Raw genomic sequence first — 144,179 nt, 5'->3', positions numbered from 1 at the left:
ATATATCTTAGTTTCTATGCCTGAAAAAGTTGAAATGATATTTTCCCCTAAACATTTTTAAAATTTTAATTAAATTTAAAAGTGAAAATTTAATTAAATTAAAAAATTAAATTAAATAACATTAGAATTCCTCAGATTGATCAGCTGTACTGGTCAGATTAAATATATATAGTTTGTTGCCAAATTCCAGGTCATACTGTTCTTTGAAGACATAGTCACATTGGGATGATGTAAGAGAACAATTGCTTATTTGCTTGCCTAAATATCAACTATGATCTGATTTCCACTTGAGCAATTTGCCTGGGCAACTCCTTGACTATCAAGCTGAAGTTAAGTCCATCGTTATTCTTTAGGGGTTGGAGATATGTGCTTTTAGTAACTCTCTCTGGGGAGCCCTTTGTAGGTTGTTTCAAGATTGTCTAATTCACAGCCTTTCCCTATATGGCAACGTAACAGCTGTGCATGTGCTGCTTGCTTCCCTAAAGGTATGTAGACCTACCGAAGCATGTTGGCAGAGCATGGATACAAGCTGAGTTGAGCATTTCTGAGAAATAAAGCACTGGGCTCTAACTCCCTGTTGTATGACTTCTTTGCCTGTATCTGAGAGTCATGTAAGTAAAGGAAGTGTCCTGTATTAGAAAACAAATTTAAAGCCAAAGGACCTGGGTTTAAATTCTGGCTTTGCCACTGAGTCATGTAATAATCTCTTCTCTGGCCTTAGTTTCCCCATCTGTAAAAAAAAATGAGGGAGTTGGGCCATATGATCGATGAAGTGCTTTTAGCTTTATGGGTACAATCCAAAGAACTTGTATCTTATTCTGTTATTTCACTCATGCCATGTCTTCATGACCCCATTTGGAATTTTTTTGTCAGAGATACTGGAATGCTTTGCTATATCCTTTTCCAGCTCATTTTACAGATGAGGAAACTGAGGCAAAAAGGGTTAATTAAGTGAATTGCCCAGGATCAAACAGCTAGGTAAGTGTCTAAGGCCACATTGGAATTCAGAAAGCTACATCTTCCTGATTCCAAGCCTAAATCTAATGGGCTTTGAAGTAAAAGAAAATTTCAAGTGCCTTGTTGCCTTCAAGCCTACAGAGTCCTACCTTGTGGAACCCCTGGAAAACTTGGTATTGATCACTTTGCAGCAAATGCCACCAGAAATTTGGTTTTTAATTTATACTAATACTCAATAAGCACTGAGATACTACTAGCTGATGATAGAGATAGATTTTTTTTAAAAGGATCTTCCTACAACCCAAAGTACTTTAATGTTGGGCTAAATAAAATTGAGTTCAACATAAAAATTCAAGCATTGATTATCAGGTTATGTTTATTGCTCAATTAACAGAGACAACTATGAACTTGCTTCAGGGCTGCAAAGTATTCACAATTAGATATATAAAGAACATAATTAGATTTTAATTTTCTTTTTCTGTCACATAGATAAAATGCTTGCCATATTGGTAAGACACTTATGAAGTGGAAAACAATTAGAGATAGATGTTATAATATTACATCACAGTGTTACAATGAATTATTATACAGACAGTTTTCACTCTAAGGTTCCATTTACTGAGGTTTATTGTGTCAATCACTAGATAGCACAATGGATAGGGGCCTGGAGTCAGGAAGACTCATTTTCATGAGTTCAAATCTCACCTTAGACATTAACTGGCTGGATGGATCCTGACAAGTCACTTAACTCTGTTTGCCTCATTTTACTCATTTGTAAAATAAGTTGGAGAAGGAAATGGCAAACTATTTTAGTATCTCTGTCAAGAGAACTCCCAAATGGCATCACACAGACTGAAAAACCACTTTAAAACAAGGCTATATAAAGCATGTTACACTGTGGTTCCCTGTTCTTCAAGAAATAGGCCATATAAAATGGAAGTGAAAATGGGTTCCATTTTCATTTATTTAAATCATCAAAATGAAGGACTCCTTTACTCTTCTCCTTTTAAGACAATTGGGATAAGCTTATTTAAAAAAAAATCATTTGCTTTCCTATCTCCCACCAATTATAGATTAACATTAAAAAAAATATTAATGCTATCATAAGAGAATTAGCATTTTCCTTTTCTCATTTGGTCAAAATGTGAAGAGCATATTAAAGCCGAGTAATTTGTAATTCAAATCTTGTCTTGTAAGGCTTTTTTTTTTTTTTCCAGTTGGCTTCTTAAGATGGGGAATGGATAAATAGATGAAGAACAGATCAGACTTGGAGGTTCTTTGCTGTAACCCAGAGTCATGGTTTATTTGGTCTATAGTTTGAGAGTGTCTTTTTGGATGAAGAACTCGGGAAGTTTTCCCAAGACTTGTTTAATTTTTCCCTTTTAAATAAAATAATCTTGAATAGGTATTTTCCCTAGATTGGGTAGGAGAAAGGAGAGCTGTTTTACGTGTTTGGAAGCAGCATCTTATATCCAACTGTCTCCAGCTGAAGTTCCAATCTGTATTCATAGGTCCAGTTAAACAGTTGGATACTGAAATTCCAGTGACTTTCCAAAAATCCCAGTGACTTTAAAAATGCGTAGCTGTCATCCATCTATCAGAGAAAACGAATATAAAAATCATGTGGATTCTATGGACTTGAGCTTGTAGCAGGACTTTATTCCCAATCACCATATGGTACTCCATAGACTATTTAAGCTATTTCCCAAGAGGCCAAGCATAGTCCCCATCTGCAAAGATAAATAATTCTGTGTGTTATACAGAGCATTACATAACTGTAGGTCAGTTTGAAAGGAGAGTGTAAAATTGTACTTTTAGTTACAGTAATGAGGCAGAGTGAATCTGTTTCATTTTTGTTGGAACTGTTCAGGTACATTGTGTGAAAGCTTAACTAACATCTGGGAACAAATCCTTACTCATATTTAAAATCCTCTAATCTCCTCCCTCCATGGCAATTTAGCCTGTGGCATCATGCTGCTTGGGAATGGTCTTGAATCATGAATATTTTGTTGATTTATCATCATGTCGGGGTAAGATGATATTTTCTTTCTTCTTATATAGATTCCAGGTCAAAAAATTAAACTAAGTCTATAGATTGGATATATACTGGAGTGTTACAGAGTTTATGGGCATATACCAGTCAGGACAATTATGCTTTTCTTTATAATATAATGTTGATAGAGAGTGATAACTGAAGCTACTTTTTCTAAGGGACATTTTGTGCCAATCCACAGAATTGAGATGGAAGATTAAAGAACAGAAAGGGGAAAAAACATACTACTGACAATGGAAAAATAATGGAATCTAGCAGCAAGCAGAGAAGTAACAAAGTCAGGGTACTCCAGGGGAAAGAATTTAGGCAAGGAAGGATGACACAGGAAGTTCTCAAAAGATCTACTATTTCAATGCCACAAATCCCTATGTTTCAAAATCCTTACAGTGTTTTTCTTTCAATGTATACACTTTGGTATTAATTTTTTTTAAAATAAAGAAAGTAAATTTTGTTATTTTGAATTACATATATATATATTCTTTCAGCCAACACATGACTAGTAAAGAATTTGCTCTAAACTTTTACACAATGAAGAAATTCAGCAATAACATTATATTATTGACAAAGCAAATTCATTTGATAATAATCTGTTGTGGACAGATTGTTGTAAGGTGTCTCAGTATAGTGTATTGTCATTGATCTGGAGAGTTATTGTAATGATAAATTTAAGAAACTTCAATCTATATATGTACCACACAATGAAAAATGGAAAAATGATTATGATATAATCATATAATCAAAGCAACAATGATGATAGCAACAAAGATGATCATTAGTACAGTGGTTAGCCAGGGATCACCCCTTTTTAGCTGCCTTCTTACATTGCTCTAGGTTCATTGTTTGGGGCCACTCAACTTCTCAGGAGAATAACTGATCTTCCCAATGTTCCAACTAGAGGCAGCTATGGGGCACAATAAACAGAGCATTAGATCTGGAACCCGGAGAACCTGAGTTCTAATCTTGCCACAGATACTTGCTAACCATGTGACTCTGGACAAGACACCTAATATCTAATCAGGCTCAGTTTCTTTATCTTTAATGTGGGGATAATAATAGCACCTGCCTCCCAGAGTTTTTGTGAGGATCAAATGAAATAATATCGTAAAGTACTACATAAATGCTAGCTACAATAACAACTATGTTTTTATAACTATATGTAATATAATTACTATTGTTATTATTATTAACATTATCATCATCATCATTCACTTCTATTCACTATCTCAGATTCCTGAGGAACAATTCTATTTTTGGCTCTTGTCTTCTACTTAGTAGAAGCTAGCCACAGGGTAGATAGGGGGGACGTTATGTAGAGTGCTGGTTCTAGGATCAGGTGGACTTGAATTCAAATCTGACCTCAGACACTTACAAGTTTACTAGTCCTGGGCAAGTCACTTAATCCTGTTTGCCTCAGTTTCCTCATCTGTAAAATGAGCTGCAGAAAGAAATGGTAAAACACTCCAGTTTCTTTGCTAAGAAAACTCCAAATAGGATCACAGAGAATGAGACCAAAATTTCTCAACAACAAAGGGAAGTAAAAAAAAAGTATATATATATATATATATATATACATATATATAATATATATAATATGAAATATTGAAATCATCAGTTTTATTCCCATAGACCAAAGTAACAAAAGCCAGATACGGACTCCTGAAGGTGAATCTTCTTGATTCCAAGCCCAGTAGCCTATCCATTGCACCACTCAGCCACCTTTCCTGCATGATACCACTGTTAGAAAAATGAAATTAAGCAATCGACCAATATCAAACATGTATTAGGTGCATTGGGAGGCAAAGATCACATCCAGGCTCTTGATGAAATACAAAATTTTAAATTAGGCTTCATCTTTATTTTTATTGGGTAATTTCTCAGTCTGTGTTCCACTTCATCTGAATCTCTTAGCTAGCATGACTAGTAGGAATTAGTCAGAGGATATCTCTGAACTGATTGTTAGGATAAACTCTCTTCATTAAGCATATTGCCCCAAGTTTCCTAGAATCGGACAAAATACTGACTGAGCATGGGGCAGGTGAGAGGGCAGGGGTCCTATGACACTATATGATACTATAAAATGATACTATGATACTTACTCAGGAGTATACACAATATTAAATATAAATTACAATAACAGCAAAATCGCAACCTTTCTGCAGGATTCTTTCTATTTGAATGCCATCAAACAGATGAAAAGAAAGAGATAAGAATAATAACTGTTTTGATAGTACTTACTTTTCAAAGCACTTTATAGTCATTATCTTATATATTTTCACTTTAAGGGGCCATTTACAAAGTTATTTTCCACATATGTTTTCATTTGGACCACAGATCGAAAGAATATGCAAAGCAGATATTGTCATAGAACAATTATTCCTGTTTTATAGATGAGCAAACTGAGGCTTATAGCAGTTAAATAATTAGTCCAAGGGTCACACGGCTAGCAAATGACAAATAAATGTGATAATTCGAACATTTCAGGCAGTGATATAATTTTGCTTAAATGGAGGGTTACAATGATTTCTGTGGTTTTGCCTGAATTAATCATACAATTAACCCAAGTCTTCAGAATATTTTCCTGTGACAAGAGTATTTAACACAGCACCTTCTTTACAGCTCCTTGTTCCAATGTTTTATGCTAAGGCCATAAGGCCATTCTAGTGTAGTGACCCAAGGGGATGGTGGGCTTCCTGTCTGTGCTAGCTTCTAACACTCCAAAAACAGGATAGCTAGAGTATTCATTGAAACAGTGACAAATATCAGTAATAATCCTGTGGTATTATTATTGGGAAGATTGAAAAGCATGTGCCAACAGGGACACATTCTGGCTCTTGCTTTCTCCTCAGTGTTTCCTATATGTTTAACTGGGTACAACTGAAAGGTTCTAGCTAGGGTTTTACTTGGGGATGCTTAAGTGTAGTTCTGCATATCTTATTTCCTACTAAGTTGAGAACTTCTTGGAATAAATTGTTTTCAGATTTCCAATTCTGCTTAAACTGAATGCTGGTAGAAAGCTATAAGCTGGGAAGTCCTTCTCCAACAATACTTTGCCATTGTGGAAACACTGATTCTTGGGTGGTTAGACTTGTGATCTAAAGAAATCAGTTCCAATTTAGAATTTAGCTCTTCTCTCAATTCACTCTAAGTAACTTACGATTCCACCTAGTGGCGGAGAAAATTAATTGCAGCTCAAGTTAAATGGACACCACACTAGAATTTCATTTGAGAAAGGACTTGAGAGAACACTTGTTATCTATCTGGATCAGGAATCACTCCTACAACACTTAAAAGTCTTTAATAAACCTCCTTTTGGTTTCGGCCACAAACCCTTGTCAATCTTTTTTATATCCACTGGAATTGTTTAATATAGATTTTTAAAAGCTTAATATAACTCATACATACATACATATATACACACCAAGAAATTCCAAACCTTGACCTGAAAATAACATTTTTCTCCCTAACCCAAACTGCTCCAGATGGGGATAGAGAATGGGATAAATATGAAACGTGATAGCAATCTGACTCTTAAACAATTTGGATTTTTAAAATTCTCTTTAATTTGTGGCAGAAATACATTTGAAATATAGAGTAAAAAACATAGACACAAAGGATATAGCAAGACTATGGCTTACTCACAATAAGTCCTTCAAAAACTGTGTTCATAGGTAGTGCAATGTTGTTTTAGGGCACTGGTTACCTTCATAATGTGAAATTCAGAGCACTGGTAAGAACAACCAAAACCTGTGATATATGTTTATTAAATTTAAGCTTCCTTTTGGTCAGGAAGGAGAAGTAAAGATATTTGTTTACATGTTTCCCTTTTATGACACTGCTAAAATAGTCTTTCTTAGGTATAGCTCCAGTCTCATCATTCTTTTGCTCAAGAATCTCCAGTGACTCCCTACTGTCTACAGAATAAATTGAAATTTCTTTGTCTGACATTCAAGAGTCTTTGCAATCTGACCTCATCTTCTATCACTTTCTTCTGTATATACTCCATAGTCTAATCAATGTAGGCACCTTTTGCTTTTGATCTCTTTCCCCTCCTATTCCCCTTTTTTTTCCTAATCCAAAGAAATAGTCTATCCTTTTGACCTCAGGGAAACGTCTTCATCTATTGAATTCTTCTTCATTCTTTAAAATCCAGTTTGAATACCACTTCTTCCATGAAGTTCACTTCTATGAACCTCTTCTTCCATGGTAATTATCTTAGATTTCAAATAACATTTTATTTTTTAATCAGCTTATATACTGATCATATAATATGGTACGATTGTAGTTATCTGTGTTCATGTCTAACTTTCTTTTTGATTGTGTCAGTGAGTTAAAATTATTTTTAAGCCTATACCATATGCTCGACACTAGAGCTATAAAGAAAAGCTAAAATAGTTTAGGAGCTTAAATTTCAATATGGTAAACAAAATGTAAATAAATAAATGCTATAAAAAGGAAGAAATGAAATGCAACAGATTATACAAGGACATGGCAAAGTAGAAGAAAAAACTATTTGCTATTTTTTAGATAAGAGTTGCCTGTTACTTTTATCCTAATAGCTACTACATCCCTGATGTCATAAATCAAGTAGATTTCTTTAAGTTATAAGTCTTCAGTTGCCATCTCTTCTTCCTTGACCTGTTTTCTCATCACAATAGATCTTGTTAGCTGTATACTCCCCAGAACTTCTCCCCCTTTCTCACTGAATGAATCTCCTTTTCTCTACTAATTTTTTTTTAAAACCTAATTTTTTAACTTATCTATTTTAAATTGCCATAGAATGCTACTGATTGGTTGTGGATTCTAAAGTAGCCTAAAAAGTAATAAAAAATTCAATCTGACTTAGGAAGTGGAAATGCCTCCAGGAAGTCTTCCTTACTGAATAAATTTCTTTCCCTTTCAGCTTGTTTACTCACTTTATTTTATCAAAAGTCTTTCTTTGACCATATGATTCTCTCTAGTCTCTCAAGAAACACATGCTGAGAAATTTCCTAATAAAAACAAAATCAAATCTAATTTAAAACTTTGTATTTCATCAAGAGCCTGGAAATGATCTTGCATCTATCTAATAGATATCCAATATATGGTTGATATTGATTGCTCAGATCTAAATTTCCAGTTTCTAATGTCTGTATCTTGCAGAGGGACAGGTGAGGAGAACTGAAATAATGAGAGAAGGATGAATTTTGTGCTTAATAATGCTATAACACTCAAGGAGGAAATTAGGTGGTAAGAGCCAGATTTGAATTCCTGAAAATGAGTCCAGAATCCAGAAGACTCATCTTCAGGAGTTCAAATCTGGCCTCAGACACTTACTTGTTGTGTAACCCTAGGCAAGGCATTTAACCCTGTTTGCCTCAGTTTTCTTATCTGTAAAATGAGAAAGAAGTGGCAACCCACTCCAGTATCTTTACTAAGAAAACATGAAATGGGGTCACAAAGAGTTGGACACAGATGAAACTATTGAATAACCACAACAATATCATACAGAGGAACTCATGAGGAGAGCTGGAACAGCAAAAGAAAGATGAATCATATGATTAATAATGCTATGGTAACACACAGAGATTGGCAAAACTGGAAGAGTGAATTTCAGGACTGATTTTTCCTGACTCTGGTTCATTTTTCTGATATGTTCACAGATTTCAATAATCAGCTACATAATTCAAATTAGGGCTCAACTCTCTCATCTTTTCTCATAAATATTCTGATCCTGTTTTGTTTCCCACATTTTTTTGTATCAAAAGGAAAGGTAATTTGAGGACCACACCTTCCTTTGAAGTTGAAATCTGTTATTTATAAAGCAACACAGGAGAAACGTGAACAACTCATTTCAGAAAATCCAAAGATAACCAGCCAAACTATTCAAGATAGGAATTGGAAAGTCTACTAGAAAGAGTATCAGAAGATATAGGTCCTGGTTTGGGGTCTGTCACTACCTCTGGGTATGATTTTAACCAAATTATTTGGTCTCTTTGACTTCTGTTTTGGGCTGGGTCTGAGTGCCCTCAGTATATTGGACCTAGGAAGAAAATGAGACAGTCTTTAGGCTATCTTGTTGTTAACAAAAAGCGTTTTTACTTAGCCATAATAAAAGGATATTTAATTTAGGTTTCAATAAGGTATTAAGGACATCTAGAGTTGATTCAGTTGATTCCCTAGTTTGACTTGCCCAAAGTGATCCATTGGCCAAACCTCTAAATCTCCCTACTAGCCACCCATCCATCTCCCTCACACTGCCCAGTCTGCTTTTATACTCAGGGAATAAAGAAGTTCAGCTACCAACAGTTCCTGAACCAACCAATTCCCTAAGAATATCTCAATACCGTTTAAAGAAAACATTAGCACAATCTGCAGAAAGGATGAGGGGTTGTGATGTTGTTGTTGGGAAGGTGGTTGAGTTGCATATCTGGAAAAGTTAGATCAAAAAATACTTTCTCCCAAAGTCTATAGGTTTCCTCCAGTTAAATTAAAAGAAAAGACATGTAATATTCAGACATTTGTTTCTATTCTCCACTTTACCTTTGACACAGGCTGAGGGAGAGTTTAAACAATTTTCCTTTAAATGAAGTAAACTTTTTGAAGAAAAAAAATGCCAATTTGTCTTTATATATTTAATCCAACAGAGATTATTGCAGATATTATTGCCAGAATCACTAAGTAAATCCTCTATGAGGATATGTTTATTAGTAAGAAGCTTTAAAATTGAAAATGTTAGGGTGATAATATTCTCTAGTAAATCTGGCATTTTGAGAAGGCAAATAGAACACTTGAAAAAAAGTAAGAGAATCCAAAAGGCTAATTCAGTGACCTATATGTTAATCCTTCAGAGTTTATGTAACCACACGTCTCAGGAAAGGGCTATTTGGAACATGGGAGAAGACTCCAGTGTCTTAGAATCTTGAGCCCTTGATTCTACAGTTTTTCCTATTTACATTCCTAATGTCATTTCGGCTTTATACTTGAGATTTTACTAGCCCCATACATATAACTACTTTAGAAGAAAATAAATGCATTCTATTTAAAACAACATCAACAATTGTGAAATATTAAAAGGGAAAAAGAAATTTAAATATTTTACTAACAATATAGTTATTTATCTCCAAAAATTTTCCTCCCTCTTTAATGCACCTCCCTCACAATAGATAATAAATTGGATGGTATCTCCTGAAAACACATGTAGCTGAAAACAATTTCAATGCATTTTAAGTCCATGTTTTCAGCCTCTTGGATTCTCAAATTATAAGAATGCCAAAAATGCAAATAGCCTTAAATTTATAGACAAATTGCTGACAAATATAGACAATTCCTGACAAATTGCTGTGAATACTTTCCAAGGTTTTTTTTTTAATAGAAGGTGAATGAAAAGGTGCTTTGGTCATATTATCTCTGTCTGAACAAATGCCGGTTTTGAGTTCTGATTAAGTCAATGGCAATTAAATATAATAATTAAAAACAAATTGAACAAAGCCACTGGCTAAACTGCACACCATGATTGGTCTTTAATGGAAGGTTTAGCTTATGGAAAAAGACAGACAATATAAACAGATATGATAAGGAGAAGGAGCATCCTTTCAGGAATTGCAAAGACAATAAGCAAAGTAATCCAAATTAGTACTGAAATTCATAGTGAGAAATGTGTGTTTGACTATTGACTTATTATAATGATTTAAATTCTTTGAGGTCACCTACAATCATACTTTTGTAATTCAATATTTTACAAATAGTAAGAGTTTAATAAGTGTCATTTGCATTGTTATGGAAAGTGATATATTCCTGGAGAATATTAATTAAGCTACTTCTTACAATGCCTGAGACACATGAGTCTCATTTATGAGACATCTACACAATCATTTATGAATTGTAGTCCCAAGGTTACAGTTTCTGAACTGTGACAGTAAAGAAATAGATTATTTTAAGAAAACAATTTGGTTTCATTGAATAAACATTTGTTGAGTTCTTCCTATTGGAGGTAGCTTAAGTGGCTGGGCCTGTCAGGAAGAACTAAGTTCAAATCCAGCCTCAGATACTTATTAGTTGCATGATCCTGGGCAAGTCACTTAATCTCTATCTGCCTCAGTTTCCTCAACTGAAAAATGGGAATCATAATAGCTCCTACCTTCCAGAGTTGTTATGAGGACCAAACAAGATAATAGTTGTAAAATCCCCTACTATAGTGCCTGGCACATAGCAAGTATTTGATAAATACTTACCTTTTTCTCTCCTATGAGCAATACACTATGCCATCGAACAGTTGCACAGGTGACCTTTGCTTGCACATATAAACTAATTGATTTTTGATCCTTAAAAATCTTCACTTGATTAGATCATCTTCACTATGATTGTCATACGTTTTACCTCCATTTCTCCCAAACATTTAGCAGCTTGTCTTTGAACTTCATCTTTCACCTGAAACCATTCTCTCCAAATTTACCAGTGATCTCTTAAATGCCAAATGTAATGGCCTTTTTCTCAATATTTATTTGATAATTGAATGAATGGCGGCAGTTTTTAGATCTCTTAGCAGATGATAAGGGGGGGGTCTAACAATTAGCCAGAAGGAGATTGTAGGTAGTCTTTTTATTGTACTGAGGGCAGGATTCTGTTGCATTGCTTATACTTGGATCTAGATTGAAGAGCTGGGTTTCAATCCCAAGGTGAAGAGGAGCATTAGCATACCAGAACTTGTGACTGCAGGGGATTGTGATCTTGATCATTTTTTCCAGAGAAGGAAAGAGTACTTGTGGTCATTCATAAACCAGAGCATAGGCTACGAGAACAGTAAATACATCTTTCCTTAGATCATAGCATAGAATTAAAAATCAAGAAATATGCTGGAAAATGAGCAAACAGCAGAAAAAAAAATTTTGCTTACAGAAAATTGCTATGGTGACAGGGAAGATCAAAAGACAAACTCAGAAGAAGACAACAAAGTCAAGATTACTACATCCAAAGCCTCCCCCCCCCAAAAAAAAAAAAAAAGAAAAGAAAAGAAAAGAAAGAAAAAGAATTGATATCAGGTCAAAACAATTCAACAAGTATTTTTAAAATCAAGTGAAAGAGTTAGAGGAAAAATTAGGAAGAAAAATGAGAATACAAGAAAATCATGAAAAAAAGAGTGAATTACTTGGTAAATGAACCACATACAAAAAAATACTAAAAACAATCCTTAAAAAAAAAAAATACCAGAATAGGATGAAAGGCAAAAAAAGCATGAAAATCCAGTGAAGAGAAGAATCTTTGGAAAAGCAGAATTGGACAAATGAAAAAAGAGGCATAAAAATTCACTGGAGAAAAGATTTCCTTTAAAAGTAGAACTGACCAACTGAAAAGGAGGTACAAAAGTTCACTGAAGAAAATAATTCCTTAAAAATTAGAATTGGGCAAATAGAAGCTAATGACTTTATGAGACAACAAGAAGCAATAAAATAAAATCAAAAGAAAGAAAAAAAAACAGAAGGAAATATAAAAATCCTGTTGAAAAACTGAACTGGAAAATAGATCCAGGAGAGATAATTGAAAAATTATTGGAGTAGCTGAAAGCCATATTAAAAAAAGAACCTAGATATCATCTTTCAAGAAATTAGCAAGGAAAATATTCTGACATTTTAGAACTAGAGAGTCAAAATAGAAATGTAAAGAATCCACTGATCCCTGTTGAAAAAGATCTCAAAATAAAAATATCTACCAGGAATATTAAAGCCAAATTCCAGAGCTCCCAGGTCAAGGAGAAAATATTGCAAGCAGACAAAAAGAAATAATTTAAATATCATCATGCCTCAGTCAGGATAACACAAGACTTAGCAGTTTCTACATTAAAGAATGGGAGAGCTTTGAATATCATATTCCTATATGATATTCCAGAAGGCAAATGAATCAGGATTAAAATTAAGAATCACCTGATCAGTAAAACTGAGTATAATAATTTAAGGAAAAATGATTATTCAATGAAATAAAGGACTTTCAAGCATTCTTGATGAAAAGACCAGAGCTGAACAGAAATTTTGACTTTCAAATAAAAGACTCAATTAAAAGTTAGAAGTATACATAGAGAGAGGGCATGGATATAAGTTTAACATGATAAGATGACTATTTAAAAAATACAAGTAAGAGGAGAGAAAGAATAATGCAGTGAGAGAAAGGAAAAGGGAGAGGTAGTAAAATGGGTAAATTATCTGACATAAAAAAGATTCAAAAGAGCTTTTACAATGAAGGGAAATAGGAAACGTGGGGATCTTACTGTCATTTGAATTGGCTCAAGGAAGGAATAAAGTATACATTGAATTGGATATAGAAATCTACCTTGTCCTATAGGAAAAATAGGAGGGGAAAGGGATAAGAGAAAAGGGTAGAGCTGATAAAAGGGAGGGTAGATTGGGGAAAGCAGTAGTCCAAAGCAAAAAACTTTTGAAAATGGATAGGGTAAAAGGAGAAAGAGAAGAGGATAAACAGGGAAATTATGATGGAGGGAAATACATAGTAATTATTAAAAAATTAGAAATTAGAAAAAATGAGAGCAGATTTTTCCATTAAGACTTTATTTCTGAAATATGTAGAGAACTAAGTTAAATTTATATGAGACATCTCTTGATTGATAAATGATCAAAGGATATGAATAGCTAGTTTTCAGATGAAATAATCAAAGATATGTCTAGTCATGTGAAAAATGTTCTAAATCACTATTGCTTAGAGAAATGCAAATTAAAACAACTCTGAGCTATCACACCACACCTATCAGATTGAATAATATGACATAAAAGGAAAATGACAAATGTTGGAGAGGATGTGGAAAAGTTGAGACACTAATACACTATGGTGAAGTTGTACACTGACTTAATCATTCTATAGTGTAATTTGAACTATGCCCAAAGAACTATAACATCTTGAGCACCTCTTGACCATGCAATATCAATACTAGGTCTGTATCCAAAAGAGGTAAAACATGAAAAGGGAAAGGTCCTGTATATAATATAGGTCCTATATAAATATAAAAATATTTATAGCTGCATTTTTATGGTGACAAAGAATTGAAAACTGAGGGAATGCCCATCATTGAGGAATGGCTAACCAAATGATTATATATGATTTTGATAGAACACTATTGCACTAGAAAAAAAGATGAGCAGTATGCTCTCAGAAAAACCTGGAAAGGCTTATATGAGTTGATGCAAAGTGAAATAAGCAGAATAAGGAGAACATTATATGCATTGTACGATGATCAACTGTGAATCACTTAGCTCTTCTCAGCAATAACAATAACTCAAGACAATTCAGAAGGACATAATAGAAATCTTGTCTTCCAGAAAAAGAACAGATGGATTCTGAATATAGATTGAAGCATATTTTTTGTCATTGTTTTCTTTCATAACATGAATAACATGGAAATGTGCATAAGTGTGTGTGTGTGTATTATCTATTGCAGGGATCCTCAAACTTTTTAAATAGGGGGCCAGTTCACTGTCCCTCAGATTGTTGGAGGGCCGGACTATAGTAAAAACAAAAACTATGAACAAATTCCTATGCATGCTGCATATATCTTATTTTGAAGTGAAGAAACAAAACGGGAACAAATACAATATTTAAAATGAAGTAAAGTTAAATCAACAAAGTTACCAGTATTTCAATGGGAACTATGGGCCTGCTTTTGGCTAACGAGATGGTCAATGTCTGGTTCCATATTTGTCACTGCTAGTCGTAACAAGTGATGCAAGTGAGCATCCATTAGTCTTGATCTGGTTGGTAATTTCAAATGTTTCATTCTAAAAAAAGTCTGTTTACAGACATAAGTGCTGACAAAGATGGCTGCCATTTTGAGTGCATGCTTCCTGAGATGAGGATATGTCTCAGAGGAGAGAGATGCATAGAAATTATGAAGGTTGCTTGACTTAAATGCATCTTTCAGAGAGTCACAATTCTACAGTTTAGCCAGTTCCATTTGGTAAATTGTATCCACATTTTCAATGTCAATAGAAAATGGATTACGGATATGTCCTGTTCATGGAGATGAAGCTCTTTAAATTTAAATTGGAACTCCTTTTGCAATTTTTCCAGTGAATCCACACATGTTTTGTTTGGGAATGCAATCATTGTTTTTTTCCGCTAACAGATTTTGAGTTGTGGGGAGATGGCAGAAGTTTTCCTCCTTCACTTGTTTGATGAGGAGGCTTAATTTTACTTCAAATGCTTTGACATGTGATTGCATATTACAGATGACCTTCCCCTTTCCTTGAAGTTGCATGTTGAAATTGTTGAGTAGCTCTGTTACATCTGTCAGAAAGGCAAGGGGCCATTTCCTTTCTGCATCATTGAGCTCTGGTACTTCTTTGTTTTTTGAAAGCAGAAAAGTTATAATTTGTGGAAGTAAGTCATAGAAACATTTCAAAACTCTCTCTCAACTCAGCCAATGGACTTCTGTGTGATATAGAACATCTTCATACTCAACATTTAGCTCAGACAGAAATTCCTGAAATTGTCTGTGATTTAGTGCATTAGCTCTAATGAAGTTAACACAAGTTAACTTCTGAGTCCCACTTCAGTGATTTATTACACAGTGCTTGCTGGTGGATGAGGAAGTGTATGGCTATTGGATGAGATGGTTATGTTTGTCCATCTCTTGGTTAATGCGAGCAATTACTCCTTTCTTAGACCCCATCATGTTAGGATCACCATCAGTTGTCACACTGGCTAGTTTAGCCCAGTCCAGCTCCAAACCATTCATAGTTTGGCAAACCTTTTCATAGATATCCTCTCCTGTAGTTCCTTTGATGCTTTGCAGTGCAGCAAGCTCCTCTATGACTTCAAAATAATCATTCGTCCCACAAATAAAAATTAGAAGTTGTGCAGAATCATGAGCATCATTCTTTCATCAACTGCCAAAGAAAAATGTGAATTTTTTTATGGAGTTTTGCAAATGCTGATGCAGATTGTCTCCCATTTCTTCAATCCTCCGTGTAATTGTAGATCCTGAAAGACTCACTGTACTAAATAAATCAGCCTTCTCTGGACACATCTCTTTGGCAACAGAAAGAAGGCATTTTAAAACAAATTCTCCCTCCACAAATGGTCTGCCAGTGCGTACTATTAACTTGGCAACTTGAAAACTTGCTCACAGTGATGAAATATTTAGCTGCTTCTGCTTCACAAAAGTATTTTGCTGAATTGTCAACATATTTTTCAGTTTTAATATTTTTCTTTTTCTTGACATCATTATTTCCCAGGGATTCCAAATTGCTATTAGTAAAATACATATATACATACATATATATATATATACAGCGCTACAAAAACAATATACCAGCAATAACTTTGCCCACAGAGAGACATACAGACTGCAGTGCCCAACTTCCTCCAAGCTGCCTCTGCACTGTGATGCCTCCTTTTCCCACACTCTCTCTCCAGCTCTTTGTGCTCCCGCTTCTGACCTTCACTGCTGCAGTGAATTCCCCCTGCAGCGGCCATGACATTCGCAGCATGCACTGTACATCCCCTGCATCTGTCTGTTGTGGTGGCTGCTGTTACTATACAAGGCCACGGGTCATCAGTTCTCCGTCTTCTGCATCTCTCTCCCTTCCCCACACTACACACCCCGGCCTGGGAACCTCACCTCACCTCGGTATTGCCTCCCACTCTATCTCTGCTGCCTCAGCCCAGTGCTGGAAGTGTGCGTTGCTAACACGAGTTTAGGTCAAACGTCACTTCCAGTCCGATTTTGCCCTAACCCGGTGGGCTGCATAAACGTCCTCAGTGGGCCACATCTGGCCCGCGGGCCATAGTTTGAGGAGCCCTGATCTATTGTTTGCCTTCTCAATGAAGAGAGAAGAAAGAAGAGAAAGGAAAGAAATTAGAACTCAAAAATTTTAAAAAAACATTAAAATTGATTTTATATGTAATTGGGGAAAAGATGAAATATCAAATTTAAGAAAAATTCATGAGGAGTGGTGAAAAGAGGTGTATGTTAAAATACTCAGTTCTATCATATGTGTTGAGTGTGAAATATCTATGAGTCATTCATTTTGAGATATTTAATAGACAGTTGGTGATGGGGGACTGGAGCTCAGGAAAGAAGTTAGGACTGGATAAATAGATCTGAGAATTATCTGCACAGATATAATTGAACCCATGGGAAGTGATGAGATCATAAAGCAGGATAGTATAAAGGGAAGAGAAGGGGGACAAGATTAGATCCTTGGGAGAGACAGATGGTTAGTGTACATGACCTGAATGAACATTTAGCAAAGGAGACTGAGAAGGAGTAATCAAAAGATTTAGAGAATGATGAAAGAACAGTGTCATGAAAACCCAGAGAGAGGAATCTGGAAGAAGAGGGTAATCAAGGGTGATAAACAGTGATAAAAACTGCAAAGACATTAAGAAGGATAAGGAATTTTTTAAAAAAATCATTAGGTTTGGCAATTAAGAAATTTCTGGCAACTTTGGAAAAAATAACTTCAGTCAAAAGATGTGGTTACAAGGCAGACTGCAGAATGCTTAGGAGAAAGTGAGAGTAGAGGAAGTAGAGATACCCATTGTAAAAGGTTCCTTCAAGAAGATTAGCTTGGATAAAGAGTAGTGTAGGGCAGTAATTAATGGTCATGGTTTGGTCAAGTGAAGATTTTGAAGATTGTGAAATCATGACTGTATTTGTAGACAGAAGGGAAGGGACAAGTAGACACAGAAATTAAAGAATACTAAGAAAATGAGAATGAGACAAGGCAATATTCTGGAGAAGACAAGGCAGAAGGAGACTATGGGTTTATGTAGAGAATTTTGTCTTGGCAAAGAGAACTACCTCTTCATATGAGAGAAGGATGAAGAAGGAAATGGTGGGAGGAAGACTTTTGAATATTGTGAGATTAGAAGAAAGAGAGGAGAGAAAACCTTTTTTGTGAATGACCCCAGTTTTTTCAGTGACATATAAGATGAAGTCCCTGGGACCATAACAGGAGAAGGTACCATGGGAGGCTTGAGAAGGTATGAGGAGATTTTGGACAGTCAAAGTGGCCAGAGAAGGGATGAGAGTATTGGCCAGTTGTTCATGTGGGAGTCCAAATCTGAAATGGAAAAGATGGGTAACCAACGGGAAACTGAGGAAGTGAAAAAGACAAGGAAACAAGGAGGATGAGCTGAATCAAAAGTAAATGAATCTGATAAGTGTTAAATATATCTATGTATCAAGTAAGATCCAAAAAACAGGCTCTGGGTTGTTAGACAACCCATATTTAACTTCTAAAAGTTACAGAGGTAATTAAGGGTTAGCTAATTAGTAATTAGGGTCAGCTAAAAATCTTTTGCAAAGAAAAACAGGGTGTTAATTCTAAAATCAATGTTATAACTAGAGCAATAGAGCATGATTTGTATCTCTATCTTTGCTCATGTTCTATCCTCTGCCTGAAATGCTCTGCTTCTTCAACTCATGTAGTATTTACTTGTGGAAATTTTGCTTATTCTTCCAGGTCTTGCTCAATGTTAGCTCCTGCAGAGAGCCATTGTATAGTCAGGAATTATCTTTTTCTTCTCAGAACTCTACTAGCACTCTGTATTGCTTTTACTAACATTTCAAAAACTATTTTGTCCTCTTGTTATTTATATATTTTAATTTCCTAACTATATCCTGAAGAGTAAGAATTTGTTATTTGCTTTTGTTTGCTTTTTTTTTTCTTTTTGTCCCAAAGTTCAGCATAAAGCAAGTACTTAATAAATGATTGTTGGTTGATTTTTAAAAAGAGAAAAAGAAGAGGCAATGCATTAGCTGGATGGCAATTTTGTATGCAGGATCTTCCTCTTCTGTATGTTTCACAGAGCATGTAGGGATAGTGGAAGAAACATTGGTTTTACAAGTAGAGAAATTAGATTTGAATTCCAATTCTGTTCCTAGCAAGGCAATCTTGGACAAATCATTTAATCTCCATGAACTTCAGTTTCTTCACCTGTAAAATCTGGGGGATAAATGTGGGAACTTTTTCCATAGCATACATGTTATTTCCTTCCTTGTCCGCTTTACTGCATATTCTGTAAACATAAACTGGCAGGATATAGATAAATCATTTGGGGACAAATAATATATTTAGAGATAGTGTGGTATGATAGATAAAATGGTGGGCTTGAAGTCAGGAAGACTTGGCTTCAAATTCTGAATCTGATACATATATTCTTATTCTCTATTTTCTCTTTCTTTCTTTCTTTCTTTCTTTCTTTCTTTCTTTCTTTCTTTTTTTTGCTTTTTGCTTTGCTTTTTGATTCTTGATGTCTTATTAAGTCCTTCATTTCCATTTATTCATTAAAAATTCCATTTAATATTCCATTATTAATTTTTAATGAACTGTTTTCTTCATTTACTTTTTTTACTTCTTTTTGTATTTGTCCAATTGAGTTTTTAAATGAGTTGTTTTGTTCTATAGAATTTTTTCCCATTTCACAAATTCTGTTTTTTAAGGAGTTATCTTCTTTTTCCATTTCACAAATTCTGTTCCTGGGAGTTATTTATCTTTTCTATTTCACAAATTCTGTTTTTCATGGAGTTGTTTCTTTTTTCCATTTTGTCCAATCTGTTAATGAGTTATATGTGTTTGCTATTTCATTAAGTCTATTTTGTGTTGTCTTTTCCAAACCCTCTTGTAAAGTTCTAATTTCCTTTTCCCATTTTTCTTCCAGCTCTCTTTTTAGATCTTTTATAATTTTTTTTTCTAGAAGAGCCTTGTGAGATGGGGACCAATTTATATCACCCTTTGGGGTTTCATCTGGAGACTATCTGCTTTTAGTCTCCTCAAGGTTTAAAATCTGTTTTTTTCTTTCACCATAAAAACTATCTTTGGTCAGAGTCTCTTTGCTTTTTACTCATTTTTTTTTTTAAAGTCGGGATCTGCTTTTAGGGCAAGAGAGTTTTTCCAAGCTTTCTCTACAAGCAGCAGCTGTGTTGGGTGGGCATGGCAAGGTCCCATGTGACTCCAGCCCTTCAGGGTTCACTATTTACCTTTAATGTTTGTGTTGATATTTTATAACTTCTCTGATGATCTACTGGCTTGCAGTGAGGGCAGAGTGGCTAACACTGCTGTAGATTCCTCCCACTAGATTCTCTGTGTCACTAAGCCTGCACTGTCTGCATTGTTGTCCATGCTCGACCTGCTTGCATCTAGCTGCCTTCCTCAGTGCCCGACCTAAACAGATCTTTTCTGGCAATCTTCAAAATTATCTTCTGCTGGTAACTTGTTGCACTCCCAATATTTGTGGATTCTGCCAATCCAGAGGTAATTCAGAGAATGGATTTGGTAATTTGTTGAGAGTCATGGGAGAAGATCAGAAAGAAGCATATGTCTTCTCCATCATCTTGGCTCCACACCATATATTCTTATTCTCTCAGGCAACTCCCTAGGATTTATTTAAATCACCAATGGGTTGAAATTTGCCTTGGTAAACAGAGTTCCCCGTTCTGATGAAATCACAAAATTTTCAGAAGAATTATGTTTTATATATATATATATATATATGTGTGTGTGTGTGTGTGTGTGTGTGTGTGTGTGTGTGTATACATATACATATATATATATATATATTATACATACCCTCATTGCAAGCCAGTAGATCATCAGAGAAGTTATAAAATATCAACATATATTATACATTTGTTGATATAATATATATATATTATATTTGTATATATATATATAATATATATATATTATATTTGTCTTGGATCAGGGTAGGTATTATATATATATATATATATAATACCTACCCTGATCCAAGACAAATCCAGTACATTTGGGATGGAACATGCCACTTGCATCCAGAAAAAAAACTATGGAGATTGAATGTGGATTAAAACATAGTATTTTCACTTTTTTTGTTCGCTTGCTTGCTTTTTCTTTCTCTTGTCTTTTTCCCTTTTGGTTTGATTTTTCTTGCACAATATGACAAATATGGAAATATGTTTAAAAATAGTATACATGTGTAAGCTTTATCAGATTGCTTGCTATGTTGGGAAAGGGAGCGGCAAGAGAGGGAGGGAAGAAAAATTTGGAACCAAAAAATATTATGAAAATGAATGTTGAACTTTTGAGAAGTGACAGGGTGACAGGAGAGAGGGAATACATTGGGGAAAATATAAATAGCAATAGTAATTATAAAAAAAATTTCAAAGCAAGTTTCTTTAATGGAATATTATTGTCCTCTGGAAAATGATGAGCAGGATGCTCTCAGGAAAAAAAAAATCCTGGAAAGTCCCCCATGAACAAAGTGAAATATACCACATACAGAGTAATAGCAATGTTCTGGGATGACAAGTATAAATGGCTTTGCTATTCTCAGTAGTATAATTATCCACACTTACTTTGAAAGATTTATGATGAAAAATCCTATCCATATCCAGAGAAGGAACTGATCGAGTCTGAATATAGATCGAAGCATTCTCTATTATTTTCTCTCTGTCTCTTTATTTTTAACTTAATTTTTCTTGAGAATTTTTATTTTCATTAGGGTGGGAGATCTGTTTTTTTTCCCACAACTTGACTTTTATGGAAATGTTTTGCATAACTTCGCATGTGGTTTCTTAATTGTGGGTGAGGATAAGGGAAAGAATCTAGAACTCAAAAATCTTAAAAACAAATGTAAAAAAATTGTTTTGAATGTAATTGGGGGAATATATTAAATAAATAAATTTTTAAGAGAGGAAAAAAGAAAATGAATGTTGAAAACTATATATGAATTTAGAAAATAAAACACTATTGAGGAAAAAAACCCACTTACCTTATGCAGATAAAATAAGAATGTTACATATCTAGTAGGTTGGTTATCATTCAAAAAGCATTTATTATTTCTGCTAATGTAGACTAACTCTCTTCCCTGTCAAAAAGAAGCCCAGATATAATCAATTTTCAAACTATCCTGTTTGTATAGAGTGATTGTGAGGAAGAAATTCTTTATCAAACTCCTTTTGTCCATCCTCCAACCTCTGGATATTTTAATCAATCTTTTGAGATACTGATTAGCATATCTTTAGAGAGGTCTGGGACCTGGTCTGCCAGGTATTCCATCTGGCTCCACTTTGATCGCTCTAAGCTGGCTGATACTTCCCCTTCTTCTTTATCTCTCCCTCTGAGTTCCCAACTTTATTTCCCTGAGAAACCCCAATAGACTATCTGCTTATGATGAAGATGTTTGCTAAATTCTTTTCAGGATTAAGCTCACTGTGAGTATTCTCTTTTCTCGCTCATAGTGCCTTCCCTTTAATGATGCCTTTGTCCTTACTCTAGGTAACTGGTTAATCTGCTAAACTCCTCTATGGATCTAACCTGTCACTCAATGGCTGACTCCCACTTCATGAATTATTTCCTTTCTCCTCTTAAATTGTGAATTCCTCTGGGGAATTTGTCTTTTCCTTGCTAACTACATAGTCTCCCAAATCTTATTTCATATTTGCCACTTCTAGTGCCTATTTTACCTCTTATTTTGTTGCTAAGCTTTTCCCTTAAATAAACCTGCCTTATGGTAAAGAGAATAGCCATTGCGAATTTGTCACATTTCTTTTTTTTTAAATTAAATTAAATTAAATTTTTTATTATTATAACTTTTTATTGACAGAACCCATGCCAGGGTAATTTTTTTTTACAACATTATCCCTTGCATTCACTTCTGTTCCGACTTTTCCCCTCCCTCGCTCCACCCCTTCCCCCAGATGGCAAGCAGTCCTATAGATGTTAAATATGTCCCCGTATATCCTAGATGCAATATATATTTGCAGAACCGAACAGTTTTCTTGTTGCACGGGAAGAATTGGATTCAGAAGGTAAAAAAAAATAACATGGGAAGAAAAACAAAAATGCAATTTACATTCATTTCCCAGTGTTCTTTCTTTGGGTGTAGCTGCTTCTGTCTATCTTTGATCAATTGAAACTGAGTTAGATCTCTTTGTCGAAGAAATCCACTTCCATCAGAATACATCCTCGTACAGTATCGTTGTTGAAGTATATGATGATCTCCTGGTTCTGCTCATTTCACTTAGCATCAGTTCATCACATTTATTTCTAATTAAGAATTGCTACTCTGACCTCATCATTTACTATGTGCTAAGGTACTGGGGATACAAAGTCACAGTGAAAAGAACTATAGTTATTCCTTCCACATTGTGGGGGTTAAGGAATGGTGTCTCCACAATCTGGAAAATCTGTATAAATTTTTTGGTCTTCCTTTCATACCAGAGAAGTCAGATTGATATTACACAACACTATACATATATTTTTTGCATTTCTCAATTTCTAAACGTTTTCCATGTCATCTTATGTCCTTTGCATGTCATCTGAAACTTCCAAAAAACTCTCCCAAAATTCCCATTTAATTTCTTAAACTTCTCATGATACATTAAAATCATGAAAGGAAACGTCACAACGTGGAGGGGAAAAATGTATTGATTCTAGTTGCTAACATTTTATTGGAGAAGTTGAACATTGTGTTGGAGTGCAAAGTCAGCCAAAACTGTAGGTATGACCAGTGCAGCTAGGAATATGGTAAATGCTATGAAAATGTTAGCTATTCTTATTTCTGGGAAGGTCCTCACAATTTATCTGGTTCAACCTCCAGCCTTTTATAGATGAGGTAAGGACAGGTAAAGTAACTTGTCCAAGATCATACAACTAACACTCAGTGAAGCTGATATTAGGGACCAAGACCAGATTTCTAGTTCAGGGCTATCTCTCCTATACCATGCTGCCTGTCAGAGAGCACTTCTATATATCACTCAATACTTACTGTCAGATCATAAACTAGAACTAGGACAGAACTGACACTGTAAATAGTTGATGAAAAAGACCTATTGATAAAATTTCCAGAGCTGAGCTTTCATCTCAAAGATCCTAAGATGATTACCATTGAGTATATTTACTGAGCATCAATGACATACTGGTTGTTTGTAAAATAACTGAGCTTTGTCTAGGGCTTACTAAGATTTGCAAAGATCTCTGAGAGGGAAATGAGTAGATCCACTCAAAATGGCTGGTAATTGACTGAGAATTTGGTCTAAAAATGATTTGTTGTTGTTTAGTCATTTATCAATTGTGTCTGACTGACTCTCCATGACCTCATTTGAGGTTTTCTTGACAAAAATACTAGAATGGTTTGCCATTTCCTTCTCCAGCTCATTTTACAGAGGAAATTGAGGCAAACAGTGGTCAGTGATTTGCCCAGAATCACAGAGAGAGTAAGTGTCTGAATCTGTATTTGAACTTAGAAAGAGGAGTCTTCCTGATTCCAGCCTAGCTTTTATCTATACACTGTCTAGCTACCCTAAAATGATACTTCATACTAATTCACATTTTTTAGGTAGAGCAACTGATTACAATCTATATTTATAGATTGAGTGAATAAAGAAATGGAAAGCTCTAAGATGCTGGAAAACTAATCAATTTACATAACCAGTATTTTTTTGGATTCTAATTATGTGATTCAGAGATGGTCCAGGTGCTCCGTATTTTAGTATACTCAGAAGAGTTCTCAAATAAGATACCAAGAGACCTAGATTTGAATTTTAGTGCCAACACTCACCAACTGAATGGTCCCAGCCAAATTGTAAAAAAAAAAAAAAGTCCCATATAAATCTTAGATCATCTATAAAAATGCTCACACTTGCTAATTTATTCTCTTCATCTTTGATTCCAAACTAAAAAGATCAGATGCTATAGGACACATGAATAAGTTAATAAATATTTATTAAGTACTTACTATTTGCCAGGCACTCTATTAAATGGGGGAGGGAGGGAGAAACAATCCCTGCTTTCAAGGAACATATGTTCCAGTTGGGGTATTTAACAGAATATATCCTGGAAAAACTAAAGATAATCTCAGAGAGAAGATACAAAGGTTAGACAATATTAGGAAAGATTTCAAGCAGAAGGTTGGCCTTTTGAGATTTGAAGAGAAAGAAACCAGGAGGTAAAGAAGGAGAAAATTTCAGGTATAGGGAGAGTCAATGAAAATGACCAGAGGAAAGAGATAGGAAGAGAAAGAAGAGGAAAAGAGGGAGAGGGAGAGAGAGAGAGACAGACAGAGAGAAACAGAGTCAGAGACAGAGACAAAGAGAATATGAATGAGACATAGGCAGAGAGAGAGACAGAGATATATAGAGAAAGACAGAGAGAGCAAAGGAGGAAGAGGAGGAGAAGAAGGAGGAAAAAGAAGAGGAGGAAGTGGAGGAGGAGAAGGGAAGGAAGGAAGGAGGGAAAGAAGGAAAGAAGAAAGGAAAGAAGAAAGGAAGGGAGGAAGGGAGGAAGGAAGGAAGGAAGGAAGGAAAGAAGGAAGGAAGGAAGGAAGGAATGAAGGAAGGAAGGAAGGAAGGAGGGAAGGAGGGAAGGAGGGAAGAAAGGAAAGAAGGTCAGGTGAGGAGAATGGAGGAGAGAAGAAACAGAGATAGTGAGAGATAGTATAGATTTTTATTATCATTCATGTCACTACTCTTTTGAACCTCATGAAGATCTTTCCCTATTAAGCATATTCATTCTCTCTCTCTCTCTCTCTCTCTCTCTCTCTCTCTCTCTCTCTCTCTCTCTCTCTCTCTCTCTCTCTCTCTGTGTTTTTCAGGAATAGCAGAGAAACCAGTATTATTACATGAGTGCATGGAAGGAAATAAAGTACAAGATGACAGGAAAGGTAGGAAGAAACCAGGTTATAAAGGTCTTTAAAAAGATAAAGAATTTCATATTTGATCCTGAAGGTAATAGGAATATACTTGAGTTTATTGAATAGAGGGGAGAAGTTATATGGTCAGAACTGCACTTTAGGGAGAAACATTTGAAAATTAGCTAAGGGGAAGATGGCCTATTGTAGGGGGAGACTTGAGGCAGGAAAACACAGAAGGCTACTGCAATATTCCCAACACACTAGGGTGAAGGTGATGTCAAAGGAGATCTGAGGATATAAAAAAGAAATGAAGGTAGAAATGATAAGACTTGACAATAAATAGGATGTGTGAGATAATTTTGAAAGAGGAGTTAAGGATGAGATGAACTGAGTGACTGGGAGGATAATGGTAGCCTCAGCAGTAAATGGGAAACTAGGAGAAGAGGAAGGTTTGAAAAAACAAAAATTGGGTTCAGTTCCGGGCATGTTCACATAAAATAACTCATAAATTCTTATGCTTTTCACTTCTGTGTCCTGAGCCTTGAGATTTGCCTACATCTTGCTCCCCCTACTGTTAAACAGACAAGTGTACTCTTTTAGGTGAAAATTCTTCCTCTCAGCACAATCCATTTTATAACTTTTTTTTTTTTTTTTAATGTGAAAGCAGAGACCTTTGTCTTAAAGGAAAAAAAAAAGAAAGAAAAACCTGAAGCCATTAGCATCATTATTTTTTTTTTCATTTTTTTTCTAATCCATAGGCAATATTACTTCCATCAACATATTAATTCTTTTATAAATAACTAAAATGTATATTTGTATATTTTTTCAAATTTCAAAACACTATTAAATGTAAGATATTATTATTATTGCCTCCACACCCAGGCCAGGAAGCATTGTGGTAAAGTGAATAGACTGTTGATCTTAAGAGTCAGGAGAAAATTGGGATTCAAATCTAGTCTCTTACACTGTTTAAGCTGGGTGATCATAGGTAAGTCATTTAATACCTCAATTTTTCTTCTATAAAATGGGCATAATGATGTCAATAGTACCTCTCTCAAAGAGTTCAAGTGAAATTCAAATGATATAATTTGTGTATCTTGTGAACCTTAAAGTGACATGTAAAATTATTTAAATTATACTAATAATCATTTAAGAATTATTGTTTTAATGAATAACAATACTTCAGTGATACAAGAATTCTTACCTGCTCCCAAAATATCATCTCCAAGAGCTATTAATTATGAATTAATTCATTTTGATCAGCAAAGTTCTTGGATTCACATTCAAGCTCTGCCACTTATTCAGTGTATAACTAAGGAAGCCACTTATTCTTTCTGAGGTTCACTTTCCTTTTTTAATAAATTAGAATTAGTCCTATTTGTATTATTTATTACAGAGAGTTGTAATAAAGAAACCTAGTTACTAAAATGATATTGCCAAAACCCAGATTGCTCCCTTCCTTGCTCACTAATCAGTGATAGATTAGTGGTAGGTTAAAGCCCAAACTTTTTTGTTTGGCATTTTGTATCTTTACAACCTATTTCCAGCCTCCTTTTTCAGGCTTATCCCATAGTTATTCCTACATGCAACATTCAATCCTCCATCTATGTCTATTTGTATAAGTTGTGTCTCATGTAAAAAATTCTCACCCTTCTTTCCTTAGACTCTTTATCTCCCATCAAAGCTCAGCTCAAGGGCTACCTCCTTTATGTTTTTCCTGAATTCTCCATTTCTTAGTGCTCTTAAGATTATTCTGTATTTGCCTTGTATTTTTGTATATATTTTGTATTTTTAGTATCTTGTATATATTTTGTATGAACACACACATGCCTATCATTTCCCTGTGGATAGAACGGAAACTCCTTGAGGACAAGAAGCATCTCATTTTGTCTTTGTAATCCCCAGTGCTTTAGGGAATGAATAAATGTTTGTTGATGGATTCATTATTATTTAGCACCTCTAAATGCTATGTTTGTTGATGAAAATCTTGCTCTGATCAAGGAATTTAATAGCTAACTTGCTACTATTAGAAGCATAACTTATTTGTAAAAAGCATTTTAAGTCCCAAAGGCTCATTTTTCATATTCACAAAGTTAATTGTCTTACTGTAAAGCTTTTCCCAGCCCTCCCCCACCATCTAGGTCTCAAAATTGTTAGGAATTGACAATTCACTCGAATATCAAATAGCTTCTGTTGCATGTTAGAGCTTTTCTAAGATGTGATCTTGGGTAAATCACTTACTTCTTGTTGTAGTTGAATAGTTTCAATTGTAATGAATGAAAAATACCAACAAGCAGTATTTCTGGGTAATTAATCATCAATTTATTAATTAGACTAGCTAATAATCAATAAGTTGATGGTCATTGGTTTCTTTAGACAACCAAAGACTCTCAACAGAGACACTACATGTCTTATATCTCTGTAAAAGGGAATGTCCCTGACAAGTGATTGGTGGACATATAATGAGGAGGTGGGGCTAGAAGTCTTCAGTTCCTCCTGTTGAAAACATCTTGATCCTGAAAATCAATTGCCTCCAGCAATTTGCACAGGGGAATCTATTTCCATCCAGATCTCTCTGGTTGATCTTCTCCTTCATGAGCTAGTAACTCTAAACTCCAATGGAGAGTTACAAGGATGGGAGGCTCATTCCATCAAGGTAAGAACTTGCCTAGATTGGATTCTATTTATACATTAAAACAGCACTAAGGTCTCCTATCTGGGTGGGGTTCAGGTCAAGAGCATGGTCCTTGAGGGTAAGGGTTAATCTCAATTATCCATGTCCTTCAGAGGCTAATTTTCCACTTGGGCCCAAATGAAGGAACAGAGAAGAAAAAGCCTGAATCTTAATTTAATAATTGATTATTAATATAACAGAAAAATAATTTATCTCACAGTCATGTCTGACTCTTTATGACCCTATTTGGGGTTTTCTTGGCAAAGATACTGGAGTGATTTGTCATTTCCGTCTCCAGCTCATTTTACAGATGAAAAAACTGAGGCAAATAGGATTAAGTAATTTGCCAGGTTTACTCAGTTAGCTAAGTGTCTGAGGTTTGATTTGAATTCAGGAATATGAGTTTTTCTGCCTCTAGGCCTGCAACCCCTGAACTATCTAGTTGCTCCTATTATCTCTCTAGACTACAATTTCCTCACCTGCAAACTGAGGAGTTTGGATCATCTCTAAAAGCACATTGAGCTCTCAATCTGTGGTATTGTACATTCTAACTTTGAAAGTTTTCTTTACTTATTCATTATCCCTCCAAGATTGAAAAAGGACTTTTCTTTTTAGCTGTGATTTTCTAATATGTTTGTCATTCTCTCTTCATTTCAGTTTTTTCCAATTTCAATCACAGAGTTTAGGTTGAGTCTCCTCACACAAATGTGCCCCATGCAGAGATCACTTAAACATCTCCAAAACACTAATTTTATTAAGTCATTCTGAAGCTTATGGGAACCTCTACTCTATTAGACTAGTTTTCTCACTCTACATGGATCATATTGTGCCCATTCCTGCCTCTGTAGTCTCATTCCTATTGTTTACCTTCCATAAAGTAGTCTTTCATCTAGGTTCAACTCTCATCCTAAGATTCTAAGAAGTCTTTTTTCACTGAATTAATTGAACAGATTTGTTAAATTGAATTGGTTTGTTAAGTATCTATTACTTGGAAGAACCTGGCTGTATGCTAAAAGAATTAAATTTTAGATAACATAGGTGTCTTGCCTTTGTGAATTTTATATTCTAGTAGGGGATATGAGAAATCCTGGGTGGGACTGAATAGGTAAGAAGAGAGGTCCAGAGAAATGTATAAACAGTCATGAAGGGTAGAAAACACTGATTATGTTCAAGAGATAGAAAGTAGTCCAGTTAGACTTCAGTATAAAGCAGCCCCCTATAGTCTTTTGAAAGCACTTAATTTTATGTGAATCTATATTACTATTTAATGGTTTTGTGGGACGATATATTATCTGGCCAACTGGATGGGAAACTTGGAAGAAAGGAATCATATTTTACACTTCTTTTGTAACTCCTTCAGCAGGATGACATAGGATATCCCCAAAGTCTTTGTATAGTTTTAAGTTATTAAATCTTACTATAGCAATTAAATAATTAATAGAGTAAATCTTCAATAAATCTTTGTTGAATGAATAATTGCAGGGTATCTGGTTCTCATTATCCTTTGATTAGTCTTGGGAAAGGAAAAAAGGGAGTAAATGAAAGGGGAGTTGATTTAACTTGCAATTAATCAGAATATTAGATAAATCACCACTCTTCTCCTTATCTCCCATTGAGCTAGATAATAAATTTTTGTACAGTGAAAATATTCACAAATTAAAAAAACATATTTTCAAGTCTCAGAAAACTACTCATTTTATATAACAAAATTCCAGTACAACAAAAGAATTTACATAGTCCCTTAGCATTACTGTTAACAGGATAAGATTTTATCCTGTTACTTCATTCTTTCAATCAATGAGCATTAATTAAATACCTACTATATGCAGGCACCATGCTAAGTGGTGGAGATATAAAAAAGAGGCAAAAGACAGTTTCTAACATCAAAGAGCTTATAATCTAATGATAAAGTCAACATGCAACAAATATATACAAAGCAAACTATATATATATGATGAATAGGAAACAAGGGAAGGGAAGGTACTAGATTTGACACATGTTGGGAAAACCTTTTCATAAAACACAGGATTTTAGTTGGGTTTTAAAGACAGGGAAGGCAGTATACAGAATGCAAAAGCAAGAGCATTCCAGACGTGGGATACAGCTAGAAAAAATGAATGGAGAAGACTGATAGAATGTCTTATTCATGGAAATGCCAGGAGACCAGTTTCACTGAATCAATGAGTGCTTCTTATAATGAAAGAAATAAAAAGTCTGGAAAGATAGGAGGGGGCAAGGTTATAAAGAGCTTTGAATGCTAATTAGAACAGTTTGGGTTTGATCCTGGAGGTAATAGGGAGCCACTGGCTACTTATAAATGGGGCCAATATATTTAAAATTCTTTCATCCATGAGGGATGCAGATTCTATAGAAAATTTCAACATAAAATCATCAATCAACCTGCAAATACATGTAGTATGTAGACCCTGGCACTTACTTCCCCCTCTTCATACTTTGTTTGTAGGACAGTGCTAACTCATAAGGAAAAAGACAAAAATAGATCCAGGTCAGACAGCATTTTAGGCACTTGTTCACCTTACAAGTGCAAACATACAGACACAATAGATTTAGAATGTTCTCTGTATAAGTAAGAGTAGAGTCAAGACAAGGGAGTTATGCCTCAGTCAGACTTCTGATTGCTCTTCTGGCTCTTCTTAACATCCAAGAGAGAATACATAGTGTATTTGATTTGGTGCAACGTCCCTGCATCACAATAGACATATTTATAAAAAGTTATATTAACCTGCCACCATGCCCCCAAGACCTCAAATTAGTTTCACTTTGGGCAGCTATCTATTTCACCTACCATCAGTCCAGTCTTTATATAATTTATCAGAGACACATTTCAGGCTGTTTTGGTCATCACCTGTAAAACATGTTATAGGAGATTCATATGAAAAATCACTATGGTCCATTGTATTCTAGGGACAATTCTGTCTCTGAACACAAATACTGGTGAAATAAAACAGTATATGGGGTGTAAGATTTGGCAACATAAAGACTTGGGTTGAAATCTTACTTCAGATATTTATTAGCTATGCAAATCTGGACAAGCTCCTGAGCCTCAGTTCTTTAAATCCACCTAAATCATTGGAACTGGTCTGAATTATCTCATTGTTGAAAGGAGCCACGTCCATCAGAATTAACCATCATATAATCTTCTTGTTGCCGTGTATAATGATCTCCTGATTCTTCTCACTTCACTCAGCATCAGTTCATGTAAGTCTCTCCAGGCCTCTCTGAAACCATCCTGTTGGTCATTTCTTACAATAATATTCTATAACATTCATATACCATATACCATGACTTACTCAGCCATTCTCCAATTAATGAGCATCCACTCAGTTTCCACTTTCTTGCCACTATAAAAAGGGCTGCCACAAACTTTTTTGCACATGTGGGTCCCTTTCTCTCTGGATGATTTTAAATGCAGCATTATTATCAATAAGTGATTAAATTAAGAATCTATATGAGGATGAGAGTATGTAGAAGGTGTTTGAGAATCTTGTGAAAGTGTGATAATAAGGTTCCAAGACTGATTTATATGTAATTCTTACAATCATTTTTAATACTTTAAAGCCATAGCATATAAAATAGATTCAATTCAACATATAGGTATTAAATGCTTGCATCCTGATGCAGTGCAAAGAGTATTGGATTTTGAATTAGAGGCTCTGCATTCACATGTAAGCTCTATCACTTAGCATCTGTCTTTTGGCACTTACTCAATTTCTGTGGGTCTTAGTTTCTTCCTTTGTAAAATCAAAGGATTGGGGAGGCAGCTAGGGAAGAAGCTCAGTGAAATGTGAATTCAAGTATGACCGTAGACACTTATTAGCTGTGTGAGCATGGGCAAATCACAACCCTGGTTGCCTTCAAAACCAAAAACCAAACAAAATATGAAAGGGTTGGATTGGATGATCGCTAAAGTCCCTTCTAAATCAATGATTCTCGGATCCTTAATGATGATGGGGAATGGGGAATATTGGGGAATGTTGGGGAATGATGGGAAAAATTGAGTTGATATGCAAAGGAGCTGTAGCCACTCATTCCCTTGTTTTTTCCAATCTATGGAGAGGAAGGCTGTCCTTCATTAATGGACTGGTCAAGAGATAGAGTACATATTTTGGCCACCAGGTGGTGGTATTCTTAGGCCATCAGCCCAGTGACTCTCGGGAGTATTTATTGCCCATGCTGGGCTACTCTCAATGATTGCAGTACTCCACATTGCTCTTACCAAGAATTCAGACTACCTAGGACCAGACTATGTCCTATTGTCATAGCCCTTGAGCATTATAGGATTCACATTCTATTTAGATCTCTTGAGATGTCTCACTAGATAGAGTATGGAGCCTGGATTCTTCTTCATTCATTTTCCTGAGTTCAAATCTAGCCTCAGACATTTACTAGTTGTGTGACTCTGGGCTAGTCTCTTAACTCTTTTTGCCTCATCTGTTCCCTCATCTGTAAATTAAGCTAAAAAAGAAAATGACAAACCACTCCAATATTTTAAGTCATATCCAATTCAACAATAACAAAAGAATCTAAAATACGACAAAATTATTTTATTTAAAATCTCTCATGTTTTCTCCAAGTCCAACCAGTCCTTAAGGAAGCCAAGCTAGGGAGATTTTAATATGCTTCCATACTAAAGGAAGAGTTGCATGCCTGTCCTCTGATGAGCCAACTAGTTAAATTAAAGAGCCTAGTTAAATTTGGAGAGGCTCATTAAATAGATTCTTGATGAGTTTTTTCAGCTGAAGTGACTTGGAAAAATTAACCCCTAATTAGAAGGGTTGCTATCGTATTAGTGTGGTATACTCATACAATTGGGAGTTACAGCTTTTTGAAGTATTATCAATATCAATAATACATTATCAATATCAATGACAATAGTAATAATTTATATGGTGCTTCAGTTTGAAAATTGGGTTTCCTCACAATAACCCCATAGAGAAGGTAGGTCAAGCATTATTTTCTCATGGGATCATAGATTTGTAAAGGGACTTAAAAGCTATTGAGTTCTATCTAAAAATGAGGAAACTGAGTCTCAGTTAAATGGCTTTCCCAGGATTGTACAATTAGTATCTGAGGCAGGACCTGAACCCAGGTTTTCCTGATTCAATGTCTAATTCTCTATCCATTGCACCACACTCTGTTTTAGAGAGGCTAGTATCAAGGCTCAAAGAGATCAATTATCATCCAGATCTTAAGTGGCAGATCTCATCCTCCCCCCATGCTTCAGTCCTCCTGATCCATATCTGGCTTCTGGATCCAGATGATTCTGGAGGAGAAAGTGAGGCTGGCGACTTTGCACAGCCCTCCCTCCCTCAAATCCAATTCACTTGCATGTCATGGCAACGCTTCCCTGTTGTCCTGGTCCTCTTTGAGAATGAAGGAAAAAAAAAAAACAATCTTTTTGTGTAGATTTAAGAGTAAGACACCAGGAGGAAAAAGGCTTTTGTAAGAGGAATAGGAAAAGTGAAGGGAGAAATGGAGACAGACAAAATTTTAAGAGTTGTATATGTATTTGCTGCTACTACTTCTGAAACTGTTCCATTTCTTCTTTGTGTTGAAATGATTATTCACCATCAGGGGACATTTCCTATCTTTCATGTGTTGATCCAAATGAAAATCTGGTATTCTCTAATCAAATCTGTGAGGGAAATATTGTAAATGTGTTATTTGGCATAGGTTGATCAGACAAACTGGTTCTTGATGGCAAAATCCAATTACTTCTCTGATAAGAAACAATTATTTTAAGTTTCAATTTCTGCTGTGAGCAGTGAAGGACTAGTACTTGCAGAGACTTTAAGATAGCTTTACTGTCTGCCGACTTCTCTATTTACAAGCAGCTCATTCTACCTTGACAACAAGGGCACTTTTTATTGAAAGGAAACATATTTTCGGTCGGTTATGACTCTCCTCTCAATCCTCAGCAGTTCACAGATTCCTGGCAACATGAAAGGAAGGAGGCAACAAAATGGGACACTTCCTGAATATGGTGAGATTCTGGTCCTTCATTCTCTTTGAAAAAGTAATAGTGTGAGCAACACCTTTCAACTAAGATTATTATCATCCCAAATAGCAGTGAGGAAGTGGGAGAAACAAGGCTCTTAGAGCAAGCAGTCCTACTCACCCAATGTAAGCCAGGAAACTCATGGTGACTGAACATGCTAAGACTCCTTATCAATCACAATTACTCAATGGGCTGGTACTTAGGGAAGGTTAAGACTAACTACAAGAACATTTAGGCAGAGTGAGAAATTCTGTGTAATCACTTAACAGAATCCCTAAGAGCAAAAAGTTTTTCTTGACATCATGCCTTGCCTTTTGTTATTTAGTTAGTGGAAAAATTTTTTTTTAAATTTTTTAACGAGACCTGTGATTTTATTAATGTAAAGAACTCCCAGTGAGGAAGTTCTTATATCAATGAAATGAGCACCTGCTCTGCAGCTTTGTCTTCCAGAGTTGCCCAAAACATTGAGAGGTCATTGAGTGACCCTTGCAGTCAATATGTTTTTGAGGTGGGATTCAAGCATGAGTATTCCAGACTATCTATTTATATATCCATCTCTATCTATTAAACCATGATGGATAATGATATGTTTAGAGAAAACTTTCGTACTTAAACTTTGGCCCCATCAATGGATTCTAGGCCAGCTCTTCCCTTACAGATGGTGGGATTTCTTTCTTTCCAGACAGGTTTGTAGGTACTTCGTAAAACCTGCAAAGGAAAAAAAGTTCTTTACTTTAACCCCTTTATCTAGTGTTCCTAGGTTGAAGGTATATCACTTCCCTTTCTGGACCTTCATTTCCTCATATGTAAAGAGAACATTTGGATCCAGTCATCTCCATGGTCCCTTTTAGCTCAAAATCAGATATATAAATGACATAGATATATGTATATAACTTATTAAGCATATATTACATGCCAGGAACTGTGATAAACATATGAATATAAATTCATTTTCTCTTATGATGCTTTCAGTTATTTTCAATTGTTTCAGATTTTTTGTGACCTTATTTGGGGCTTTCTTACCAGAGATACTGTATTGGTTGCTATTTCCTTCTTGAGCTCATTTTACAGATGAGGAAACTGAGGCAAACAGGGTTAAGTGACTTGTGCAGGGTCACACAGCTAGTCATTTGAACCTGGATTTGAACTCAGGAAAATGAGTCTTCGTTGGTCATTATTTGATGCTTACAAAATCCCAAATGTTGATATATTTTTATTTATTTTTTGGAATTCTTTTAAATTTTGATATTTTATTTTTTTCAAACACGTGCAAAGATAGTTTTCAGCATTCACCTTGGCAAAACCTTGTGTTTCACATTTTTCTCCCTCTCTCTTCCTCCCTCTCCCCTCCCCCCCACCTCCCCAAGACAGCAAGCAATCCCATAATCCTATATAGGTTAAACATATGCAATTCTTCTAAAAAATTTTCCATATTCATCATGCTACACAGGAAAAATCTGATCAAAAGGGAAAAATACATAAGAAAAAAAAGCCAAGCAAGCAAACAACAACAAAAAATGAAAATATTATGCTTTGATCTACATTCAGTCTCCATAGTTCTCTCTCTGGATGCGAATGACACTTCCCATCACAAGTCTATTGGAATTGTCAGAGCCCAAATCCATTACATTGTATCATCACATAATTTTGTTACTTTGTATAATGTTCTTTTGGTCTGCTTACTTCACTTAGCATCAGTTCATTTAAGTCTCTCCAGGCTTCTCTGAAATCATCCTGCTGATCGTTTCTTATAGAACAATAATAGTTCATAACATTCATGTACCATAACTTATTCAGCCAGTCCCACTGATGGGCATCCACTCAGTTGCCAGTTTCTTGCTACTACAAAAAGAGCTGCTACAAACATTTTTGCACATGTGGGCCCATTCCCTTCTTTTATGATAGAGATGTTTTTATCACCCACATTTTATAGGTAAGGTAACAAGAGGCCAAGAGAAGCTAAGTAAAAGAGTCATATAGTAAATTTCTGAAGTAATATTCAAACCCTGATCTTCTTCATTTAAGCCCAGTACTCTGCCTTGTTACCAGCATTCAAATTCTTTCTGGACCTTACTATCATAATAACATAGTATAAAAAAATTAGCTTTGAAAAGGTTCTCAGAGAACCAATCTCTCATTCACCTTTTATCTCCTCATGTGTCTCCCTCATTACTGGCATATCATCCTTTCTAATAGAAGAGTCTGAATCAAATATAGGGAATTGGAGAAAAATAAAGAAATCAAGAAATTACAACCCACAGTCCATGAATAATACCTTTATTATATGTAAGTGGATGCAAAATGCCAATTTTTAAAAAGGGTATTTCTCTTATTTTCTCACTCACTGTAGTTGTGGTCCTCAGAACGACTGAAGCAAAGTTTAATATTCTACTCCTGAAGAGGGGAAACAGTGAATTGCATCCCTACAATTTCTTTAATAAGTATGAATTAAATTTAATTAAATTTAAACAAGTATTAGGTGCTCACTGGATGGTGAGCACTAGGTGCTGGAGGAAATACAAAGTTCAAATTAGGTGAATCAATCCTTCAACAAGCCTCTTTAAGCCCTTATGTTCCACATACAGTACTAGGAATGGAAAGGAAATATTGAAATTTTGTTTTCTCCTATGGAATGTACAATATTATAATCAAGCCAGATAGCACGTACAAATGTTAAGCATGTATAACATTTATGTAATGTAAATACAAGCTAATTTTATGGGGGTACTAGCAGCTAGCTGGGGAAAAGGGGAAAGACCTCAGGTAAGAGCTGAGCTTTTAAATTAAACTAAGGTTCCAAGGAGCAGAGAAGAAGAGCATTCCAGGTAAAGGGACCAGACTATGCATTTGCACAGACTCAGGAGATAGAATGGAGTCTGAGAAACAAGTTTGAAAGTTGCTTTGGCTGGACCAAAGGGTGAAAGATAATAAAAAAGTTGGAAATGTAGATTGAAGCCAAGTTGTAAAGGGCTTTAAATGTCAGAGGAGTTTGTATTGGAGAGGTATTTGGCCTTCTTGAACAGGGGAATGACATTAACTGACCTGTACATTAAGAATATGATTTTGGCATCTTGTATAGAGCAGGATTGGGAAGGTGACTACCTGGAGGCAGAGTAATTAGGAGGCTATTGCAAAGGTTTAGGCTGGGAAGCAATAAGGACCTGAACTAGACTATGGGCTGTAGAAATGAAAAGAAGGGGATAACTGGAAAGATGTATTCCCAAAGCTATTACGGCAGCATCTGACTCTTCATGACCCCATTTGGGGTGTTTTTGGCAAAGAAACTGGAGCGGTTTGTCATTTTTCTTCTTAGCTCATTTAACAGATGAAGCAAACAGGGTTAAGTGACTTGCCCAGTATCACATAGCCAGGAAATATCTGAGGCTGGATTTGAACTCAGGAAAATGAGTCTCCCCAACTATTCTATCCACTCTACCACCTAGCTGCCCTGCCTGGCTTGGCAAATAGTATTTTCTGATTTTTAAAAATAGAATTAACAAGACTTGGTTGCTGATTAAATAAGTAGGTGGAGGAGAGTGAAGGGGTTTGGACAAGAAAGCTGCTGGGGTCCTGCCAAGGTCCCATCTGACTCTAAATCTAAAATAATAAATGGTAGATTCTTCTGCATCTGAAGAACTAGATTCTCCCACTCTGTCACTGGTGAGCTGAATACCTATGTCAGTTCATTGAACTTAGAATTGACTTTGTTTACTTACATATAAAATAGGGATAATGCTAATGTGTGTGTGCATGTATATGTGAAGCACTTTGTAAATATAAAAGTTGCTATAGAAATCCAAGCTACCATCTTCTGATAAATGATCAAGTTCTGTGACAATTCATCTGTGTTGGAAAGAGAACAGTGCCCTGAGATTATCAGCATTTTTAGAATTACTGCTTTTTATTACACACACATGCATGCCTATATATGTGTGTCTATATGGATAATGTAAATGTATAAAATGGCTCAGCTGAAGATAGTAAATAGAGATTCTAGTAATGATGGCTCACATTTATATATAGTGTTTTATGATTTATGACCATCCTGTTAAGACATTAAAAGTATTATTCTGCCCATTTTATAGACAGACTGAGAATTAGGAAAGTTTAAATGACTTTAATCCAGATCATCTGACTCCAAGGTCTGTACTCTTTCCAGTAACTCCAAGATTGTAGAGAGACACTTATCTCTTTCTTGCAAAAACCTCAAAGAGCAAGTTCCAGACTCAGCACATTTTCACCAAGGGGATAGAGGGCCTGAATTATGCAAACTTGCTATGAAAACCACCATTTCACATTGAAATGCCAGTTAAGGATACACTCTTCTGGTTCACAGCTGATGTTACATACTGAAGCTCACTTTCCCAAGGGAAAACCTCTCCATTCCATTAGCTTAAGTTCCAATGAGTGCCCCTTGGTTTCAGATAAAAAGCAAAGAGAGTCTCTGGGGCCCAACTTCCTTCCCTTCCCTCCTCCCCTATTCAAGTTCAGACCTTAAGTTTAAACTACAAAGTTCATAACCTCTTCTAGGACAGAAAGTCCAAGTTTGCTTTTGGCTCTCTCCGAAACCATAAATAAGGAGACAAACATTTTCTTTTTTCCTCCAGTACTAGGGTAATTTTATAGTGTGTACTGGGTGCTAGGATACATCATCTATTTAATGTATTCACCACAATAAGATGTGCCTGTCTATTTTTGCCCCTTCAGATATGAATTATTAAACACTCAGTCATTGTTCCTCAGTCACTTGTATTTAATATAGAGCTCATCTGGAGGGGAAAGAAAATGACTGAGAGACTACACAGGATAAGCAAAGCTAGAGCTCAAGCAATAAGTTCAAGGCTCCCACCAGTAGGGAAGACAATCTCTTGCACTTTTGTAAGAGGCAAATTTTTCCGTTTTGTTCCCCTTCTGGGTGTACAAGATAATTACCCTTCAGACACATTTGCAGGGAGAGGCTGTGTCTAGAATAGCTGAGGACTGCTCAGGCTGCTCTGCCTCAGACCGCCCCCTTACCCCCCTTTTCTCCTGCCCCCCCCAACCCGCTGCTTGCAGTATAACCGTTTGCCTAATGCAGCAGACAAGCCGGCTTCCTGGAACGTGCAAACATGGTTTTCAGCCTACTCCAGAGCCTGCCAGGCAAAGGCATGTCAAACAGTGAAAACACAGAAGTTTAATAAAGATTTGCAATGAACTGCAAAGCTGCTAGCCCACTCGTGCTCTGTCAATGCTTGATGAATATCCCACCACCTGCTGCCTTCCTAATATGGATAAGCAAGTTTTATGGGAGTAGCTCTGAAAAAAATCACTGTAATGGACACTTGGTCTCTAATGCACATATTGATAATAAAATACTAATTCTCCAGGTTCATAAAGACCAGTGTAACCCAATGCTCAATACTCGAGAAAAGAGATACTTTAGAGATCTGATTTTTACTTCCTTCCAAAATGCATTTCCTTGCTTCTTAATTGTAATAGATTTTTTTTTAACTGTCATCTTTCTGAAACTCTAGTCTTCCATAATTTCCATCATTGGCTAAATCTCAGGGACAGTTGGTATTCACTAGCACCATCTACTGGTTTCAATATTCTTTTTTTTTTTTTTTTTTTTTTTTTTGCTGAGACAAATCAAAAATTACTGTTAAAAACGACAAAGTCTTCACAGTTTATTTTGTGAATGCATTTTTTAATTTCAAGTGGAATGTTGAGTCCCTTCCTTACCCAAAAAAGATTACAATTCCTCTAAACAACTCAAGTCAAATATTTAAAGGAGGACATTTTTCATTTTGGTTATGGCACTTTGAGACACCAACAATAGCATTTCATCCATCCTCTTAAATGGTCAGAGACATTCAACTTTGAGGAGTTTATCATTCAATGATTGGAATAAAATACAATTCCAAAAGATTTAAATTTGGCTTTTCCAAAATCAGAAAATAAGCCCTGGATTAAAAAAAAAAAAGACATGAAATCAGTCCACAAAAATATACAGGCAAATAAATAGATGATGATAGTTAGACAGCTTTGTCTTTTGAAATTGCCAAAAGCAGTATTCTGTCATCTGGATTTCTTTAGTTTTTGATTGAGACCCTCCACATTCCTGGATGGATTTCACTTTTGTTTTTGTTACCGCATTTACAAACAGATGATTTCTGATGTGGCTTACAAAGTAATTTATTCTCCAGATGGCATTCAAAAGAAGTGGCACATGTCAGTTTCTGTGTTGTCATCTCGGTCCAGAGAACACCCTATGGGTCAGTTTAGAGAACCTCTTGGCACTGTGGCTTTCCCTGTAGTTAGCTGAGGATTGGAACAAGTTCTACCTTATCCTGGGCAGGCAGGCTGATCCGTACAATTACTGTTGATTCAACTCTTTGCAAATTGCCATCTGTCAGTTTCATTTTTTTTTTTTCCTGATCTCTCATCTATTTTCTTCATTGCATCTGGTTGTACTGGCAACATCTCAGGAAATGACTTAAAGCAAGACCTTTCCATCTATCTCATCTGAGATCTCATCTGAGATTTCATCTGAAACTAATGCACCTGTCTCATGGTCTGCTGTTTCACATCCAGCCCCAGGTGAGGTTATATGTTCAGTGGATTTTTCATCATCTTCAGCTATACAAGAGATACAACGGCAACTTTCAGTGGTTTTGGCTTCTGAGCAAGGGTCAGGAGAGATGTGAGCACACAATTCTTCCAAATACTCTATCTCTATGGCTGGTTTCTGGGCCTCATTTGTGTTCCCAGAAGCAACAGAAATTGTACATTCACAGTGATAATATCCAGATTCTTGCTTCTTTTTATGCATGGAGCAAAGATCGATTTGACTAAAGACTTCAATCCCAAAGGGGCAGTCTTCATATTCTTTATATAATTCAGAATAGATCTTTCTAAAGCCCTAAAAGCAGAAAAACAATTAGTATTATATTTCTAGGAAATTCGAGAACATATGACTTTGACATTCTACCCCATTAAGATTTAGATGATAGAAAGATTAAATTTTATTTTGAATTTTAAAAATAAAAATTAACTAATTGTTCCCCCTCTACCCTCTCCATCTCACACAAAAAAAGAAACAAAACAAAACAAAACAAAAAACCTCAAAGCAGTCAGTGTCACATATAAAGGACCAGAAAATGAAACATTTTTATTTTAAAAATACCAGGATACATGATATTCCTATGAATGAGGGATGAGACTGGGGATATAGAATACAATTTTGCAAGAGAATTCAATCTAAGACAGATGGGAAGTTCTAAAGATGAAATTCTCCAAGTCCCAAAAAGAAACAATTCCAATAAAAAAGAAAAGGACACTAAAGAAACCCATGTGAGTAAAAAGTGAACTTATCAACCAACTTGTCAAAGTTTAAAAGGCATGCAGAGAAGATAAAAGCAAGAGCAGATAACAGAAGATGAATTCTCAAGTGTCATGGTCCCGTTAGAATGTCAGAAATGCTGAAACTCAGAATGTGCTGAACTTGGCAAAGCAAGGTAAGAGAGAACAACAAAATTCTTTAAAGTTAGATTGGAGAAAAGAGGGAGATCAAAGAAAGGATAGAATCATTGTTCAAGGTGAATGGGATGATGATAACTGAAAGCTTGTATCCACCATCGTTAATAGGGAATTGATATCCAAGGAAAAGGGGGAGATAGTAAGAGAGCATTTAGCTGCTCCTGACAAGTTCAAATTAATAGACCCAGATCAGATACATGCTAAAGTACTGAAAAACTGGCATATGTGATTGTGGAGTTATTATCAGTGGTTTCTGAAAGACTGTAATGAAGAGGAAGAGGTACTTATTTCAGGACTGCAGGAAGATAAAGCAAGGAAGGGAGAAAGGGAGGGAAGAAGGAAGGGAGGAAGGAAGGAAAAAAGGAAGGAAAGGAGGGAGGGAGGATGGAGTTTGTAAACTAGAGGCCACTGAGTTTGACTTGAGTTCATGGCAAAATTTTAGAAAGTATTATTGATGGATTGGTTAATAAACATTTAAAAAGGAAATGGTGATCAAAAAAAAAAAAAAGCCAGCATAGCTTTTGTAAGATCTCATTTGACCAAAGATACTCTTTTTTGGACAAGCTTATTATATTAGCAGATCAGGGTGATGTGATAGTAGTAGTAATTCTTGTAGGAAAAGGGAGGTGTGTCTTAAATGTTTGATAAAATAAAATTAGAATTGATTAAATTGCTGGACCCACGACAAAATTCTTATTCAATGTCAACTTTGAAGGAGGTCTTCATTGAAGTGAACCAAAGCTCTGTCTTTGGGCAACATTTTTGTTAATGATTTTATATTAAAACAAAGATCTCATGCTTATCAAATTTGAAGATGATACAAAAGACTTTGATAATCTAGAATATTGAGCTAAATACAAAAAAAATATGTGTTTAATAGACACAAAATGTGACATCCTATACTTAAATTCCAAGACTTCACTTCACTGGTAGAAAATAAAATAAGTTTGGCTAGACAATAATTTATCTAAGTTTTTAGTCGGTTGATAGCTCAATATGAGTCAGTGGTGTGATATGGCAGTCAAAAAAGTTAATAAGATTTTAGGCTGAATTAAAAGAGGAATAGCATCCAGGATAAAAGGGGCCAGTGTCCTACTGCTGTGGTCAGACCACATCAGCAATCTTGTTTTCAATTTTGAGTGCTACATTTTTAAACTGACATAGAACAGATGTTCAATGCACAAGATAATTACCTTCAGAGACACCTACCAGGAGAGGCTATGTCTAGAATAGCTGAAGACTGCTCAAGTTGCTCTGCCTCAGACCCTTTCAACACTAATGCTGCCCTTGCCCCTGCTTATAGCACAACCTGCTTGGAGACGGCAGTAGATGAGACAGCTTCCTGAATCAGGCAAGTTTTCAGCTTTCTACAGCACTTTGTCAGGCAAATGCCCCTCAAACAATGAAAACACATAAGTTTAACTTGAACCACAAAGCTTGCTTAAAGATATCATCATCTATTATGAATTTGACTACTACTATCTCTAGATGATTCACGGATCTTCATGTTCAAACTCCTAATTTCTCTCCTGAGGTCCAATCCTGCATCACCAGCAGCATTTTATGCAGCTACCATCAGATGTAGGTGCCTCAAACTCAACTCATCCAAAATAGCTTTTGCTACCTTTCTCCCAAATCCTCCACTCTTTCCAACTTTCTATTATTGGTAGGGAATACCAATATTTCATTTACTCGAGCTCACAACCTTTGTGTCATCCTTGACTTTTCACTCACACTCAATAATCCAACGTCAAATCTTATCATTTATATCTCTACAATAGCGCCTCATAAACATGTCCTTCTTCTCCAGTTAAATATCCACCATGTTATAGATCCTCATATATGTGGTATTATATTAACCTTTTATTGGTCTTTCTATCTCACTTTTCTGTCCACTTGTACATTCATTTGCCAAAATTTTCTCTCAAACAATGTACATATTTCTCTTTGTGTATTTAAATTCTAAAGGAAGTCCTTAAGGGTTTAGTTCTTCTCCTTTAGAATGTTGTATAGTACTATTATAATGTTCATCACAGTGGAGAATTTGGTAAATTCCATTAATTCACTAATGGATTTCATTAGCTCTAGAATCTTGGTATAGCATATAGGCTGAACATGTCCCACCTTACCCTGTCACACTAGGAGAAAATATAAAATTCTCTATTTGGCTTTTAAAGCCCTTTATAACAGAGTGTTTCCTACCTTCTTATTTATCTCTTTATTCTTCTCCATACACCATATGATTCAGCACTGGCAAACTTGCTGTTCCTTGAACACAATACACTCTCTCATTCCATGTCTTTTCATTGCCTATCCACCATTTATATCTCTACAATACCATCTTATACATGTGTCCTTCTCTACTTAAGTTCCTACTAAGTTCTGTTCTCTTTAAATCCTATTCTTCTGTAGACCACCTTTACCAGTTCTTCCCACAGCTAGTGCTTTCCTTCTGAGATTAAGTCTCATTATTTTGTATATATTTTATGTGGAGATAGTTGTTGGAATATTGTCACCCCTATTTGAATGAGAGCTGCCTTTTCTTTTAATTTTCCACAACTTAGGACTGTTATATGGTGAATATTTAATGTTTACTGATTCACTTGGTCACTGACTGAGGGCAACTAGATTGGGCTTTGACATCATGAGGGACTTAGCTTGGAGGAGAGAAGACTGAAGGAGGACATCAGAGTTTTCTTCAAGTATTTTAAATGCTGTCAGGTGGAAGAAGAATTATACTTGTTCTCCATGGCTATGAAGAACTGAACCAGGAGCAATGATTGGGTGAAAGTTGCAATGGCCAAGTTTAGGTGTGGTGTAAGAAATCATTCATCCCCAAGTTCCTGAAGCTAGTAGGCTTCCCCTTCCCCGGGTAATCTTCAAAGCAAAAGCTAGAAGACTGCTTCTTAGATTTCTTCTAGTAGGAATTCTTGTTCAGAAATTGGCTTCTGAGACTTGCCCCATTCTGAGATTCTGAGAAACTAAATAAAATCAATTAGTGAATTAATGTAATTTGCCAAACTACTTACACTGTTGAGCATCATAATAGATATTATATAACATTCCAAAAGAGAGGAGTTAAGCCTTTCCTTAGAAACTCTAAAGTTTCGAGGAAGAGATGGACTACAAACAAAAATATAGTCATATATGCACGTAATACTGTATGCTTCTTTTTGTTTCTACAAACTCCCACAGTTCCTCCCCATGAAAGACAATATGAAACTCTCAAAAGCTGGCATATACTGAACAATAATATAAAGATAAACATACTGTTATTCACATAGTAAGATATACCCACTCATTGAACAAGTGCAATAGCAGAGGAAGTCCCTTTCATAATAGTGAGGAGTTGTACTGAATCCACAATAGAGATGGTTGGACTTAGGCAAATAGTGTGTGATTAGGAAAAAAAATGCTAGCTAACCTACATGGAAATTAACAATGCACTTAACTTCATTAGCAATATGTTCTATGGTGCTACTAGCACATAATCAGGGAAATGTTACTTCTGAATGGGGATGTTTGAATATTTGTTGCTCTTCAATCCTGTCCCCAAAGGGCATCTAAACTTCTCATCATCTTGTCCTTTAAGATCTCATTGTCAAACATTGTCTGGGTTTAGAGACTCCCATGCTACAGGAGTCCTTTAAGTTACATCTCAGGATAGCCTGAATATCTGGATCAATTGTAAATCTTGAGTCAGAGCCAGAATATGCCCCAAGATTATATAACTTCTTTAATTTCGGATACTTTTTTTTTTAATTTAAGGACAAATTAATGTAGATTATAGACTATGGAATCCCACGGGAATAAGGGTTACTAATACCTGAATCTAGACTCTACATAATAAATGTTAGTCTCTCTTTCCCTCCTTCACTCCCTCCCCTTCCTCCCTCTCGCCCCCTTCTTCTCTCTCTCCTCCCTTTCCCCCTTTCCATGTTTTATGCAGAATATAAATTCACATGAAAAGGGGTTCAAAGGTTTCACCAAACTGCTAAGGGAGTCAAGGACACAAAAAAAGTTTAAGATTCTGGCATTTTATCAGTCTGACTTGATAAAAGGAATTCTTTTCCAGAAAATTCCTATGCTGGTGAAATCACAGATCCAATAAAGAAAAAAAAGAACATGACTTTTATAAATATGGGCATTGGTCCTGTTCTCCAATCCAAGAGTTATAAAGTCATCCATTTAAAATGAGAAGTAAAATCCCATCTCCTTTTAAAAAAATATATTGCCTGATTAAATAATTTTGAGCTAGGAGAAGCCAGGATACATGCTACTATATATCAGAAATCTCTACATTTATTAACTGATAAAAGTCATTGTTCATTATCACATTCTTTGTGTCCTCACATTGATTTTTTCACCTGTATAATAAACCTCATAATATATTCACTGTCCAGCTGTATGAGTCATTTTGTTTCTACAAACTCCCACAATTTCTCCCCATGAAACACAATGGCCAATTACACAGTAAAACTCATTATGAAGTTCTTATAAATTGGCATATACTGAGCACTAGCATAATCAACTCTCTGGAAATTAGATTCAAAGCAGGTGAATTGTGAAGAGAACATATACACTCTCTCTCCCTTCTCAATTTGCTTTCCATTTACTTTTTATTGATTTATCTGTGTCCATGTCATATTCCCCTTCCTAAATCTCCACTGTGCTCCTCCCCACCTCCAGATAAAATACAAAAATAGGAATTGTCCTTCCATTTTATCTTGGTGACTCAAGTACTTAGGCCCAAGGTCCAATACAGTAGGTGATCAATAAATGTTTGCGGAATTCATGTGAGGAGAAAAGAAGGGGAAATAAGAAAATTTCCTAACATCCAAATAATTTCGTATTTGGTGACTCAAACCAAATTAGATTGCCATCGAACTATTTGAAAAGAAACAAACATGATAGACTTTCAGTGAGAAAATAGGTTCTTGTCACCTGCAGGATACTAGGTAGTTAGAAATCTTCTTTGGGAATATCTTGATAACTGGGAAAGGTTGACCCAAAACAAAAATGTAAAAATTGCTATTGACCCATAAGAGGAAAAGTCACATAAACATCTGGGTCATTTTTATTGTTGACCATTCTTTGTTACTTCTTTTCTTATGAAACTTCAACTCCTTATCAGAAATCTGTGTTCCTCTCCTCTGGCCCAATCTTTGAGGGTTTTGCTTATAGTTTTGCAGCAAGCTCTGACTGCCCAGTGCCAGAGTGTCTGTCTCCTGGTATGATATGGTCTGCTCTTCTTGTACTTTTCCAGAAGGGGGAGAAAGGAACCTGGTACTTTCTTATTCTTGGAAACAGTTCAATGCTTTGGTTTCTTGGGAGAATTTATAGCTTATTTTGTCAAGACTGATGAGATATGATGTTGGTAAGATTGAAAAAATTCTAATTGGTAATGATTAGAAAGAATCGTGAATTTTTCCTTTTGAAGCACAAGTTCTATTTTCTCTTATACTATGCTATAGTGAGAAGAATAATGGATTCACAATATATTATCACTTACCACCTGTGGGGCCTTTGTCATTAAATTGCAGTTTTCTCATCTATAAAATGAACAGTTGGACTAGACCATCTTTAAAGTTTCTTCTATGAAGCAGTACAATATCTTTTTTTAATGGTATCAACTATAGATCTTTGGTTGGAAGATCTCAAATTGCTATCAGTAGAGCTGGGGGAATAATAGTTTTAACCTATAGAGAACCTGGCAACTTTGCAACTAACTGTACTTTATATAGGTCTGAAAAAAGGGTGGCTATGACCCAATATAGTCCAAAGCAACCAATTCACTCCCTAATTGATCCAAAATAACCCAAGTCAATCAATTTATACATAATGGATGAGGAAAATCAAAGCCCCTAACTTATACCATAGAATCTGTTTCTAATAACACTATCCTTCCCCATTGTGCTTCCAAAATATATAATAATATTTTTCATTTGGTTCCTTTTAATTAAAAACTATTCATTGTCACACCTTGCATTTGGTAGTCTGGATATTTTTTGGAGGATGACATGTTTTACATCTTCCTTAATCCTTCTCAATTTGGAGAAGATTGATTCTTACATTTTTATATATTACTTGTGAGGATAGCGCTTAAGGACACACAAAATAGTTAAGACAAATAAGCAACTAAACGAATGAGACATGGATTCTGCATGCTATTTTATCAGTGTTTTCCCAAATGGCAAACTCTCTCCCTCGTGACCACCTGATCCCTCACCACTGAAAGGCATTCTTTCCTTTGCCTTTCAATGTGAGAAGTCCTCTTTGTTAGGCTACTTGACTAGGACCTACTTTCCTGACTTATAAGAAATGACTCCCTTCTTGCATTTTAGAAGGCTACTCTTTGTTTTTTTTGCTCCTTTGGTGAACTCTATTTTCAAACGGCAAGCAGGAAGCCTTGGGATCCTGCTTGTGCCAAACTTAAAATAACTATTGTAATTTTTAATTGAAAGTAAACTTATATGATAGATTTGTAGCTCCAAGATTTTAGAGAAACTGTCTATAGAAATTAATTTTATCCCAATTACAAAATCTGAAGACAATGCTATTTTAATCTATAATGTTCTTCTCTAATACTTATATAAGCAATGAACACAATTTGCTTCCAAAGGTCCTTCTGCTGGAATCTACAGGTGTGGAATGTGAAAAACTGAACCCTATTTCAACCCTGAAGGTTCTACACATGCTGGACACCAGTGCTGATTATTCTTAAACACAGAAATGCAGATGGAGACTGTCTATATGGTATTCAATAGCACATGAAGCATGCCATTTGGCATACTGCCCATATCCTATGTGGGAGCAGCTGGAATCTGACTGCTTTTGCAAAATGTATTAAGGTACAATCACAATGGAACCATATCCAGATGTCAATACACTAAGGCACATCTGGAAAGGATTGGGATTGTTGAAGCAATAACCCTCACATCCATCCATCCACTACATAGGGTCTTTGTTAAGCAGCAGCTTTGGACTTGCAAATACAAATAAAATCTGAAGAGGAGTCTTTATATTTATAACAGGTTTTAAAAAAAAAGTATAGGCTGAAGTTGACAATACTATTGTGCCCTTCTAAAAACTGACAATCACCACAGAACCCATGAATACAGCCTTGAAATAAAGCAAACTATTAGAACTTTACTTATGGATGACATAAATATCCTCCTCGATACTGCACTGAAATGATGGTTCAGTGTATAAAAATGTAATTATAACCAGTAGATGGCATCATAATAGCTAGAACAATATTTTGGCACCTTATTTGCTTGACATGATAGCAATAGAACATTTTAATTTCCAGCTCCACTTATGCTTTCCTTTTTAATTTTTACCTGATAGATGTTACTTTAAAAAAAAAAAAGAGTATAAACCTCACAATCCTGTCATTAAGTGATTCTGTTATAAAAAAATCATTAAAAGGCAAAATGATATTCTTTAATTTCTAAGTGAATGTTAAAGATATTAATTTCTAAAAGTTAGCTATAACACCCAAATAAACAGTTTCTAAATTCACTATGAAAAGTTGCTCACCAAGAGAACAGGATAGAAAAAAAGAGTGACAGTGAAGCCCCAAGCCCCCAATTTAGATCAATTCCCTGGAATCACTGAATTGAAAAGTTTCACAAAAAATTATGTTACTGAATAGAAAACAGAAAGAAAAAGAAAATCTAATTCTGTTCCTTATAGCTAAATTTGTCTTTTAGTTCATTGTATTTAGCTATCTATGATCCCAACAAACTACTTAAGTCATTAAAATCCCATTACTTTCTTTTTTCTATGCAACATGAATGGAACTTAAATCTAATTCTTCATGGAAAGACAATAACACTGAGTATTGGGGGTTCGACACTTTGCATTTTGTATATTGCTTAGCCAAACAAATATGCAAGCTTAAAGGCATTTATGGTTCAAAAATATAGGGGAATTTCTTTATTGCAACACATTTTCTAGTTTGGATGGATGTTATTGTAGTGGCTAGGTTTGTATTAGATTGATCCAATAAATAAAAGAGGGTTCTTGCAAATGTGAAGGACAATAGTCTGCTGGGGAGAAGACTAATCTAATCAGATACTTAAGTGTAAGTCATAAAAACAGCCAAATCCCATGTCATGCTGCAGTAAAGGTTACATCAGCACTTCATATAATATTTATAATTGTAAAAGAAACTCTGCAGTCTGTATTCCAACATGACATTAGTCTCCCCCTCCTCTTTCTTCCTTCCCTTCCCCCTCACTTAAAGCTAAATGCTTTACCCAACCCCATTCTGATAATGGGAATAAATGATCTCACAATCTTGATATAACAGGAAATCTTGACCACAAAAGCAAATATAGAATCACATTAGATCCCAAGCAGGTTGTAGCCACACACATTAAGAACATGTTTATGCCTTTCATATCTGAAGATCCCCAAAGTGAAATTTTTTTTACCTTCATTCTATAAGAAAATGCCATCACAAAGTTAGGAGGTTAAATATATGGCTAGTTGCTGGAAAGGGTTCTGTTGCTGCTGTTGGTTTTGGTATGACATTAATGAGACTAGATCACAGCTTCATTTCCCACTTGGAACAACTAACTTCCAACTGAGACTAATTCTCTGATGGCCACAAACTTCACCCAAGAATCTGAGCATCGCTTCTATAATTATAAGATCATGGTGTGGATAGGACTTAAGATGCAAGAGAACTTAGTGCAATCCATTATCCCATTAGAATACCAACTCAACCTATTAATGGTGACTCGGTGAACATCTTCAATATATCAAGGGCAAGTCAGATGTTATGGTACACAGTTGCAGTCCTGGGCACTGGGGAATCTGAGGCAGTTGGATCCCTTGAGTGGGGAGTTGTTAGTAGGTCTAGAACAAGATTGGTGTCTACACTAAATCTTGCATTAATATAATCAACTCCTGGAGGATGGATAAAGGGGGGTGGATGCAAGACAGCCTAAGGAAGTATGAATCAGCTCAAATTGCAAACAGGAGCAAATCATAGATTGGGAGTGGGTGGGTTCAGGTCAGGTTTGTGAGTTGCCATTGTACTTATAGCCAGAGTGAGAAAGGGATGAAATCTAAAAAAAAAAAAAAAAAAAAATTAAAACTACATACATACACATATATGTATGTATATACGCACATGTAGACATATATGGGTATATAGGCATACAAACACACATGTACACAAACCAAGAAAGATATACCTTTAAAATATTTTTATATCAAAAAGAACAGAATAAAAGTTGAAAAAAGAATACTTAGTAGAAAGGCTTGAATCAATTTAATTACCTTTCTCTTCACTGCAGGTGCTTTGGATAGTTTCAGGAAAGTCAGATGTGGTCTGAAGTCTTTGCTACCTGTGATGTCTATGTTCATTTCCTGAAAAGATTTCTCCACAGCCTCTGATGAACAAGATAATTTGTCATTATCTTTGGGGGCAGTCAGGGAGGGGCAGAAGCTGCATCATTGTCTTTATCAAAATATCTCTTTCATTGCAGCACATGATTATGACTGATTGAGCAGCCAAAATTCACGTTTTCACTGCTGTCACATATTCAAAATAAAAATTCAAAATGTGAAATACACAACATTTGTATTCATCAAAAAAAATAAATTAAACTTCTGGCAAGTTGGTGAGTTCTGATGATAGAAATGGCATGGAATCTATGAATTATGCCAAGCTGCAATTGGCATATAGATAGGGTTGAAGCTCTGGTCCATAACTCCCCCTTTCATCTACCACTAGGTTCTTACATTGGATTTTATGTAGCAGGTTAGTTTGCATGGTGGTTTGCAACTACAGATGGAAATTTTTAGTGATGATCTAAATTAAAGGAGCAATTTTTTTCCTTTTACATGTTGAACAAAGAAATACGTTAACATTAAAAGAGATAAATGTGCTAAAAAAAAAAAAAAAACCTTAAATGGCCAAATTTTAATCTGGTTCCATATGCCTGGGCATGTTGGGGACTTGAGTTAGACTGGAAAGCTTCTTAAACTGTGGGTCATGAAATTATGATTTATTATCAGTAAATATTTGATTTGTGTTCTATATAAACTATATATTATATAAACTATAAACTATATAAATATAGTTCTATTTTGTATTCTATATAAAAAAATTTCTCAACCAAAAAGAGGTGAGGAGTAGAAAAAGTTTAAGAAACCCTGCTTTAGAGCAATGTAGTATTGTCTAAGTATTTCATTAAATGAAAGGAATATACCTTAGGCTCCTAGCATAGTTTCAGGCTTATAGCTGGTGATTAAAAAATACTTGATTGGCTGAGCAGGAAGGGTCTAACAGATACCTCTGATTGAGAAAAAAAAAATGGTGAGCTGATATAGAAATATGAGGCAGTTCAATCTCACCTACAGAGATGATGCTGGACTTTTTACTAAGGTATCACTTTTTGTAATTAAATTTTTATTAATTGTTTCAAAATGCTTGGAAAAAATCTCCAGAATAGCCAGACATCAAGTTTAGCACATTGTCTAAGGAGGAAATATGGTAGGGGATAGAAACAAGACTGGCCTGGGATTTAGAGACTATTCAATTCTAGTCCCTGCTTCATCAATAGCGGACATTGTGATTTCAGTTAAGTCTATGTCAACTCAAGTTTCTTGAGAGCTAAGATGTGGCCTAGGAACACACAAAAACAGTTGTTATCCAATCATGACCAACTCTTTATGTCTCCATTTTGAGCTTTTTTTAAAACAAAGATACTGGAATATCTGTGATTTCCTTCTCCATCTCAGTTTACAGATGAGGAAACTGAGGAAAGTAGGCTTAAGTGATATGCCTAGGGTCACACAGATAGAGTGTCTGAGGTCTGATTTAACCTCACTTCCTAACTCTAGGCCTAATGCTATATCCACTGCTTCTCCCAGCTACCCACAAAGAGGATCCAGTCTGGAAACTGAGTGGATACCCATCAGTTGGGAAATGGCTGAATAAGTTATGATATATGAATGTAATGGAATATTATTGTTCTATAAGAAACAGTCAATAGGATGATTTCAGAAAAGACTGGAAAGACTAACATGAACTGATGCTAGATGAATGAGTAGAACCAAGAGAACAATGTACACAGCAACAATAAGATTATGTAACGATCAGCTGTGATGGACTTGGCTCTTTTCAACAATGACTTGGGATGGAAAGTGCCATCTACATCCAGAGAACTATAGAGAATGAATGTGGATCAAAGTGCGTTATTTTCACTTTTTGTTGTTTGTTTGTGTTTTTTTTCCCCCTCTTTGATCTGATTTTTCTTGTGCAGCAAGATGGAATATAGAAATATAGTTAGAAGAATTGCACATGTTTAACCTAAATTCAATTATTTGCTATTTAGGGGAGGGGGGAAAGAGTGAGAAAACCGAAACACAAGATTTTGCAAGGATGAATATTGAAAACTATCTTTGTGTGTATTTGGAAAAATAAAATATATAAAAACAAACAAAAAAGAGTATCCAGAAAGATCTCTAATACTTTTTTCAGATTCAAAATTTCTGAAAGTATATAAAACCTAAATGATGAAAAAATAGCATTTGAGAGAATAAACATGCTTTAGAAAATAAAGCCATGTTAAGAAGTAGGAGAACCATATAAATGAATGAGAAGTAAAGAGATTCTCATTATATTTGGGGGTTATGAAAATGGGCTAGAAGATTCTACCTGAATTAAAGACATTCACTCTAGCATATTGATTGTCTGATAGCCTGCTGTATAGTCAAACCACTGCTGCTGCAGCTGGCAGTCCCTCAGAGGCCAATGACTCATCCATAGTGTGATTCTCTGATTGAGAGGATGAGCAAATAAAAGTTGTGGCATTTGGGGAAAATAAGGAGAGGTTAGCTGCTGTTGCTCTCATCGTGGCACTTATTAGGACAGCTGGAGAATACTTACATCTACCAAGCATGTTAGTCAAGCACATTTCGGAGGGAAACATTCAGCTCAGTGGTTATAAAATCAGAGATCCCAAAAGAATATCGAGAGGCCATTTAGACCCCTCTCCTGCATTGAGGCTGGTTTACATTATACAATTTCTTCTTGATGGTATCCCTGCTACTCTTAAAGATGCCCAAGTAAAGAGATTCTAGTTTTCAAGTATTTTAGTAGCTTGATTAGGTTTCCACTCAGAGGGAAAGCTTATTCCAGCATGAGTCCAAGTTGACAATCTAACAACAGGTCTACCAAATATATATATATATATATATATATATATATATATATATATATATATATATATAAAACAATCTAGCTTCATCTCACGAGTATTGTGAGATTACTATGCTGTCATGTTTTTGGTGTTCGGACTGTTAGTTGCTTCTGAAATATGGGTCACTTCATATTCCTATAATTGCTAGGATCAGCTTTCCCCCCGATCCACTAACCTTCCTGGTCAATGATCTATCTTATCTTATCTGTTTCTACTTCTACTGTCTACAGGCTTTGAGAAAATCTGTTCAAATAGAGCTACTTGACTATGTCTTTAAACCTTGCTCATTATTTGGATTTTGAAGGCTCAGATTTCTGTTCTGTCCAGAAATTCTGAGGGTTTTCCCCTCCAAGACTTATTCTTTTGTGAAGGCAAAATAGTCTTTCTTTTGCTTCAATTTTACTTAGACTTTAATTAGTGAATGAGATTAAAAAGATTGAAGTCTTCCACAACATCCAAGGCCATCACCAGTCATATTGAACTATGTCTTGTCACTGGACTGCCATGATTCAGGAGAAGAGAGTAGGGTTGATGACCTTGCATAACTCTGCCTCACTTAAATCCTATTCACTTTCAAGTCAAGACATTACCCTTGTGATGTCATTGGTCCTCTGATGGAACAAAGGACAAACAGCAACAGCAGCTGTCTGGTGGTGAATTAGGATTTCTGAAGATTAGTTGTTTAAGTAATCTCTTGATTATCTTCACTCCAGAGTTGAAGTGGGACTGTTTCTTGCTCCTACTATGTTTTAGAGAGTGAGTACCCTTTTCAGGAGCAAGATCCAATCCAAATATGAAGTCCCCAAATCATAGAATTACTTAGTAGATAGAGAATGGGGCTGAATTTTTATTCAAATAAAATGTTCTATTAACTATTTGAGAGGCTTGGTCAGGATTTGTGATTTCATTGGTATAGGGACCTCTCAGTGGAAAACGCCTCTCTCCAAAACTCTTTTGGAGTTTTAGAGAATAGCCTAGATCTTGATATATCAAACAGCCAGTGTGTAATGTAACACTAACACTGACTGGGTGATTTGGGCCTGTCTGTCTCAAGTTTCTCCCCATTCTAATCTATTCTCTAATTACCTCTAAAATGATTTTCCTAAAGAAAAGGTCCAACAATGTCATCCTTTTACTCAATAAACTCCAGTGGCTCCTTATTGCCTCCAGGAGCAAAGACAAAGGTGCTCTCTTTAGCATTGGAAGCTCTGTATAACCTAGCTCTCTCCTCCTTCCCCTTCCACCTCACTTCTTACACCTCACTCCTTATCCCATACTCTTTCATCAAAAGGCACTAGTCTCCTGTTTCATGAAGAAGTCACTCAAGTCTTTTGGTTCCAAGCATTATTTCTGCCTGTCACCAGGCCTAGAATGTTTTTCCTCATATGCTCTGACTACTGGCCTCCCTGGCTTCCTTTAAATCCCAACTAACCTCTTCCCTTCTCTAGGCAGCCTTCTCTATTCTCTCTTAATGACAGTGCCTTCCCTCTGGATAATTTTCAAATGTATCCCATATATGCCTTGCTTTGTATATATTTGTTTGCATGGTGTCTCTCCCATTAGATTTTTTTTTTCTCCTAACATTTTCCCCAATTGCATATTGAAACAATTTTTAAACATTTTTCAAAACTTTTGAGTTCTAAATTCTATCTTCCCTCTGTCCTTCTCTCCCCCCCAAAATAGTAAATAGCCAGATGTATTTCCCATTATATTGTAAGCTCATTATGAACAGGGGCTGTTTTTGAATCTTTTTTTTTTTTATATCCACATCACTTAACACAGTGCCTGGCACATAGTAGGTACTTAATGTTTATTGGTTAATTATTATAACTTTTAGATGTCCAAAGACAATTGTAAATCTAGAAGCTATATGCAAACTGCTTATTTGCAAAAGTAGAAGTAGTTTACAGACCAGATTTCATACATTGATGAAATCACAGGTCAAGATCCACTCCCCACTGCAATATATGACACACACATTTTGGATCTATGTATACAATCTACGTGTAGCTGTATGTACATATGCACATATATACACTAGAAACATGTGTATGTTGTCATGGTGCATGCATCTCTCTGTAGATATTAGTGAACATATTTATGCGTGCATATATATGGCATGCACATACACATACATTGCATGTATGTATATATACTTCTTGAGTGTCTGAATTCAAATATTGGGTCTATCACTACCAATGCCTCATTTCTGCCTCCAGAATGTCCTGGATTCTTTCAAGTCTCAACTAAGAATCCTACGTTCTGTAAGAAATCTTTCCTGATCCTACTTCATGCTTTATTCCTTTCCCTTTTTCATTATCTCTGAGTCATTTTGTCCCTATCTTGTCTCTACATGATTGTCTGCATGTTAGAAGGTGAACTTTTTAAGAGTAGAGATTATATTTTTCTTCTTTCTTTGTGCCCCCAGCACTTAGGAAGTGCTTAATATAAGGAACTTAATAGATGTTTGTTGACTTGACTTGCCTAACCTTGGTGTGGATGATTTCTTCTTTCTGAGTCTCAGGTTCTTTATAAAAATGTGACTATGGATTTTTAAGGTTTCTTCCAGTTCTAAATGTATGATCCTATTATATTTATATATATAAAATATACATATTACCTGTAAAGTTCATAGCAATCAACACTTACTGAGTGCCAACTATGAATTAGGCATTGAGCTATAAAGAAAAAAAAAAGGAATACAAAAAGAAGCAAAAGACAGTCCCTGATCTTAAAGGACTTATGGTCTAATTGAGGATAAAATAAGCTAACAAATAGATGCAAATGAACTATATGTTGCATGAATAGGAAATAATTAAAAGAGGAAAAGCAAAGGTATCAGTGGGGGCTAGATTAGGGAAGACTTCCTGTAGGAGGTGAGATTTTAATTGGGATTTAAAGGAAGCCAGAGAGGTCAATACGTAGAGCAGAGGAGTGAGACCATTTCTGCCATGGGGGGAAAGTCAGAGAAAATGTTAGGAGTCAAGAGGTGGAGTGTTGAGTCTGTGGAGAAGCCAGAGGCCAGTGGCACTATCTTGAAACAGCAGGGAGTAAAGTATAAAAAGACTAGAAAGGTAAATGGGGCTAGATCATGAAAGGCTTTGAATGACAACATTTTATATTTGATCCTGGTGGCAACTGAGAGCCACCATAGTTTGAATAGGGCAGAATGACATGGATCGGATCTGCACTTTAGGAAAATCACTTTGGGGACTAAATAAAGATTGGAGTGGGGAGAGGTTAGGCAGACAGACTCCCACTTCACCAGGATATTGAGGTAATCAAGGTTTGAGGTGATGAGGGTCTACACTAGAGTAGCAGCAGTCTCAGAGGAGAGAAGAAGATGAGAGATGTTGAAAAAATAGACAAGCCTTGACAACAGACTGGATTTGGAGTGTAAGAGGAGGGAGGGTCCAGGATGATTTCCAGGTTGCAAGTCTGAGAGACTAGAGTTGACTTCAATAGTAATAGGGAAGGTAAAAGAGAGATAGGGAAGGTACAAGGGAGAAAAAAAAACGAACGTGTTGAGTTTAAGGTGAATTGGGCCATCTACCAGGTTGAGATCCAACTATTTTGGATATGGGAAACTGGAGGTCAGTAGAGAGGCTGGGACAGAGAATGTCAGCATAGTAACGCCATTCACAATACCACGTCAGCATTAAAATTGTGGGAGTTGATGAGATCAATGGAGGGACAGCTATGGGTTAGTGTGTGATCTGAGGAGGATCCAGCAAAGGAAACATAGAAGTGGGATGGATAAATAAGAGAATCAATAAAGAGTAGTGTCCCAAAAACTTAAGAGAGAAGAGAGAATCAAGGAAAAGGGAGTGAAACAGTGTTAAAGCTGCAGAGAGGTCAAGGAGATGAGAATTGTGAAAAGGTCATTGATTGGGCAACTAAGGAATCACATATGAATGGTTTAAGTGACATATATCGCCTACCCAGGTAGCATGATTTGATCTTCACTGGCCAACAATACTTTACTTTTTGACAAACCTGAAATCTGCAGCAATACCATTCCTATTTATGGAACTTAATATACATTTAGAATTTTCTTTGCATCAAAGCATCGTGGCATTTGGGAAGGGTCATACTTTAGCATAGATGAGATCATCTTATTCAAGTCATTACCAGTCACTGTGGCACAGTAACCTTGGGAAAGGCTTCCTCAACTTCCTCATCTGTAAAATAAGTTACTATCTAATCTCTCAGTCAGTGGGGATTATGTTCCTGAAAACATGTGACAGAGGAAGGGACTAGTTTTGATGAAAGATAAGAGGTTGAAACACGCCTAGAAGGGGAAGAGAGGATTATAGCAAATGGGCTTTTGGCTCATAGGGAAGGGCATAGGGATTGCGGGAGAGAATGTGGATAAAAGTAGTAGAAGATGGCCACAGACACACTTCACCTATTGCACAATCTTGCCCAAAGCCAGCCTTGCCATTCAGCATTCCTTTGCCTCTTACATCTTTCCCCTTCAAAGGGTATGAAGGATTCAAGGAAAACGATAGAACATATAGAAACGACTAATCAAGGGCATTACAGAGGGCTGAGGGAAAATGCTTAAAGCAAAGATATGTATTCTTTTGGCCTTGACCTGTTAAAATGAATGAGAATGACTGGAAAGTAGTTACATTATTATATGGATTTTTGCATGACTAAAGAAAGTCTTGCTAATCCTGCAAGCTTGGATAAAGACCGATCTGGCAGAAGACAGTTGCCTGTATATTTAATGACATTTTCCCCTAGAACAATTGACTTTGGAAAGAGTTAGTTACCAATGTATTGCCTCTATAAACTCTACACTGAACAAATGACTTCATGTCTCTGGTCCTCAGTGTCTCATCTACAAAATGGAGGAAGGATGAGTAGACTAGATGACATCTAGAGTCCTTTTCTATTCTAAATCTGTGGACCTATTGACCTTTCTGGAAGATCTCTCTTTTTTTCTTTTTCTTTTTTTTTTGCTGAGGCAACTGGGGTTAAATGACTTGCCTAGAGTCACATAGCAAGGAATTATTAAGTATCTGAGATCAGATTTGAACTCGGGTCCTCCTGACTTCAGGGCCAATATTCTATTCACTGCACCATCTAGCTGTCCTTAGAAGCTCTCTTTTGCCCTTTTATCTCCAGTGTTTAGAATACTGCCTGGCAGATAGGAGACACTTAATAAACATTTATTAACTGATTGTTTAGACAAGCATAGGTACTCTTGAAATAAAGAGGAATGGAGCCTATTTTTCTTCTCTTAAGTTTTGCTATATTCTGACATCTGTTGGGATCCCATTTAGAGTTTTCTTGGCAAAGATGTGGTTTGCCATTTCTTTCTCTGAATCATTTTGCAGTTGAGGATCTGAGGAAAATAGGGCTAAGTGATTTCTCAGGCTCATAGTGCTAGTAAATGTCTGAGGCTGGATTGAAACTCATCTTAACTTCAGGCCCAATGCTCTATCCATGGTACTACATAGCTGCCCTGTTTTGACATCTGTGTAGAAGGAAACCCCACAATGGACATTTACTCTACAGATTAGTGCTTGTGATATAACAGAGACATCATTTCCTCCTCTATTTGGTCTTTGGCCAAAACAAGACCGATGCAAGTTAACAAGCATAGTGGACCTAACATAATATAGAGCTTAAGTTCTTCTGAAACTCCCTGTGAGAGGCATTGGGACATGGTAGAAATAGTACTTGATTCAGTATCATAGAACCTGAGTTCAAATCCTAGTTGTTATTTCATTTGTGATCTTAGGTAACGTATGGTACCTTTCTAGGCTTCAGTTTTTTCATCTGTAAAATGAGAGATTTTGGACCAGATGAGCTCTAAGGTTTATGATCTTATGTTATTTAATTTGAAAGAAAAATAAATTGTTTGAACTGTATTGTGAGTTCTGGCAACCCCAATGAGCATCAAAAAAAATGTTTCTATTTTTCTAGGAAGGTGTTGGTTACTAAAGAGGACAACATATGTTTTACCACATTAGCCAGTTGGTGAATGTAATATCTCTAAGCGTAAGGTTATTGGATATGGGTAGTTTTAAGTCAGGAATGTTGCCTTGCATCAGAGGTAGAAAGGCACCTTTAATTCAGCTGTCCTTTTCATGTGTGATCAGTGCTAAAATTGTTATTATCTTGAGTGGCAAAAAAAAAAATGTATTTCAGATGAAACAATGGGCTAAACCTAACAATATGAAATTTAATCAGGAGAAATACAGAGTCTTGTTCTTAGGTTTGAAAATGCAATTGTTTAAGTTGAGGATGGGGGGTGATATAGACAGGAAATTATGTGAAAAAGAATCCTCCCCCAGCCTTAGAAGACTGAAAGCTTAGTAGTGTGACTTAACTACAAAAAAAAAAAAAAAAAAAGCTACTTGAATCTAAAGCTGTAAAAATAGAAATATAACACCTAGAATATGGGAGATGTTAGGCAATTAGGTGGCACAGTGGATAGAGTGCTTGTCCTGAAGTCAGGAAGTTCAAATTTAGCCTTAGACAATTCCCAGCTATGTGATCTTACCTAAATCATTTAACTTTTATTTCAGTTTCTTCAACTCTAAAATGGGAGTAATAGTTAGGATTGTTGTAAGGATTAAAGGAGATATTTCCAAAATACTTAGTATAGTGCCTAGCATATATAAAAATGATATATAAAGACTAATTGTTATAATTGTTAGATATTCTGGATAGGTGGTAAAGTGCAGCAGAGTGTAGAGTTAGGAAGACTAATATTTTTCTGAATTCAAATCCAACCTTTGACACTAGCTAAGTATTGCTAGGCAAATCACTTACCCCTCCTTTTCCTAGTTTCCCTATCTGTAAAATGAGTTGGAGAAGGAAATGGCAAATTACTCTAGTATCATGGAGTTATGAAGGAGTGGATACAACTGGAAAACAAACATTTCAGATAGACTTATGGTACTCTGTTCTGTTCAAAGAGGATGTGAAGCACTGAAATTAGTTCTGAATCCCATGTTTATAGAAGTAAAAATGCCCCAAAGGAACATAGATAGATGGAAGACCATCAGGGTGGTGAGGGGGACTCAAGAATTATGTTACATTGGAATGAATTGAGGAAATAAGGATTGTGTGACTTAAGAGAAGAGTAGACTTATGGATGAGGAATCAAGGAGGATAAGATAGTTAACACATATTTAATGGTTGTCATTCAGAAAAAGGATTAGGTGAATTCTGCTTGAATTTATAGAAAAAACTGAAACAATGGGAAGATTTTAATAATAAGAATTGCCAAAATATGGACTGAATGGCTAATGAATTATTCTTCATTGGAGGTTTTCCAGGAACAGCACACAAGAGGATTTGTCAGCAGGGTAATAGCAATAAGTAATCTGGTGGATGAGGCATAGTATTTGATGATCTCCAAACTTTCTAACTCTGCTAAGCTTTTCTTTTATTATTAGTGATTTGGAGCACCCTTTCACATGGTTATTAATAGCTGGCAATTCTTATTTTCAGAATTATTTGTCCATATTTTCTGATTACTTATCCATTGGGGAATTGCTTTGTATTAACTGTCCATGTATCTTAGATACCAAATCCTCATCTGAGAAACATGATACAGATATTTTTTTCCTATTTAATTGCTTTCTTTCTCATACTAGATGCATTAACTTTGTGTAGAAATTTCTTCATTTCATGCAACCAAAATGATTTGTTTATAATTGTACAATGTTTTAGAACTGCATCTATGCTTTGTTTGATTAAAAATACATCTCTTACCCATAATTATGAGAGTCATATGATCAACTATTTTTTTAAATGGAGTGATCTTTCATATTCAGGTGATATATCCATTTTGTATTATGGAATATGACACAAAATGTTGGTCTAAGCTTAATTTCTGCCATACTACTTTCTAGTTTTCCCAACAGTCCTTATCAAATAGGGAGTTCTTTCTTAAGTAATTTATATTTTCTGGTTTATAGAATTCTGAATATTGAGTTCCATTATTTCTGATTCTCCCTGTATATTCTGCTTCATTGATATACTTCTTTATTTTTTACTCAATTTCAAATGCTTTTGATGAGTACTGTTGTATAATAAAATAATTTGAGGTCTGGAAGTGTTATTCTCTCTTATAATTTGAAACAAGAAATGCTACACTTATTAATCAGAAAAAAATTGAGTTTAGATCTTGTTTCAAATATTTACTAGTAATTCACTTAACCTCTTAAGAGTTTTAGTTTAATGATCTGTAAAATGGAGCTAACCAATAGCAGTAAGTCATAGGATTATTCTGAGGACCAAAAATGATACTATACATAAAATTAAGCAATATCTAAATGTGAGCCTTTTGGGGGGAAAGGATGCCAACTTGTGATTTCTTTAGTTTAGAGATGTTCTAGTGAAGAAATTCCTTTCAAATTTGGATTATCAATTTTATTATTCTGTAACTTTTAATCTTATCAAGTTTCCTTGGTCACTAAGAAGTTAAGTAACTTCTATGTCACATAACTAGTATATGTTAGAGTAGGGACTTGAATCCAAGTCATTTTGACTATGAAGTTGGTAGACTTCTACATCTCTTGAACTATTATTGTGATGACCAATTTCAAGAAAATGGTGCTATCTGAACTTATATAAATAACTGAGGTGAATGGGTACATATACATATATATGTGAGAAGGTAGAGAGCGAGCATATATAGGTCAGTTTCCAAATGACCTTGTGACAAACAGAGAATTTCATTTTTGTTTCCTTAAGAGTATTTAAGTTGCAGAAAGAAGAGCTTTCATCCTAGTGATTACTTAAGGTGCTGGACCTTTTTAATTTCCCAATATTAAATGAAATGCACACATCATAGGGAAGGAAAGTACTATGCATAAGCCCTACATATTGAGAGGAATGAGATAATGGGAGATAAAATACACTGGTCCAAATGTGGTATTATCACTCAAGCAGACAATTTTGAAGCAACACAGGCAAATCAATGAGCTGTCTGCTTATGCAATACCATTAAATGCAATCAAGGGTGGCCCCTTTATCATAAGATATTAAATTAAACCCTTTAAACCAATCCCTTGTCTGTTGTCAATGAGACAGACATTTTACTGGTGGTGTGATCACAGTTCAAATTCAAGGTAGATATTCCAGGAATTCATTCCCTCATGCTCTGCCTTTAACAAAGAGTAATGGACAAATAGGCAGGGATAGCTGGCTATAGTTCAATATTTTTTCCAGCATTCAGATCTGACTATTTTTGTCCTATTCATTGCTCAGCAGCAATGCTATGGCTAGGTTAACCCAGTCCACAAATGGAGCAATCAATTGCTTAGATCTAGCATTATTACCTGGTAATGTCTGCTCATCCTGAGGGTCCAGAGTCTGATCTTTTTTATTTTTTTTTAAACAAACCTCCCTTTGGGAGATAAAGCATAGCGACTTTTCCTAATTTTAAGAGGATGAAAGTGAGCAGGGTGCTGTTACGGCTCAGTTATTTCCTGATCATAAGTAAAAGTCCATTTCTCTTCAAAGGTCTCAGTGAATTAGTTCAAACACTGAAGCATTAGGCATTAGTTATTGGAATACCAGAGTACCTTTTTGGCCCCAAAACTAGCTAGTATGTGACCCTAACAACCCTTTTTTGAGTTTCTAAAAAAAAAAAATGAACTGTGCTCAGGAAAAATGTTAGTACATAGTAGGAGCTTAGTAAACAGTTACTGACTTGATTTGTTACTTTTTAACTCTGCATCTTGTCAGTATGAAATGATAAATTAGCTCTAGCCATACATATTTGAAAAACAACCTATTTTATATTAAAGCATTTATTTTTATTTTTAAAAATTTATTATTATTATTTTGCAAGACATTTGAGGTTAAAGTGACTTGCTCAGAGTCCCACAGCTAGTCCCATAACTAAGATGGGATTTGCATTCAGGTCTTACTGACTTCAGGGCTGGTGATCTATCCACTGCCATCTAGCTGTACTATTAAAAAGCATTTTTTAACAAAAAATAATGAAAATAAAATGTCTTTAATATTTTTCTCCCAAAGGATTTCGAAGTGTTTCATTTCGAAGTGTTTCCTATGCCATGTTTACTCTTATTCAATATTTTTAATACTTATTTTTCCATTATGTGCAGTCAGAGACATCAAGCCTGAAGAAGGGGTGAAGTCCCCTGGTTCAGTCACATAGATATGTGGTCACATATATAGTCAATAGTAAATCTTTAACTGGAGTCTAGGAATCTTGATCAGTTAGACAAACTTCATCAAGTAAACTGGACATTGGATGCCAGGGCATTAGGTAGAGTTTTAAGTGGGGGCCAAGTCATTGCTACTGCTCCTTTTCAATCTGATAAAGCACAAGGTAAGTATACTGGCCCCTACCTATGTGTCCATTACTCTATGTTTAAGTGTTGGCCCTGTGGTCAACATTCTCTACTTTATTGTGCCTGCTAACTTAGTAAGATATAGAGTAATTATGTCTTCCACTCCAGTAACTTTCTATCTTAGTTCAGATCAAGAGGAAGAGTTATTTCTTGAGTTGCCTCCAAATCTCCCTTCAAGGGTCTCACATGCTAGGGAATTGTTACTTTTGCTCTGGTTTAAGTAACTGAGCTCTCAGTCTTAAGGGATAGCTAGACAAGGGAATTACCATAGTAGGAGACAACTTCCTTATAAAATTCCAAATATGGTAAGGAAAAAAAAACCAAAAACAACAACTAAAAAGCACATAATTTTAAAGCAATAGATTTTGACCACAAAATCCAAATAGATCAAGTTCAGGGAAATACTTGAATATTCTGGCAAGTTCTTGCTGATCTATTTTACTGAACACTTTGCAAAGGTTGAGGAAAGGCACAAAATTGGAAGGGAGCAATCTTGGTCACTTTGTGAAAACTGATACTGAGGGACCATGTCTATTAGAGGCTGTGTATATTCCCTTGCTCTGAGAAAACTACTTTAGTTTCATAGTGAGGAAAGGAAAGAAAATTAAAACTGCAAGACAGAGCTGCTTTTCAAAGGAGCTGTAATCCTCAAAGTCAAAGAGCTGAAAATGGATAGGGGGAAATTCCTTTTGAAAAGAAGCTCTCAAAACACATTTTGCAGAAACAAATGTGGGCCTGACTCACGCTATGACAGCAAGCAGCTGAATAAAGAGGCAATAGTAGATGCATCGAAGGGGGGTGGGAATCATTTGTAGAATCTGTCTTTAGTCCCATGCAGCTTGAACTGTCAGGGAAAGGGGGAGGCCCTTCCTGACACTCTTTTGAAGGACTATATCTATCCTGCCATTTCTTAATAACCCCCAAAGCATCTTCTCTTAGTAGAGTAATACTCATGAAGAGAGCTGGTACTTGAGTAGAGAGGCCTGAATAATGGAGATAACAGGGTTAAATTGCTGGAATCAACAGTCACACAAAAGATCTAGACCCCAAATCATTGCTTAATTACTCATTCTCAAAATAGACAGTGGCTCTGGGTGGGTAAAAGCTAAATCACTGGGGAATAATTATAATGATCCTCCCATTTAACTGTGAGGCCATAGGCAGTCCTGTTGATCAGAAGGCCTCTGCTGATTTAAAATCATTCCAGAACTTCCCCCTCTGTTAGATTTCTTTGGTTTTCTCCCTTTGAATCAAATCAACAAGCATTCATTAAATACCTACTATGTGCCAGGCACTGTGAAAAGTACTTCTTCCCCATCAGGAGTCATCTTAAATGGTGAAAAAAAACCCTATAAATTAAAAGAGATTGAAGGAAGCTAGTACTAAGGAGATTATAAAGCACAGGAATTCCTAAGGACAAATATCTCCAAATCATATTTCTTAATACAATTGATAGAGAAAAATTGACCTCTTTTTTTTCCCTTTCAGGAATGCATTTTTCTTTTATCTTCAGAATAAAATATCTAGTGGAGCATAAAATGTCAAAAACTATTTAAATAAACCTAACATTTCAGACCAACAACCATGACTGATTTTACTCATACACACGTTTAGGTACTTAACCTGCAATTCTGCTCAGCAGTTGTTGCTCCTGCTCTCCAGACATTTTCACATATATTATTTGATTGTTAAACTGGCCAATCCCATGAAATGTCATATTAAGACGTTTGCCATCCAAAAGCTCTACCACACGAACTTTGCTCTGCTCCAGAGCTGAAATGGCTCTGTTAAAAGAACACACAGGAGAAGAAAAATCATTGACAGGGTCTCAGATTATTATCTTCTTTCTGGGAAAACAAAGGAATATGGTAGATTATTGATTATAGGGAGTTGAGGGGAGAAAAAAACCATTTTCCACTTCCTATATGGGGAAGATTCCCCCTTCCAGTCTCCCCCTTCCCATCTTCTTTTAGTTGAAAACTCTGGCTAACTGGTCTGAGATGATTGGGACATGTTGTAATACCATAGCATCCACATGGCATTTCTACTACCAAGATGCCAGTTTCTATCTGCATATTAATAAAAGAAAGTACAAGTAGTCAATGGCACCAGATAGGCCATGTACTATACTTTTCTAATCAGAATTAATCCCTCTAGGCACATAGTATGTGAAACATCAAAGACTTAATATTTGATACATCAAAGGCTCTCTCACTAATTCTTTTGAGGAATCAAAAATTATGCTAATGAAAGTATGGTATATGGGATTTGAAATCAGAACTTTTTTTCATGGGCCTGATTTTGGATAAACTTTTTATAACTTCATCTGATAGATAGCATCAACAAGGCTGGCTCCATGATTAGTCAGAGTAAGCAGCTGCTCATCTGCCAATATTAGAGTCTCTGAAGGTTTCAATCAGCCTTGCAAAATCTTTCCCTATAGTCTACCATAGAACCTCAGATCCAGGCCTAGGATTGAGCCTGTTTTTATATATATATATACATACACATACACACATCATACACACACACACACACACACACACACACATTATATATATATAAATTCTTTTAAGCAGCTAAAGAGCTTAACAAAAGAAAACAATTCCACTTTTAAGAGAGAGGCTAATTTTCAGTTAACAAGAGCAAAAGGGGGGCCCCTCTGGAATAAATATATATAAATATATATATATTTATGGCATTAAAAAATGAAATTCAGTACAGATAGTACATCTACCAGAGATCTCAATGCCTCCAAATAGCAAAGATCCCCAAATGCTCTAATCTGGTTACAGCACCGCATGTGGAAGAAATAAATGCCATGTGAATTATAGTCCTGTTAGGAGTTTGGGATTTGGTTAGGAAGGACAGGCCTACACAGGCAAAATGACTTGCTGAGTAACTGATATTGACAATTTGGATGATAAGCTCTTCTTAACATTCCCTCCTTTCCCTCCTTCCCCCACACCCATTTCTCTTTTTTAACAATTGGGTTTTTTTCTGTTTTCCAGATGACTTTTCTTATAAAGTGAGTGACACTGCATTTGGCTATATTCAAGTGAATACAAATCCTTTTCCCAGAACTGACTTTTGATTCATATCTTTGGAAATGGAAATGAATTTAAAATATTCCAAATTAAGATACCTGGTACACTTGGGAAAGTCATCAACAAGATAGAAGCATATTAAATTTTATTCAGTTCATTGCACTTTTGCAAATCACATCTTCTTAGACATACATGCCCAAAGGCAATAGATGACATAAGAATGGACTTGGGGGTGTTTCTAATTAAAGTGTTTGGGGCATTAACATAATGAGGTCCCAGAAAGCATTTACTTTTTCATGATTATGTCAGGAGGTTGATGAGGAAATGTTAGTTCAAAGACCTCCTTTACCCTTTTGCCTGGGTTTTCAGTAAAGTTCAGGAGTAAATAGTTGGATTGAAAAGGTCATTCATTCCAAGTTTGGTGAATGCAGGAAGGTAATTTTATATAAATACTATTGGGTTTTCTCAGTTGAGTGTCTATTTTTTTGTTGCTAACTTTTTTTTTTTTTTTTTTACATTAATGGAACCTCCTACATACTGGATTGTGGAATCATACATTTCAGAGTTGAAAGGACTCTTAAGGAACTTCAAGTCTAACTCTCCCATTTTACCAGTGAGTTAATTGAGGCACACAGTATTGAAGTGACTTTCTCAGGGTCAAAGAGCAAGTCTATAACTGTCTTTCTGACTTAGGGCCTGTCTGGGTGCTAAAGGACAGAGCCCTGAAATGGGAGCTCTAGATTTTGCCCTATGGTATCTATTAACATTTAAGATATCCAAATATTTATCATAACAAAGGAAGAAGAGGAGGGGATATAGGTGCAGAGAATAGCATTAAGCATGGAGGTTCCCAGCATGATGCTTTTTATTTTCCAGTTGAGAGATGAAAAGAACAAGGAAATCCCCTTACCCTGGCTGTCCTCTTCTGCTACTTGTGAGGTAGGAAGGGTTTGGTCTCTACAAACCCATTAGTGGTTAGCTCTTTGCCCAACACCATCCATTCGTTGCTTAAACTTGTCCTGTTTCCTGTTTCTGTCCCTGCTTGGCTCATGGCACCCACTCTACATTCCAGGGATTACTCTCGACAAAACCACCTTGCCACATATCTGTTCTCAACCTTTCATGGGCTTTAATCATAACTTCTCATTCCACCTGAAAGTCACTTGCACTCCCCACTGCCATGACACAAAGCTAAAAATTTGATTTAAAGTTTACTCTTTGGAAACCAAGGACAGATAAATGGAAAGTACTTCCCATTTATCTTCCATAATAGGTCCTGCTAAGATTTGAACATTTCAGAACTAAAATAAAAAAACAAAAACAAAAAAACATAAAACACACATCGGTCATCACTACTTTCCTCTATCATCCCACAGTTGATTTAGAAAAGGAGATGATATAAACATTTCTTAAGTATCTCTTCTGTGCCAGGAATTATGCTTAAGCATTTTAAAACTGACCTCATTTGATCCTTACAATGACCCTAGAGGAGGTTATTATCATGATCCCCATTTTACAGTTGAGAAAATTGAGGCAGGCAGAGGTCAGAATGACTTACCTAGTATCATAAAACTAGAGGCCAGATTTGAACTCAGATGTTCCTGACTCCAGGCCTAGTGCTCCATTCACTGTGCCACTAATAACTTCTAAGTGATTATAAAAATGGGAAAATTGTGACTTAATAAAATTAACAAAGTGTATTACATGCTAATATTGATTATTTCTGGTGGAGTTGGTTATCATTATCACATAGTTACTCTACCTGTAAGCAATTAAGCTGTATTTTCCCCTACTTAATATTAAGTCATGAAAAAGGAAATAAGATGAAATAAGAAATTATGGTGCATAAATTTAAAACAATTCAGCTCTCAGATGTCTCTACTCCTCCATTAAAGTCCTACCCTAATGCTTCATCATAGAATGGAGGTAATTTTGGCTTTTTTTTTTGTTGCTAATTCATCTTCAGTCATGTCCAACTCTTTGTATTTCTCAGCAAAGATACTTGAGTGGTTTGCTATCTCCTTTTCTAGCTCATTTTACAGATGAGGAAACTGAGGCAAGCAGAGTTAAGTGACTTACCCAAAATCGCATAGCTAATTAGTATCTGAGGCCAGATTTGAACTCAGGAAGATGTTGTCTTGCTGACTTCCTACTCTATCCACTGGGCTACCTAGCTGCCTTGTAATTTTGGCTTACCAGTTACTGTGTCCTTAAAGTAGGAGCACTGATGTGTCTTATTGAAAAAGAGTCTTGTGATTGATTATGCCCCTGTCACCCAAAGACTATCTATCTTGACTAAGTTGGGAGAATCTCATTCCCTAGCTCTAATCCCATTCTGGTTTGGAAGCAGGGGTAATGAATTTCTCATCCAAATCAACTTTCAAAGAGCATATTCTAAGTTGCTGAAACATTGTAAGTTGGTAGGATGATTTGAGTCCTGACAAAGTCATTCCTATCTTGCTCTTGAGAGACAGGTTAATAGAAAGAACATTGCCTTAAGAATAAAAAGATTTGGGTTCTGAGACTACTAACTGAAACCCATTAGTCTGACACTGAAAAGGCAGACTTAGAAGGGCAATAGATAGGACCCAAGAAGCCTTGTGCAAAAAAGAATTTTTCATGATGTCTCATTTCCCATCATTCATCTTTTATTCCATCGTATCCACTGTGGTCACTCAGCCACAGCCTGGCAATGCTAGTTTTCTTTTGACATCTTGAACATATACTATACTTTCTTTCCCCCTTTATGAGCTAAATTCTGAAAAATAATCAGGTAATATCTCAATTCAGACCCCTTCTTGGGGTCTCCTGAGGTCCTAGTACTTGTTATTGTCATAGGCAATTACATGAATATTCCAAGATTTAGACTGGTGGTGTCAGGACCACTAGTATAGGCTGGGAAAGGGAAAGGGTATCCCAAGATGGGAAAAGGTTTTTTGAATTTATTCTTTAGGAGCTAATCAGAGTTAAAGTGGTAGTGCCTTTTCTGGAGGGCAGTAAAATGATGCAATAAAGAGCTTTGGGTCTGCAGTCAGAAACACCAGAGTTTAAATCTGGCCTCAGATTCCTAGTTGCTGTGTGACTCTAGGCAAGTCACTTAACCATGCTTGCCTCAGTTTCTTCATCTGTAAAATGATCTAGAGAAGAAAATGGCAAACTCCTCCACCATCTTTACCAAGAAAATGAAGAATTGGATACGAGTGAACAAAAAAAAAAAAATCTCTTCTAGACTTTAAAAGGTAGAAATCTATGCATTAAAAGCAGAAGGATCTCGGAAGTCATCGATTCCAATCTTATTTTATGGATGAGAAAACTATAACTTAGAGAAGGTGAATGATTTACCCATGATCTAGAGAAAACTAGAATTCAAACTCAGATCCTCCCACTTCAAATCTAGCCCTTATTCTGTTGTCTCTTTCTGGCCAGCTGGGAACTTAAGCTTGAAATCCTCTTCCCATTCTTTAATCTATAGCTGAAACTGGGCTTGTTCATGACAAGTTAAAGTTTTATCTTTGCTCCCTCATTTATTAGTTGTGGGATTCTGGGAAATTAATTTCTGGTCTCTAACTAATGTCCTCATCTATGAAATGGGGATAATAATGCAGCCATTAGCTACTTCACGTGGTTATTATAAAGGAAATGAAATGCTTTATAGATATGAAGCAATATAAAGCTCTGGACGCCTGTGAGGGAAACTGATTTAATTTCCCAGATCTCCATGTGAGGTGCATCTAAGAATATCCCCACATAATGATCCTCAAAGGATTTTAAAGAAAAAAAGTGAAATGGATGACTCAGTATTCACTAATGCTCAAAGCATTCAATTTCAGCCATCACCCAATTTGCTAAGTACCTTTAATTCCCTTCCTCCAACTCCCATTCTCAACCTAAAAATAGAAGATTCCATCAGGTTAAGACTGTCTATCTGGCTTGTCTTTTTGTTTCTATCTCCTGCCCCATATGCTTTCTGTGCTTCTACCCGGATTGGCTAGCAGCAGTGCATGAGCCAGAGGTGTGGCCATCCAAATAGCATGCAAATCCTACCAGGGCAGCTCTTTATAAACTAGACTGATGATCATGGAAACATAGTATTTGTACTAAATACCCAAGATTAAATGTCCTGTTCCCGGCTTATTCTCCCAGATTTCTCAACCTCAAGGAAGTTGGATCATTGAATGATTAACCATTTTTAACCTAGTACTAGACATCTTCATTTACCTTTCAAAACTTATGTGCAGTTGGGCTTATTAAGGAGATTACTGTGATCAAAATATTTGATTTTGTAGCTTCTGTCGAGAAATTTCCTAAGTCACTCTCTCAATATTATTTTGTATTACATGTTAATCTAGATGGCAGATTCACTTTAACTCAGATATGTACATTTAAAGAGGCAGTTAGCTAAAAGGCACAGTGCGTAGAATGCTGAAGAATTCCTGAAGGCAGGAAAAGTCAAGTTCAAATCCAGCTCACTGACTGGGCAGCGTATTTCTCTATCTGCCTCAGTTTTCTCAGCTAAAAAAAAAAAAAGTGGGGATAATAATAGCACTTACCTCCTAAAACTAATGTGAGGATCAGACAAGATATTTGGAAAGAACTCAGCACAGAACTTGGAACATGGTAGGTACTTAATAAAATGCTTATTGCCATTTAAAGAATGGCATCTCTCCCATTTTTAACTCAATTAAGTACAGTGCCCATCACCTTACTATAGTCATGTAGGTGATATATATTCTAATGCTAAAAATCTAGTGAATTACAAATAACATTTTTTAATAGAAAAGGATATTTGTGTTTAATGTAAAAACATTTCTTTAAATATGTTATTTAAGTGGAATGAGGTCTGGGAAAAAATAAACACCACATGAATACAATCAATTTTGCAGACAAGCTAATGGAGTTCTTACTTTTGCACATCTTGCTCTGTTCTGAGATGAGCTATGATGATGGTGACATGCATAGTCTGGACAGAAATCAGGGCTTTCAGCAGTTCAGGTTCCTTACTGTAAATGAACTCCTGCACATCTTCAATTTTATCCAGAATCTGCAATGTCATGCGTGAAAAGAAAAGACATATTTTGTTTCATTCTCACATTGTCAATTCAAGCCTTTTCTACAACTATTTATTGAGTGCTTTCTACATGCAAGACTCTGCTGGGAATATCAGAGTGTAATGACATGGTTCCTGCCCTCACGGAACTTACATTCTGGAAAGGGGAAATAAGATGTGAACACAGAGAACTACAATAAGAGGTAGAATATAGATGTACAATAAAAGAGGTCTAAAGGGCATGTTTCAAAGGAGGAAAACTAATTGCAAAGGGAAGCAATAGGGAAGTTTTCATGGAAGAAATAGTATTTAAGCTCATTCTTTTAAGAACTGATAGGGTTAGAGATGGCAGTAAGGGCATTTAAGTAAAAGGGAGCTTTTTTTTGTTGTTGTTTTATTGAAGCTTTTTATTTTCAAAACATGTAAGGATAATTTTTCATCATTGACCCTTGCAAAACTTTGTGTTCCAATTTTCCTCCATGCTCTCCTCTAGATGGCAAGTAATCCAATATGTGTTTAAAAGAGAATATTTTAAGTAAAAAGTCACAGAGGCAAAGATATATAGGTAATATTACAGGAATAACAAGCCCTCTAGTTTGGGTGCTACAAAAGATTTGTGAAGAGAAGCACTGAGAAATAAAATTGGAAAATTATGTTGAGACTAGACCATGGAGGCACTGAATGAAAGCTAAGGACTTTGAACATAAATACCTCTAGGTTCTCTGATGACCATGGATTTAAGGTGAGTTAGTAAAATGACTGTTTAAGAATTATTATTTTTATAGTAGTAGAGAAAAACAGAGCAGAAGCAGAGATATCCATTAGAAAACCATTTTAATGGTTCAAATAGAATGTCATAGGAATGATGGTGCTGCTCTGCTCATGTGCCCCTGGAATTTTAGGAAGACTAATTTAGCAGCAACATGTAATAGATTGAACAAGATGACCTCTAAAGTCTCTTCATGTCTACACCCATAATTGTATGTTCTGTGATTGCTTCTTTTTACAATCATTGATTATTGACCGTGCTTGGGGAGATACAAGGATGAATAAGACAAGAGTCTTATGCTCAAGGAGTTTATGCTCTAAAATGAGCAGATATAGAGCCTATATCCAAGGGCAGAGTAAGCAACTATGGATGCAATGATTTAGAGGTACCCAAAAGACAAGTTGTCTTCCCATTAAATCTCTTCCTCACTAATTTAAAATCCCCAATAGGAATTCTGTTGAGGGGAGCTACATGATATCCAAATAAAGGTCTCTGGCTAAATACAACAAACCAGATTAACCAGCTATCACCTTGAAAAATGAGTTCTGAGAGATGAAGAACATTTTGACAGACAAAGAAAAAGAGAAAAGTTCTGAATATGAGGCACTATGAAGAAAAGATAAAAGTCTGGTGGTATGGGAAGAACCAGAAAGGGAATACTTAATGCCTAGAGGAGAGGTGGGAGTACCATTAAAAAGGCAAAAAAGGACACTCCATCTACTCAATCCCCTAAAGTAAAGGCTGGGAATACTGGCAAATTTCACCTAAAAATTTTGCCCTGTATTTTACAGTTAAGTATTCAACATATGATGAATAAACATTGATAAGCATATTTAAAGCATGGATAAATGGGTAAATAGCTATACAGAAAATACCAGAGACACAAATATCACTCATGTTCAAGGCTATATCTCCCAGAAGCTTGGTGACCAGTAGCTCACACAAAGATAACATATTGAATATGTGGGAGCACCAAATCACAATTGTCACACTCCCACAAATGGAGTGATTCCTACCTGACTCTTATTCTTGATGCTCTTTCTAAAGTACTATCCCTGTATAATTCAGTTTGAGTTTGGCAGCATGGCAGCATGCCATCTTCTCCATTTTATGGGCTAGATTCAAGCAGACTTAGTGTAAAAGAATAAATAATATAGTTTTTAGGGTAGGGGCTATAGCTGTTTCCTCTATCTGTTGTATAACCGTCCAGCCTTCTCTACAAAGCCAGATGGGAGGTATTAGAACGGACAGCAAGAAGACACAACATTTAGAGGTAATGATAGGCATTAGAAAGGCAAAAAAGGACATGCTAACAGTTTTAGAAAAAAATCTAGCTCTACTTGCATCCAACTACTAGAGCTCATTTGAAGTCTCTCTTTTCCAATAGATGAATCCAGAAAAAAAAAAAGTGACCAAGCCCCCAGCAGAGAACATAAAACAAATCTTTTGCATTTAAGGATAGGATTTAAGGATAGTTCCTATGAATTCTAAGGAGAGATATTTGTAAGGAGTGGTCATAGATTGTGAAAGTACTGTTATTCATCCTGATAACCTAAAACCTGAATTTAATTTCAAGTACCTTAGAGGAATCGTTGAAGGGATACCATCTTGCCTAGATATTGGTCTTGGATAGAAAATCAATAATAATTTGATAAGCATTAATGTAAAACCCAAACTAAATATATCCTCTCCTCGAATGTCAAATTCATTTGAAAGACAATGTTAATCAAATTCTCTTTGAAAGTCTAAATATGCTAAATCAAGGCTCAGAGAAATGTTTACAGTACAATAAAATTATTAATGGGGTCTTTGTCAGCTGCCTGCTAATTGACCACAAAAATTGAACAGCATTTCCTAATTATTCTCATGCCACTTTCCAATTACAAATTTGATATAGTCAAACTGATGGGCCTTCAAAAACAAGTAAAAGCAATGGATGAAATAATTTTTTCAGACAATTCAGTATGGCTTCATGGTCAGCCTTTAGTCAGTTGCATTTCTCACTCTCTGAAACTCTTGGCCCATGGAAAATAGATTATAAGAAATCCAGAAATGTTAATGGGTCAGTTTTTTAATAACTTGAGGAAGGCGAAGTTGTTTGGGTAAAGAAAAATGACTTTTGGGGTCAGATGCACTGAACTATTTCACTTAATAACTTAAGACCATTCTCTAAGTAGAAGAACCAATGACAATTACAATGAAATTTGGTTAACTTCATTTTGACAGCACCCTATGCTACCTTAAAGAGGAATGTGGTATAGTAGGAAAAGCATTATTCTTGGAATCATAAGATTTGACTGCACCCTAAGGCTGGGGAGGGAGTCTGGAGAGTTGGAGGAGTTGGTTTGATGAATTCTAAACTCGGGGAGTCAATAGTTTATAGTAGGGGTTAATCAGAAATGCCTGTCTCAGTTACCAAGAATTTATTAATCACTTGGAATATACCACTCTCTTTTGCTAAATTCTAGAGATAACAAGAAAGGCAAAAACACTGTCACTATCTTTAAAGATCTCACATTGTGATGGGAGGACAATGTGCATATAATTGTTCATATAAAATATATATAAGGGATCTAGGTGCATCATAGTACACAGGGTGCTGACCTAGGAGTCAGGAGTACTCATCTTCCCGAGTTCAAATCTGCCTTAGACATTTACCAGCTATGTGACCCTGGACAAGTCACTTAACCTTGTCCCAGTTTCCTTACTTGTAGAATGATTTGGAGAAGGAGGAAATGGAAAACCACTTTAGCATCTTTACCAAGAAAACCCTACATAAGGACCACAAAGAATTGGATATGACTGAAAACAAATGAATAACAATAAAAGATATACATGGTAGAAATGTATGAGGAGATCTAAAAAGCTGAGGAAATCCTGTGATGCACTGAGACACAACTATTGTCCAGAAAACTGGGGATGATGATTCTCTAATTTTTCCCTATTCAAAAAACAACTGGAATGTGTTCTGTTTAGTTTTGGGCTCCACATTTTAGGAATGACATTGAGAAACTATAGAATTTGCAGAGAATGGCATTGGGATAGTAAAGATCCTCGATATCATGCCATTAAGAACTAGTCAAAAAAAATGGAAGTGTTTATTCCAGAAGACTTGGCAGAAAGAGTATGATAATACTCTTCAAGCATTTAAAATGAAAAAAGTATATATATATATATATATATATATATATATATATATATATATATATATATATATATATATATATATATATAATTTTCAATATATAATTTTCAATTTGAACCCAGAGGTCTGATCTAGGACTAAGAGGCAGAAGTTTCAAGAGAGGCACCTATAATATAAATGGAAGAAATACAATTTCCTAGCAAAACTAGAGCTATCTCAGAAGTGAAATGAGCATCTTTAGGAGTTAGTGGACTCCTCCCCTGACAACTCCAAGAGGTGGTTGGAGAACCACTTGGTATATTGAGTGGTTTTTTATTTCGATATAGATTTCAATTCCAAGATCCTAAGTTTGGGTTTCAACTTGGATACATACAACTGAGTGATTATGTAAAAATTGTGATCTTTGTGCTTCAGTTTCCCAACAAAAAATGAGAATTTATTTGCAATTTTAAGATTGTTGTGAAGGAAATGCTATGTAAATGTGAACTAATAATCCTACTCAGAGGAAAATGAATGTGAATTACTAAAGGCACCTTCTTAACCTCATTCCAAATATCAAGAGTTAGTTATGATTTGCTGTCTCACATACAATAAGACGGGCATCATCATGGAAATTTATGTGCAATTAAATATTTTCCTATAAAATTGACCTATCTGGATATTACAAAAGGACTATCATGGCCCTGGGAAGAAACCCTGAGCCATCTGTCCACTTCCAGTTACCACTGACAAGGCAACCATCCCTTGAGCCAATGGCCTAATTCCTCAGTGCTGGACAGAACAGAGACCATGATTTACACAAACAGGAGGGAGAATAGACATCAACTTCCTATAGGGGAGGAAACCAGTCAAGAGGGATTCATCTGCTCCCAGAGAGAGAGCACCATCCAAAGCCATCCATCCAAAGAATGAACTTGTAGGTGGATATGGGGAAGGGCATAATTATGAATGGTAGCCAACTCAAAAATAGTATAATATCTGGAGAGATAAGGAACTTTTGAAATCATTCAATCCAATGTCCTCATTTTACAGATGAAGAAAATGAGGACCACAGAAGGTCCTCAATGATTTGTCTAAAGTAACACAGGCGTAAATGGCAGAATTAGGAAATGAAAACTGAAAAAATTAGGACCTGTCCTTTTAACTCTGATTTTTGTTCTTTCCAGTACTCAGAGAATCACAGTATTTTGAGATTTGGAAGGGACCCCAGCATCTATCTGGTCCTACCCATATACTAAAAGAATTCTCACTTACACATTCACAAGTGATTTTCCATCCTCTGATTGATAAAGCACTTCCAACTCCAGGCTGACTCTTCTGGTGCCAGTTATTTTTATTACTATGGATAGTTTGAGGGCATCTGTTTTGACCTTCCCAGGCAATCTGTGGCAATTCTAATCAGAGAGCCACAATATTGGAGAAGACAGAAAGTGTGCTCACCTATAATATGTGCTTTAAGTTCTTACCTGTCCTAAACATTTATATTGTTGGTCAATCAGAAGCCACTGTCTCTTTTGGCCTAAGCTGCAATCTCTATCGCAAGTGTTGGGCAAGAAAATGAGAGAATTTGTTCTCAGAAAGTCACTGTTATAATGTGGTCCATAATACTTGGACATGAAAAAGTCAAGAACAAGCTCTATCATCTAGCACCTATTAACAAATTTACACATTAGTTTATCAGCTTTGTTCATTTTCACCTCTGGAAAACTAAAACAATGAGACTCTAAGGCACTTAGCATAAATAAGAATATGGGGAAACTATGAATATGGAGTCTAGAGCTCAGATTGATGCCTGATTCCTAGGTGGGGAAACCTCAGTGGGGTGCTATGGATAATTATGTGGAGACATCATGAAGATACTATAGAAGGAGATCATTTTTTAAAAAGAAAAACAATTTCAGCTATTTCAAAATGTTGCTTAGGGTCTGTCCCAATTGCAAATTTAGAGAGATATAAAGATCAATGTTTTCCTTGATGATATTCTGTTATTGTACAAATTGTTCTTCAGTTTCTGTTTTTTTTTTCTGAAATTTTCTCTTGTATAATTTCTTACAGTATAATAATAATACATCATAAAATTTTTATACTAGAATTTCTGGGCTTCCCCTTCATTTCTAGGTCTTTGCTTCAACAAGCGCTACTATAAAAAAAATGTATATATAGTTTTTTTTTGCTTTTAAAAAACTCTTATATTGGGTCATGGTTTAGAGAATCTTTAAGGCTCCAAATTATTTTTTTATCAATTCACTAAGTCTGTCCAACACCAACAACTATCGTTTTCTTTTGTCATCTTTATCAGTATGCTGGATTTGAGGTGGAACTTCTCAGTGCTCTAGGCAACTAAGAATACAAGTTACAGAGAAGGTGATAATCCATATTATTAGAAGATATTTTACTACCTGGGAGCTAAGTGGCACAGTAGATAAGGGAACTAGCTCTAAATCAAAAAGATTTGTGTTTCAATACCTCCTCAGTCACTTACTTGCTATGTGATTCTGTATTAGCCACTTCTCTTTCAATATTTTGAATTGTAAAATAGGGATATTAACAGCACCTATCTCTCAGGTTGCTCTTCCTCCCTACACCAATGAAATCACAGATTTAGTTCCCATTTCTTTTTCCCTTTTAGTTTTAACTTCAATGATATTCCTTGCACAGAAACTTTAAATTTATATTGCTTAATTTTTGTAAAATTCCATAACACATCTAAAAAGCATGTATATTCTTTTCTATTACTATTCAATAATTGTAAAGATCTAGAATATTTATTTTGTCTAAAATTTTAATCAATTCCTTAATTTATCTTTTATATTTGATACAAAAAAGGTCCATTTTTAAGGTTCACACAATCAATTATGCTGCTATATCTCAGTGTAATTTGATTTTTTTAAGTACTTAGATATTATTCCTTTTGGTAGATGTATATTAAGTATTCATGTTATTTCATTGCCTAAGATGCCTTCCAGCATAATGTAGTTTCTTTATTTTAGCCATGTTTATTTTTACTGTTTGTCTAGAATCACGATTTTTAGCCATGCTTTTTTGAATTCACTTGAAGCATAATTTAGCTTTATTTCCTTATTTCAACTATGTGAATATTCATGCTTTAAGTATTTCTTATAAATAACAAAATGTTGGATTTTGCTACTCTATTCTGCTAGGCTTTTTTGTTTTATGAATACAAACTTCACATTTTCCATTGATTGTTAAATTGTCTTTATACTTTTTTTTTCTTTGCTCCCTATTCTATGTATGTATGTGTATATATATGTATATATATATATATACACACACACATATATTCTATATTTTAAGAAGCTAGTGATGAGTGTAAAATATGTTCAATGCTACTAACTTAAAATTGTAGCTATTTTTGGTTTCACTGATTCTACTCTTTTTCTTTCTTCCAGATTCTGTTCTTAATCATTCTTTTTCCTACTACTTTCTACTTTCTGCAATTGTTTTGCTTATGACTATTCCTTGTTCCATATTATTATCCTTCCTAACCCTTTCCCACTTCTCATTCCTGTTTCCATGTTCATTTTGGTGTATTTATAGAGCTCTGTCTCTGCCTCTCTCTCCCCAACTCTTTTTGTTTAGTTCAGATTAGAATGAGGTTTGTCCAATGCCTTCTCTACAATCATTTTAATGTTTATATATGTTTATGTATTTCAGGTTTGAAAATTAGTAAATTTGGCCCATCTCCTTTTTACTTAGTATATTCCTTTTACCCTCCTTTTTTCCTCTTTTCTCCTAAATCTATCTGAACAAATCTCAAAGTCTTTTATATGCTAGTCTTATTTAATTACCTTTATGACCTCTGAAGACATTAAAGGTCTAAGAAAACACTAGTTGCCCTCCTCTCATATTGGAATGTTACCACTTGTTCAACATCATTTGAGACCTTTCTAATTGCTCAGATGTATTTACCTTATTTTCTCTTGACTGTGTTTGAATTTCAAAGTTTCTGCTCAGCTTTAGTCTATTTGTTCAGCTTGAAAGTTCTCTATTGAAGTTTCTTTCTCTCTGGAGAATCATACCAGCTTTGCAGGCTGTTATTCTTAATTAGGTCTTTACCTTTTTTGTGGGGTGGGAGGGCAAGACAATTGGAATTAAGTGGCTTGTCCAGGGTCACTCAGCCAGGGAAGTGTTAAAAGTGTCTAGGTCTAGATTTGAACGCAGGTCCTCCTGACTCCAGGGCCAGTGCTCTATCCACTGTACTACCCAGATTCCCCTGTCTTTTCCTTCTGGAATATTATATTCCAAGATTTCTGTTCCTCTGTAGCTGAAGCTACAATTATGTAATTTTGACTATCATTTCTTGGTACTTGAATTCTATTTGCAAATTTTTTCTTCTACTTCCAAATTCTAAATGTTGGCTAAAATATTCCTGGGATTTTTACTGTTGAGATTTCTTTCACAAGGTGACTGATAGATTTATTCTATTTTTACTTTACTCTCTAGTTCTTAAAAGTCTGGGCAATATTCGCTTGTGATTTCTTAAAATGTAATATTCAAGAATTTGATCTATTATTTCATGTTGAGTCATGGATTCATTGTTTTCTTCTAAATTTCAGGGAATTACTTGGGTGTCATTGTCTACTTTCTGTTCTAAGCTGTTTATTTTCCTTCTAATTCTTCAAGGACTCTTATTTTTTATCTCTTGCCTGATTTCTTTCAGGCATTCTTCTGGTTTTTATGTCTATTTTTTTTCCTCTCCAGTATCTTCAGGTGCTATGAAGTTACTCTTGAATTGGCTATTTGGATGTCTCTGGATCTATAATAATTCTTCACAGTAACCGGTTTCTTCTGTTCCCTCATATCTCCAACTTTCATTTCTGAGACAGTCTCCATACTATCCTGCACTTTGGAGTTGGGTGGTTCGCCATGATTGGTCATTCTGAGTTACCTTGATTCCTTCACTGACCTCTAAATTCTAGGGTATATCTGCACTCAAAGAATTGATATATTTTGGGATACTTGTATCTTTAAAGTTCAAAGTGTTGCATCTTCATGGTCTTCTCTGGCATCTCAAATTTATATGGTCATAGACTTCTGGTGTCCTTTGGCCTGGTGTGTTCCAGTCTAAGCTCTACTTTCCCAAACTACTTGCTTATACTTTGAGATGTTTCCAAGTCTTTATCATTCCGAGTCCTCTGTTCTCATTCATATAGAGTATGACATAATTCAGATGACCTTGGACTATTTCTATCCCATATTGGGAGGCTTTCTTCTTCTTTGCCTGAGTTGATGCTGGCTTTTCCTAACACCTATGGGCTTCTGACTTTTTGCATAGTTCTGGGCTGGATGAAGTCACTTATTATAATAGCTCTTTGAACCTCTTGATCATTATTCAGTCTATTGCTTTTTCTAGATTTTTACTAAAGCAGGAATATTTAAGAAAATTGGGCAACTTACCTTTTTCTTCTTCAGGTTGCCATTTTAACCAGAAGTCTCTTGTGACTAGGATTTGTCATACCATTTCCTTGCTTTTTTTTTTAGACAGTACCAGTTGGATAATTGGGGGATGAGCAAGATTATTTAAAAGTGCTCAGATTCAGGGCTGAAAATGAAAATTCTCATGAGATCCAGATTCTACTGGTATGGTACAATAATGTAAGAAAGAATGAGAATGGCAATTCTAGTCTTTAGGTCTGATACTAACTCCTTGTCCCCTTGGGTAAATCACTTAATGCTTGAACCTCAGTTTTTAAATTTTTAAAATGAAAACATTAGAATTCTAAAAGTTGACAGATAGTTTAGAGATTCATGATTCAACCAACCCCTCGAAACCCCAAGTAGCAAGGAATAAAGAGACTAGGAATACCACAGCAGACTTGTTTGCATGCTTTCAAAGATTCTTAAATCCCTTGGCCTCCACATTCTGACATTCTCAGTTAAATATGTGGAAAAAGGACCTGGGATGATGTTCATGTAAGAACTCCCACTAGGCAGATTATAGCCCACCTATTGACTTTGTATCTACAGACATTGCCTGAAAATTATAGAAATTAAGCAACTTGCTTAGACTCACACAATTAGTAAGTCTCAGGTAGGATTTGAACCAAATTATCCTGTTTCAAATCTAACATTCTAGCCACTACATCATATTGAACAAACTTTGACTAAATCTTCTACAATTCTTATTCAAGTCACCTATAAAACTGAAGTCTTCAGTTCTTACTTCAGGTCAAAAACTCAGTGTTCTTCCAAACTCAGAGGTCTTTTCCATAAATTTGGATGGCCTTGTGCCATTCAATTTAGTGAACAGGGCTCAGGATTAAGCCATTAACTACTCTATTCAATCAAGAAAATTAAATTTAAATTCCCCACACATAGCCTTTTCCATTACCCAAGATGCAAAATTTGTTTTAAACATTACAATGGATATGGCAGATGAGTGAGCAGCAATAAATAGGACATCCTGGAATAATCATATAACATTACAACATTTCCAGTACAAGCTTTCCTCACTCAAGGATGGCTAAGCATTTTCACTTAGGCTAGAGGCCAGTTCTCTTTAAAGAATATTGAACTGACCTCTTGAGATTTAATACATTTATCCATTAGATTAAATTTTGCACCAACTACCCCACTCTTCCAAAAGGTGTCAAACACAACTTTACTTTTAGGATTAAGTTGCAATGATGTGTTTCAAACACCTAGTACATTTGAAAAAAACAAACAAACAAAAAAACCAAACAACTTTCCAAATGAAGAACTATGCAGAAGAAAAAGAGGGGGGCAGGATATAATTTTTAATTGTGATCATCTAAGATTAAATAATTCTATTATAACTACTATTCCCCCTAGAATTGAAAAACCTTAAAATGATATGGGGCAGCCTCTCCTAGTACATAAATGGACAAGCTTTCAAAGAAGTTAAAAGATCTTGTTAAATTAAAAAAATGACAAACTTAGGAATCTCTCTCGTCTTAATCACATATGGAATGGGGAGGGGTGGGGAAGAAAGCATTTAATATAGAGCTTACTATGTACCAGACTCTGTGCAAAGCATTTTATAAAGACAGGGACTTGAGTTCAAATACAGCTATCACATTTAATACTCCCAACAACCCTGTTACAATTGAGGAAACTGAGGCAGGCAGAGTTTAGGTGACTTGCCCAGGATCATCTAGCTAGTAAATATCTGAAGTTGAATTTGAATTCAGGTCTGATTCTAGTATTCTGTCCATTTCCCTACTCTCCCACAACTGTCTCAGCTCCTAAACAACCTCCTCCTCTAATCTTTCCAATATATGATTTCAGGTAAAGAGGATAACACTGGGGGAGTTGGACTAGAGATAACCTTTAACATTTTTGCTTTGGTAGGGGTTAGCTTTTGAACTTCATTTGTCACTCTAAGGTATAACGGCTGTTTCTATCTTTGAACTCTTTAAGAGGTTTTCATTGTAATAACCATGAGCCACATTTCTATAGTACTTATAAAATGTTGTCCCCATTTTATTAGTGGGGAAACTGAGGCAGAGAGAAGTAATTTGCCTAGATTATGCATTAAGTATTAGAAGCAGAAATCTGTGAACTCTTATCATTGAAGATTGAGCTCCAATCTTCAATTTCCTTTGCCATGTGCCATATAATTATGTGCCACCTTTGCCCCATAATTTCAGTTGCTACATAATCTTCTGCTGAAATAGCATTCCTAAATATTCTAGGACATATCTTATACTATGGTGGGGAAGAGGTTGAGTTAAACTCTATGGGCAGAGACCCTGTGGGAACTCCAATGCTCTTGCTGGGAAGGCTGCTGCTTCTTTATTTGAGAAAGAAGGGAAGAAGGGAGGATATGAGAAAAAACAAAGTGATGGCACATACTCTTTCCTTTATGGTTTCCTATTTAAATAATCATTCTTTCTCAGAGCTAAAGTCAGTTATTTCTCTATTTCTGAAGAACTGCTCCCTGGGACAAAGTCCTGATTGTCTTATCCTAGTTATAACTCAGACATATAGTTATTTTCTCTCTTTGCCTCCTTTTCTCACATTTTAACCTTCCTTTTTACTTCCTTCTTTTTTACTTTTAATCCATGTACCTGCCTGTGATTATTCCTTGTTACATTCTTGTGCCAGAGAAATCTGAGTTCCTTATTCCTTATGAGTTCTTGTTATGTCCTTCTTGGAAGAACAGAAATGACCCAACATTTTGTTTTAAATAAGGTTTTTGTCCAGAATAGTTCACAGCAATCAAGCCAGTCATTCTGAAGGCCTGTTTGGATCATGCCTGTTTACAAATAACCAATTCAACACCCTGTGTGAGAAAAAAGAATGGAATTTTGCTGGATCCATATAGTCATGAAATCCCCCTCTCAAGTATTCTGTTAAATAGCTGAATAAAGTTTCTATAAAAGACTGTGAGCTTTCTTCTTGTTTTGAAATGGCTGCTTTGTTATATTAAAGAGTTGGTATCAAAGCTATCCAAAAGTTGAATGGACAATCCTGGAAGGTAGAGAGCTCCTCACCAGGCAGAAGCTGAATGTCAGTTCAATCTGGGATATTACAGGGGAATTGTAGAATATCAGAGTATCATAGATGTGGCACTGGAAGGAATGTTAGAAACAATCCAATTCATCTGTTCCCACTTTTACAGATGCATGAAACAATATAGGTGTGAAGGATATTTCTTCAGTAACAAATTGGACTGGATGAATTCTGAGATCCTTCCCAACACTGAATTTTGTGATTTACTTGACAAAAGTGTCAAGAGAAACTGAAATATCCCCTGAAGCAAATAGGATAAAAGATTCTTAATAGTGGTGTCATATGTTCTGACAAACTGTGGACCTCAAATATATTCACTTCAAACAAGCGCTACTACTATGTGCAAAGCACTGTGGTAGGTGTTGAGTTTTTAAAGATATACATCAAAGTTTCTGACTTCAAGGAATTTGAACTCCGGGGTTTGAGAAAGCCACATGAACCCAAATAAGTATAATATATAGTAGAGAGTAAGAGGGAAAAGAGAACCAGACAAAATGTTTGATGACTATTTGAGGTGGGAAAGAATGGATCAGGGAACATTACACAAATGGAGATGTTGGCATCTGAGCTGCACCTTGAAGAAAGAAGATTCTGAAAAGGTGAGATGAAGAGGGAATGCATTCTAAGCATAGGAAAGAAGAAAAGAAGTAAATAAACATTGCCTTCTACATGCCAAGAATTGTGCTTAGCATATAAATATGATCTCATTTGATTTTCACAACAACCCTGGAAATGTGTGCTAGTATTATCCCTGCCGCTATCTCTTTATTATTTTCTGGTTAGTCCACTTTTGTCCCCATTGCTCCAAACATTCTTTTTGACCTTTACTCCATATACCTGTCTGTGAATCCTTGTTATTCTTGCACTGGGGAAGCTATTGAGGAACATGGTTCTTATTCCTTATGAATTTTTGCCTTGTCTCACTTGGAATTCCATTTTGTAGTTAAGAAAACTGAGACAGATTAAATGTCTTGTCTGGGGTCACATAACCAGTAAATATAGCTATAATATATAGATAGTGAATATGTGTAATATTGACTATGGTAAAATTTGAACTCAGCTCTTCCTGACTCCAAGTCCTATGCTTTTTCCACTACAACTTAGTTGAAAGGAAGACATCATGAACAAATTCATGTAGAGGAGAGATGACATGCAGAGATTCAGAAAAACTAAGGATGAATAAACAGAAGCTTTACATAGCAAAGGAAAGAGTTTGTATTTTATTATGGCTCCAATAGGGAATGACTTTTGTTTGTTTGAGCAGAGAATCGAAATGGTCAGAGACGATCTGGCGAGATGTCACACTATGCCATGAGCCCTTACAGCCCAAGCTTCACCTAACATATGATAAATTTGGGTGCTTATTGATAGGAGGAAATAGTAGAGAGAACATTTGTCCTACAGTCAAATCCTGGGTTCAAATCCTGTCTCTGATGATTCTCACCTATGTTAGATCCCTGCTCCTTCCTCAAACTAATTCAAATATCCAGTTCTATGTTTTCCCAACTTTCCAAAACTTTAATTAGTCCCCACTAAAAGCACATCAGGCCATCCAACCTGCCTTGATCTTATAGCCTGTTTAGCAATCCTCAAGGAACGTATATTTGAATGGGGAAAGACCTGGAGAAAGGGAATTAGAAAGCAGGGCAATGGAGTAGGAGAAAGAGGGGCAAGACTGATAGTGAGGTGGAGAAAAAGTCTTTAAGTGTCACAAGTAGAGCCAAAAGTGAAGGGGGCATGACTCATGAAATTGGTGGTCCAGGTTAAAGACTCACCAATCAGGAGAGAGGGCTTGAGGGCAGCAGCATCTCCCTGGGGAAAGGCTGCTGAGAAAGAGACACAGACCTTCAGAGACTGTGCTTTTCTGTTATGATGAATCACCATTTATCTTATCACTGAAATGTGATCTCATAGTATTGGGGGTTAGCCAAAAAAAAAAAAAAAAAAAAAGAAACCTATTGCTTTCAACTTAAGAGCAATGTCATTCTGAAGAGACCTACCTATATATCCCCAAAGATGCCCTTTCTTCCAGTTAAGGATGTCAAGAAACTCTATCTCTATTATGAACTAGGTTATATATTGGCATGTTAATCAACTGCAAAAGAAGTACCCCTCCTCTCTCTTCCTAGAGGGACTTGACAACTGCAGGGTAATTAAAAGGGCCTCCTCTGAAGCCATTGGGCTCCCCGGAGCCACAGAGTAAAAGATGCTATTGTTCTTGTCTGGCAATTGTACCTCCTGCAGAGGCACTGCCTGGTATTTCTCCAACCAATAGTACATCATGCAGACATTCTCATAAGAGGGGATGCCATACTGGCTAAAAGATTCCATTAGCTAAGTACCTAAAGAGGGCAGGAGTGGGGGAGAGCATTCTGTGTGCTTGCCAGAGGGCTCTGGGGGCCAACATAGAAGTGTTTCTCCTTGGCAGTTTGGGAGCTCCCAAAATTACACATATTACTCCCCACACTCCTCCCCAGGACGAGTTTTATCAAGAGTACATAACAGGGGTGCAGTGGATAGAGGACTGGCCCTGAAATCAGGTGGACCGGAGTTCAAATATCACCTCAGACATTTCACACTAGCTGTGTGTTTATGGGTAGGTCCTAACCCCAATTGCTTTGCCCTGCCCCATCCCCATCCCCCCCCCCCCCAGAAAAAAACCAAATCATGTAAAGAATACATAACAATGAAATTCGTTAATTTTGAAGACCCACTTGTCCCTAAACTGCTGTTTAGTGGAAAGTACCCTGGATCTAAAGACAGGGGATTTGATTTCAAATTCTAGTAATTTAATTTCCTAACCTCATGACCTTGGACAATTTATTTAACTTCATCTTCATCTGTAAAATGAGGAAACTGGACTAGATGGCCTCTGAGGTCCCTTCTTGCTCCATATCCATGATCCCATATCTAGATGCTAACATGAAGTGAATGGATTTCAGTTTGAATCTTGGCTCTGCCCCTTACTACTTATCTGACCTTGGGCCAAACTATTTGAGCCTCATCTTTTTCATCTATAAAAAATAAAGTATTGGGCTAGATGGTGAACCTTTAATAGAGTTTTTAAAGCAAAAACTTTATCTTGCAAAGCGTTTTATGAATGCTATTTCATTTAGTCCTCACAATGACTCTGGGAGGTAGGTGTTATTATTCCCATTTTACAGATAAGAAAACTGAGACAAACAGAGGTTAACAATATGGAAATGTATGTTACCTGACTACATGAGTTTAACTTATATCAAATTGCTTGTGGTCTTAGGGAAGAGGGCAGAGAGAGAAAGAGGGAAGAAGAGAATTTGGAACTCAAAACTTAAAAATGTTAAAATTGTTTTATAGTATATATTAAAATATAAATTATTCCAGCACAGGTTAATGACTTACCCAGGGTCACATAACCAGTGACTAAGGCAGATTCAAACTCAAGTCTTCCTTGTTTCCATGCTATCCACTATACCACTGAGTTGACAGGGAATTGATATAGATGACCTCTCATCATTTCTAATTTCTAAAGCTATAATTCTTGCTTCTTCTTAAAAGGCTGTTTGTTCATTTATTTTTTCTTGGAACTCTTGTAGATGAGCTTCCTAAAGATCAATTGGTAATGCTACTTGATTATACACATTTATCTGGAGATGTTGATGATAAAAAAATCATTTAAACATGTTTTTCTTTGTTGAGACCCAGTCTGTATAATATTTATTTGGACCTAAATAAAAGGGAAACAGTTTAAACTTAAAAAAAAGAGAGAAGTAATTGATTTGCATTCTCTCAAGTTGATTTTTCACCAGAATTCTCCAGAGCCTTTGTTTTTATTTTTAATTTCTAAATAATAAGTTCCTTATCTATAAAATGTGGAAATTATACAAGTCCATTCTGATGTCCCTTATGACTCTTGATTTGTGATCCTATGGTTCTTGAAAGAATACTTTCCCTCTATTTGTTCCACAAAGTTGTTATCTTCCATCCAAATCTCGCCTGAAGTATGATTTTTGAGATCTAGTAATTACATACATCTGTACAGAAAAGCATATAAATATAGTCTGTTTCTATAATGGATGCACAAGAAATATGGCAACAGTTGCTTTTGAATATGGTAAACTGGGACAAATCTTGCAGATCCTGTGTACACCAGTTGGAAGACATTGACTTAGAGAAGGGCTCTTTCAGCTAGTGAAAGTGATGAGGGGATCACATAAACATCATTAATCCATGACTTCTTCCACACTGACAAGGCAGAGGAGGTGTGTTTGTTCCTCTGCAATTATATACAACCTGTCTCTCATTCATTTTTAACTTGGTTTCACCTAATTAATCTTACTAAGGGATAGAATAGCACAGAGACATGGCCTGGAAGCCAGAATGATGTTAAGTCTTCTTATAACACAAATTAAGGCAAGTTATTATGTCATGTTCAGTTTTCTAGGTAACTCTCTACAACTAGAAAGTGGCAACTTGAATTGCTGGAAGGAGTCTCCATTCTTTAGCGTTTCTTATACCAATAAATCATAGGTCCAATCCTAATCTCTAACATGGTTGGGGGAAAGAAGAAAGTTAAAGATATTTCCTTGTCCTACCCCAACCCCATCTTATCCACTTAACTTCCTCAGTTATGACTCTGGGTCAAGTATTCTACTATAATTGACAAGACACAGATCTTATGTCACCAGAGGTAAAGGGGCACAGAGGAATATTTTCCTTTCTTGACATCATCCATCATGAATCCTCTAAGACAGAGTCTGTGAGGCAGCTAGTTGATACACTAGATAAAGAATGCCAAGCCTGAAATCAGGAAGACTTACCAAAGTCAGACACACTGAACAATAGAAGAGGTATACCTATTATGTTTTGGTAACTAGGTGATACAGTAGATAGAGTGCCAGGCCTACAGTTAAAAACAAACAAACAAACAAACCTGAATTCAAATCCATCATTAGAAAGAGGTCGTGAAATTAGACACTACAGAAAATGACAACAACAACAATAAATCCCCAAGGCACAAAAGCCCTTTCCTATCCTCAAACTGTGAACATTAGAAGTCAAAGAAATGATTGCATCTCCTGGAGAGGCAAACTTTCTAAAGGACTCCTTCTCAGAATCAGGACCATTTTTCTAAGGCAGGATTCACTATAAAGAGGGAAGATGAGAACTCTTTCTTTGTTCTTCACTTCATTTACTTCCTATTGCCTTAAGCATAGCATTAAAATAAATGGAACATGAAAAATCATCTATAGTCCATAAGCAATCATTGGATGCTCCAAAAGGATGCATTTATCAACTGATGTCGTGTCAAATCATCGTTCATTCAGCTAACGCAACAATGGAAAGTTCATCATTATGATTATTTGCAACTTAAATTATATACTCAGAAGTCAAAATCTGCCTCATTTAAAACTGCTATAGATCCAACTCTGGGCTTTTTCTTAAGTCCATTTTCTGAAAACCCCAAACACTATCGTAGGTCTTGCATGTTTCAGCACATAAAACAGATAACATCTTGGCTCACACTTGATTCTGGACAGATATAACCTTTTTAATAAATAGTTTGCATACTTTGGCATGGTAATAGCATTTATGCATTGCTTGTACACCTACTAAATGCATAGTGCCATGTTTGTGGCTAGGAATACAAAGATTAAGCCAAGACAGTCCCATCTTCCATAGAGTTTGCATTCCACTGGAGTGAAACAAATATGCAGATTAACAACTGGGCTAATAAACAAAAGTGTCTTATAGGAAGTGGCCCCTTGAAAGATGAGAATTTTGAAAAGTAGAAGGAGAAAGTATTTTCCAAACTTGTGAAAATGTGTGGAAGTAGGAAATAAGAGTATTTGAGGTGAGACATAGTCCAGTTTGGCTGGGAAAGATTACACTGAAGAGTAATGTGGTATAATGCTGCAAAGGGAAATGGGAATCACAAAAGCCAACCTAAGGAGTTTTCACTTTATCCTCTAGGCTAGAGGTCCTCAAACTCTTGTTCTCAATATCTTTATACTATCAAAAATGATTGAGGATCTGTTCAAAGAGTTTTTGTTTATGTGGGTTATAGTTATAGATATTGATCACATTAAAAATAAAGACCAATTATGAATTTGTAGACTCTCTGAAAGGATTTCAGAGATTCTGAGGATGCTCTGGACCAGACTTTGAGAACCACTGCTCTAAGCAATGGAGAACCATTGAAGATTTATCAGCAAGGAAGTGACAAGTTCTGACCTTTGCATAGGAAGATTATTTTGGCAAAGAGAGAATGAAGGTCAAGAAACCTATTAGCCAGTTTCTCTCTCTCATGGCACTAGAAATTTTCATGAAAGTCCCTGTCTCATCAGTGTCTAAGAAGCCTGAGAACATCTCTCATTTTCTTATCCTGGCTCCTCACTGTCTCAATTTCTAACTTCTGCAAGAGCAACAGTGAATCTGGCCTACTGTTAAAGGAAAAGAAAATATACTGCTAGCAAGAGGGACACCCCTGTCTCAGCCCAACCTTTGCTTGAAAAACAAAACAAGCTACATTCTAATTTCTTCATTTTTGTTTGTTTCTTTGCCTTTTCTTTCTTATGGCTTTTTCCTTTTGTTTTGATTTTTCACATGACAAATATGGAAATATATTTAGAATGATTGTACATGTTTTACCTATACGGGATTACTTAATGGCTTGGGGAAGGGAAGGGAATTTGGAACACAAAATCTTACAGAAATGAACGCATCTACTGCCATTTCCCTTCTACTTACTTCTTTGCCATTTCCACTCTACACCTCTGCCATCCCCATCCTAACTCTTCTAAGAATCAGCTCTTACCTTCGAGAACTTCATCTCCACCACAGCATTGTCCTTATCCCTCCTTTAACAACAGGTGGTGATAACCATTACTAGAAGTTTAGGATTAGAAGAGCATTGACTTCAATAGCAGTTCTATCTATCTGTCTGCTTGTCTGTCTGTACTCCTTATATCCTAAGTTGGAAATTAGATCACATTTTCTTATAGAAACAGTACCATACATGGATCTCTATCCATGTATACATATGTGTATATATGTATATTTATATTTATGTGTATGTATAAATATACATATTTGCCTATGTACATAAGCATACATACACACTTTTTCCTATCTTATTTCTTCTTCCTCCTAGACATCACGTCTTTGATACAACTGTTAGAGAAACATTTAAATATGGGGGGGGGAGGGGGACCTATCATGGATTTCTATCTATAGTATAGCCCCGTAGAGTTAGTATTATGCTTCATATATGTTGCAAATTAAAAAGACCTTTTTAAGTTGTTTCTATAGCACTGTGTATAACATCTTCTATGTTGAAGTATATTCCAAGTTCTAAGCAACCAAATCATAAATGAACTTTTGGACAGAATCCCCATTTGCAACTGTTTCCATTTTATTCTTTTTCCAGGAAGGGATGATCTGATTTGTAGGAAATTAGCTTATTTCCTTTTCAGTTCTGCTTCACTTTCTTACTTGCTGTCTTAATTGATTGCTTTCAGCTTCTAGGATATTTGAGTCTAAAAGGGAAGAACATTTAAATTCTAAACACTGTACAAAGTCAGCATTAGTTTAAGAACTAAAGATCTTTCCCTCCTTCCTTGTCCCTGATTCAGTCCACTAGGAAAAGATTTTAAAAATATCTTTCAACTTTGCTCTATTCAATGAGGGAAGATGACAGTCAGAAAGTTAGTAACCTCAGGAAGAGACATTTTGTATCTGTCAGACCTTGTATCTTATATATCTGTCTGAAGGATCATACTGGTTATCAACAATATGATAGAGGAACAGGGAAGAATTGGACATGGGAACATGGAAGTTTCCTATTTTCTTTGCACTGTGGGTCACAATGAATGAAATGTTTTAAAATGTAAAGAATTTAAAATGCACCATTTGATTAAATTCATATCTCCCCAAATTTCTATCATTTATTACATGTAGGGTTATGTACATATGAATATATGCCAAAATCAAAATGAAACTCCTAAGGGAAACATTTAAATATGGAAAAAAAAAACCCTAACAGTTGTAGGAAAGGCATGGTGTCTAGGAAGAAGAATGCTAAAATCAAAATGAAACTCCTAAGAGAAACATTTAAATATGGGGGAGGGGGGACTAACAATTGTAGGAAAGACTGTCTAGGAGGAAAAAGAAATAGTTTATAAAGGAGAAAGTGTGTATATGTATGAATGCAAATATGTAAATGTATACATACATCTAAGTATAAATATACATATATACACATATTTATATGCATGCATACAAGTATACACTCATCAACTTAAAATTGAACTTAAGACTACATTTTTATAAAATATATAACAAACAGTACAAATTTAGGACATGTTTGAAATCCTTAGTATTATCCTAAAATTCCCAAAGAAAACCATCAAATCTGCAAAATACTGTACCTGATCGTTAGTTATTGGAATTGCTACAAAATAATTAGGAATGTCTCTTTTCTGTTTCTTTGATTTCTTTTCTTCCTCTTGGTTCTGTTCTGCTACTTTGTTATCATTCTCCTCTTCACAAGTGTCTTGGATTTGCTGATCTGTTTTCTTTGAACCACTGTTTTGGGCATGCTTTGCTCTTCGCCGCTGACTTGCTCTGGCTTTAAGGGTCACTGACTCCCTGTCCACATCTTGACCTTGCTCTCTCCCCTTTGGATCCCCATCATGTCGATTCAGTGGGTCCCTGAGATCCCCTTCTCTTTGGTCCTGTGGTTCTTCAGTGTTTGGGGACTTTGAACTGTGTTTCATCTCCTCTTTCTCATGGTCATCCTGATCTGGCTCCATCACCCAGGGGTCCTCTTGCCCTTGGTACCCCAGCTGCCTTATCACTTTCAAAATTGCCTTTTCTTGAGATTGCTGCTGCACCTTCACGGTCTTCAGAACAGCTTCTATTTGGCACTGCCATCCTTGATGCATGACCTTGAGAACCATCTCTACCTGACATTGCTGACCAATGGCCTTTCTAATGGCCTCTTCCTGATGGGTCTGCTGCTGATACATTACTTTCAAAATGGCCTCCTTTTGACACTGATGCTGCTGTTTTACCACTTGCAGAACTTGGGGTATCCCTTTTAAACTGATAATGTTTTCCTTTTGTTGTTCCAGATGCAATACTTTGGGCTCATCATCATTTTGGTCTTCTTTTTGGGATAATTCTGAAGTTTCATCTTCTGGTACTGGCCCTTTTTTGTCTGAACTCTGTTGCTGAACAGTTTTTCGAATTTCACTATCTAAGTGATCTTCTGTGAGTAACACTTTAGATAACTTTCCATCTTGTTGGGGCAGCAGGGATAAAACTCCTTCCTTCTTCTGACACAAATCCCAATTCCCTGATAAATGTTCATGGTACTGTTTCCTCTGTGGTAGCCCCAAGCTTCCTAGCTCCTTTGGAGAACCATGCTGGATGAGGTCTTTCTCTTCTGTCCACTGCTGGCTTATTACCTTCTGCATCTCTTCTACTTGGGAACGGTGTTGTTCTTGCATGACTTTAATCACCTCGTTCACTTCCCATTCTTGCCACAATCTTGTCACTTTCAAGACTTCTTCACCCAGCAACCCAAGGATCCCCTTTGATTGACTTTTTTCTTGTTCTTGCTGCTTAGTTCTCGGGTCTTCTTTATTATAGACTTGTAAGTCTGTTCCATTTGACCCCTGTGAGTCATGAGGATTTTCTGGACCAATGCTCCCTTTGTGGTTCAGCTCTGTCTGAACTAGTCCTATTTCACCACAGCCAAGATTATAGGATTCTTCTTGAGTGACTTCTTTCTGTATCTCCTGAGGGATTCTCTCCTTTTGGGGAGGGTGTTGATGCTCCAAAACCTCGAAGTCATCCTGGTGATCCTGCTCTTGTACCGGCTTTGTCAGAAGGCCCTCATCTGGACACCAGCTTGACAGCTCTGTTGGGCTGATTTCAGGTAAGCACTGCATTAGCTGTTTGATGAGGACTTCCTCCTGAAACTCCTGTTCCTTCTCCTGGTAACTCTGTTTTCTTCTTCAAAATTCTTTTCTTTTCTTTTGGGACTTGAAGCCAGTCTTGATAGTAACTGAAAGATTGCAAGGAATGTCATTGCTAACAAAGTCACCATTCTACCAATGTATAAATGGAATTAAATGCCCCAAGTTAACATAAAGCCTAGCAAATGATGGAGTGGGAGCTTTGGGAAACAAATATCTTTATATTTACAGTTAGAAGAAATATGATTACAGCTTCACAATAGCCCATGCATGGTTTATTTTATGACACTATCTCCAACTTTTGAATAATGCAGGTATTTTAAGCATGCTAGGAACCTATGACTCAGGGCCCAGCTGCCCTTCCCTTTCCCCATTTTCCAGATACTGCATCATGAGTGAAACTGTTGGAGTCCAACTCATATACTCCTTGTTCCTTTTTCCTATCATCCCACTTTTAGGTGACTGGTATAAAAAAAGACCCTTGAGGACCAACTGCTGATTTACCTATTCCTTTTACAAAAGCCTCCAAAACCCCATCAACAATTCTGAACCTCCTTATCCTCTCGCTTGGGAATGGATGGTGGTAGAATTGACATCTATTTGGATAAATTGAATTGGACAGGCTTTAGGGGACACATATTGGTCAGCTAGGACAAGGATCCAGAAGACCCCAAGTTAAAATTCTACTCTTATTATAGGAATTTTAGAATGTCATTTTCTGAGCCCATGTTTCTCTATCTCAGTTCAGTGGGGATGAGAAAAGCTACCTTTTACTTAAAATTACATGGCTATTACAAATACTTCACAACTAATCTTGTAATATCACCATTGTCTACTACTGTTGTTACAAAGAATCACTATCTTAAAGTGAATTATCATTAAAAACCTGGAGCTAATTATTACTATGTTATTGAACAATGTATATTCTTCATATTAGTCTTATTTTTTTTTTTTTAAAGTGCAAGAAATGATTTAAGATAAATGTGTTTAGCGTCGTGGTTGCATAGTCATTATGAAAAAGTTTCAGTTTGTTATGGTTTTTTCATGCTATTTTTTCCCCAATGTGCCACATTATATAATATTTAAGACATTCCTTTTTGACACTATATCTTGCTAAAGGGTAGCATGGATAATGAAGCACTATCTATATTAAACATATATGCACCAAGTGGGGTAGCATCTAAATTCTTAAAAGAGAAACTAAGAGAGCTGCAAGAAGAAATAGACAGTAAAACTATAATAGTGGGAGATCTTAACCTTGCACTCTCAGAATTAGATAAATCAAACCAGAAAATAAATAAGAAAGAAGTTAAAGAGGTAAACAGAATACTAGAAAAGCTAGATATGATAGATCTCTGGAGAAAATGTAATGGAGACAGAAAGGAATACACTTTCTTTTCAGCAGTTCATGGAACCTATACAAAAATTGACCATATATTAGGACATAAAAACCTCAAACTCAAATGTAGTAAGGCAGAAATAGTAAATGCATCCTTTTCAGACCACGATGCAATGAAAATTACACTCAACAAAAAAGCAGGGGGAAGTAGACCAAAAAATAATTGGAAACTAAATAATCTCATACTAAAGAATGATTGGGTAAAACAAGACATTCCTTTTTAAATGCAAAAGGAGACATTCCTTTTTAACCACAAAAGGAGACAATTTTCCAGAAAGAATAAGGAAGGGCCTCTATATAGGGTTGGAATGGAAGTCACAAGAGAAATCTGCTAATAATTGACATTTCTTATATGTACTTAAGAAAAAAAATACAATTAGCTGTATGATCTTGGGCAAGTCCCTTAGCTTTCCTAACCTATGAAATGGGTCACTGCTTGTAGTACCTTTGTCACTTGGTCTTTCTTGGGATGAAATAAGATATTGTATACAAAATGTTTCACAGATATTGAAATGCTGTATAAGTATTATTTCTAAATGTTTTTTTTTTCTTAAATAAATGCATAGAGGATGGCTCTAATTGACTTAGAAAAGGCACAGTACTTACTTTCTATTATCTGATATCTACTTCCACAAAGGAAAGTACATAGTTCTCTGCTTTGCTCTTGACCAGCTGAAGTTGAAAGCAAAGCCTCCAAATGATGTTCCAAACTTTGGTTTCTAGGAAGAAACCAAATGGCTTCAGTGAGTTGGGGAAGTGCTCTCCTTTAGATATGAGGGTGAGGAAAAGCTGGGCAAAGTGAATTTAACCACACATTTGTTGCCATCGCATGAGATATAGGTAAGAGGGTTAAACACAATTGGACTTGCAGTGTTGCATTATAAAACTAAGAAACGGACCCTCAACAAATTTTTAGGACACCAAGAACGAAGGTATCTTGATATAATAGAAGCACTGAAGTCATAGGTGGTTGTTGAGCTATTTCAATCAATCATGCCTGATTCTTTGTGACCCCATTTGGGGTTTTCTTGGAGTAGTTTGCTATTTCCTTCTCCAGCTCATTTTACAGAGGAGGAAATTGAGGTAAATAGGGTTAAGTGACTTGCCCCGGGTCACACAGGTAAAAAATATATGAGGCTGGATTTGAACTCTAAATCTAGCATTCAATCCTTTGTACTACCTAGCTGTTCTGGGTGATGAGATGCTGAATATTGTTGTGGACCTAGAGAACTAAAGAATTGATCCCTGAGGCAAACAGGCAGAAGGTTCTGATAGAGATCAGTTTAGTTCCATGGTCCCACCCTTTGGGAAGGTGGTCCAGTGTGAAATCCAAGTTATGTCAAACTTCTGAAATCCACCCTCTGTAGAGGTCTTGAGCAGTCTCCCCTTGCCATACACTGTCAGAAATCCCAGGTATTTTGGTGTAATATGATTTTGTGGTCTCTAGATTTTAAGGGGCCTGCTGTTAAATTAGTAATCCTAAATCTTCTGGCTTTGGAGTCTGCCTCAGGAAACTCCCACACCCAACCTGTCTGATTCTGAATAGACCACTATTCAGTCAGATAGCTTCTGGCCTCAGGATAAAATCACAGATCAAACTCCTGAGACAATAGTGAATAGACTACTCTCAGTTCATTGCTGACTGTCAGAGAGATAAACTTTTGGTCAGCAATAACCAAATTCCAGAGACCACTTCTCTGGGCCATAGAATTAGCATGTCAAAAATAGGAAGCTGGATAAATGTCCCTCTTTGCTTCTATTTCCTTGCTAATTTCTTTTGGAATTTAGCCTACTTGTAATGGTGTTACAATTACAATAAATCTTTGCCCCTTGACTTGGAATGGGTTCAAGCCTACAAATTCTTTTGAGACACCTTGTGACACCGGTCTGTAACCCCAAATTTTTGGGGTCCCCTTCCCAATCTCAACAATCTTTCTGATGTTAAATTTTCCCTATAAAACCTACATGTGGGCCATCCCATGGCTGCTACCTTCCTTTGAGTCAGTCTATCACTGCACTCTGCCTCATGGTGTCTTTCCCCTTCCCCTTTCCCCATGTCACATGGTATCTCCCCTAACTCCACTATGCTTCCCAATCCCATTTCTTCTCCTCACAGCTAACTAACTCTTTTAGGTGGCTCAGCCGCTTTCAGGATTTAGTCTGACACCTAAGGACATGCCCCAATCTCATGGGGTGCTCTCTTTCTATTGAGTAATTATGAGTTCCACTAAGGAACTTGTCTTTCATATGCTTTCCCACTCTTATTTCATAATTACTATTTCTAGTGTCTATTGTATCCCTTCATTTTGCGTGTAACCTATTCCCCTAAATAAAATCTACCTTTTGCCAAAGAGAATGGCCATTGTGAATTCTTCAATGACCAAACCAAATGACCACAAAATCATATTACATCAAAATGACTGGGATTTCTGACAGTGCATGGCAAGTTTTGATACCTGCTGTCATTTGGTGACAAACCCCACATCATAGAGCACATCACTAGATAACTATATAAGTGCTTTAAAATTTACAAAGTGCTTTATTTTCTCATGTGATAGTATCCCAATTGATAAATCACTTATGTTACAATCCATTGATCTAACTATTGGAACCTCCTAGCTGTTTCTGATTTTCTCTGACAAATGCTGTTTTCAGGATTTACTTTTAGTGACTTTTAAATAAGTGACTTAAATTGTCTAGAAAACAGTGAGCCTTCCAAAGCACCATACAATTCCCTAGGACAAAGATTGTTTCACCAAAGCAGCTCAGCTTAAATCAGATAAAAAGGTCACAAACAAACAAACAAACTATGGTAGTCCTGGGGAAGGCCTGGAAATAGTGCAAGTAATGAAATGCAGCCCAGAAAACCTAGAGTAGCTTTAAGTTGGTGGCACTGGATTCATTCCCAAATTCTAATGCTAAAACTGCAAAGTTGGTCTTTGGGAACTGAAATGTTAACTTGGTATAGGAAATATCTACAGAGGCAACATGGTATAGGTAATAGAGAACTAAGCTTGAGATCAGAAAAACCTGAGTTCAAATCCAGCTGTGTGATTTTGGACAGATGATAACTTCAATCTGCCTCTGGTGCTCTTTCAGGATGGGTGGAGGGAATTCCTACATAGGGAGTGTGTTGATATTGAGGAAATTTCAACTATTCAAACAGATTTATAATCTTGTAGATTTGGAACTTCCTTCTAACCTGTATGCCTCCAGCCCACATTCTCCAATAAATTCTGGTCTTCCTCACTTATTCCCAACATTAGAGGGATTCAAGAAGATTAGTCTGGCTATCTTCTTGTGAGCAGTCCACCACTTCTACCCATTATATAATTCCTTGATATAGTTGAGGAAATCAGAAATAGTTAAGTATACACTTAACTAGGCCACTAGGCAAAATATAATCTGAGAGATTGCCATTTTTAATCTTGTTCAACCTTTGGGGTATTGTCTTCAACTATGTCATCCATGTTTACCTAACCTATGTGTCTCCAGCCTACATTCTCCCATAAATTCTGAAGGTCTTCTTCATTTTTCCCCAACATCAGAAAGACAAGAACTGTCTGACTGCTATGTGAGCAGCCCATCATTCCCACCTATTATATAATTCTTTGACATAGCAGAAGAAAATAAAGTTATGTGCAAAGTCTCTCATCTATCATTCTTTTAATCAAAACCCCATTTATCATAACTTTATACATACTGGGCAACAATTGTGTAGAGAAAAGAAAATGGGACACAAGGCTTTTATGTTTCCTAAGTAAATTAACTCTGAACAAGCCAATCCAAATTTCTGAGCCTTAATTTTCTTCAAATAACATGATTTTTGTGAGGAAAAATGCTTTCTTTGTTTGTATTTCTATAGATATGTGGAAAGCAGCCAGATATAGTGCATAGAAAGTTGGTCTTGGAGGTAGGGAGACCCAGGTCCAAGGCTGCTTCCATGGTTGTAGAAAGTTCTCTCACCTTTTCAAAATCCCAAGAAGTTCTTTAAGATTATAAATAGCTGAGAAGGTGCAAATCTACATTGGTAGAATTCTACTTGGATGAATTATCAAAGGTTAAATTGCATTCAACATAGTTCCTCATTGTTGCACTTTCTTTCATGATAATTGTTTGAAAATTGCTAACTTATTTGTGGTGACTTATCCAGGCAACTGAATAACGGAGAACATTTCCATTCCTTAACAACATCCAATAATAGAGTTTACTATATTTGTTTTTCAAAAAATCATCCAGGAAAATTCCATGTAATCTAATATGGTAATTCAAACAATTGCCAAATGTTTTTTCATCAGTTAATCAACTGTTTGCTATCATCACTACAGGACCTACAATATTTCCTCCACAGAGAAGCTATTTTCTCAGTGATGGGTACAATAATAACTCAGGCCAATGAATACTTATCCTCAAACTCTGAGCTTACCAGATTCTTCTCAACCCTTCTGTTCTATAGAGAGAGAACATTTGGGCATCAGACAATAGTCTCATTTTGTTACATAATCAGTCAACTCTGCTCTTTCTATCCTATCTCACCAGAGATTTAGTGCTTCAATTTGCTCATCTTAGTTCATTTCACAAACACATTTTCAGCAAATTCACACCTAATTTCCACCTAGGCTAGCCAAGTAGAAGTTTACGTAGAATTAAGACCAGATTTTGCATTTAGTCATTAGAAAAGTTAAGTAATCATAGAAGTTATTGAAACCCTAGCTCAATGTTCCACCTATTCTTGGCACCTAACACACCATATCTAGATCAACCCTTTCATTTTTAAAGAGAGAAAAAAAATTTGGCTAGAGAAGTGATTTATCCAGTCACACAAATGGTAAAAGACAGAGATGGGATTAGTAACAAGGTCCTCTGACTCCCTATTCAGGGTTCTTCTCCATAGTATTGTGAAATTAAAAATTGTCATAGGAAGTGCAAGGAAACGAAGGTTCAGATGAGCCCCAGCCAGATAAAAGAATGTACTCTCCCCTTTGACTCAAGTCTGAACAACAACAAAGCAGAAAAATTTCAGAAATTTTCTGTCCTCATTCCCAAGAAGATGGAGAGGGGGTGCTTTTTGTAGGAATAAGTAAAGATAATCATCAATATACTTCAGGACCCATTTTGCAACAAATGCTTACCTAGGTGTCAGCCAGCATATCCTTTCCTCTTTCTTCCTCCCAGGAGCTGGGCAAACTGATTTGTTTCCATGGGGAAGAAACAGGTGTCTCCTGTGAATAGATTGTGGGCCGGTTGGCAATACCAAAACTAAAATAGAAAACCCAAATGAAAAGCATTTGCTACAATGAACAATGTAGAAAATATAATTTAAAAAGATTGGTTGGTTTCTCTATACATAAAGGACATGCTTAGTCTCTTCTGTGTGAAACACCTGAAGTTAGTTCTATTTTTTTTTTCCTGTTCTTAATCTTTCTAAATTTCAGTGCTAAGGGCTGATATGGTTCAGCTGGTGGGAAATAATGTTTTGACAAGAGTAGGGATGTTTAAAACAGCTTTTCAAGTGGTTCTTCATTAGGCCCACACAAATTCTATTTTATCTGCTCCACCTACATGTACCAATGCTACCCCTCTATTTCCTGTCTTTTCCAACCACCTCTTATTGATTGCATGTCAATTCAGTTCAACAGGTGGTTTTTTTTTTTTTTTTTTTGAACAGCTATTAGGTTCTAGACATTGTATATATAAAGATAAAAAGGGAAATGCTTTCTAATCACAAGGAGTTTATACAGTGTACTACTAGAATTTCTTAATGCTTTGACCAGACTTGTCATTTCATTGAGAGATGGGGTTCCCTTGTGAGGAAAGGGTCTTGTGGTCTTAAGAGTCTTGGCGAGTTACCTGGGGGCACTAAGATCTTAAGCAATTTCTTCAGGGAGCTTGCCCAGGTGTCAACCCAAGGCTTCATGACTTTGACAGCATCATCCCTTATTGCCAAGTTGGGTTTAGGTCACTATGCTCTTAGCATTATTTCATCAGAAATAATATCCCATTAAATTAAAAAAAAAAGAAATACAAGGTTGGTCTGATTTTCTCAGGGATATTTTGACTTTGCTCTTAAGTCTTAGATATTTGCCATAACTTTTTAAAAAGATAGGATTTAGATATATTGATAGATCCATTGTCCTATTCATATGGTCACCTGCTTTATAGCAGTACTATCAAGCTCAAATAGTAATGAGTTGCCGATGGCTACATATTTTCTTAAAAAACCCAGAAATTTATATTTTCAATGTTATATCTCATTTTTATTTATTTTGTTAAACATTTTCCAATTATATTTTAATTTCTTTCTGGCCATCTCTGTTCCATAGGATCAGATCTCATCCCCTCCAAGATTTTTCTTCTTGCACAATCATTGTCCAGATCTTTTAGTAAACCTCCCATAGAAGATAGGCCAAGTTTGCTGAGGCCTTCTTTTGGTTCTTTTAGTATTTCTTGGCTGCCAGGACAGCCCTCAGGTTCCCCATCTGTTCTTATGCTTCACATTTGCTTTATGACTGGCCCACTTCCTATTCTGGTTGTGCATATCCTTATTAATTGAAAAGCTACATTTTGTAATGAAAATTGTAATGGGATTTACTCAGAAGAATAGGGTATGGTCCCTATCTAATCTCACTTATTATCTATGTCACTTTGAGCAAATCATATCTCCTCTCTGAAGTTCAGTCTATGTATATATTTCCTCTCTGGGGTTTTATATCCTCAGTAAAAAATAAGGAGGTGGAACTGGATGAGTTCTTAAATCTCTAAAGTCTTAAATCAAATGGCTCATGCCCAAGTAGTTAGATATGCCACCTACATTAACAGAACTGGAAACTTGAGAGATTGATGAGGATTCTGGGTCGTATTTTAGGCAGGAGCACAAATATGGTTGGTGAGTACTTACAAAGGGAAAGTAGTAGACAAGGCATCTCAGTTTAGCAGAAAAACTATTGAATTAGCAGAGAAAAGAACTCTTGTTTGAAATCTGGCTGTGCTTTTTGCTAGCTTTTAGTTTCTTATGAGATTACTTCTTAATTTTAGGTCATGTATTCATATGAAATTTATACGTATATGTATGATATTTCATTTTAAAATTCTATAAAATTAAAAAAAGAAATATAAAGTTGGTCTGATTTTCTCAAGTATACTTTGACTTTGCTTTTTTAAGTCTTAGGTATTTGCTACAACCATGTCAAAAAGATAGAATTTAAATTTATCAATGGATTCATTGTTTTATTCATATGGTCATTTGCTTTGCAGTATCAAGCTCAAATAGAAGTGGATTATATAAGTATATGGCAAAGACGGTTCTCTGAACCTTATTTCTGCCTAAGTGACCAATTCTTTAAAAAAAAAAAGGCTATCCCTCAATGGGTAATATTCTTAAACTTATTGTATACTGGGCTAGTGTTCAATTGCTTTTGGATTTTGACAATCTAATTTGATAATTTTTAATGAGTAGTAATTTAAAAGAATTAATTTCACTATATAGTTGAGGTTTAGAGGTTGGATGCTTCTTTCAGTCTTACTTGAGATTATAGCTATTTTCCTTCAAATTAATTTCTTCCTTTCATGTCACTTTGGTCATATCTGGGCCTTAGTTTTCTTGACTTAAGGAGTTGGACTAGAAGATTGCTTCCTTTGAACATTCAAATCTTGTGATTGTACTAAAGGGTTAGAGCCACAATGAAAGTTAAACGAGACAGTATTTGGAAAGCTCTTAGCACAGTGTCTGGCACATAGTAGGTGCATCCTGCTTACCCTTTCCTTTGATAGTTTGGTATGGCACTGAGGCAATTTTGCATTCTTTATCCTTCAGAATACAAGCTTTTTATGTACTCTACTGGGCTAGACACAGTGACTGATTTTCTTAGATATCTTGTTCATTGACTAGCCTTACTTTGCTCAGAAAAGTTTATAACTTGATTGGTTACAGAGTGATAAATTCTTTGATTTTTGAAAATTTGAAAATTTTGAAAATTCTTGAAAATTATCTGTCACATGGTAGAGAGGCTTCAGCCTATGTCAGTGGAGAGAATATATAAACCTATAAAATAATAATTTTTTAAATCACTGAAGTAGAAAGATTATATTCTGATAGATTAAGGAAATGTCATAAAGATGTTTATGTTTATATATACATGTTTGTATATAATATAGTAATACATATGTATTTATGTACTCTATATGCATATCTACAATATGAGCATTTAAAAATGTTCTATAAAATCATTTATAAAAATAAGGAGAAATTTCTAATGATATAGACAGATGCAAATGGGAAAGGGAAGGAAATAAACATTTACATAGTGTCTATTACATGCCAGGCACTATGTTAACCACTATACAAATATTATCTTATTTGATCCTCACAACAATCCTGTAAGGTAGGTATTGTTATTATCCTTATTTTGTAGTTGAGAAAACTGAGGTAGACAGAGGTATAGTGACTTAACTAGGATCACACACTCTCAAGTGTCTGGAGCCAAATTTGACTTCAGATCTGCCTGACTACAGACCCAGCACTCCATTTACTTCACCACTTAGCTACTTCAGCTGAAGACTGAAAGATTTTAGCGAAATAACAGCTTTCTGCGTATGATGCCATGTTGTTGAGAGGAGCTAAGGCATTTTAGACTTCACTAATAAAAACAAAACACCCAGAACAAGGAGAAAATACTGCTCCTCTCTGTCCTGGTCAGAGTCCACCTGGAGTATTGTGTTCAAAGTTAGAATTTCCTTTTTAAGGGAGGACCTCAACAAAGTGGAACCAGTTCAGAGCTGTACAACTAGATAGTGAAGGGTCTGGAAACCATGTTCTGTAAAGAACTGTTGTAGGAGTGAGGAGAGGAAAAGAGGAGAGGAGAAGAGAGAGGAGGAAAGGAGCAGAGAGGAGAAGAGGAAGAGAAGAGGAGGAGGAGGAGAGAATGAGAAGAAAAGAGAGAATAAGAGAGAAGAGGAGAAGAGAGAAGAGGAGGAGGAGAGAAAAAGAGGAGGGAAAAGAGAGAGGAGGGGAGGAGAGGAGAAGAGAGAAGAGAAGAAGAAAGGAGAAAAGGAGGAGTGGAGGAGGAGAGAAGGAGAAGAGGAAGAGAAGAGAGGAGAGAAGAGAAAGAAATAAGAGGAGAAGGATGTGAAATGTTTTTCAAATAGTTTAGAGTTTGCTATTTGGAAGAGACTTCCAACTTATTATAGAGAAGACTTACTGTGGCTAGTTTGAGAGGACTAATAAATAGAAGTTAGATGGAGATAGATTTTTAGTTCATCATAGGGAAGAATTTTTTAACAAAGTTCTGAGTCCTGTGATTTATTGCCTGTGAGTTAGTAGGATTCTTTCATTGGTTATAAGATTCTATTAACTTGTCACCAATCAATCAATTAAGAAGCATATGTTAAATACTATATACCAAGCACTATGCTAAACATAGAGGAAAAAGCAAGAACGTCCTGTCTTCAAAGAGCCTATATTCTATTAGAAGATACGTACATGTAAAATGTCAGAGGGGAAGGCAGGCAGACAGAAACTTCTCTGAAATTGTTATTTTTGATTATACTGATGCTTCTCCACTTTTTTGATAATCTTTAAGAAAATATAATCTTCCTGTTTCCAATCACCACCTCATCAAGGGTGGAGTTTAAATTTATTTTAGCATGTTAGCCTAAAAGTAGAAATAAATCTCTTGACTATAAAGGGTGGGGAGATAAGAAGAAGCTAGGTGATCCAGTGGATGGAGCACCAGCCTTAACATCTGGAAGTCTGGAGTTCAAATCTAACCTCAGACACCATTAAATGTGTGACAGTGGGTAAGTCACTTAACACTAATTACCTTGCAAAAAAAGAAAAAAAGAGAGAGAGAACTAGAAATGTTTCTACAGAAGATACTGTTTGAACCGAGTCCTAGAAGAAGCCAGAAGGCAGAGGAGAGTTTGAGGAGAATTCTGGGAATGAAAGACAGCTCATGAAAAAACATAGAGATGAGATACATCTGATAAGGGCAATTGTTTGCAGGGGAGAAAAGCATAAGAAAATTCAAGAACCAGGGAAGAGCCGTGTTGTAAAGAACTTAAAATATCAAACAGAGGAGTTTGCATTTGATCTTAGAGGTGCAACGGAATAAATGGAATTTATTGAGTAGGAGGTGACATGCTCAGACCTGCACTTTTGGGAAATTAATTTCACAGCTAAATGTGGGGAGATAGATTGGAGGGAAGAGTGACTTGAAGGAATCAGACCAATTAGTATGCCATTGTTGTCTACATGAGAGGTGATGGAAGACCTGAAAGAGAGTGGTGATTGCTTTAGTGGAGAGAAAGAATATACAAGAGATTTGTGGTAATAGAAATGACGAGATCTGGCAATTTTTCAGTTTTCAGGAGGAAAAGTGAGGGGTTGAAAACGACACTGGTGATATGAAGGATGGTGTTGTCCTCCATAGGGAATTTCAGGAAAAAATTGGCTGTGAGGAAAAGATAAGGAGGTCTGCTTTAGGCAGGTAGAGTTTGAGATACCTATGGGACCTCCAGATCAAAATGTTCAATAACTAGTTGGTGATGTGGGACTGAAGGTTAGCCTGCAGCCTTGAGCTGGATATAGATATCTGAGAATCATCTCATAGAAATGACAAAGGAACCCATGGGAGCTGCTGAGATCACTAGGTGAGACTATATACTTGGACTCTCTTAGAGGAAACATTTACTTGGATTCCCTTAGAGAAAACATACTTGAAGTAGCTACACAGGTAAATACTTTCTCATTCTAGTGAAGGTTTCTTATGCCCCTCTCACAGTCAGAAGTAACTATGCTTTCTGGAGGAGCCTGAGCCTTCAGACTGTCTCTCAAATAGAGCTCCCCAAGAAAGAAAAAATATTTCTGACTGTGAGACAGGTGAGCTCCTGCATTGTCTAACTCAAAGCTTTTTAAACTGTGGGTCGCAATTCCATATAGAGTCGTGAAGTGAATGTGGGGGTCATGAAAAATTTGGCAATAGTAAAAGTGCAATGATCAAAAATTAATTCAGAATCAAATGTGTAATCAGTCTGAGGTGTTTCTGGCGGCACATTGTGTAACTTCACCACAGTCTTGGTTCTGAAAATGCAACATGTGCATTTTTGCACTGTGCATGCCGTCACACTATGTAGAACCAATTAACACTTCCAGAAACACCTCAGCTCAGATTCAAGACTATTTACGTTATGAATTGCAGTTTTTACTGTACATACAAAGTTTTCTGCTCTTATAGAAACATAATAGTTTAACTATAGAAAATAAATATTTTTCTACCATTATTCCTTGGCATACAAGTATCAAATTAGTACATCTTTGGATTGTATTGTGTTAAAATGTTTGATTTTTAAAATTGCTGTTAACACCTTCTTTTACAGAAGCATAAGTGTTTAATTGCAGGAAGTAAAGACAAAAGCCCTTTAATAATATTTCTCTACTATCACTACTGTATGTGTGAACATCAGCTTTCTTAAATTAAGTATAAACAAATATAACTTCATAAACTATGGCTAGTATTTATTTAAGAAATTGTTAGCAATATTTGATCATAATTTAGGACAAAAATATTTTTTGGTTAGTGGCTAAATTTAGATAGAAGAGGTAAAAAAGTACATCTTTGCTACAAGGTTGTAGTATGTCTTAAATTGGCAAGAAAAAGAAAATATGTCAAATCATTTTTGCGATATGGATTTACTTCTAATAATGATGATAATGTGGAATTTTTCACAAATGAAAGTTTACAGTGAAAAAAAATTGTGTTGTGAGTCTGTGCAGATGGTGCTGGAACAACTATGGGCAAGAATGTTGGATTTCTAGCAAAAATTAAAGCTGATGGCAACAAACGTCACTTTTACTCACTGCATGATCCATCAGGAGGCACCCATAGCCAAAAAAAAAAAAAAAAAAATCACCAGAATTAGATGTTATGCATCTCAGTGCTATTATTAACTTCAATAAGTTCAATGAAGTTCAATAATAACTTTAAACCTTTACAAAGATATGGATTCTGATTACAAAAGCTTATTAGTACATGCAGAGGTAAAGTGGTTCTCAAGAAGTTTAAATGGATTATTTAAATTAAAGATGAAGTTGACCGAGCAGAAATCTAATTGTCTTAATTTTTTTCAATGACATGACTTTCAGAACTGTGTTTCTTGTCAGATATTTTCTTTTCTTTTTTTTTTAAATTTTATTTTATTTAATAATAACTTTGTATTGACAGAATCCATGCCAGGATAATTTTTTTTTACAACATTATCCATTGCACTCGCTTATGTTTCGTTTTTTTCCCCTCCCTCCCTCCACCCCCCCCCAAGATGGCAAGCAGTCCTATATATGTTAAATATGTTGCAGTATATCCTAGATACAATACATATTTGCAGAACCGAACAGTTCTCCTGTTGAACAGGGAGAATTGGATTCAGAAGGTAAAAATAACTCGGAAAGAAAATCAAAAATGCAAATAGTTCACATTTATTTCCCAGTGTTCCTTCTTTGGGTGTAGCTGTTTCTGTCCATCATTTATCCATTGAAACTCAGTTAGGTCTCTTTGTCATAGAAATCCACTTCCATCAGAATACATCCTCATACAATATCATTGTCGAAGTGTATAATGATCTCCAGGTTCTGCTCATCTCACTTAGCATCAGTCCATGTAGGTCTCTCCAAGCCTCTCTGTATTCATCCTGCTGGTCATTCCTTACAGAGCAATAATATTCCATAACATTCATATACCACAATTTACCCAGCCATTCTCCAATTGATGGGCATCCATTCAATTTCCAGTTTCTAGCCACTACAAACAGGGCTGCTACAAACATTTTGGCACATACAGGTCCCTTTCCCTTTTTTAGTATCTCTTTGGGGTATAAGCCCAATAGAAACACTGCTGGATCAAAGGGTATGCACAGTTTGATAACTTTTTGGGCATAATTCCAGATTGCTCTCCAGAATGGCTGGATTCGTTCACAACTCCACCAACAATGCATCAGTATCCCCGTTTTCCCACATCCCCTCCAACATTCATCATTATTTTTTCCTGTCATCTTAGCCAATCTGACTTGTCAGATATTTTCAAAAAAATTCAATGATTTAAATGTATAGCTTCAAGGAAAATACTGCAACATTTACATTAAAAGATATAATTGAGTTTCACTTTAAAAAGTGAATATATTATTAAATACTGGAAAATATCTCTTTAGAATGTTTATAAGTACAGATATTTTATAACCGAAAAGTAACCTTCTAAAAAATTTAATTCTAAGAGTTCTAATTGATCATTTGAAGTATATGGAAATCCAATTTCAGAAATACTTCCCTTCAAATTTTGATGCTAAAAAACTAAGTTGAGTCCATAAAACATACTAAATTGAAATAATTTGCCATTAAAGTTCAAGAAGAATTTGACAATTTATCAAATGACACAGTTAAATTTCCTAAAATAATTGTTAAAAGAATTTTAGCTTGGGATTTAGGTCAGAATTTCCAGTTTCTGAAATGACCCTAAACATACATCTGCCATTTTGTGTTATGTATTTATTCAAAGTGGCATTCTCGGCATTGATGATTATAAAACCAAAATATTGATCAACTCTAAAAAATATTGAAGATGTATCTGGATCAAATACTCAGCCAAGATTTCATTCTTTATGTAAAAATAAACAAGCTTATCTATCTCAGTATATGAATTTGCTTTTATCCTTTATAAATGGTAAAATGATTTATGTTTACCATAAATTTTTTTAAAATACATATTTTTGATTTATTATCAGTAAATGTTTGATTTATATATCTATTATTTTTACCCTTGTACCCAGGGTCACATAAAAATTTCTTGAAAAAGGGTCATGAATGGAAAAAAATTTAAGCAACCCTGATCTACCTCAGCAAAAGCAGAAAGAAAAATTTAGGATTTTAGTTCCTTTATGTTATTTTATTTCCTTACTTTTCTTCCCACCCACAGTGGTACTATATGAGTAATCCTCTTCCTCCTCCAATAGATGTGGTTCAGAGGAGATTCCTTTTTTCTGAATAGGAAACTATGTATACCTGAATTTGCAAACTTGGATTCACTAATGATCTAATCCATAAGGTTAAATGCTAACCAAGAAATCTTTCTTTGCCTAGAAGGCTAAATTCTGATATCCAACTGCCTAAAAAAATTTCTCTTCTCAGGATAAAAAATTGAATTGCAAGATTCTTGAACTTTGTAGTTCTTTCATGTTACTCTCTGAAGTTTTTGTTGCCAAAGAAATTTCCCTTTTTTGACAAGAAGTTGAAATTTTGGAACTGTGTTGCCTAGGTAATTCCTTCTTCCATGACTAGGGGATAGAGACTCAGTAATAGCTCTCTTGGATTCCATAAGCAAGCAGCTGTCTGCCACCTGTCCCTTTTAAGTCAACATGAATAGTTCCTGCTACTTACTAATGATTCTCTTATTCTTTCTAGAAGATCAGAAAGGAATGGGTGAAGAGGGACTAAGAGTAATCTGTAGGACTATTATAGATCAGCACTGAGATTCTGGGCCCAATCAATTTTGGGATCAAAATTGGGATCACTTACTGAGAAAAGTATTCCATGAAAATAGGAGTATGTTCACTTTCTGTAAGGAAATGTAATTGTACATACAGTGAGATGACTTGTGGTAATTACCCCAGTTGGTTTGGGGAGTTGAGCTTCTATTTTTGTGCTAGAAAAGGTCATTCTGCTGTGTTGCTTCCATTGTACCTTCATGCCACAAGGGGACATCAGGCAAAATAAGGACAGTCAGCCACAGATAATTACAATAAATAATATTAAATACAGCAAATAGGTTCTTTATAGAATTAAAAAAAAAAACAAGGTATAGATGGCATAACAATTGATCATTCCTTGAGGCTATGGTTAAAAGAATATCACAGCTGCCCACTTTTTACTTAGCCATTTAGAAATCATATCTCATAGTCTTGAAGAAAGGAACTGCAGATGTGGTGGACACTGGATGTTATGGTGCTGTTATGGAGATAATTGACATCTTTTCATTTTCTTTTGTTTTTTGTCTCTCAAGAGTTCCTCAAAAACCCCAATGGAGATGAAATTGGGATGCCATACTTTTCTATGTGAATATATATATTAATTTTCTTTCTTCCCAAATTGGGAAAAACTTCAAATCCAAGGATTGAGTGACATACGAGAGTTTATTACATAATCAAAGATTCACTATTGAGAAAGGTGGTTAGTTGCAGTAGGGATGTCTGTTCATCATTCTCTTGTACCAAAATCTCATAAAAAAAAGTTCACCTATTAAGAAGCTCATCAAATTGATTGGGCAACTCCTTTGGTCAATCCCCTCTGGGTATAAAATTGTCTAAGATATTTTAGTAGGCTACAAGCTTTATATGAGCATATATATGATATTTTTTTTTCAAAAAAGCAAACTCAGTCTTAGAAAGAATTAAGAGAAGTTTAAAATGCCCTTGAAAGGAAGTTTCCATATTCCTACTTTGGAAGCCTTTAGCCAGGTTTCTTCTCTGAGTTCAACTTACTCAGAATGTAGAAAAGCTGAATCATTGATTCATACACATGTAGTCTGTAGATCTATTTATCTACACTGACCTCAATTTCCTAATCTGCAAAATGAGAGGGCTGAATTAGATATTCTTGAAAGTCCCTTTAACTCTCAGAGTCTTTATGACTCCAAAGATTAAAATAGTTTTTAAATTTAAAAAATTAATTTCGAAGGACCAAACTATTTTCTTGTCTTTGAAATGTTGGTTGCTATTTCATAAGTGGTTGTCAAAAAATATTTTGACTAAAATGTCAGAGTCAATGGTTCTATATTAGACAAGGCCAAACCAAAGACAGGAGGGAAAGGTACTGAAATTGCTCCTTAAAGTTGCCAAGCCATGTTGCCTCATATATTTTCATTTGAAGCAAATAATTGCACACTCCAAAATGGATTGATCTCAATACAGTGTCATTCAGTCATGACGAGATAACAGCTTGAATCGGCTCTTGTCTCTTATCACCGAATCATTGCACTTTTGATCTCAAAGCAGGAATGTTCCAGTTGGTTCATTTAATAAGAAATAATGACAGCAGTGCTTTTTTCATTAGCTGAGAAAAAAAGCATATTTACCTGCTGTATAAAAGCCCAAGACTGCAAATAAAATTTGTCTCACTTTCAAGGTGCAAATCAAATGGGGGAATTTTTGCGTTTCCTTATCTATTAAAGGGGGTTATTTGTAATATCTACTCTGCAGAATTGTAGTGTGAAAAGCTCTTTCTAAAGCTTGAAACACTGGAGAGATGTGAACAAGGGCAGTGATCTTCTGGGTACAGATCAGAGAATCTGAAATGAGGATTTGATAGTCATGCCATAACTAGAGAGGTACTTAGTAATTTAGGTGCATATTGGGGAAAATATTTGTGCATTTGTTCTTGCCATATTTTTGAAGTATATATTCTTTTGTAAAAGGTAGTTGGTGGTAATAGTTATGTGGAATTTGGACCTTAGTCATTAGTAGAAACTCCAACTGAGACAGTGGAGAAGAGAGTCACAAAGCCCCCAGATACCCTTAATCCCTGAGGGGTAATAACTGGCATTATGCATACCTCCATTTTCTGCTCTTATTGAGACCTGGATAGTTCCAGATGACATGAATGGGTCATGATGGGGAAGTCAGAAGACTTCTTTCTCCTTATAACTACTTTCAGACTTTCCCTATGCCACCATCAATCAATACCTTTGCCTTTTTTGAGATTCACTCAATCTAAATTCATCATCTAAGCAGGGTTCTAGTAGCTGCTATCTATCAAGCCCCAGGATGGTCTTCCTTCTTCACTGAATTCAATGCCTGGATTGCAGTCTTCCTACTGCACTTCCTGCCCTTATACCAGGAGGGGTTTCAATTTACATCCTGATATTCCCTCAAGTGCCCTAGTGAAAAAATGCCCATTTTTTCAATCTGATAAATTCCTGTGACTGAACTCCACACCACATAAGTTTCCCACAGAGATGGTCATCCCTTGATGATCACCTGAAACGTTTATGTTCATGAGCTCCAAAATATGAACCACCCAAGTATTTATTAAATATTTGCTATTAGCCAAACACTGTACTAAGGCCTGGGATGCAAAGAAAGGTAAACACAGTATCTAACCTCAAGGAGTTTACATTCTAATCTTTTATTATTCCATTCCTTATGATCCTTAACCCTGGTATTCATCCTGGGTTGACCTCCCTGACCTCCAATCACTCTACCCTTCAGTGCTTTCCCAGGCCATCAACTCTGCACTGCATTCTCTTCCCTTTCCCCTCAAAATTATCCTTCATTCTTTAATTTCTTTTCTATTCTATTGCCTCTCATGACTTGTCACATCCCAAATTTGTATTTTTTTCATTATCTGCATCTTCACTCTTTTTCATGGGAAGCTGAAGAGAGCTAGAGAAAAATCACAAAACTAGGCTGATTAGGTCCACTACAAATTTATGTGAAATAATAGCAACAGAGCACTCACTGCAGCAAGATAATTCCTTTCTCCCCTCTATTAAGTTTGTTATCCCACTCACTATTACAACTCTTTCATACCTTTTCATCCTACCTCAATCCTCCATGGTACTCTTTGTAAGCCTCTCCTTTGGATTAATATGTTGCATTATACTTCAAAACAACATATTGAGGCCATTTGCCAAGAGCTCCCTCTTCCCTATTCCTCAGTTCATATCACTAGGATACCTTCTCCTTCTAACTCCTCTTCTAGCCATGTTTCATATAAAAAAATGGGTTTTCTCCATGTCAAGGCAAACTATTCTACCTATATCTTTGAAATCATTCTCTCCTATCTTCCCCAATAGATTGTCTCCTCTTTCATCCCCATTTTCTCACTAATTTTCAATATTCCTTCATTTATTGACTGTTTCTCTACTTTCTACAAATATATCCATAGATTCAATTATTGTCTATATGCATATGATTCTCAGCTCTAACTTTCCAGCTCTAATCTCTCCTTTGACCTTCAATCTTTCATTCTCAACTGCTTTTTGGATACTATAAACTGGATACCCTATAGAAATCTCAATACCCACATATCCAAAACAACTTTTTATTTTCTTCCTCAAAACCATTCTTCTTCTAAGCTTCCTTGCTATTTTTTAAGGCTCTATTGTTTTTTCACGTATCCAAGACTGCACCCTTATTGTCATCTTGGACTTCTCACTTGTTCTCAACTCACATATCAGTTCCCAATATTTGTCTTTTCAACTTTCACAATGTCTCTTGTAGATGTCCTCTTCTCAACACTTACATAGTCACTATATTGCTACAAGCCTTTATTACTTCATGCCTGGATTATTGCAACAATTCTTTAATTGGGCTCCTTTTCTTAAGTCTCTTTTAGCTCATTATCTCAGCTAAAGAAATGTTCCTAAAACTTAAGCTTGACTATGTCACTGTCCTCCTCAAAAACTCCAAAATGTTGTTATTATGTTATTATTAACATTTTAAAATCTCTCACAAATTAGCCCCTTCCTATTTTTCTGGTCTTTTTACACTTTACTTTTCTCCATATATTTTATGATCTAATAATACTGGCTTTGTTCCTGTTCCTTACATACAACAGTCCATTTCCCACTTCAAGCTTGTTCTGTAGTCATTCCTCATACTTGGAATGCTCTCCTTCTACATCTCTCTGCCTCTTCTATTCCCTGACTTCCTTAAGGCTCAGATTGAATCTTACCATCTTTAAAATGGTTTTCATGGTCTTCCCTCCACCCCTATTCAGAAAAGAAAATTTTAGGAATTGGGATAGAGACTGACTCTGTGATTTCTTGAGTATAGGGAATGATGGATGAGAAATCCTCTCTGTAAATGCAAATTAACATCTCCTACAACACATTGTCTTAGAAAGATGCTTAGACTCCTGAGAGGTTGTAAGGTCCTTCAATCAATATATGTCAGAGAATGGAACACTTTACAAACTATAAAACAAACAATAATAGATTTGGAAGCTATTCTAACAAGAATATGCACAATAGGGGCCATCACACTTAGGCAGTTATAGAAAGAAGAAAAAGAAAGAAGATTGATATTCTCAAAGTACACGATAAACACTAATAAACAGAAATATTTTTGGAACATGTAGACATCACTTAACTGATCAATAGCCTATGCTAAAAAGAGGTATGCACATTAGATTTATTTAATATAACTACAAGTATATTTCCCTCTGGATGGAGCCCAAGATGTGTCTAAGCTCCATTAATGGAATCAAAAGATTCTCCATGGGTTATATCTATGAGCATATTACTTTTAAGGAAACACAGGAAAAGTTACTTCTGCAATATAGTCTGCAGAAGATTTGTAAAAAAAAAAAAAAATATATATATATATATTATATATATATATATATATATATATATATATATTATATATATATATATATAATTTTTGTTGTTCTTCTTTAGTTGTTTTAGCCATGTCTGACTCTTTGTGAGCATTTTGGGGGTTTCCTTGGCAAAGATACTGGAGTGATGTGCCATTTTCTTTTCCAGCTCATTTTACAAATGAAGAAACTGAGGCAAATAGAGTCAAGTGAATTGTCCAGGGTCACACTGTTAGTAAGTGTCTGGGACCAAATTTGATCTCAGATCTTCCTGCCTCTGATTTCTGCTTCTATCCATTGTACCATCTAATCACCTTTATCCAAAAGGGTGAGAAGAATAATAATATTAATAACTAGTATTTACATAATATGTCTGTGTAGTATCTAGAAATTTTTATAAGCAGTTATATCATTTTTTCATTCATTGGTTGTTTGTCCTTTGTTTTAGAAGAGGACCATAGCATTAGGGAAATGATGCCATGACTTGCAAATGGATTGGATGTAAAAGAGGGAGGGCTGGGCAAGGTCACCAGGCTCACTTTCTCCTCTAGAGCCATGGGTCCAGTGGCCAATATAAATCAGGATCACTAGAGATGACCCAGGATGCAGTGGGAGTTCTCGACCTTTTGGCTAAGGTCTTTCCCAGATCTCAGTTTGCCTGAGTCATTACTCATTCAGTGATTTAAGGCTAGGTAAGAAATGAAGTAATGAATGGCCTTTTTTAACCTAGTCAACTATGTATTCACTTCAATACTCCAAGGGATCTATGACCTCACTAATACAAGTATTCCTTCTACTGGTGCAGATCATAATTCATCTTGTTCAACCTCTTATCCCATGCAAGTCTTCAAAATGTCATATGTACAATACACATTATATACATATACATATATACTCATATAAGAATAGGCTTATATATGTGTATATATGTATGTGTGTGTGAGTATGTATACATGTATGCATTGTACATGTGTGTAACACAGGCAAGACTTGTACATATATGGATAGATATAAACATATACATTCAACTTTAACATATTTATATATAAATATATGCATTCATATTTTAATTAATACTTTAACTTCCATACAGAAATTCACATAGACAACTGATAAATAACAGTAAGAATGTCATACTTTGTCTCAGATTCTATTCATGAAAAGAACATGAAGAAATCTATCTACCTTGAGCATTGGACTTTTAACTAGTGACTGTAATTGTAAGCTCCAAGTTAACCTTCCAGTGCACATAGTATTTGAAGCATAAGAGGCTACATGTGCACATTGCACATTTGCACATATGTTGACAGTTGTCTGAATTATTTTCTAATACAAATTTTAAAAATCCATATAATTTGTGTGGAATATGCACAAGGGAAATATATATCTGTGTACATATGCACATATCTACATACATATAAAAATATATAAATGTAATTTATATTTATGTTATAAATATAAAAACATGACAAGTTCTCTGCATTTTTTTTCATTATAACTATTTTTTCCCTTCTCTTAGTCCCTTACCAAAACAAAAGAGTAAGATGAAGTGGAATGGATGCTGTCATAGTGAACATTTATCTTTTTTAAGTTTAAATGTTGGATTCACTGCATTTTGAAAACTTACTTAGGACTCTCTCCATATTGGTGATGATGAACATCCTATTCAACAAGGAAAGGGAGCAGGGAGCAAAGTTGATGAGAAGCAAGAGAGCTACTCCTGTGGGACACTTCAAGGCCAATCCCTTTGGGGACTCTTCTGAACAAATCCCCTTTTGAGAACTCATCAAGTTTGAGTCTTCTTCAAGTGTCAAGTCGCTTCAAGCACCTCCAATTTTGAAAGGGAAAAGGAGAGGTCAGCTCTGCTTCAGATCACTGAAGAAAAAGATTGGGAACATGAAAGTGGAACCAGAAATCATCGTGTTCCTGTCCCCAGCTTACCTGGACACTTCAGGGAGTTTCTTTTTGGGAGAGATTCAGGGCATGATCTCTTGCTTGAGTTGACTTACTCTTACCCATGGGAGAACTCCTTCATTCTGTTGTTGTCTGGTATGTAGAGATGGTGCAGTGGAAAGAGTGCTGGGCCTGAAGTCAGGAAGATTCATCTTCCTGATTTCAAATCTACCCTTAGACACTTCCTAGCTGTGTGACCCTCAGCAAGTCACTTTACCCTGTTGCCTCAGTTTTCTCATCTCTAAAATGAGCTGGGGAAGAAAATGACAAACTACTCCAGTATCTTTGCCAAGAAAACTCCAAATGTGGTCACAAAGAATAGACATCACTAAAATGACTAAACTACAACAAACATACACTCCTGTGTCTACCTTCTCTGATTTATGTTTTGCTGTGATTTCTTTGCTGCTTTTAATCTGTGTTCACTGTGGAACTATTAGTGGGAATGGGGTCAAGCCTTAGATATAAAGCTTGGGCTCTTATCTTCCAATAATAATGACAAAGTGATCAGAAGTTAGCTTGAACCTGATTATATCCTCTAGAGGAACAATATTTAAGGTAACTGATAGATATACTTTCATCCTAGTATCTATTTTCTCTGGGGAGATCAGAATAATAGCTCTTGGGCCCAACATCTTGCCCTCCTGGCAGTAATCAAAGTCTTCCTTGGAGAAAGATCAGGGGAGAAGTGGCTAGAAATGACTCTCTGACTTCCTTTAAGCCATACAAGATCGGGTTCCTTGCCATAAGGAACCTAAAGGGTCCTCCTCTTTATGTATGGGAGTTAGAAATATCTATTTTGCCTCCTTTTGAATTATACAACCACAGCCTCTTTTCTACATGCAGGTATCTCTCCCTATTCTTCAGAGTTTTCCCCACACAAGATTTATTGTGTTTTGACAAAGAACACTTACCCAAGAGACCCTTATCTGTTTCCTCCTACTTGTCCTGTTCCCCCAGGCAGGGGAAGTGGCTGCCCAGGCTCCATGATGCTAACTGAAGCCTTCCAGTCTTGGCAGAGCAGCGGAGGGGTTTTCCAGCAGGCCGTGTTGCAAGGGAAGGAAGTGGGGGATAAAATTCAAATAAGCAGAGATTGGTGTCTGGGAGTAAAGTAAAAAGGCCAGACACTCACATTGTCCAAAACAGAGGTTAATGTCAGTGCATAGAGATGCCCATTGTGTTGTGAATGAACCAGAGGCAACTTCAGGGTCCAAAAAGCAAGCCCAGTCAAACCAAAGACTGAGGGCTAGAGGTGGGCTGGGGAAAGGGAGATGGTTTCCAGTGGAAAATGAAGTTAGGAATCAAAGCTAGGTAAAATACCAGAAAACTGAACTAGACCAGGAGAATCCCAGTTTACTGCATTCGTCCTTCTGTGTGCACACAGGGTTTTTAAGGTGGACCACAGACCACTGGGCTCCTCCTTCCAGCTTCTCCTGAATTCTGTTCAGTTGGACAACTCCTGTTACTGCTCTCATTAACTTACATAGCAACCATGGAATGTATGCACTGGCCACTGGCAGATAACAGTCAATTTTATTTGTTATACTTTGTACTTAGAAGCAAGATTGAGGTTGATACAAAATAAAAATGAATTTAGTCCCTGACTTCAAGGAGCTTACATTCTACTGTGGGAGATTTAACTTATTCTCTTAACATAGAAAACTATATAGGATTCTGGAAAGTAAATTCCTCTAAGGCTTTTAATGGCTCTGGGAAATGTGTTTTAAATCCCTAACTCCCATTGCACTTTGCCGGCCAGTAGTAAGAAGCTAGGAGTCACTGAGATCAAAAGATCTCATGTTTAATAATATGTTTGAATTTTTTTGACTAGAGACTTTTTTTTTTTTTTTGGATCTGTGACTGGATATGCCTGGGAATGATTAAGAGTAAGCCTATTGTCTCCTGTACTAATTCATCTGGGGCAAAGTAAATTGATATTTGATTTCATTCAAATTATGCTCTGTCTCCAGGTGAGTAATAGATGCTATTCGAGAAAATGAGGAAGATGATCACCTCTCCAGTTAACAGCCCATGAAGAGATTTTTGTGTGTGTGTGTTCTCTTACAGAAGGGGTGGCTTATTTTTTCCAAAAGAACATGGATAAGCTTGTGGTTTAGGGATGTTAAGGATTTTATGGTCAAGTCTAGTAGGAGTGTACTTAAATAGGAATTGATTTGTGACACGATTACCATTTTGATTAATTTAGCCCTTCCCTCAGCACTAGAGGTGGTGGGAGGACTAGCTCTTAATAGCCTTTTGAATTACTGTTTCATGTTTTGGGTACTGAGTCGAAAAGTCTCTTTTAAATCACTAGTATGTCACAGTCAAGCATTTTATTCAGTTTGGTTTCTAATTAAAGTTAAAAGAGGGCATGTCTGTCACTATAAGGAAGAATTTATTAAAAGTTAAAGATGTTCTCTTTATTGTTTCTCTTACTTTGCACCTGGAAAATGAGAATTTGTCATTGCTTAGGATTTATAGACAAATTCTCATTTTTGCAAGTGCAAAATAAGAGAAACAATAAGAACACACACACACACACACACACACACACACACACACACACTTACACACACTTAATATGTATGTATCTCAGATGATATGCCCCCATAGGTAATCTTTATCTTAATAGCTACAACGGTTGTCACCTGTCACTTCCTTCCCTTCTCTTCCTTTCTTTTTCTTTTTTTTCTCTCCTCTTCTCTTCTGTTCTTATTGAGTTTTTTGACATTAATTTTTGATGTTTATTTGATATTTCTCTCAGATCTTATATGCCAAATTTTCTATGAAGTCTCAGCTCTTTTTGCAACAAAATTCTAAATGTCTGATAATTCATTGAATGTCTTTTTCTCCCTTTAGGATCATGCTTAATTTTATTAAGTATGATATTTTTAGCTTGAACCCTCATTCTTTTGCTCTTTGGTTATATAGGGTTCCAATACCTATGATCTTTTAATGTATACACAGATAGGTCTTGTGTGATTCTACTTTGTACTTCTGGTATATTTGAATTGTTTTTTTTTTTCTTATTGCTTTGTAATAAGTAATTTTTTCTTCTTGATTTGGGGTCTTTAGAATTTAGCTATGATAGTCCTGTAGGATTTCCTCACAAGTTCTCTTTCAGATGGTGATCAATGGATTTTTTTTTTCAATTTCTACTTTCCCGCTTATTCTAACATATCAAGGGAAATTTTCTTCATTTCTCTATTATATCAAGATTCTTTTTTTTGGTTGTAGTTTTCAGGAAGTCCAATTATTCTTATGTTTTCTCTTCTTGTTCTATCTGCAGATCTCTTGTTTTTCTTATGAGATGTATCACATTCTATTTTTTTTTATTCTTTACATTTTCTTTTATTATTTCTTGGTCTCATAATTTTGTTGGCTTCCCCTTGACCAATGCTAGCTTTCAAGGAATCTTTTTTTTCCCCTTAAAATTCTGGGTCTCCTTTTCTCATTGGTTGACTTTCTTCTTGTTTTTCTTGTATGTTTTTATTTTTAGTTTTTCCTTAATCTCTCTCATTTAATTTTAAAAGTCTTTTCAAAATTTTTCTATGAATTCTTTTTGGACAGGTGACCCTTTGATGATATATGTTATATATGTGATGATAAATGTGTGACCATATTTGGGGTAAGAGAGGCTTTTTAAAATTTCAGCATCTTCCTCTAAAGATGAACCCCGGTCTTCCCTATTCCCAGAGTAACTTTCAATCATTGGGGTCTTTCTTTTTTGCCTGCTCATTTTTTAAAATGTTAGTGTAGTCACCTCTGTTCCTGAAGGGAAAAATAGATGGTGTCTCTGCCTTAGGTCTTTAAGTTCTCCCTTCTTGCTCAAGGCTATTTTCAGCAGCACAATTGGGTTTGGTGTTCCACCTGGGCTTCACACAGAAGCTGGACTCCCCAAACTGTCAGAAAGAGGATAGTTCCTGTGGCTGGGGCTAAAGCTAGCTCCCAATTAAACTAGCCCAGCTTTTTAAGTAGAACTTGCTATTTAAGCAGATCTACCATGGAGGTGTTTATACTTCACACCGGTCAAACCTCTGTCCTGGTATCTTTCTTTGGATCTTTTCTGATTGTCCCAGGAGGACCACTGTTCAGCCCCAATACTTATTATTTTTAAATTTCTATATTTGCCCCGAGGAAAAATATTGTCTTGTTTATAGGCGCAAATCTAGACAGGTTGGAGTTTTTTGACCTACACCATCATCTTCCCAGAATCCTCTCTTGCCACCACATTTTTCATACAACAATCTATAAAAATAATTTCCTAGGTTTTTTATTTAAATAAAATGAATAATTTGTTTTAATTTTACAACTCATGAAGCAATGTTAAATAGGCAATAAAATAGCACAATATAGATTTTTATTGATGTAATCATTTATGATGTATAAAATGATAACTGAAATAATTTTGGTTTTGTGATAACTGAGCTGTTTTGACACAAAATGATATTGATGATATTGTTATTTCCATTCTTTTTCAATCATTAATTAAAATTGATATTTTGTTTCTATGATAGCTACAAAAGAAATCTTTATCTCACAAAAAGATTATAGTTTGAATAACTTGATTTTATAAAGCAGAAAATTCTTCATTCACTTGAAGCCAAAAGATAATATTTTCAGGTTCAAATGCTTGTGACAACATGGTAAAAATAAAAACTTATATAGCTTAATACTCTTACATAACTATATACTTTATATATAACTATAACCATAGAAAGATTTTCTTTCATTTTTTTTTTACTTGACTTGTGATTTCATCAGTATAAGGAGTTCCTAAGGAAGAATTTATTCTACCCATGTAAATTTACACCAGTTTTCCTTGGGGTCTTTTAAAAGTTAAGTGATTTGGCTAGGGTTATATATTTTGTTTAAGATCTGCCTCATACATACTAGCTAGATATAGCTATATCTAGAATATTTTGTTTAAGATCTGCCTCATACATACTAGCTAGATATAGCTATATCTAGAATATTTTGTTTAAGATCTGCCTCATACATACTAGCTAGATATAGCTATATCTAGAATATTTTGTTTAAGATCTGCCTCATACATACTCAGCTAGTATGTATGAGGCAGATCTTAAACAAAATATTCCTGATGTCAAGGCTAGCTTTTTGTACACTCTCAGGTGATACCTCTCTTGCTTTTAATAATCTTAGGAAAAAATGACAGTAATCTTCTTGTACTAACTTGAAAAATAGTCTGTGGCTCCTTACTTATATTTCTTGATATAAGTAATTATGAAGTATATTATATATCCAAATTGCACAGGGATGATGATAGCTCATAATTCCAGGGTTGTTTTGAAGAAAAAAGGAGGTAATATTTATTTATAAGGCACTTTGTGGACTTTAAAGTATTATATAAATAGTATTATTTACTATTATTATTACATTTTAAAGTATTATTTCTAGACTTTCATTTAATTCTGACACTGAATTACATCATCAATGCAAAAGTAATACAATTCTCTCACATTATATAATACTTATTTAAAAATCTGTCAATTATACTGAAAATTTCTTCTGATAAGACATTGCTAGCAATAACTTTTCTAATACTATTTTAAACAACTCCCTACATATGTAACCAAAAGATCACCTTAAACTATAGCTATTGCTTCATTACTTTGAATGTAAAATTTCAGTTTCTCAATAAAGTAATCACAAAGGTCTTCAGACAATTCTTCTCTATTATTTGTAAGTGAAATTATTTAAAATTGCTTTGTATATAAGTCACTAAGCATCTTTTTGATCATGTCAACAACTTTGGATAATATCATATTTCTTCCACTGATTAAAACTTTTTATAATTATTGATTTTGTAAGCAATTTTATATGTCAGGGGTTCCCAATTTTTTATTCTAAGTATCTTTATATTATTAAAAATAATTGAGGATCTGGCCAAAGAGTTTTTCCTTCATGTGGTTATATTTATAGATATTTATCATATTAGAAATAAAAATTAATTTTAAATTTATAGGCCCTTTGAAAGGGTCTCAGAGATCTACAGAATTTTCTGACCACACTTTGAGAACCATGGATATAAGTAATCCACTTGATTGATGTCACAGATATGATTTTCTAATATGTTTGTCATTGCTTATTAAATGTATTTTGTTTTCTTAAAAAATCTTCTTGTCTTTATAATACAATTTTTCATGTCTTTTAACTTAATAAGTTTTATGTTATATGAAGCTAAAGCATTTGTATAAAACAAAAATGGAAGTTTTCCCTCCCCATCCATAATAATACTTGTGAATTCCAATGATAAATATAGTAGACCATATTTTCTATATTTCTGAATGTATTCCTGTATTTTATTTCAACTGTTTCAATTATCATTGCTTATGCTAGTGTCGTTCCAATAGATTTTCTCTTCAAACCAGTTGTACTTCAATGTTGTTTATTTAAAAGGGCATTTTTTAAAACTTTTTAAAGTTAAAGAAACTAAAAATATTAATGGACTTAAATTTAAATTTAACTGTTTAAAATTTCAAATCAATCATATTTATATCTGCATGTATATATCAAAATAGAATTCATTGGTAAAATTTTATATAAAATGTATCATACAGTTATTTCTATAAAACCATATATGATTATAGAGGGTCACAGATAGTGGGAGAACTCTGAGTGTGGTATAAGATCCTGTAGCCCAGCAAGAAAACTGCTGATGTGTCTGTTTGGCACAGGGCATCTTGGCCTTCCTGAGAAATCAGGGCGTGTGAAAATCTTTAGTATAACTGCTTTAATTAAAGCAGTTATACTAAAGTGGCAAAGAGACATCTGCATACAATAGCAAGTTGTTTATGTGGTCTCCTATGCTCAGTATATAGTTAGCACATGTGCAGTGTGCTATAGTTATATAAAAGTATTGGGGTATATATAAGGCTGAGGGAATTTTGAATAAATAAACTCCTGTTTTGAGCATCTTTAAGAGTTCTGCCCCCACTCCTCACCCATGATCAGGATTTGGGCTGGTACCAAAATCCTCCAGTGAGTAGATTCGGATATATGTATAAGTAAAGCTATTCTTTAGTTATATCAGTTTTTAAAATGCCATTTTATTTGCAAAGCTATTTGTTACCTTTTAATCATAAAATGACATTATAGTATTTCAACTTCTACACAATGAAGCAAGAAGGTATACGACCCAACTTTTCAAAATCAAAACTTGGGCTTACTGATGATGGTGATGGCAGATCATGTTAATATCAAGATTTGACATGTGCTGAATTAAATGTGACATTGTTTTCACATAGCATATTAAATAAATGTTGTAGTTCATTCTCTGTTGTTTGGAGCTCATTTTCAGTGTTAACTTGATTTTTGTTGTCTTATATTTGAATGTTGTTTTTATTGTGAAAAACTTATGGACTCTAGAGATGCAACTAATAATTAATTTTTAAAATCTTCAGCAAAATATAAAAATATACAAACTCTCAATGTTCCTCTCAAAACATCAACCTTTCAGTAAAATGGAAAAAAATCAGAGTTAAAAAGAGAAATTCTCTTAAAACCAACCACAGAATATGTAAAATATTTGAGAATTTCCTTACTTGAGATACATGAATAAAATTATAAACTATATTTTGTAAAACAATCTTTACAGAAATAAAAATCTAATAATTGGAGAGATATTAATTATTCATGGTTATGCCAAACTAATAATAAAAATGGCATTACCTAAAATAATTTATTCATTACTATACCAATGAAATTATCAAAGATTTAATTTACAAAGATGGGTGACAAATGCTGCTTATCTGCAGTAATGGAAAGATCAAGACTGGTAATGGAAAAAAAAGAAAAAAGAAGTGCAACAAGGGGGCATGTAGTAATCATAATTATGCTAAAAATTTTTAATCAAATTTTTAAAAAATCAGTGAGATTAAGAATACAGGATACAAGGAATAAATAAACATCTTAGTGTTATTTTCAACAAATTCCCAAGAACCAATTGTTCTGAAGTAAGAACCCTCTGTTCAATAAAAATTGCTGGCAAAGTTGAAAGCAGTCTAGCAGAAATAAAGTTTAGGCCTATATTTCATACTATACACTCAAACTATCGCCAAATAGAGATGTAGTCAAATAACAAAGTGTAAGAGTGGGCAAAAGAGAAACCTTTCATAGTTATGGCTAGAGGAAGAGCTCTTGCTTAAATAAGGGACTGAAAGAAAATTTGGGGCTCTCAAAAACTGGCTATTTTGATTACATAAAGTTGGAAAAACATTTTACAAACAATATCAATGCAGTTAAAATTAAAAGGGAATTAGGAAAAAAACATAAAGTATGTTTTTCTGATAAAGTTATCATATCCAAAATATATGTGGAACTATTTTAAGCATATAAGTAAAATTAATTTTTCAATTGATAATCAAAGGATACAATTAGAAAGTTTTCAAAGAAAGAAAATATGTCCACAGTTCTCTCTATATTAATTTTAAATAATGTTATTAAGACTTCAATATACTAATAATGAGTCAATTAAGAAAAATAACTGATAATAAAATGATTGGCAAATTTAGCTTGGCAAAGTTAATAACAGAATATAATTGTTAGAGGAACCATAGGAAGATATACTTGAGCATTATGGAACTCTGGTCTACTCATTCTGAAAATCAATTTGTAAATAAAAATTACTAAATTATGCATACTATACTTTCTACATACTTCAAAGACATTAAAGTACCTGTGAGCATAAAATTATTCATAGCATTTTTTGTTATTGTAGCAAAGAAGTAGAAATTAAGGGGATGTCCATCATTTGACAAATTATGATATATGAATATAGTAGAATATTTTGTGCAAAGAAATGATGAAAGAGACATATTCAGAGAAATCTGAGAAAATGTCTGAACTGATATGATGAAAAATGATCAGGACCAATAGAACAATTTATATAGTTACTACAAGATTATAGAGAAAAACAGCTTTGAAATACTTAACTGTGATCAGCGTAGAGATCAACCATATTTCAAAAGACCAATGATAAATCATGCTTACTACCTTTTTAGATAGAGAAATAATGGACTAAAGGTATAGAATAAGATATCTATTTTTGGACATATGTAATGTGTGGATTTGTTTTGCTAAAATATAGTAGCTTATTAAAGTTTTTTTTTTTTTATTGTTTCAAGGTAAGGAAAATGAGGGGGGAGGAGATTAAATTATGTCAATAAGATAAAACAATTACTCCTTTAAAAAAAGTATCAATGAAGCATTTAAAAAATGAAATAGTGAACAGAAGGAGATTTCATTGTGAAACACAAAGAATTTTTGGAATTACTGAATTTAGTATATAACTTTTAAACAAAAGCTGTAGGCAACAGAGATTTATGGTTTCACATTGGGGGAAAAAAATAAAATAAAGCTTTACAAATACTATCTCATTTGATTATTCCAACCACTTGATGAAATAGATACTGTTATCATTCTTATTTTAATATTGAAGAAACTGAGGCAAACAGAGGTTAAATGACTGGCCCAGTCACTTGTAAATGACTGAGGGCAGATTTGAATTCAGCTCTTCCTGACTCCAGTGTACTCCTAAAATGTTCCTAATTACATTCTTTTTTTTTTCTTTTCTTTTTTTGTATATGGGAAAATGCAAGTTTGTGGTTAAGTTCAGAATAACAGTGGGAAAAAAAAAAGAAAATTGATTTATGTGGGAATTGTATTTGAAAAGATCCAATAATTTTAGTCATTACTTTGTCTTACGGGGTTGTTCCAACCCATTCCCATAGTTTGGGAGATCATCTTCAAGTGCAAATATGATTCAGATAAGATCACTTAAGATTCAGGCTTTAAAGGGTCTGCTCAAAACTGTTCTAGACTGGGCTTTGGGTCTAGAAAAGGACAATACTGAGTTCTGGAAGTAAACAAACAGGGCTAAAGAAGGAGTATAGAAGAAGATTAGAGCTAGCTACTTGTGGCATTTCTTTTCTCTTCTCTTCAGATTACTCTTTAGGGTTCTCCCTGCTTATGAATGCATATTTGAAGTGGTATTAATGTCTCAAGTGGTGATTAACCAGAGGAGAGAGGCTTTGTCATAACTGAGTTTTGACACTTTCTTTAAATTCTCACAATAACTTGGCATAACACTATACATTTTGTAGATCATTTTCCTTGTGTCTACTCTTGTGTTGTGTAGAATATATATATATATAGAGTATTAATCTCATTTTACAAAACAGGAAATTAGCTCAGAGTCTACTAGCAGGCATAGTAAATAGAGTGCTGAATTTGATTCAAAACTCAAATTCAAATACTGTTTCATAAAATGTCATTTATGCTAGATAGATAAGTCATTTAAGCATCAATTTCCAAATCTGTTAAATGAGGAATTAGACTTGATGTCTCTCAATCCCTTATAATTTAACTATGATCCTGTGACTTGTCTATGTTTTTGTTCTAGCCCAGCCCCCATAGCCATCATATGGGGAGGTGATTCCTTTGAAGAAGGGGACAGCCATTCACACCAACTGCTATACACAGGTTAAACAAGACAGCCTGACTGGGACAACAGAATATACTGAGGGAGAAAAGAGACCCTTTCCTCAAATCCTGAGGGAATTCAGAAATTTGAGATCCATAGTTTTGGGAATAGTAATGCTTCCAGACCAGAGCCACCAACCATCCATCTGGGAAATAAATCCTGGGGAAATGCAGTTTGAGAGTGGCTCCTGTCACTGCTACAGTCATAACTTCTGAAGAGCCAAAAAAAGAAATGTTTTTTTTGTGCCAAAGTCCTTGCCATTGTCAAATAGTTGAATATCATAAGCTGATATGATTTTATCAGAAAAATGACATTGGAGATGATATATTGCTCTCTGTTTTTATGATGACCTAATGACCTTGGAGCTTTTCCATCTGATTTTTAGTGAAACTTTATGTGTTGTCTCCACATTGGAATGTGGAGCTCCTTGAGAGCTCCTTGAGAGCAGGGCCTGTCTTATTTTTCTCTTTATATCCCTAGAACTTAGCACAAAATTTTTGCACATGGTAATTGCTTAATTAATGCTTCATTAAGATAGAAACTCAGATCTTAAACTTCCAAATTTAGTACTCATCTGTTAAGCCATTTTTTTTTTCATTTTTCAATACCCTTAGATTATATTAGTGGTTATTTCTTTCCCAATTTATGCAGTAGGCTGACTCTGGGATAATCTAGCAGAAGGAAACAAATCTTGCAGTTATCTGCCTTGAATGATTTTATCACTTCAATAGAATGTAAGCTCCTTGAAGGCAGAGATTTTTTATTTTTTTCTTTGTATTTTCAGTACCTAGAACAGTGGCCTGGCACAAGGTAAATAGTAAGTGCTTATTGGTTGATTAATTAGATAGTAAATTACAAGTTGGACATATAATTATACAGCATTGCTTTAAATTTACTTATTAGTAAGATATAAACTATTGCTAATTCATACAATCCACACAGTTACATGGAATCATAGAAGAGAAAACTAAAGGACACATAGCACAGTTCTTCTCTATTTTTGTAATCAGTCTTTAACAGTAAGAACCTACTATGTGTCACTGTACTTAAGTATTGAGGATACAAAAAGAGTCCCTGACCTCCAAGACTTTACAATCTTATGGGGCAACATACAAACAAAAATATTCAAAGCAAACCATATACAGGATAAATAAGAATCAACACAGGAAAGGTATCAGAAAAAGAGCTCCCTTTAGGAAAAAGGATTTTATAGGCCAGTGTCACTGCCTTGAACAATATGTATTGGGAGTAAAGTATAAAATAGGAATGGACTAGATTATGAAAGTCTTTGAATGCTTAATGGAGTACTTTAAATTTAATCCTAGAGCCAATATGAGGTCACTGAAGTTTCCTAAATGGGATGTAGAATAGGTAACATGACAGAACTGCCCTGTAAGAAAAGCATTGAATAGGAGATAAACTGGAATGGGGAGAGACTTGAGATAAGGAGACTTGAAATAATCAAATCTTTACATCCTATATATAAAGAAACTGAGGTCCAAAGAAGTTTTAAATATGATTTAGTGAGGAGTTGAAATAATTCTACAAAGGCATATTTTATTTTTCCTACATGTGGTGCTGAAGGAACAAAAATGGCTTAATTTACTATTAAAAATCAGTTTATATCTTTATTACATGAATAGTGTACCAAATATTTAATTTAGCCCTTACTTTCAGATTAATGATATTCTAAAGTAAAAAGGCACATAACATATTTAAGTTAATTATATAAGGAACAACTAAAAGAAAGAAATTAAAATATTAATCAGTCCTAGTATCTTTCCTCTTTAATGTCTCTCCCATTTGTTCCTTTTTTTTTATCCACTCTGCTGGATCCATGGTCAATCATCTTGACTTATATCTTGCCATTGGACTCTGGAGAAGAGAGAGAGGTTGATAACTTTATACAGCTTTGCCTCATTTAAATCCAATTCACTTTGAAACTTTCCTCCAGATTCCATTTGTTGAAACTCTTCTTTGGACCAGCTCAGGGGCTGCTATTCCCTCATTGAGGGCCTTCATTGAGGAAGAAAGTATTATTTTCTCCAAATTTCTCCATAACATTTTATTTCTACCTTATCTATAAAACATATTCAAATGTATGTTTTGGTTATTTGCATACATATCTCATTGATTATAAGCTTACTGAGAAGTAGGAAATGCATCAATTTTTTAAAATTTTCTAATCCCAGGATCATAGAATTAAAACTGAAGAGGCTTCTAGAGCCTATTTAATTCAATTTTATCCTTATATAGATGGAGAAACTTAAGAGTGCTTACTTGACTTTCCCAGGGTTATATTGCCAGTAAACTTTTGGTGTAGAATTTGAACCCAGATGTTCTGCCTTAAAGAGATTAATTCAGACCATTCATTGGAAGGTTAAATACTAAAGCTGAAATTCAAATACTTTGGCCATAGGACACTGGGAAAAGCTCTGATGCTGGGAAAAATTGAAGGCAAAAGGAAAAACAGAAAGTAGAGATGTGGATAGTGTCATGGAAGCAATGAATATGAAGTTGGACAGACTTCAGGAGATAGTGGGAAAAAAAAACATGGTACACTTTCATCCATAGCTGAACAATTCAGACTGCCATGATCAATTTCTTTATCTAGAAGGGCTAACACCGTATGCTTTACATTCAGAAAGTATTTAATAAGTGCTTGGGAATTATAAATGATTTTTGGCTTATCAATCTGCATGTATTATCTTTATGTCACTCTCTTATCAGGACACTAGAAATACTGAGTTAGGCTGATCCAATGTCTTAAAATCATACCTGCATTTATAGTTCAATCTGATGTCTTGAGTGTATTGATCTAGTGACATAAGACTAGTCTCAACATAAAAATACTGCATTACATTTATATATTGATCCCCTTTCAAAGTTATTTTAGTATGTTTTTGATTGCTCATGATCCAATCTGTATTATGTGGGGAGGGACAGCTTTGTCTCAAATCATCAAAAGAAATTGTGCAGAAAGCTCATTCTGCATAATAATTGCAGTGAGTAAACAAAAGGATTTCTGTAAATTTCTTAGTAATGCTATAATTCATCGTTCCCTGTACTGGTGAGGTACTATTTCTCCAGAGGACTGTTCCTGGCCCCACTATTCAGATTCAGAAGAGTATGTCAGAAAACTCAAGCAAAGGTTTCTGATCAAAGGAAGTGACCTAAATATCTGCTTTGGTTTTGATAAAGTAACAGTGATTGCTTTTTATACACATCTTTCATCATCATTGCTTGGCACCAGCTCCACTTTCCCATAAAAGGATATAAAAACAGAGAGAGTTAGAGAAGCACAATGTAGCCAGCAATTACAGAGACACAAAGAAGGAATAAAAGCAAAAAAACTATGGAGCTGAACTTAAAATTGTGGATGGCAAATCTTGTGCTCCATTACACATATATTCTTTCAACACACCAAGGACACACCAAACTACATTTCATATCAGCACCAAATTTCCCATTTTATATTCATGTACTCAAGAATGTTAGCACGGGCTCTTTAAAGCCTTTTCTTTTTATTATTATTTTTATCACTGCATGGCAAGATAAATGGCTTTTCAGTAAATCAAGATGCAAAGGCACTCTATAAAATCCTCTAGCTTTAAAAATATATATAATATCTGTCTTCCTCCTTTCAGTGAAAGATTCAAATAAAGTCCAAGTTGTTTGACAAAATGTCATGGAGCAATGAAAAGTAGAATGTGAATATACTACATTATGTGTGATATATATTTTTATTACCAAGAAGCTTACATTTAAAAGTGTTATGTGGCTGCCCATTCTCATTCTTCCTGGTGGAATCATGACTACAGAGAGGGGAAAAGCCCACTGGATTGTGAACCTCCTTCTCTCCACAGACATACAAAAATGAATATCTTCTGGCAAATTGTTGGGGTTTCTTGTTTGTTTTTGCAAATGGATTTAGATGATTCGTAAGCTGTTTGGTGAAAAATTCTGAAACTTATTCTCATGCACATAAAGTTCACATATCAGGAGTTTCATAAGGAAATAGCCAAAGACCTTCAAATCTGTTGGCTTATGAAAAAAGGAATCAAGGGGCTGGAACAGAACCAGAGTTCCCAGAAAATACTAGGATAGAAGTCCTCTCATAAAATCAGAAAGAAATCTGGAGGCTGGTGCATATTTCATGATTGAATTGGAAATCAATCAAGGCAAGCATCCACTAAAAACAGCTGGGAGAAAAAAAAGAATTTCTCCATCAAAGAGGCAATAATTTAGCATTATTTAGCCTCTTATTAATCACACTTCCCACTCTTATTGAGAACATGACATAAAATATTTGTCATATATGAACATACTGTAGAACAGATATCAAGATTCAGTGACTTTGGAAAACTCACAGAAACATTCAGAATAAAGTTCTGTAAAGATGAGAGTAGATAATAAAACATCTCACATTCTGCAAATTTGGCAGAAAAAAGATCTAGATTTTGGAGTGGAAAAATTGATCCTGTGTCAGCTGTGTAGTACTGAACTGAAAGAATCAGGAATGATAATGAATAGAATCATAAATAAGTCTCATGTAAGAATGATGAGACTTTCTTAGTTACTAAACTATTCCATTCAATTCTGAAATATCTTCAGGGATTCAGAATGTTTGGGGTTTGGAAGAGATCTTAGATATCATTTAACCTATTTTACAGTTAACATGTGATATCATTTTGGACAAGAATGATAGACAACAACCAATCAACCAACCAACCTCCATTTGAAAGGCTCCAAACCACAAATCAACAAGCATTTATGAATTTGCCACTATGTGCCAGGCACTGCTAAATCTTAAAGATACAAAAAAGGCAAAAATCCTTCCTCTGAAGGAACTCAAAATCTAAAGATAAAATCAGTATATAAATAATTTAAGTACAAGTGAAATATATTCAGGATACACTGAAAATAATCAGCAAAAGGAGAACTCTAGCAAAGAGACTGACACAGTAAAACTTGGTGCATATTTTGAGAAATCATAGCTTTTTAACATATTTTCAATATTAGCAATGTTGGGGTAAAAAACAAAAAGAAATTGAAAAAATATGCTTCCATCTAAACTCAGAGTTCATCAGTTCTCTCTAGAGGTAGATAGCATTTTTCATCATGGGCCCTTTGGCATTGTCTTGGATCATTGTATCAAGCAGAGTATCTAAGTCTTTCACTGTTAGTCATTATTGAAAGGAATCACAGATTTTTAAAGCTAAAAGGAGCAAGCCTTTCATTTGAATAAATAAAAATATGGGGAGATAAAATGATTTTTTTATTGTGACACAACTGGTTAATGGCAGAGCTGAAAACACTGGTACCCTGACTCATTTTAGTGCTCTTTCAGGAAAACAAAATATATAAGCAGAAATTGGATGAATTACTCTTATTACCTTGAAGTGTCTCACTTCTATTTGCCACTTTTTTTGGTTGAAGGAACCCGGATAGGATGTGAATCAAAGTCAATAACTCATCCCCACAAGCCATGAAATGGGATACTTATGGTAGTAGAGAACTTCCTCTTGTGTTCTATATGCTAAAATTAGAATTGTGAGGGCATTTGTATTAGAAGAGCAATGATTTAGGGAGGATTGTGTCCATATCCCAGAAATAGTAAATAGTCTATTCTCTATGCACAGTTACTTCCACACCCATTGGACTTGTAGTCTGAGTGTACCTGTGAGGAAAGGTCAAGCACACTTGAATCATTTAATCAGAAGAGAAAGCTGTGGAGCTTGATAATTCAATAATTGTCTTTAGGTTCTGAAGTTATTTTATATTAGGCAATTAAATAGTCATTTTCTATTCTTAACCAGAACTCAAAAAAGAAAAGGATGCAAACTACAATGTGAAAGAAGGTGAAATATACAGTTTGTTATCCTTTGCTGAGAGATTAGTTAAATCCGGAACAGTAATATCTGCAGAAGAAATAGAATCTTCCTCTCTGGGAAGCTCTGACTGGTAGATAGTTCGCTGAAGATTACATTGTCAATGAACAAATCAACAGTGGAACAGGGAATTCGAAATTAAAAACCCTACAGGTATCTTTCCCTAATTTTTTTACGTCACTGTGCTGTTAATATAGGAATGGAGAGATCACTGAATCTTGTCTTTCTAGAGAGACCAAAAGCTGATATTCTTTGGAGCAGAGGTATCAAACACATGGGTCAAATATCTAATATTTGAACTGCAGGGATTCTCCTTCTACAGAGTTTAGTGATCTCTCATCCTACTTGAATTCAATACCACTGATTTAGAATATTATCATTTTTGTTAGTTTTGATCAATGTGATGTTTGTGGTTTCCCTTATAATTTGGCACTAAGACACAAGAAAAGTGAGATAGGAATACAGAGTGATATAGTATAACTCTAGCTCAATAGTCAGAGAACCTGAGTTCAAACCCCACCTCTGATACTACCTATGTGATCTTAGGCAAAAGACTTCCCTTCATCAATAAAATAAGGGAGTTGGACTCAATGGCCTCTAAGGTTCCTCCCTGCTCTTAGAAATATGATCTTCTAGCTGCAAGAAGTTGAAAATCAATATTGAACTTCTCCTGAAAATCTACTGTGTGCATTATCCAAGGTATTAGCAATACCAAGGAGAACAAGATGTTCTTCTCTCCAAGGATTTTATGCTTTACTATGTGGAAATGACACATGTTCACATACCTATATTATAAAGTATAATCTGAATGTTCTTGAAGCTATAGAATATGAGGATCTCAAGGAAGAGAGCAGAAAGCTATTAGATAACTGGGGAATGCTTTGCAGAGAAAGTAATAGCAACTGGAGCTGGACATTGAAGGAAGGAAAAGATCTGAAGAGAAGGAGACAGGGGAATGAATAAAGAAAGCAAAGTGAGAAATTGCAGAATATGTTTTAGGATTCCTGAAGATATAACAAGAGTACAGCTAATAAGAATAATGGTTTTTATACCCATGTATCTGATAAATCTTCTAAGTGCTTTACAATTATCTTATTTGATCCTCCAAAAATTATTGTTACAAATTGATATTGTACTACTTTCATCTTGGGGCAGTTAGATGGTACAGTGGATACAGCACTAGTCCTGAAGTCATGAGAACTTGAGTTCAAATACGGCCTTTGATACTTAGCACTTACTAATTGTGTGACTTTAGGCAAACCATTTAACCCCAACTGCCTCATCAAAAAAAAAAGTTACTTACTTCATCTTACAAATAAGGAAACTGAGGCAAATAGAGCTTAAATGCTCAGGGTCACCCAGTTAGTAAATATAGATCAAATTTGAATTTAGGTCATCCTGACCATAGGCTCAGTACTGCTGCTATCTAGTTTGCCTAGAGTAGTGAGTTAATTGAGATAACCACTTCCATATCCACTTGTATTCTGAATCTACCTGGGAGGAAAGTCATGGGCACTTCAATCACTCAACCAGAAGAGAAGATTGTGGGGTTGGATAATTCAATAATTCCATATGTATGTCAGAGTACTTCAGGGGTTGGAATGTCCAGCCATGAAAGGGCTAGAAGGCAGAGAATAAATGATTTCAAAAAGAACAGGAAAAGAGTCAAATAGATGTGGTATCAGAACATCAGTGCTAGTCTGTTCACAGTTCTGCTAATGACTTGGATTCAATATATTAGATTCCTGAGGAGAAATATTTTAGGACACAATGAAGTTCTTAATTAGACATTAGTGTCATTTAATATCAGTTATTGGGAGAAGGAATGTAGGGCTCAGGGAGGGGAAATGTTTCCCCGTAGAGTCCTTTGTGGACCACTTGTTTCTGTCAATAATTTTATTAAAAGGTAGGAAAAAGAGCCTGCCTATTAGCATCCCAGCATGAATTAAATGGTTTGCTGCAGATGAACCCCCTGACACTGCTTTTAAAATTGTAGATTGAGTCAAACCCATGTAGGAGCTAGAAATAATCATTCAACTTCCAAGTCCTGAGTGTAAAGGTTTAGTGGGCTAGATGGGAAGAACATAAAAAAAGTATGATCAGCAATTTCAAGAGTGCAAAGAAGAAGCCAATAGAAGTAGCATCCATCACCTTGAAATTGTATTTCCTGACTGTGTGGTGGGCTTTGGAGACATGGAAAACGCCTCCCTGAATACAAATGTGAGACATTAGAAACCAGCACCCGTTTGCAATAGTAGCCTGGTCATTGAGATTAAAGACCTTTTTGACTGCAAACCCCAAATATGTGAAGTATTCCTAATTCCCAAATCTATTTGACCCTTTACACACAAGATAAACTTATTTATGTATGCCTCCTGGGTATAAGAGGGAGATGGTTTTCATCTTTTGGGTTTATTGCTTAAATCTTTACTCTTTCCTAGGACTAGTCATGGAACCAAATTCAGAGAATAAGTTTTCCTGTTTTTAGACAAGACTGAATAAGGGTTGTTAACCTGATAGATTTCAGGGTAGGTTCTGTTAAGTTGAATAGGGAAAAAAAATCCATTTTTATTTCAACATAATTGGTTTCCTTTATAATAATTTAAAACCAGTATTCTGTGTAGAATTCATTTTGGGGTTTTCTTGGCAAAGATACTGGAGTGATTTGTTGTTTCCTGTTCCAGTTCATTTTACAGATGAAGAAACTGAGGCAAACAGGATTAAGTGACTTGCCCAGCTAGTAAATCTCTAAGGTCAAATTCATGAATATAAGTCTTCCTAATTCCAAGCTGCCCATATATGACACAAAGTACTTAATATATTTTTGTTTAATAATAATAAACAATTGCATCAAAGTTCAATCCATTATCCAGGCTATATGAAGGAGCAAGGTAAAATGTTAACTAAGAAGATATCCAGTTGATGATCTATGTACTGTGAGATCCCTGTGGTGGTTATGAAGGCAAGATGCCTGAATGTTGGCTAGTTAGTTGGTGACTGGACAGATTGGCCTAATGGCCTAACCAATGTGATGTAATTGTTCTTATGAGTTTCAGAAATGGGTGGGAAGGCATAGGTTAAAGGCTATCTCTGCTCAGAATTGTCGGTACTTGAAGTGAGGGATAGTATAATAAGTGGCACCCTTTCATGTTGAATTGCTGTAAGAAGACAAGGTACATTGGCATAAATCAGAAATAATAATACTATACTCTATTTTCTGGAAATGTTTCAGTACAGTTGGCTCAGACTACAAAAGTGGGTTTGGGTCCATAGTCTCAATCCAGAAGGAGAAGCCTTGGGTATCTCCTCCCTCTGCACTAAATCAGTACAACATTATGAATAATACAACACACAGAAGAAACTCTTCAGAGATTTGAGGAAAAACAGTGAAAACTTCCCATGCTGCTAATGGCCACTGCAGCTAAAAGCCAACAGAATGTTTCAAATATGGATTTAAAAGAATAGAATTATAAAAGTTTAAAATGCCTTTCAATTAATATCTGGAAAAGGAATGAGTCTATATGGACATAAGGAATAGACGGTTTATCCAGATTAACAGAGATAAGACATAAGTCAGGTGCCTGGGCATGCATTCTGGCTCTGCCTCTTATCTCAAGCCAATAATACTCTCATCAGCAAAATAAGGACTCCTGCCCTCATGGTTGCTACAAGGAGAGGATGTTGTAAATATTAAAGTGCTGTAGGAATTAAGAGGTAACATTTATGCAGGAATTAGAGTTAAAAGTTGAGATATCTTAATAACTACCCTATTGGAAGTGACAGGTAAAAGTTAACTCTTTCCCTCTCCCTCTCTCCTCCCTCTCCCCCTCTTCCTCCCTCTCCTTCTTTCCGCCTCTCCCCATGTCCTCCTTGTTCCCCTCCTCCTTCTTCTCTCCTCTCTTTCCCCTCCTCCTCCCTCTCTCTCCCTCTCTGTTTCCATCTCCTTCTCCCCTCCCCCCTTCTTCCCTCTCTCCTCTTCCCTTCCCCTCCTCCTCTGTCTCCCTCTCCCTCTCTTCACCCCCCTCCCCAAATTCCTTTGCGAATGTCTCTTAGCAGTGAAAGACTGACTTCTCAAAAATCATGACATTTGAACTTGTGGTCAAGAAATTTTAAGCCTCTTCCTTTTCCATAGTGATAAAGTGAAAACTGGAAGCAGAGGGGTCAGAAAATATTAAGAATTTTAATCTTAAACTATTTAAAAACATTAATTTCATTATCAGTAGTATTTTGTATGTGTACTTATTTATTTTGTGTTTCTTCCCCCAATAGAATATAAACTCCTTGAGGGCGGGGAAGATTTTGGTCTTTCTTTGTATCCCTAGTACTTACTGCAGTTCCTGGAACATAATAGGTATTTAGTACATGTTTATTGATTCATTAATTTGAGATCATAGTGCAATGACACACTATCATCCATGTTACTAAAGGAATGGACTCATTAACATTTCACATTCTTGGTCTAAATCAGAAGTTTTACTGGAAATTGAATGGATGCCCATCAATTGGAGAATGGCTGGGTAAATTGTGGTATATGAATGTTATGGAATATTATTGTTCTGTAAGAAATGACCAGCAGGATGAATACAAAGAAGCTTGGAGAGACTTACATGAACTGATGCTAAGTGAAATGAGCAGAACCAGCAGATCATTATATACCTCAACAACGATATTGTTTGAGGATGTATTCTGATGGAAGTGGATCTCTTCGATAAAGAGAGGACCCCATTCAGTTCCAATTAATCAGTGATGAATAGAACCAGCTACACCCAGTGAAAGAACATTAGGAAATGAATATGGACTGCTTGCATTTTTGTTTTTTTTCCCAGGTTATTTTTACTTTTCTAAATCCTATTTTTCTTGTGCAGCAAGAGAACTCTATAAATATGTACACATAAATCATATTTAAGATATACTTTAATATGGTTAACATGTATGAGACTGCCTGCCATCTGGGGGAGGGGGTGGAGAGAAGGAAGGGAAAAGTTGGAACAGAAGTGATTGCAAGGGACAATGTTGATAAACTACCCAATGCATATGTTCTGTCAATAAAAAGGTATAATTAGAAAAAATAAATCAGAAGTTTTAAATATGAAAGTTATGAAAACTTGGTCTTTAAAAAATACTTTGATAACTACCCCCAACATATTGACATCCTTTATAAAACTATGAATTTTATGTATTTAAAAATATTACACTGAGAAAATGTCCATAGTCTTCACCAGCCTGTCAAAGAAGTCTATGAGCCAAAAAAAGTTTAAGAATCCCCACTTCAATGAAACAAAATGGTATTGGGAAGTTGCAACTAAATGAGAAGATGATTCATGAGCTTCCCCCCTTAAGGAGGTAAATAAAGGAATCTGTGAAAGCCTTATTTTGTGAGGCTTTTACTCCTCTCCCATTTCAGTCCTCACAATGAATGTAAGCTAAAAGATCACCATGACGATGGTTTCATTTTATCCTTCAACATCTGCTGCAGAGGAGGAAGCAGAAAGTCTGTGAAGACTGTGACAAGATTCCACATAACATGGCAAGAAATACCTGTGACGCTTGATGAGTTCAGCATGAAGGGAAACTGAACAGTGAACAATGTCGACAAATAGGATGAAAAAGGAAGAAATGAAAGAGGTAGAGGATTTAGAAGTTACACTGAAGCCTCACCCCTATATAGCATGCAGGCATCTTGATGGCTCTTAGAATAGAATACTGGGCTTGGAGTCAGCAAAACTTTAGTTAAAATCCTGCCTCATACAATTGCTAACTGTGTGACTCTGGGCAAGTCATTTAACCTCTATTTGCATTAATACAGCAGAGAAGAAAATAACAAACCATTCCATTATCTTTGCCAAGAAAATCCCATAGAATATATTGGCATGCTATGGTGCACGGGGTCACAAAAAGTGGGATACAATTGAATAACAAAAATGGCATTTTCTTTTTAAAAATACATTGAAATACTTTTTAAAATTTTTTGATACATTTTGTTATGGAAGATATCTCCCAAAAAAAGTCCATATAATGCTCTAACTCTGCCACAAAGTACATTCCCAGGGGAAAAATATTGTTAGTTTGTTAAACATTAACAGAAAAACTATCTCTTTGACAGTATAACATTATCGCCAACGAATGTATTTGACCAGCATTTTCATGCTTCTCAACATTAACTTTATTATAGCCATTATTAAAAAATAATCATTGTTTCTTGAATGCTTTTTAAACTTCATGAAGGTCTTCTCATTTTTTTCTAAATTCTTTATATTTATAATGTGAAAGTGGGCATAGAACTTTGATTTTTTTTTTGAGCAAGAATCTCCCTTCATAAATACTGAACAGCCATTCATCTACAGCTTACAGTCTTGGAAAGTGGCTTGAGATGCTGAGATGGTGGTGAATTGCCCCTGCTCAGGCAGCTAGTATGGGAAGCAGGGACTGAGTCTAGGGTTCTAGAACTACAAAATGACAGACTGCTTTTCTGGGCCATGTTTCCATGGAAGAAAATTTGCATGTCCAATTCCAGAGCTGGACTTCTATACTCTCCATCTTGTTGCCTCTCATTCCTTAAAGTCCTATAATATTCTATTACTTCCATTTACCATAGTTTATTCAACCATTCCCTAATAGTTGAACATTTTTCTATCAGAAATAACAAGGCTATGAATGTTGTTACATGAAGGATCCTTTTCTTGTTGACAATATCTTCTTGGGATAGATTACCAGATGTGTAATCTCTGCATCAAAGAGTTTGAACAATTTAGCAACTTTTCTTGAAAAATTCCAAATTATTTCCCAAAATGGTTGAAACAAATCTCAGCTCCATCAAAAAGAAAATTACATCTCACAAACCCAATGGTGAGTTTTCTCATCTTTCAGTTTTTTTTTTCCTAATGGCTACAAGATGATGCTCTAGGGTTGTTTATTTGCATTACTCAATTTATTAGTGATTTTGAATATTTTTCAGATGGTTATTAATAGGTTGTACTTCTTCTTTTGAAACTTGTTCATTGTGAAAACTTTCTACAAGAAGAGTCAGAAAGCTTATTAACATGATAAGAACCAAACATCACAAAAAAAAATTGAAACTAACTATTGATGTGGGAATCATTTCAAAATTGTCTATGTTATCAGATTGTCAATTGTTTAAGATCAAAGTTCTTAAATTATGTCAAATTAAAAGAAAAAATAAAGATGGGATGACAATGTAATTATAACAGCTCCAACATTACTTACTTAAGCAAACTGATGATTTAAAAAAATGGAAAACAGATAAAAATACCATCATTAATATTTTCTTTCATTATTTCTTAGAAAAGTTTGTCTCTAAACCTTCTCTAAGTTAAATATCCTCATTTTCTTCAAATGATTATCAGGAAATTTAAGCAATTTATGACAACAAGAAGGCAAAAAAAATCCCAGAAACCACTTTAAGATTGAAAATGTTTCATCTCTTTGCTAAATGAAGAGGCATGGAAGCCAATGGAGAGAATTTAAACAACACCTATTAGTATTAGATCAATGATATCCAGCATCAGACCATTAATCATATGATGAATTACAGAAGAGGAGGATGGAATTTTGTGAAAAATGCAACTTTATATGGCAGAAAAAGAGCAATGGAAGTTTGGTACAACATAAGACCAATCACTACACAAAAATTGACAAATAAAACAAAAAAAGAGGAAAACAAAAAGAGGCAAAGTAGAATAGGGCTGCTAGCCATTTCATTGTGATCTATTCTCCCTTTGGACAGTAAAATTGCTGCATTTGGTTACTTATACTTTATTACCCAATATACTATATGAGGAAGTACAAATTAAACTTAAGATGGTAAAATAAGGAAAAACTGCCAGATCACCAAATACTTAGTCAAAGAAGGTAACAAAATTTCAAAATCATTCAGCAATCCAATATTAAAGTATATTAAAGAAGGAATAATTTCTAATAGGAAGAAAAACCCAACATAGATAATATTAGGATTCCTCTCCCCAATGAAAGGCCACCAAGAAGACATTAACAACTAGAGATTTTTATCTATATAGTTTTCATGAGAATACTTTGTACATGCTTTGAATATATCCTTGGCAAAAATATGAGATCAGAACCAGCAGGCTTTTGCAGATAGTACCTGGCACCTAGGAGGTGCTTAATACGAATTTATTGATTGATTTAATATAAGAGCTCACTAGGGATAGAAATGTTTTGAGGGCAAATACAGTCTTGTTTCCTTATACTCATATACTTAGAGTCTATCACAGTGACTAGTACATAACTAGCACTTAATAAATGCTATTTCATTGATATATTCATTTGTATAAAATCATTTAATAGGTATATTCACAAAAATATTAACTTTCATCTGACCAGTCAAAATGAAATATAAGGAAGAGACAGACATTTGCTAAAGGTGCTCATCAGTCTTATGGAACATCTTTCATTAAGAGTCTAAACACAAGAGGAATTTCCTATAGATGGTGGGGTCCTTAAGATCCTTCTGTTTGCGGATGGAATTGTACTGGTTTACATAAAGGAATACTGTCCCTGCAGTAAGAGTGATGGCTACTTCAAAAAGATCAGCATACTAAGATACATGGAGAAAATGAGGAGGATAAATAATGTATATTGTCCAAATTGTGACATGAAGTTGAATGGGTACATTACTGAATTTGGTCTTATATATATTCATGCATGTATGTATGTGTGTGTATAGATAGATGCATTTACACACACACATATACATATACAAATATGTGTAAATGTGTATGAACACACATACACATACACACATATATCTTAGGAATGAAGAATAAGATACAGTGAGTAATACTCAGAATGGAATAGAAAAGGGTGTGCTTGATTTAAGCTGGAAACTACAAATAACTATGAATGATCCCAAGAGACTCATGGGCATAATGAATTATCTTTGCAAGAAAAACTTTTCCCAGAAATGCTACAAGTCTATAAATTAGATTATACCAAAATTTTAGAAGAATTGCCTAGAAGGCAATGGAACAATCTATGGAAAGGAGAGCATAAATAAAATTGTACATTACCCACAATGACTTGCATTTTAAAAAATAGATCTACATTTCCTCTGCAACTTATAGCCTTAGAAAGTTCCCTAGACCAATGATGTGGAATAGAAACAGATTCTACAAATTACATGTCGACTTTGAAAACCGCAAATTACGATCATCTATCTTGCATTTTATACATATATACATACCTATATATATGTTTGTTATAATCGTTGTTATTAAATATTTCTCAGTTATATTTAATCTGGTTCTACTACACTCAGGCATTTTGACAACATTTCATGAGTGTGACACCTCTGACTTAGACAAAAGGGAATTTAGATGACTTGCCCAGAATCGTATCAGTTTGTGTTAACAATGAAACTTGATCCCAGTTTTAGGCCAATTTTCCACTAGTCCATGCTCTCTATCCTCCTTTTTTCATTTTATATTATTTAATAGACTCTAGCACCCACCCCAATTTCCTGGTATTTTTATGCCTCTTAGTTTCATTACATTAACTTACTGCAACTTATTTATCTCATCCCTCCTTATCAGATATTAGATTGCTTACTTTAAAAAAAATACATACAATATTGCTATGAAAATATTTGAACAGATAATTTTTTTGGGGGGGGAGTGGTTCTTGTTAACACTTTCAGACTATATTCCTAGCAATAGACTAATTAGGGCAAAGTGTATGATTATCCATGTAAGATTAGGGTAGATGATGTGGGTTCATTTTTTAGGAACTCAGGAGTTTCCAGAAAGTATAAGAACAAAAGTTGTGATGATTGTTGAGACTAGTGTATCTTCCATTTCAAAGCAAATTTGTTTGGAAATATTTATTTTTGTCTTTTTAATATAAAATTTTAATTTAAGTTAGTTAAATTTAAAAGTGTAAATGTTATAACTTGATTTGCTGATATAACTATCTTTATTTGATTAAACTTTAAAATATATTATTTATTCATCACTTCTCTTAAAATTTTTTATTTTTGTTACAAATTAGCCTCTAAGCTGCTGACATTTCTTAGTTTTGTGTGTTTATAAAAATCAGACAAAATCAAATAATTTTAAAAAATCACTATAGTCATACTCACATTTTTATAGTGTTTTAGACAGTTAACCATCTGATTCAATCTGAGGAGATGGAATTTATTTGAAGCTTTTAAGGTTTAAAAGCACACATTTTTTACTCTTAGCAC

At 35.4% G+C, this 144,179-nt stretch overlaps 1 protein-coding gene across 1 annotated transcript; it reads right to left on the bottom strand.

Moving 5' to 3' along the window:
- Positions 1 to 39,948: 39,948 nt before the first annotated feature.
- Positions 39,949 to 96,963, bottom strand: LOC127544003 (uncharacterized). Its single transcript, XM_051970422.1, has 6 exons — positions 96,865 to 96,963; positions 93,306 to 94,948; positions 72,345 to 72,481; positions 66,017 to 66,177; positions 51,115 to 51,227; positions 39,949 to 41,203 (listed from the first exon to the last, which is right to left on the bottom strand). Exons 2-6 carry the CDS (start codon positions 94,830 to 94,832, stop codon positions 40,778 to 40,780), a joined length of 2,364 nt encoding a protein of 787 aa, XP_051826382.1. The 5' UTR covers positions 94,833 to 94,948; positions 96,865 to 96,963; the 3' UTR covers positions 39,949 to 40,777.
- Positions 96,964 to 144,179: the final 47,216 nt, after the last annotated feature.

This window comes from Antechinus flavipes, chromosome 1 (assembly GCF_016432865.1).
Source record: "Antechinus flavipes isolate AdamAnt ecotype Samford, QLD, Australia chromosome 1, AdamAnt_v2, whole genome shotgun sequence".
In the NCBI taxonomy this organism is placed as follows: domain Eukaryota; kingdom Metazoa; phylum Chordata; class Mammalia; order Dasyuromorphia; family Dasyuridae; genus Antechinus; species Antechinus flavipes.
Note: the sequence above shows the minus strand (reverse complement) of the source record. Positions and strands in the feature narration are given on the sequence as shown.

Bases quoted from the DNA above. Each gene is read 5' to 3' on its own strand.
- LOC127544003 (XM_051970422.1), bottom strand. From the start codon at position 94,832: ATGCAGTGCTTACCTGAAATCAGCCCAACAGAGCTGTCAAGCTGGTGT. The intron at 66,178-72,344 runs GTAAGAACTCCA...TTCTTTTAACAG, and splicing joins ACAGAGCAAGATGTGCAAAA to AGCCATTTCAGCTCTGGAGC. The intron at 51,228-66,016 runs GTTAAGTACCTA...CTTGTTCATCAG, and splicing joins ACTGCTGAGCAGAATTGCAG to AGGCTGTGGAGAAATCTTTT.